Source organism: Elephas maximus, chromosome 15 (assembly GCF_024166365.1).
Source record: "Elephas maximus indicus isolate mEleMax1 chromosome 15, mEleMax1 primary haplotype, whole genome shotgun sequence".
Lineage (NCBI taxonomy): Eukaryota > Metazoa > Chordata > Mammalia > Proboscidea > Elephantidae > Elephas > Elephas maximus.
The window spans coordinates 44,127,945-44,254,549 of NC_064833.1; the positions used below are offsets into that span (position 1 = coordinate 44,127,945).

General features: G+C 40.9%; 1 protein-coding gene across 1 annotated transcript; it reads right to left on the bottom strand.

Moving 5' to 3' along the window:
- Positions 1-1,738: 1,738 nt before the first annotated feature.
- Positions 1,739-67,271, bottom strand: LAPTM4B (lysosomal protein transmembrane 4 beta). The gene is made up of 7 exons (XM_049853972.1): positions 66,933-67,271; positions 43,067-43,178; positions 34,301-34,374; positions 33,820-33,942; positions 30,116-30,214; positions 26,257-26,352; positions 1,739-5,454 (listed from the first exon to the last, which is right to left on the bottom strand). Exons 1-7 carry the CDS (start codon positions 67,029-67,031, stop codon positions 5,377-5,379), a joined length of 681 nt encoding a protein of 226 aa, XP_049709929.1. The 5' UTR covers positions 67,032-67,271; the 3' UTR covers positions 1,739-5,376.
- Positions 67,272-126,605: the final 59,334 nt, after the last annotated feature.

The window sequence follows — 126,605 nt, forward strand, 5'->3', positions numbered from 1 at the left end:
GGCCAGCTACTCTTCCCTAAAAACCTTGAGTTTTCTCATTTGTAAAATGGATAACAGTATTATTAAGTGCTTAGCATAATCTCTGGCACATAGTAAGGGCTCCGTAGATGGTAAATGTTCTACCCTATAAAGAGGTAGAAGCCACAGGGCTGGTTTACTGATTAGGTAAGGGGAGAGAACAAGGGGCAAGGCAAAGAGGACCTTACCATCAAGTTGTGATGTCTGAAATGACGGGGAGGCCACCAATAGCGAGACACATGCGTCAGCGGGAGATGTGGGGGGGAAAAGGAGGACAATTTCCAATTTGGGGCACAATGAAAATAAAATATCAGCAGATCATCCAGATAGAGAAGATGGGGAAACAGAAAAGTAGCATTAGAGCTGCCATTATTATTTATCAAAGGGCAATATATGAAGACAGAAAAAGATCTAAAGTTAAAAGAACATTCTGTGAAAGTAAAATAGTGAAAGAGAACAATTGAAAACACATTCCTTTAGCTAAAATGAATATTGGGTTGAAAAGTAACACAATACAAAGGTCACTGCACTGCACCCCAGAGATGTACCCTCCATGCAAAACAACAGGGTCTCTTGTACTGTTACTAGTGGCACGGAGACCAAACCCATTGTTCCTTCGTCTTCTTGGAGCTAGAGTTCTCCTTAGGTGGAAGCCTCATGTGCTCTTTATAAGGCCTACATTGGATGCCCCAAATCCAGGATTCCAGGAATCAGGAACATGTCACTGGATACAACTTTTCAAATTGTGGGCAGGCATGGTGGGAGCAGAGATGCACAGCACCAGATGTGTGAGTAAGGAGTAGCAGACAAGCTGACAACACACTCAACGTTACCCATTCCTGAGATAGTCAAGTTAATACCCCCCAAAGTTACTCAACTATGCCCAATCCGCCCTGAGTCACAGAGTCCTTTTCTTTGCTCTTTCATAGCAATACATGCTGGACACCATGACACATATCAGGAATACATGTTATAAAAACTGTTTGTACTGCTGATGATTTTTTTTAAGTTTTAGACTGCATAAAACAAACAAAACTTGAGCCCCTCATGCTGTCTTAAGCTTAACTCGTCATTTTGAACCAGCAGCTGTTCTTGCTAATTAGGCTCACATTGGTGGGTACATAGTGCTAAGACTTTTGCTTTCATGTAACTTTTTCTGGATTGGCCAACCGACAGCATCTCTCTCCTGCTGTCTAGGTACTCTAGTTAGCAGAAGGCGTGCGTGGGCTTCTGGACAGAAGGTTGCAGATCTGGCTGCCTTCCAGACACTGTGAGCCATTTAGCAGACAACTTGGCCAGCTTGCAGAAACACTTTTAATGAATTTCATAGGCATGGAGACATCCTTGCAATGTCTTTTTCCTTCCCTTTTGGAATATGTATGTGAGCTGCCAGAAGACCATTTTACACACCCATAAGCACTTGTGCTTGTTAGGTCTGAAGGTAGGGAGCACCGAAATGGCTTAGCCTGCACTTTTTGCTGGCAGCTATTCTGCAGAAGTTGCTCTTTCGATACCTTGGCAATGACACCTGCCCTCCCGTCTCCAGAACATAAGCAACTGCCTACGTGACTAGCAGCAATACTATTTAATGATATTTAAGTCCATTTCCAGGGTGGCTGAAAAAACAAATGCATCTTTTTTTAAAAATGGAAGTAAGTGTTTCTGTAGTCTCATTTATTCCTCTATCACAAGAGTTCAGTTTGCACAGCAGGATTTTTTCTCAAATGATGAATATTTCAAGTGTAATACATCTCTCTATGGAGAAAGCAACTTTAAGGGTCACATACTATCATGATAGTCTTTTGAGATCATTACTAAGAAGTACTGTTAAGAACTGAGGATGGAGAGAAAAGACAAGAAATGAAACGAGGTGTGGTTCGGTTAAGCATCACACTAAACAAATGTTCAAGGCCAAAACAGACAGTAAGAAAAGGGGCAGGAGTGGCCGGCCATCCAATGCACAACAATTGGTCTCTATTTCCCTGGAACAAAAGAGGAAGGGGAGTCAGGAATAGAGGATATGGTATGTGTGCCTAATTGCCTCCATGAACAACTGCCTTCTTTGCCATCGGACCAGAAGAACTGGGTGGTGCCCGACTACCATTACCGAACATTTTGATCAAAGGCTCTATAGAAGAATCCTGATCAAAAGGGGGGAAATACAGAATTTCAAATTGTCATGAATTCCTGGAGCCATGAAGGTTGGATGAACCCCTGAAACTACTGCCCTGAAATAATCTTTAAACCTTAAAACAAAATTATCCCCTGAAATCTTCTTAAAACCTAACAATAGCTTAGCTTAACCAGTAAAAAAAAATGTCTGCCTTGAGCAGTCTGCTCTTTTAAGAACTATCTATATGGGATCAAATTGATAACCGCAACTTGAAAGATTAGATAGGAACCTTAGGGGGCAGTGAGTTTATAGTATTAGGGGAGGAAAAAGGAGGGTGAGAATGGTTACACAACTCGAAGATTGTAACCAATGTCACTAAAGGGTACATGTAGAAACTGTTAATTGATGTATGTTTCCCTGTGTATATTCTCAACAATGACAAAATAAACAGGAAAAGGTGCGGGGGCGGGGGCAGAAAGGATGGGAGGGGAAAGTTCTGGCACTCTCAGGGATAACACGAAGAGAGGGTAGGAACAAGGACATCAGCACGGGGAGACACTGCAAATAATGTTTATGTAGGAAGAAAGCTGGGAGGAGAGGGGGACAAGTCTGCGGGCCTTTCAACTCTGCTGTATGACTTGGCAGTCTGGAAATCAGACTAGCAGGTTCTAGAGTGGACAGACCACAATCTAAGCCAATGGGTGTGAGCGTTCCCCTTCTTCCTACTCCAAGAATCCTATTTAAAACTCTCCCAAAGAGGCTGCTTCTTGGTGCCTCTATTTGCATGCCTTGTGGTGCTGGGCTGAATGCCCATGACTTTAAAACAAGGGCGTATGGATCAAGATAAAGATGGAAAACAAAACAGAAGAGCTCTCATTAGTGAAGTGTCCAAGAAGTACACAGACATAACAACAATGGAGGCAATGACTGCTATTCTCTGTGGATAACCAAACAGAAGAAAAGGACTAGATATTAAAATGGAATTTACAATGCATTCAAGAGAGAAGTCTTAATCTGGATTAGCAATAAGAAAAATAGATACAGTGAACTGCTGAGGCATATGATGTGCTTGGCAGGGCTATTTTAATCCAAACATCACAATCTCCCCACATAGTGGAGTCCGGAAGAAGACAATCTCTTACTTGGGGGAGGGAGATACTGAGGCAGCTCTAGATCTTAGCCTGGGTTATACTATAAGTCAAGAAAAACCAACAGCACCAGCGCCATATGGTACCTCTGAGAATGAGGTGGTATCTCAGTATTCATGGTGTTACTTGTGTACCACATGAATAAGATCAATGGTCCTGCTTTCTCCCAAAATCAGTACTTCTCTCCACTTGACCATGCAGCATTTTTCATACTGTAAAAAAACAGCTGGAGAAATATGGAAGCAACATGTAAATAACTGCAATTTCTCACGCTCCTTCCATAGAGATTGGTGACAGGACTTTTCCATTCCTGTGGTTGCTGGTTGCCATCTAGCTGTTTCTAGCTCATGGAGACCCCATGTTTATAGAGTAGAACTGCTCCATAGGGTTTTCAAAGCTGAGACCTTTCAGAAGCAAATGGCCAGGCCTGTCTTCCAAGGCACTTCTAGGTGGGTTGAAACTGCCAACCTTTCAGCTAGAAGTCAAATGCTTAACTGTTTGTGTGATCCAGGGCTCCTTTTCCATCCCTAATAACCCCTAGTGTGTTTAACTTTGTGTGAATCTTAAAGGCATTAAACTTCAAGGGACAAAATTTCTTAGCTTGAGTTTATAAAGAATACTAATGAGATATACCAAACACTGAGGCTGATTCTCAAGGATAAAAATCTCTCCTCCTCCTCCCTCTTTTATTTTAATCTCTCCTTAGAAGTAGTAAAATCTTAACTGCTTATTCAAAGCACACTCTGGACATAAAGAAATCATATGCAAAACAGCTGACACATGGGGCTCGGTAGAGGCGCATGTTAGGAATATTGGAGCTGGGGTCTGTTTTGTTTCCCATGCCTCTTGGCCTAAGATGCTCCAATTTTATCAGCACTGAATTATCAAAAAATATGTGTATGTGAAACAAGCCATAAAGCCTCGTCAGGCTGAACCGAGTGCATCTGCAGGGCCACATCTGGGCAGAAAGGGTCCCCAGATATAACCACCACAGGGTCAAAGGTTATTTTCTTAGATGGGGGCAAATTTCACTTTAATTGCAAAACTCTTCATTTACAACATATTCAATAATGAACAGAGTTGCTGACTTTTGAGCATATGACTACATTAAAGTCCCTTGAATTTCAAGTAGTCAAGATAAGAGCATTCAACAAGGAAAGCAACACTCAATTTGCTGAAGACTGTTTTACATTTTAAAAGATAACTAGGCATACTAGGAAGTTCAAAGTAGTAGGATATACCTTCTGGGAAAGGAGAAGAAACCCTTTTTTCATATTAGCAGGCAAATACGTATATCAGCAGTTCCACTTGATAAAGCGAGCTGGAGAGCTGGATGTTATCCCTGAAACAGGCTAGGGCAGGAAGCTTAGTAAAATGGGGCCCAGGGAGAGGGCAGGAAACCAGGAGAAAGGGGCACCAGATACCATGCAGTGCCAACCAAATTAACTCACACCCTAGACACAGGCTGTACGAGAACAGCCCTGAAAATCACTGCTCTCACTGCCGGGTGCTGTCTAATGGTCTTAATTTAGCCCACTGAGAAAATCCTTGACCAGTAAATTCAAATTGTCATTGAGTTTAAGCTATGAAAAAATCTGAAGAAAATTCTTGCAACATATAGATAAGGTCGCCTATTTACCTAATCAGTGTAATAATTACACAAGTAACATTCCTGTTCTAATAAGGATTTGTTCTGTACAATGCAATGGTTTAAGAAAAACTCAATTTTTTTTACTTTATTTTATACTTTCAAAAGGGGCATAGGGAACACAGGGAAAAAGTGGGACTAAAATCCCTAACTTCTCTGACTCAAGGTCCATCCAGAGTTTTAGGAAGTTTCAATGCCTACGGAAGGCTAGTGATGCCCGTGACACCCCCAACCCCTACGAAAAGAATTCTACAGTGAATCTATCACAGTGCTCTAGCTAAAGCTTATGTTTAAGATTACAGAGGGTTTCAACCTAACATCTAAATTTTAAAACTGTAGCATTTCAGCAAAAAATAATCTCGGAGAGCTCATCTCAGAAATGAAAGAACTATTGCTCAGGTGTCTGAAGTCAAGCTTCTGTTCTCAGCTCCACTCTCCCCCCTCCAAGCCTAGGTGGACACATATGGCGGCGGCGGCTCCTTGGCAGCGCCGTTCACTGCAGCATCATCATATGGGGGTAACAGCACCTGAGAAGGAAAAGTGAAAACGAGGATTAGCATTTCATAAGTGGAAATAAATCTCCTCCAGGTCTAACTTTCACTGAACTTTATATACAATTAAACAAGTGCCATAACCTGTACCAAGTTCAATTTTCCAGCAAGTAGATACACTTTGATGAAAGACTTTTTAAGCCCTAACTCAAAGAGGCAGATAGGAGAGACTTTCTCCCCTTTCTGAGTTTCCTGAACTCTGTCCATGTGCAGAACTACAGCACCCAGATGGTCAGAGGGCCAGAGGGTGAGTGAGGAGTGGGTGGTGCTTTCAGAAGAGCAAAGAGGGCTTCTGTATAAGTGTGTGTGTGCCTGCATGCACAGATGCAGCCTCAGGCAGGCACTTGACTGACTTTGGAACCACTCATGGTGAGATCTGGGTGGAACAGTAGGAAATACAGGGCTTTGGTATCAATCTAGACTCAAAGCCTGGCTCAGCCACGTTTTATCAGTGTGACCTTGGGTAAGTAATTTAACCTCTTTCCATGTCTGTAAAATTGGGATATCTAAGAAGTACCAGTTAAATCAGTTACCATCGAGTTGACTCCAACTCATGGAGACCACATGTGTGTCAGAGCAGAACTGTGTTTTCAATGACGGATTTTTCAGAAGTAGGTTGCCAGGCCTTTCTTCCAAGGTGCCTCTGGTGGACTCAAACCACCAACATTTTGGTTAGCAGCAGATTGTGTTAACTGCACCACCCACAGACACCTGAGAAAAAGGTCTACAAAAAGGAAAGTACCCAGCACACTGTGTGGTACACAACCTGAAATGGTAGACATAAGGTGATAAACTGTAAATGGCTTAGAGAGAAAGAAACACTAACAAGCACTAAATTTATTAATCACCTTTTTGTTTCTATTTCAAGTAAGAAAAACAATAGCTTGTATTTATTTATAATCTGTTAACATAAGGAAACATGCGCTGAATGTGGCTTTCTTGAGAGTAGAAAACAAAACACGGTTACCAACTCAATATAATTAGCCTTAATTCAGTCAGCTAGCTTTTATTATGCATGCATTATGGGGCCAGGCATTGTGGGTACAAGAAAATAGGATGAGAACGTTAAAATAAAACCTTAACCACTTCAAGTGCCTTGAGAAAAGAGAAAGAATACTCACAAACAAAACAGAATAAATCCACTTTTTCTTTTACGAAACATTAGCTACATTTAAGGTGGTAAATGTTCGTCTCTTTCATGTATTTTCATTTATCTGTCCCTTAGGCTCCTAAAGTCACTAACATTTTCTTTTCAAGTTTCTGTTTTAAGCTTTAGTCACCACACCCCAAGCACACACACACATACACACCCCTCTAACAGCAGGCTTCATTGCTTATTCTTCTCTTCCTCTAGCTTTGGCGCACCTGCAGGGCTGAAGCCCTGTCTTACTTATCCCTAGTGTTGGGCCTGGTGCCCATTCTACAGTTGGAAATCAGGGGTGTTCGTGGAATAAATGAATGAAGTATCTTTTAGGCTAAGGCCCTGAAGAATCTACGGGTTCATCAGGTGGAGAGGAGGAGCTTGGTTGGCATTCTACACAGAGGGCATCTGTATTTGGTTAGGGGCCAATGCGGAGACAGAAATCTCATAGTAATTTGAACAGAGAAAGTCCAGGCTAAGGAATTATTAACAGGAATTGTCTAAGGGGGGAAAAAAGAGAACTGTAGTGGATACTAGTCCAGGCTGAGGGTACTCAAGGAAGGAAGAAACATGCAAAGGGGTTCTTTCCCCAAGGCTGGAGAGGGTGTGGTTGAGACCCACTGAAATCTAGTCAGGAGATAACAGCTGGTGTGCAAAAAAACACCTGTTGGAGGGCTGCTGCAGGGAGTGCTATTGGCTTGCTGCCAGAAGCTGCTCATGGGGAGGTGCCATTTACCCTGGAAACTGCATGAGAAAAGGCTGTGTGTTGGGGTGCTGATAAGCATATCATGAGGAGGTACAGCTGCTAGGCTCCCCTCCCCCAGGGCACTGCCAGTAAGATCCAAACACTGTGGCACACATAGGAACCAGAAAAGAAAATCTCTTCTTCCTCCAGTGCCCACTACTAACAAGCTTAACATTGTGCCAGCTGGCAAAAGATAAACATTTAGAGCAATTATCAGCCCAATCAGGCTAAAAGGGAAAAGTTGGTGTTGAGAAGCAATAAACTCATTACTGGCACAGCCACACTCAAGTAATGACAACAGGCATGACAGTCATTACTGTCAGCTTCACGCCTTTGTTTCTGAAAGCAGTAGTGATGCTGTGCCGGTGTCCCAAACACTTTATACTTCTGACATTACCCAAGGTTCGGGTCTGAGGCGTATTGCCAATGCTGAAAGGCAAAGGAGCACCCAAGACACACTCACATACAGGATGCCAGTCTCAGACAAAGAAGCAGTGTCCTCCCCACAAAAGGAAACCATACTGAATACCTAGTCTGTAGAGAGTACTCAGTAATGGCAACACAAACCTGAAAACACATCACTGTCTTCTGAGGAACTCAGTCGTCCAGTTCACCACTCTACTCTTCTGTCAATGTGTCGTACTATGGTGGCTCATGTCTTACTATGATGCTGGAAGTTAACGCTAGTATTTCAAATACCAGCAGGGTCAGCCATGGTGGGTGGGTTTCAGTGGAGCTTCCAGGCTAGGAAAAAGGGCCTCGAGATCTACTTCCAAAAATTACCAATGAAAACCCTATGGATCACAACAGAATATTGTCTGATATAGTGCTGAAAGATGAGCCCTATAGCTGGAAGGCATTACACAATAGCTGCAACCATGGGCCCAAACATATCAATTATCATGGGTATGCCACAGGACTGGGCAACATTTCTGTCTGTTGTACATTAAGGTCGTGTGATTCAGAGCCAACTGGACAACAACAAGTAGTCTAGTGGAGGGCAGAGACTGGTAAACTTTAGCATGATCAATGCCTAGGCATTGAAAAGATGCTAAAGAAACGAGGTACAAGTAATTTAGGCTAGAGGTTCAACGAAGGCCTCTCAGTAGGATAAATAGGAGGTGACAAACCATTGAGTGAAGAGGATGACATTCCAAGGTAAGAGCTCATGCAAAGGTAGGGAAGCATGAAAGCACAGCACTTTCTGGGAACTGTAGGGGATTTGCTATGGCGAATTTTCTGGGAGAACGTGGGGAGGTGAAGCTGGACAGATAAGCCAGGGTCAGAGCATGAAGAGTGAACCTTGTGTACCACCCGTAAGGAGTTTTATCCAGTATCTAACAGCAGCATTTCCACTAGAAATTCTAAAAGTTTCAGCTTGAGCTGAAGGAAAAAATGTATTCTGCACGTTTGATTTTAGGACTGAGCCTCCAGCATGCATGGGTAAGCACACTCATACGCTTGCAAACACACACATACAATACATGGAATTAGATGATTCCACTTACAACAAGTGAAAACAACTGTGATCGGCACTAGAAATAATAAATTTAGCATGACCGAGCCTCAGCATTATGCTCCACAACTTCATTAAATAATTTACTGATTCAGATCTATCATTATCCTTTGATAAATTATCCTAAAACACAGTGAAAAAAAAAAAGCTACCTTAAAAAGGAGTGAAATCAGCCACTGCACCCAATGTTGTGTGTGTGTGTTTTTAATGAGCAAAACACAACGCTCAAATCATACTCTCCAAAATGTTCACACAAGATTAAACATAAAATTTTCTTAAAAAGAGAAAAAAAAAAATCGCTGTAAAATTTGCCTTTTGTCCAAATAGGCTTACTTTTACTTTTAATTTGGCAGTTTATCACTGTTTCTCGCTACTTATCTGCAAACTTATTTTAAAATTTCATTTTACGTTAGTATTTTAACACCTTGATGTCCACCTCTCTCAAATATTCTATTGTCTCTGACCCTTTATCTGAAGGTCAGCATACCTGGTGAAGAGTTTCTCCTGTCACGAAAATTTCTGAAACCCTCATTGTCTTCACTTCCCCATTACCACCCACTAAATGCCAACTTAAAAAAGGCTCTTCATACAGCACCTCAAGCTACTGGATGACCTTCAAAAGTTCTTCAAACGGAATTGGTTTTAAATTCTTGGAGGGACAGTATCACCTTTTTATCTAAATGATAGTGATGACTTCAAGAAAGGGTCTGGTTTCAACCCACCTGGATCAAAGGAGAATGAAGAACACTAAGGACACAAGGTAATTATGAGCCCAAGAGACAGAAAGGGCCACATAAATCAGAGACTACATCAGCCTGAGACCAGAAGAGCTAGATGGTCCCCGGCTACAACCAATGACTGCCCTGACAGGGAATGCAATAGAGAATCCCTGAGCGAGCAGGAGAGCAGTGGGATGCAGGCCCCAAATTCTCATAAAAAGACCAGACTTAATGGTCTGACTGAGACTGGAAGGACCCCAGTGGTCATGGCCCCCAGACCTTCTGTTGGCCCAGGACAGGAACCATTCCCAAAACCAACTCTTCAGACAGGGATTGGACTGGACAATGGGTTGGAGAGGGATGCTGGTGAGGAGTGAGCTTCTTGGATCAGGTGGACACTTGAGACTATGTTGGCATCTCCTCCCTGGAGGGGAGATGAGAGGGTAGGGGGGTTAGAAGCTGGTGAAATGGACACAAAAAGACAGAATGGAGGGAGGGAGTGGGCTCTCTCATTAGGGGGAGAGCAATTGGGAGTTATGTAGCAAGGTGTATATAAGTTTTTGTGCGAGAGACTGACTTGATTTGTAAACTTTCACTTAAAGCACAATAAAAACTAAAAAAAAAAAAAAAAAAAGGGTCTGGTGAAATAAGGATGGCCGTATCCTTTCTATTACCGTCTGTAAATACTGACTAAAAACAAAGGCTATTTTCCTTTCCGAAAAGATCGATGAAGTGCTTGGAAATATGAGAAAGTAACCACAGGGTCAATTAAGATATAATATGCCAATTAAGATGCCAGACAACAAAAGTAGTGATAATTCAACTATTTTCACATTTTTAGAAGTTGGCATTCAGTTAAACTCAGCCTTTCATTATTTTAAAAAGTTTAATTATTCACAATGAATGACCAGAAAAATAATACCTGAGGGCTAAGAATATGGGTCATGTCCTACTTCAAACTAACGTCACTGCCTGGCAAAACAGTTGGTACTCAACACAAATCTATATATTAGAAACGCCAAACATAGACCATTTTGCTTCAAGCAATACTTTAAGACCATTGTACTTCAACACAACCAAATTCTCATCTCAGTACAGTCTGCTGGAGTTTGTTTTAACAGGATCTGACTTATAGAATAACTCGATGATAGTGTGATTCTCTCCCATCCTGATGGCCCCAGAAGCATCTGTGTATCAGGAAGGACAGCATGTATCTACTCATAGTGTCTATTGGGAGTCACTATACTAGGTGACAGCATTCTGGTGGGAAGGAAGGTCATCATTCATTTCAACTCAACAAATACTAAGTGCTACCAGAGGAAACTTCATTCTTCTCAGCTATATTAACATATGGATCACTGGAGGGACAAATAAATTAACATTAAAGGTTGTAATAGAATAGAAGTGCTTCCAACTGGGCATAAATCTATAAGTCACTAAAATTTGGAAAACTAATCGACTTCATCAAATAATAAGAAAGGATTAATGCTCAAGAGGAAAAGAACTACTGGAAAAAATAAGAAGTGTTTTGGTAGGGTAATTAGAATTGGACTTTTATTGTAATATCAAAGTCAAGCCACTAAAGGCTTATTGGGAATTTTATAGTTGCTAGGGTTATGCTCCCAAAAGTATTATGTATGTTATACAAATGTCTTTAGATAGTCATAAAAATATATCACAAAATGTTAAGAAGATACACCAATTATGCTCATGGGTACTTGGGGAACCACAAACGGACTGCAAGGAATCTATAAGTCCCCGGAAATTGCATGCAAAATTTTGTCTCTTAATTCTCCTGGGGAGAGGGTCTATAGCTTTGATCAGATTCTCAAAGAACCATCCCTGGTGATTTTGGGGTCTAGGATCATGGGGACAGTACAAGACACAAGGTAAATGGTACCATTTAAGTCTGTTTGCTGTCCCTCACATGCTAATAAGGGTGAGGTAAAGTTAAAATGAAAGCATGGCCCAGAATAATGACAGCTGTGTGGCACCTGATCCACACTGGAGTATGGGGGAGGAGAAGCTCTGGGCAAGAAACAGAACCGACAGATTATCTTACATAGTTGGACATTGTGGAAGTAATATCAATAGGTAATTGACACATATGATAGCCATTTAGAAAGGTTTGGGGCTAGGTAAAAAGCTGGGCAGCTGAGGAACCAAGGCAAATATTAGCTCAGGAAAAAAAAAGTTGTGCAAGAAATGGAATGTACACTACAGAGCTCTGCACTGAACAATATTTACAATATAGTAGCAGCATGAAAGGAGCAGAGAATACAGGAGAATAAGAGTTAAATTCTGTTCAACAGAAGTCAAAAGGTATCTCAAATTGTTAATAAAAAATGAGCAATATAAACATAACCCGTTGAGCTGATTCTGATCCATAGCAGCCCTACAGGACAGAGCAGAACTGCCCCACAGGGTTTCCAAGGAGCAGCTGGTGGATTCAAACTGCCAACATTTTGGTTAGCAGCAGAGCTCTTAACCACTGTGCTACCAGGGCTCCAATATAAACATAGTATTTTGAAACATGGAGGTAAATACTAGAAACAAGTAAAAAGAAACAAGGGTATATACTGTTGGAGTGAAGGGGGGGGTAGGCAAGAGCAGAAGAGGACAAAATAGTTCAATACCATGATTTTTAGCTATGTCCCTGCAATACTATGTTAAAAATAAACCCATTACCTATTGCTGTCGAGTCGATTCTGACTCACAGCTACCATATGGGGACAGAGCAGAACTGCCCCATAGGGTTTCCAAGGATTGCCTGATGGATTTCAACTGCCAACCTTTTGGTTAGCAGCTGTAGCTCTTAACCACTACGCCACCAGGGTTACCGTTAAAAACAAAGATAACATTTAAAAAATAAAAGGATAATCATGACAGCCTTGAAGGAAAGAGGAAGTCATCAAAGGACAACTTTCAACCTGCAGATGCCAGGCAGGGAAAGAGCCACCCCATTCCTTTTGCCTTCTCTGAAGGCAGGGCATTGTGAGTTTACCTATGAGCCTCTGCAGGGGCCTGGAAAACAACCCCATCTCACAAAAACATGATTCTCAACAGAAAGAATGGCAGTAGGGCTGGACACACGCAGAACAGACAGTGAGTAACGCAACCGGGGAAGATGTGTTGTCTGATGTTATAACCTAGGGGCTGAAATTGTGTTTCACAGGGAAGTTGTAAGGACTGGTCCCCTTGCTTGCTCGAGACTCTGCCATTCCTATGATCCTCAAAATCCATGTTAACACATAATCTAGAGTAGTCTAAACACTGGCAGAAACTAGAGAACTAAGATGTCACCCACCCAGAAAGATGTCACCAGGCACCCCCAAAGAAATAAGCATGTGCAACGGGCAAATGAACAATTCTTTTACGTTCTACTCACACACAGGCCAACAGCAGCCCAATGTTTCATGGCAAACCCTGGTTTTCAATATCTGGCTCTATCCTACCTAACTTATTTCCATGACTCCCTAGCACAGCAAGCTCATTACCCATTTAGATCCTTTTCTTGTGCTACTTCTTTCTTCTGGAATACTTTTCTTTCTTCTGTTATTCCATAGAAAGCCCAAACAATCCAAGGCTCAAGTTAAATTCACTTCTAACATGGAGATCTCCTGAAATATTCCAGCCTTGATTACTCCTCTCAACTATAGTATGCAATTGCAGTACAACGAATAAGTTCTAGAAATCAAAAACACTATGATTATATATTTTTATAGATAATACAAAGTCATAAGCGTAGAACTGGAAAAGGTAGTGATTACAGAACTCAGACACTACTATTACTCTCCTGAAATGCTTATATAATGTAACAATTCAATTTTATACTCTTGTACTCTTCACTGCCTTGTAAGAAAAGTTCCTAAAAAGCAAGTACCTCTAAAAAGTTCATAAAAAGCAAGAGTTTTATACTTCTGAATCCCTTCTCAGCACTGGTTCTTAGCCAGAGGTGTGTTCAAGTTTGAGTTCTATCACTTACCAGCTATATGACTGAGGTCGAATTGCAGAGGCTGAAATATGGCAATAGACTGGGCTCAAATTACAGCCCCATGATTTATGAACCCTAGAGTCCTGCAAGGAGCCCTGGTGGTGCTGTGGATAAGCGCTTGGCTGCTAACCAAAAGGTCAGTGGTTCGAATATACCAGTTTCTTTGCAGGAGAAAGATGTGGCAGTCTGCTTCTGTAAAGATGATAGCCTTGGGAACCCTATGGGGAAGTTCTACTCTATGAGTTGGAACGTACTCAAAGGCAATGGGTTTGGTTTTTGGTTTGGAGTCCTGCAAGTTACTCAATCTACCTGAACTTCAGCTTCCATACCTATAAAATGAGGACCATGATAGATACCTCTCTAAAGGCTGCTGAAAGGACTTACTGTGAGATTAACACCTAACGCACTGGGTACAGGCTTAGCATTTGGGAGCTCAATAAATAGCAGCAATTATCCAACTGGGGCAAGATAATTAACATGGTATTATTTTGTCTACACCAGTTCAATTACACACCTTCCTTAAGGAGCACTTTGCTCATAAATTTATTCACTTGGGTTAGGAAAGAAGTTCCTTTTCCTTCTCTAGCTCTGGTGGCTGCAGTAAGTATTAGAGGCTGAAATTTAAGCTGCTCTAAGCCACACACACTGAAGAAAGTAGGTGGCTGGATAAATGCCTACAAGGTCACTGAACTAACAACCTATTGACCTAGATCCTCCCTCAGGGATCCTGAAAATATTTCTGTTCTTGACTACAGAAGAATATGCCAGAAGGTTCTGCTGAAAAACTGTGAGTAATTCTTTTGGAAGCAGCCAGCTTGTGATTCCTTTTCCCTCAAGCTGGGAATGGAGCATTTCATTCATCCCTGTCCCCTAACTCCTTTGCCTAATCTCAACAAAAGTAACTGAATGATAAGGGAGACAAAAGGGACACCATTTTTACTGGAGACTGCATATTTGCAGGAGGTGTGGGCATATAGTTATAATTCTAAAATCCAAGGTAACGTTCGGTTGAAACACCATCTCCCTTCAATCATTCCTTAACCAAATATACCTGGAACACCTATCACAGGACAGATGTGGTGCCAGGTGCTAGGGAGGCGAAGATGAAGACACAGGTTATTTCATCAACCGACTGAAATCTGGAGAACAATGACCTATGTTAAATCTAGCCGTATTCATCACAGGAGTTGAAAAATCCACGTAAATGCTTATGTCATGAATGACCTGTAAAGCTGTAGGTGGTTTGCTGTAGCTGGACGCTGGGTACATGAACTGGGATTGTAAGAGATGAGCCTAGAGCAACAGGCAAGGATCTGATTGTGACTGGCCTTGCAAGCAATGAAAGAAAAGTGGGGTCTTTTTCTATAAAAACCAGTGATCTTCACCATTCTTGGGGGTAGAGAACTTAGGTAATGTTCATGTGTAAGAGATTCCCATGAGCACACACAGGCTTGTGCTTTTATTTTTATAAAATTAACTGTTCCCCTCTCCCCCCAACATGTGGAAAAATAAAATACCTCTATACGTGGAGTTTTTTTTAAAGATCCTTTGGGAGGTAGTGGGTGGGAAGCACGGTATTCATGGAAAACAACAATGGCTCATAAAAGCGCAAATACTGACAATACATCAGTAACAGTCCAACAAGGCTGCTTCACAAACATGAATAACTTGGCAGGATGAAGTCATAACTTCACTCTCTTTTCTCTCTTCAAGAAAGTATTAGAATGCAAGCATCTGAGACTGATGTTATTATAGGAATAATCTTGAATCTTCTCTCAACTTATTAAAAAAAAAAAAATCAAAATACTGGCAAACTCAGATTTAAAATCTTACCCCACACCTCAAAATGACTGGTATGGAACAAAATGGTGTGATGTCCCAATTGAGAAGTGCCACAGTAATAAAGGGCAGAACCCCTGGAGGCTTTTAAATACAGGGATGACGAAATTAGATTTATCATTTAGAAAGATCAACCTGTCAACAAAACAGACTAAAAAAATGGAAGAGAAGGTAGGGCTCAAGAGACCAATTACAACAAATTTACAGATGATGATCCCTAGGTTATTGGCTTAGGTGACTGAGTGGATATTACCACCACTCACTAGAACATAAGAAATGACAAAGATGTGGAAGAAATGGAGTGAGGCCTGCAGGTAGTCTCTCTGTGGAGATGACCACTGAGCAGCTGGGCATATGGGCATGGAGCTTAAGAGGGTCCTGACCTAATTCATACAATCTATTTCCTTCACCTTGGATAAACAAAGAGCAAGGCCAGTAATTTATTAAATATCATTCATTCGCGTCATCAATAAATATTGGTCCTACTGTGTGCCAGGCATCGAGAATACCACAATGAACGAAACTGCCTTGTAATTCAAGACATCTTAAACAATTAAAACCAAACCCACTACCGTCGAGTCAATTCCGACTCATAGCGACCTTACACAACGGAGCAGAACTGCCCCATAGAGTTTCCAAGGAGTGCCTGGTGGATTTGAACTGCTGACTTTTTGGCTAGCAGCCATAGCACTTAACCACTACAATTAGAGGTGCAATTACCAACTGGTGACATCTTACAGTCAGTGAATCTAATATACCAGGAGATGGGGGAAAAAAAATAAATGATTGAGAGATTCCAGTGAGGAACTCTCTTCATCTATAGAAAGGACTTGTTTCCAAAAGCCAATATGGTAGAAGTAGATTTTATCCTCGATTCATTGCAAAACTACTAAGTTGTCCTCACTTGATATTATAGGAGAAAATCTATATTCCCCTTAGTTCTCAGCAGAGAAGCTGCTCAAATTTTTATATAGATTATATTTATAATATAAAATTTGTACTTCACATCTTCAAATTGGGTCAAGAAATTCTCACTGGTGGGATATTTGGACAGGAAACACAAAAATAATATAGCAGTCCAAATTGAATGTTAACATGGTTCTGAGCATTTAAACATCTAATATTTAAGTAAATATTAGATATTTAAATACTGAGGAAAAAGAAGTACAAAGTGTGGACTACCACCCCAGTAACCCTAACAAAGGCATCCCAGCTGCTTATTCTCCGTGTCCCCCAAGCCTTAATGTGCTACGCCACCTACTGTACATATTTCCTTCAGGACTTGACGCACCATTTTAGGGGCTACCAACACCTGCCATGCTCAGCTCAACGGCTGCCTCAGGACTTCAGCTGGAAACGTGGGAGGGTGCCAGCAGAACCTGTTAGTCTCTGAGATCTCGGGCTCTCATAAACTTCCCTGCAGCCCTCCCTCACATTAACGATAAGGGAGGAATATCTCCTACTTCTTGTCCCCAACAAATCAATTGCTCAATTTTGTTACAATCCAATCTGTGTCCATAAGCGTAGTTTTTTCATAGCTGTAACCACATACAAACGTCCATATTCTGCTTTTTAAAACATAAGCTTATCTTCTATACCCATGCTGTTTACAACAATTTTTACGGCAACAAAGACATTTTACAAGTAGATATACCCTTATTTAATCTAACCATTCCCCAATTATTAGATAATTAGATTGGATAATTATGCCGTTAAAAACAATGCTGCATGAACATTTTATTCATTTTTTAAAATTATATTTCCAGAAACATTTCCTATAATGTTAAAAATAAAAGTGAATACCTCATTTGTCCCTAGGGTAAAATCAATATGGACTCCATTTTGGGCATATGTGATTAAATAAGAAGTCAAGTTCTGGGTATGTTTTAAAGTAAAATGGTTGACAACGAAAATTGAGTTTATTTGAAATGTTCTTCCAGAACTTTTAGGTTTCCAATATCTATATTCTGATTTGACTGCTCCGGGTGCCCTCTCTCGTGAAATGCTGAGAACCCCCACCCCAATGTCTCTTAACATTTCAAAGTGCACATACAGGTTTCTCCAAAGTTGCTCTGAGATGAAACAACTGGAAGGTTATGTCTGTCAGATAATTTCTAGCAGGCCAGGATATTTTTAAAAATGTATATTTCATTGATGTAAGAATATCACACAGCAGGAAAGAAATACGAGCCGAGTTAATGCCACACGCTGGCAGCCTGAGCCGTGTAACGTGTATTACAGCAGAGGCAAAGCTTTCAAGAGGAGATCTCAGGGGAAGGTCAGTCCAATCTCACACACGATGCTTTTATATTAGGATCAACAGGTAAGCATATATGAAGCCATGTGTACCTATGAAGACTATATCAGGAAAACGCATGGGACTGAATTACAGGAAGCAGGACTATTTGGCACAACTTTCAACAAAGTAGCTGCCTTTTTTGTTCCCTTTTCTTCCACTCTTCTAAATCACTCCTCCCTTCCCTTCCACTGTGCCACCAAGGCAAAAGCAAGCAAAAAAAAAAAAAAAAGTCCCACTGCTTCTAAAGTCTGTGACTTTACTTGAGAAGAATTGTCTAAAGGAATTGTTTTCCTGCTTCATTCCTCATCCAGGTCACATACATGCCAAGCACTGACGGCGTGAAGAGCCTAAATAGACCATAGTCTGCAAGGAAGTTGAGGAAGAACAAAGATGGGAGCCACGCTGCTGAGGCTATAATCCTGGCTCCTGCTACTTACTGGCCACACGATCTTGGGAAGTTACCCACTTGGTGACTCAATCTACCAGCTTGTAACTCAGGGATTCATAGAACCAACTTGAAGGACTCTTACGAGATTACAAGAGTTAATATATGTAATGCACTTGGCACAGAACCTGGCAGTGGTGACCACAGTGTGTTTGGGATAGGGTGGAGCCTGTAACACAAAAGCTATAGAAGAGGAAAGTGTATCAATGGAGAGAGAAGCTGAGCTGAATGACATGTGGGAACGCTGCCAAAGAGATGAAAGCACAAAAAGGTGGCTGACCAGGTAACTTTTAAGATCTTGCCCTACCCTGATTTTACGTTATGGTTGCACACAACAGAATACTTGACGATCTTCTCATCCCACGTCCCCTCAATTATCAACTATCATTTCTAAGTCCTACAGCCCTCTCAAGTCTTTCCTCTCTTTTCATTCCCTCTATTACTGTCCTGAATCAGACTGTCAACATCATCTCTAACCCTGACTATGGAAATACTGAATTTTATATCAATCTGTGATATTGGCCTTGGTCTTTCAAAGTTTAAAAAAAAAAAAAAAGCCTAGACAGGTCACACAAACTATTAAAGAGGGAAAAAGAGATACCTAAAATTGAGACATTATAAATAATATCTCCCTTTTATTTTTTTTTTATATTACAGTACTTAATGGGTCAGACAAGGAGCCCTGCAGGCACAATGGTTAAGCACTTCGCTGGTAGTTGAACCCACCAAGTTGCTCCTTGGGAGAAAGACCTGACAATCTGTCTCCCTAAAGATTACAGCCAAAAAAACCTTATGGGGCGGTTCCACTGTGTCACACATGGAGTCACTACGAGCTGAAAATCGACTTGACGGCACCCAGCAGTAATAGGTCAGAAGCTTCAAGGCCAATGAATCAAAGGCTAGAGTTTCAAACCCTCTAGAACTCTGTTGGAGGCCTGGTGGTGGAGTGGTTGAGAACCTGGCTGCTAATCAAAAGGCTGGTGGTTCGAATCCACCAGGCACTCCTTGGAAACCCTATGGGGCAGTTGTACTGTGTCCTATATGGTTGCTATGAGTCGGAATTAGCTCGACGGTAACGGGTTGGGTTAGAAGTTTGTCAACTCTTTTAGTCCCATTCTTGGAAAATATTCTTTCTCCTCCCTTCCTTTCACTGTCTCCTGGATCCTTTGGTTCATTTAGGCAGAGAACCATAGTGAAAGGTTTGTTTTCTTTGTGAGATACTTTTCATATACATGAATCTGAAATGTCCAGGACTGAAAAGATCTCAAGAGCCAGCCTAGTAACCACCTATCAGGCAAAGCCTTCCTCAAAAACATTTCAGAAAGTTAGTTATGACTTCTCTACAGAATCTTAAAAAATGACTGCTATACATTCATTTTGGTAACATTCTAGTTTCTCAGGGAAAAAGAAACTTCTGAAGTCTAACTAAAAATCTCTCTTGCTGTCAATTTAGGTCATTCCCTCCCTTTTTGCCTTTCCATAGTAAAAAAAAAAAAAAAAAAAGTAGAGGAAAAAAAAATGAACAAAACTCATACTATACAGTACAGAACTTGTTCCTAAAATCCAATTTATACCTAGGAAGTAATGAACTCCTTGATTTAAAAAAAACAGTGGAATTTTAATGCACTATTTCTTAAAGTCAGAGCTCTGCTGCTAACCAAAAGGTCAGCAGTTTGAATCTACCTGTCACTCCTTGGAAACCCTACAGGATCACTATGAGTTGGAATCGACTCAACGGCAATGGGTTTTTTTTTTCCCCCTTAAGGTCAAGGAGTCCTGTTTGTGCTCACGGAAAGGTCAGCTGTTCAAACCTACCAGCTACTCCACGGTAGAAAGATGTGGCAGTCTGCTTCCATAAAGATTACAGCCTTGGAAACCCCATGGGGGCAGGTCTACCCTCTCCTAGAGTGTCGCAAGGAATTGCAACAGACTCAATGGCAGTGGGTTTGGTTTTTGAGATTTCTTAGTCATTGAGACCATTACTAAATCACACCCCACGCCACCCTACCCCCGCCCAAGGTCAGCCTTGATTAATCTCAAGCACCTCAATGAGAAATCTATTGGGAAATAGCTGTAGGGGAGATATCCTGGCCTTTACTCTTGACTGTGTTTTTCGAGCAGCCACAGACTCAAAAGATAGGTCCCACACAACAAAATACTTTTTGAAGTCAAAACAAAAGAGCTTGTAGATAACTCTTAAACTGGATTAGCACCTACAATATGACATGGGGTAATATTCCATGAAGTTTAAAATTGTTCTATTTATCCCTAAATAGCTAAGAATTTTCCTACATTACCCAAGGCTATGACCCTTTTATCTGGAATCAGTATTTCAGACCCCATTTTGGCTGAACATTAATCTGACTCTTTTATGGTGCCCTAATTCCAAAGGAATTATGTTCCCTACTTTCAGATTTAACAAAATACTGGATACTACCATGATTCTAGTCTTTATTAGTTTTAGTATTAACAAAACAAGGTTGCATAGATTAAAACATTTTTAAACATCTCAATTTGTATAAAATTTAATGTGAAGAAAATCTGTTTCTATAATCTACATGTTTAGTGGGGTTTTTTTGAACATTTTATTGTGGTTTAGGTGAAAGTTTACAGAGCAAATGAGTTTCCCATTCAACAATTTATACACAGCTTGTTTTGTGACATTGGTTGCAATCCCCTCAATGTGCCAGTACTCTCCCCCTATCCTCCCTGGGTTTCCCATGTCCATTTGTCTGGCTTTCCTGCCCCTTCCTGCCTTCTGAACTTTGCTTTTGGGCAAATGCTGCCCTTTTGGTCTTGTATGGTTGAATGGTCTAAGGTGCATCTTCCTCACGGGGGTTACTGTTCTCTTTACAGGTCTATTGTTTTGCTGAGAGGTGCTCTCTTGGAGTGGGTTCAGTTCCAACTTTGAAAGGTATCCAGGGGCCATAGTCTCAGGGGTTCCACCTGACCACTGAATCTGACTGTTTTTATGAATTTTAATTTTGTTCCACTTTGTTCTCCCACTCTGCCCCGGACCTTCTATTGTGGCCCCGTCAGAGCGGTCAGTAGTGGTAGCTGGGCACATCTAATTCTTCTGGTCTCAGGCTAGTGGAGGCTGTGGATTACGTAGTTTGTTAGTCCTTTCGACTGTTTCCTTGAGTCTTTTGTTTTCTTCATCCTTCTTTGGTCCCAATGGGAAGAGACCAATAGTTGTATCTTAGATGGCTGCTCACAAGCTTTGAAGATCCCAGTCACTACTTACCAAGGTAGGATATAGAACATTGTCTTTATGGCCTATGTTATGCCTACTGACCTAGATGTCCTCCAAAACTATGGGCCTAATCCCTCAAGTCTAGTGCTTCAGTCCCACGAAGTGGTGGTTATGGTAAGAGGTTTTCATGACTATGCACCCTGTGTACTCTATTATATACATGTATATATTCCCAGTATATAAAAATATGTAGAAATGTCTACTGCCAAACCTATACATGCTCATGGGTATACTCCCATGCACCATTCCACACCTGCTCAGCTTACATATTGCCTATATATCTACTTATAAATTACTATTATCACTGTTGTTGAAGGATTGTATATGTAATAGAGCTTACCATTGTTGCTTATTACTCTTGCATACCTCGGTGTCTTCCTTTGCCTTGGTCACACTGTGTTGACTTCCCCCATATTGTGTTTTGTCTTTCCCTTCACCAGAGTTAATATGTGTCTACTATATACTTAGTGATTTCCCCTCCTTCCCCCTCCCATTCCCGGTAATCACCAAAGAATGTTTCTTTCTGTGTGTAAACCTTTTCTTGATATTTTTATAATAGTGGACTTATGCAATATTTGTCTTTTTGTGATTGACTTATTTCACTCAGCATAATGTCCTCCAGAGGCATCCATGCTGTGAGATGTTTCATGGATTCGTTATCTGCTACCATTGCACAGTATTCCATTGTGTGGATGTCCCACAGTTTGTTTATCCATTCATCCACCACTGGGCACTTAGGTTGTTTCCATCTTTTTGTTATTGTGAATAATGCTGCAATGAACGTGGGTGTGCATATGTCCACTCACGCCACAGCTCTTATTTCTCTAGGATATATACCTAGTAGTGGGACTGCTGGATCATAAGGTATTTCTATTTCTTGCTTTTTAAGGAAGCATCATACTGTTTTCCACAGTGGTTGTACCATTTTACATTTCCACCAGCAGTGTATGAGAGTTCCAATCTGCCTACAACCTCGCCAACACTTGCTATTTTCTTTTTTAAGTATTATCTCACTAGGGTGAGATAGTACTTCATTGTAGTTTTTTTAACGGCTAATGATGGAAACCCTGGTAGCACAGTGGTTAAGAGCTATGGCTACTAGCCAAAAGGTCGGTAGTTCGAATCCACCAGGCACTCCTTGGAAGCCGTATGGGGCAGTTCTACTCTGTCCTATAGGATCGCTATGAGTTGGAATCAACTCAACGGCAACGGGTTTGTTTTTGTTTTTTTTTTTTTTAATAGCCAATGATAGTCAGCATCTCTTCACGTATTTGTTGGCCACCTGAATGTCTTCTCCAGTGAAGTGTCTGTTCATGTCCTTTGCCCATTTTTTAGTTGCTTTGTTTGTCTTTTTGTTGTTGGGGTGTTGAAGTTTTCTATAAATTTTAGAGATTAGTCCTTTGTCAGGTATGTCATCGCCAAAAATTTTTTCCCGGTCTGTGGCCTCTCTTTTTAGGCTACCGGCAAATTCTTTTGATGCACGTTAAGTATTTTATTTTTAGGAGGTCCCAGTCGTCTAGTTCATCTTCTTCTGTCTGTGCATTTTTAGTTATGTTTGATAGCCTGTTTATGCCACAAATTAGGGTCCCCCATTTTTTCTTCCATGATCTTTATAGTTTTAGGTATTACACTCAGGTCTTCAATCTATCTTGAGTTCATTTTTGTGTATGATGTGAGGTAAGGATCCTGTTTCATTTTTCTGCAAATGGATATTCAGTTTTGCCAGCACCGTTTGTTAAAGTGACTATCTCTTCCTCATTTAATGGATTTTGACCCTTTGTCGAAGATCAACTATCCATAAATGGATGGGTTTACTTCTGCGTTCTCGGTTCTGTTCCATTGGTCTATCTATCTCCGTACCAGTACCAGGCTGTTTTGACTACTGTGGCTGTATAATAGGTTCCGAGATTGGGAAGCATGAGGCCTCCTACTTCTTCTTCTGTAATGCTTTACTTATCTGAGGCCTCTTTCATGTTTAGTGTTTTAATGTTTTTTCCCTTAAAGTCAAATTTGGATGGGAGTAGAGTGGTAAGAATGTGGTATTATGTAATATGTAGCACAAAGATTGTACTGAATGTGAATTCTACAGTTCAGAAAGGCATGGCACATCCCTGCAAGGGCTCCCAGACTGTGTGCTGAGGCCTTGGGTGCTGCAACTAACTCAAAGTGGCACCCTGAGATATTGTAAATTTAAGATACTGCACTTACTATTTCTATTAACTTGTTGGGACCTGAATACTTAAACTAAACAGGTAGGTATTCCTTTTGACCTAAGGGTGCTGTGGAAAAAAAAAAAAAATCACTAAGACCCTAAGGCTTTATGAACTGAGAGAGTTATGACCTTCTGCTCTAGGCAGTCCCTTTGAAGGTTTTTAGTTTGGTTGAGTTGGAAAACTGGAGAAGAAAAAAATCCACAAAATGATCTCCAACATCTAATTAATAACTCTTATCTGTCCTCCCTCAGCAGAATTTGGGAAAGTACGTATCTGGCTACTAATATGTGTACCGTTTAAGAGAAAGGGAAAACACTTACACACACACATTTACTTTCTACCAATAAGAGCCCCACTACCTTTTCAGAGGTGAAGCTGGTACTACTTGGCCTGGGAGAAAAGCCACCTGGCCTAATATTTGATAGGAAGTAAAAGGTACAACATGTTATTATGTCAATGTGGACTCCCAATAAAGACATGGACAAAAGAGAAACACACTATTACATGCTATGAGGTTCTTTATGTAGTTATGCAGATCAGGACAAATGACAAAACTAGATTATAGTTTTGTAAGCCCTATTCTCCCTGATATTTAGGATGAGGTTCTGATGTACTTTGCTTCTTTTAGCAATTTTATTTTCCTCAAACTCGGTTTAGCTTTTCCATTAGTGCAGCTGGACAATAATTGTACTCTGAGTTTTTCGGGGTTTTTTTTTTGGTAGTTTTGTTTTTTAATACAAAGTAGAAATTTATAGACAACTAAATATCCAACAACTCAAAGAGAAGGGAAAATTCTTTAAGCCAGGAATTTCACCAAAATTATGAGAGTTTTGAACAGTCTCTAAAGAGATTCACTGACCCAAGAACAATTCTTTAAAGAGTTAAGTAAAACACATGTGTCATGGATTGAACTATGTCCTCAAAAATATCTGTCAACTTGGCTAGGTCATTATTCCCGGTATTGTATGATTGCCTACCATTTTGTCATCTGATGTGATTTCCCTATGTGTTGTAAATTCTATCACTGTGATGTAATGAGATGGATTAGTGGCAGTTATATTGATAAGATCTATAAGATAAATGGTGTCTTAAGCCAATCTCTTTTGAGATATAAAAGAGAGAAGCAAGCAAAGAGACATGGGGGCCTCATACCACCAAGAAAGCAGCACTGGGAGCAGAGCATATCCTTTGAGCCTGAGGTTCCTGCACTGAGATGCTCCCAGACCAAGGGAAGACTGGTGACAAGGGTCTTCCTCCAGGGCAGACAGAGAGAGAAAGCCTTCCCCTGGAGCTGGCACCCTGAATTCGGACTTCTAGCCTACTGGACTGTAAAAGAATAAACTTCTTTGTGAGAGCCATCCTCTTGTGGTATTTCTGTTAATAGCAGCACTAGATGACTAAGACAATGTGTTTACTGTAATCATTACATAGGAGTCTGCAGACCCCCAAAAAGTGCTGCCTCAGCACTGGGTGTGCTGGTTTTTGTGCCTCTGATCATGCCACAGTCCAATCTTGAAACATAGCTTATGCATTTGTAATCCAATTCAACAAATGTTTGGTGAACACTTAGGAAAACTATTCACAACATATTTTCTCTCAGAAATCCTAGATAGTTCTTAGTAATACCAGGCTGCATTCATATAATTAATAAAGTATGAAACTGTTTTATTCCCATTTTATACACACAAGAAAGTCAAGTCAGGGGCAAGTTAAATTATTTCAGTAAGGTCACACAGTGAACGAGTCACCAGAAACTTTTAAAACTCTGTAACTCTGTGCTAGTTTAGACATGACATGACATTCATATTTATCTCACCCATTCTATCCCGTCCAGTCCTATCCATTTCAACTCATCCCATATGTTCATGTCATTCATCTCCATCCACTTCATTAACTGCTCACAGAGCACTTCTAACGAGCACTGCTTCAGGCATGGTGCTGAATACCAAGATGATGAAGACACATGTAGTTTAATACCAAGAGGACTTAGACTTTTATCTTTACCATAATCCAGGCAGTTTCAAGATAATTTACAACAAGTACAAACGATTTCAAGGACCCTTCCAGTGAAGGTACATTTTCCAAGACCGTATTTGGTAGGTTAAAAATTTTTACGTATAGACAACTAGTAGACACCAGGGATCACCTAAATTACCTAAGGTTTTCATAAGCAAGGCAAGGTTTAAAGACATAGCAGCCTCTACCCCTCTTAAGTATCTACCTATAAAATCACATTACTAGGTTTAATTTCACACGTAGAGAGCAATATTGTCATAATAATGCAGAATTGATATCTAGATTTGTACACCATGGTTTAATCATTAAGGTTGAAAATACATAAATATGGGTAAGATGCATATATTACCTTCTGCAATATTTTTTAAAAATAAACAAGAATATGGATCATCTAGATTTTAATACCCTATAAGGAAAACGAAACCCATTTCATTCAACTATGACTCCTTTGAGGACTAAGTAGCTCACAGGTAGGTCTCAACAACGATAAAAGTCCTGAGTCTACGTCAAACCAGTGTAGCAAACACCAGAAACATTCAGAGGCCACCATACAGCAGAGGAGTGGAGAGATCTCCAGGTTAAGTGGTATCACACCTACCGTAGTGTCATTGCTGGTGACATAAACCAAGACGTCAGAGGAGTTTCTTCCATTGATGTATCGGTAGCAGTTCCAAACGCAGCTAATCAGGTAACCCTGAAAGTTGAGTAGTGATTATTAAGATTTTTAATCTTCAAACTTCAGGTGATTTAAAATGCCACCATAGATCGAGACATATTATAAAACTTTTATTTATATAAATTGTGGATGCATACACTAACTCTACTAAACCAAAAGCCCTTAAAATTACAAATGTTGGGTATGGTAACCTTCCAGCCAAGGGTGCTACTGCAGCCTTGTTCTATGATATAAAAATATACCTCAGAGGTCTTAAATGCTAGCAAGCAGCCATCTAAGATGTATCAATTGGTCTCAACCCACCTGGATCAAAGGAGAATGAAGAACACCAAGGTCACACGATAGCTATGAGCCCAAGAGACAGAAAGTACCATACAAACCAGAGACTACATCAGCCTGAGACCAGAAGAACTAGATGGTGCCCGGCCACAATCGATGACTGCCCTGACAGGGAACACAACAGAGAACCCCTGAGGGAGCAGGAGGGCAGTGGGATGCAGACCTCAAATTCTCGTAAAAAAATCAGACTTAATGGTCTGACTGAGACTAGAAGGACGCCGGAGTTCATGGTCCCCAGACCTTCTGTTAGCCCAAGACAGGAACCATTCCCAAAGCCAGCTCTTCAGACAGGGATTGGACTGGACTATGAGACAGAAAAGGATACTGGTGAAGAGTAAGCTTCTTGGATCAAGTAGGCACATGAGACTATGGGGGAAGCTCCTGTCTGGAGGGGAGATGAGAGGGCAGAGGGCGTCTGAGGCTGGCCGAATGGACACGAAAACTGACAGTGGAGGGAAGTAGTGTGCTGTCTCATTAGGAGGAGAGCAACTAGGAGTATATGGCAAGGTGTATATAAATTTTTGTATGAGAGACTGACTTGATTTGTAAACTTTCACTTAAAGCGCTACATGTATATATATATATATACACACACACATACATGTATATATATATACACACCCCTGAAGGTGGCGGTGGTGGGTTTGGAGATAGGAGGGTCTAAGAATAGAATAAGAAATTCTTAAGAAAAGGTAGTTAGAATGAGCAATCACCACAAATATTAACTGCCCCCCCATTCACAGTACAATCAAACTCAAACCCATTTCTTGCCATATTTTAACCTGACTTGAGAATTTTTATCCTACATGATTATCTGTGATTTTATTAGACAAGTCGATTTTTTAAAAACGGTTCACAGCACATAAGTTTGCTTCACAGTAAACAAAATTCCCTAAAACATTTCCATTTTCACAATAAAAGCAATAACTCCAAAGAAGATATTTAAAATTAATGCCCAACATAAAGACACGCTGGAAATAAAGCAGGAATTCATGGGAGATGCTTCAACTATAAGCTTTCTGCACTTTCAGTCCAATCATTTCTAACTGGATAAGAATGAAATGATCTAAAAAATCTCTTTCCGACTTTATAATTCTTTGATTAAAAGAAGTTTAAGGATGTGGAGAAATTGGAACCCTTATACATTGCTGGTAGGAATGTAAAATGGTACAGCCACTTTGGAAAATAGTCCAGCAGTTCCTCAAAAGCTTAAACACACGGTTATCATATGACCCAGCAATCCCACTCCTAGGTGTATGTATACCCCAGAAAATTCAAAACATATAAACACATAAAAACATGTACACGGATCATAGCAGAATTATTTATAAAAGCCAAAAGGTGGAAACAACCCGAATGTTCACCAACTAATGAATGAATAAATAAAATGTGGTATACCCATACAATGGAATAGTACTCAGCCATAAAGAGAAAGTTCTGATACGTGCTATGACGTGGATGAACCCTAAATATTACGCTACATGAAATAAGTCAGCCACGGTAGAACATGTATGATTTTTTATATGAAGTGTCCACAACACGCAAATCTATAGAGAGAGAAATGAGATTCGTGGTTTCGTAGGGCTGAAGATGGGGTGGGGTGAAGGGGGAGTGACTACTAACGGGTTTCTCTGTGGAGTGATAAAAATGTTCTAAAATTAGATTGTGCAACCAGAGAGTTGTGATTGTATAACTCTATGGATACACTAGAAACCACTGAGTTGTATGCTTCAAATGAATGGATTTTATGGCATGTGAATTATATCTCAACAAAGCTCTTTTTAAAAAAAAGATAACACTCAAAACAGAAGAGGCGCATGTCAACATTTTTTGGGAGAGTAAAGTAAAACATTCTTATACGCAGAAGGCTGGCTTAAGCTACATTCATACCTCATGATGATTATTTCTCACATTCAAATTTCTGATGTTAAGATAAAAATGTATAATGCCTTTTTATAAAATGTTCCTTGAATGGCAATCATCTGAAACCGTGAATCATCAACGAGAAAGAGAAAGATGGAAGGGTGTGTTTCTTAAACAACGCGCACAATATATTTCAATTTAATCAAACTTTCGGTTATCTCAATTACAATATTGCATCTTTATTTTAAAAAGCCCAAGATTTTTTGAGAATTTCAATACGAATGGAAAAGGTATGCTTAGGCATATTAGTTACGTGTTATGTAAGATTATTCAGCCATTATTTCAGCAGTGGACACTGAATGCTTTAACATACGGCCTCTAAAACAACAAATCTATAATTGAAAGACTCAACAGCAAACAAAAGGCAAGGACCTGGTGGCCAGGGCTTCATAGACCCCCCAGTCAGTGTTCTCCAGGACCTCTTGCAACACCACACACATTCACTTACTAAGCACTCCAACAGGAGGAAAGCCTCTGCCCGTTGTCTCTAAAAACCCAATCATTTATTTCGGTGACCTTATTTCTTATTTGACATTTCTGTAATCTTGAATAGATATTTTAAGAAATGTACCTTATGGAAATAAACATGTAAGTGTGAAAACATGTATTTAAGTACATTCACTGAAGCACTAATACAGGGAAAAGCAAAAATTGTCTCCGTGTCCAACTTAGTAGGCAATTTACCAAGTAATGATAAATCTATGATGGACCACTCACTATGCAGCCATATAAATAATTGACATAGAAGGATATTCAGAATAGAATGATATTCAGATAAGAGAATATTACATTGTAAAAGCAAATTACAGAAATACTATTCAGCCCTGAAGAGAAATGAAATTCTGATACATGGTACAGCATGGATGAACCTTGAAAACATTAGGCTAAGTGAAACAGGCTAAACGTAAAAGGACAAATACTGCATGATTCCATTTTTGTGAAATACCTAGACTAGGCAATGCATGGAGACAGAAGGTAGATTAGAGGTTACCAGGAGATGGGGGAGTAGGGAGTCACTACTGAAGATGTCCTGAGTTTCTGTTTGGGCTGATAACAAATTTTAGAAATAGACAGCGGTGATGGTTCCACAACGCTGTGAGTGTAATTAACGCCACTGAACTGTACATTAAAAGTGGTTAAAATGGCAAATCTTATGTTACATATATTTTACTACTATAAAAAAATGGAAAAAAATACAAAAGAATGTATACGGAGATATTTTAATGTCTGACACAGCATATGATACATATTACGTAATGTGTATGAAAAGAGATGTACTATGAACAATTCATTTATTCCTATCCAAGTAGTTTTTGGAATAACCCTTGACTGATTTGTGGAATTCTGGTTAGTATTCATTTCTAATATAGACAACAGAAGGAACTACAATGTTAGGAAATCAAAAAGCAGTTCAGATATCTAAACCAAGACAATGAACTGACTGAAATCTGCTTACTACTTCGGCATTCAGGAATACATTTAACAATATTTAGACTACAGGTAAAATCTTCATGCTTACCTTAAGAGCCAAGATAATGCTGATAAACAGAAGAATAATAAGGACCAAACAGGTAGGATTCACTGACATGATATCCTCTCTGTAGGGGAAATTAGGAGGCTGCAAAAGAAAAGTGCCTTATTAGCAAATCTCATTAATCGTTCAAGATTATATTCCTTCTGCAGTAATGCAGACATACTTATCAGAAAGCAGGCAGTTATTATTTAGAACCAATACAAAATTTCTAAACTATCTCTATGAATGAAAAAAGCTACAAACGGTGCAATGGGGACACTAATCTGTTCATCACTCAGGTAACAACTCCTGAAAAGAAAAATAAATGGTAGTCATGAGCAAGACCTGAAAACATAACTCTGCCCCCTACTATACACAGTTAGAAGTCAGTATCTGGGGATATTCTGCATACCTCTGGTATTTAGATTTTCTGCAAGGTCTGAACCATGCTATACAGGGTATGCATTTAACCAGCCTAGATACATGTGGACAAAAGGCAGCCCGGCATGCTGCAGTCACCTTCTACCTCTTTCTCTCTTCCTCAACACTCAACACTATGCACTGGGATTCTATATTAACAGTATCCTGAGACATAATGAAGAAGCTTCAAATGTTAAGGTAGGACACGGAGAAACTCGTGACTCAAACGCTTGGCTCCCACTCCCAGGATGAGCACCATGTAATGGTTTTCAGTCTCCTTTCACTTTGGGCAAAATACTTAAGAAATAAAAGCCACTTTCATGAAACTGGTCCTTTCCCTTGAACCCTGGAAGGGTTTTTTGTACTGTTGATTTTAAAGGCTGCGAATAAAATAACACAGTTGCTGGTCACAAGAGCAAGAAATCGTATTGTTTTGTGTCTCTTGTAAAAGAAGTAGGGATTAATGTGGAAATATGGGACCCTTTCCACAACTATGCCTACACTCTTTTCCCCCAGAAAAGTGAATACGGTTTCCATGTCCAATGGAAACTTATAAAAACATATGCATGACTAACATTAATTGCATTTTACAGGACTCCACATAAACAGATCATTGTCCGCTTATCAGAACAGGTATTAAAATTCAGTGGGTGCTTTCTCCCAGGCTTCACAGATAATTGTCTTCCCAGACCCATCATATCTCAGTTTGTCAACAAGGGCCTCACTATCAGTGGAACTTTAACATTCCTACTTGCTGCTGTCTCTGAGGCATCGTAATAACCTGCAAGTCTTGCTCTTTTAGCCCAGGCTGATCTTTAAGCACAACATACAAAAACTATTCACTTACATGGTTTGTAATTACAAATTATAAGCGGATGGTGATTTTTTTTAACCGGTATTATAATTACTGTCACTAGCGTTGATGAAAAGAGCTCTGGTGGAGCAATGGTTAAGAAGAGCTCCCCTGCTAACCAAAAGGTAGAGTTTAAAACCCACCAGCCACTCCACGGGTGAAAAGATCTGGCAATCTGCTCCCGTAAAGGTCACAGCCTAGGAAACCCTATGGAGAAGTTCTACTCTGTCACATGCAGTCACTAAGGGTTGGAATTGACTCAATGGCACAGAACACCACCACAACCAATGTTACTATACTACTGGAGGTCTAAAGGAGCCCAGGTGGTGCAGTGGTTAAGAGCTACGGTGTACTATGGCTGCTAACCAAAAGGTCAGCAGTTCAAATCCATCAGCTGCTCCTTGGAAATCCTATGGAGCAGTTCTATTCTGTCCTATAGGGTCGCTATGAGTCGGAATTGACTCGACGGCAACAGGTTTAGTTTTTTTTTTGTTTGGAGGTCTAAAGCAAATGATTGTAGAATTACTGAAAACCATGGCACACAACAGAAAGTCTATATAGTATTCCGAGTGTTTTAAATGCTTTTCCTGCATATTAGCCCTTATACTCTAGTAAATTTGCTATATACAGAATGTACCACACAGTATATTATTCAAATAGTCACAGGCTGCCATATGGCTTGTATTAATATCTTGTTAATCAACACCATCTTTTCCAAGTCCCTCATATGGCACTCTGTGCTGAGATCATGTTTCCTCCATACTTCCAGGATGATTTTAGAAGCCCAGTGCTGATCATTGTTACAGAGTAAAAACACAAGCCCTTAAAGAGAGAGGTAACTCCCTCAACCTGCTCACCATATGTAAACCCCATCAGGCAGAAACACTGTACCAACTCATAGAGACCCCATGCAACAGAGCAGAGCTGCCCCACAGGGTTTCCTAAGCTGTAATCTTTATGGGAGCAGATCGTCAGGTCTTCTCTCCCGTGGAGTGTCTGGAGGGTTTGTGCCTTGACCTTTCAGTTAGCAGCCAAGTTCTTAACCATTGTACCACCAGTGCTCCTTTCATCATTGCTTTCACTGTATCACAAGAGATAACATATAAAATTAGCTCATGGGAAATACACAAAAATTTTCACAACACTATACAAAAACATGGACCTGTTTTCTAAAACAAAGAGAAGCCATTAATACCAAGAACGACAATAACAGCAATGACCACTGAGATACTTTCAAGCAGCAAAACATTAGATGCTCTTTGTGGTAGGTGTGCTGGGTACCAGTGACGTGAACTGGGCCTAACTGCCATCAAGATGGCAAACTTCTCCCCCCACATTTTCTCCACTGCTCTCATTTCCACTGAACCTTTCAGCTTCCATTGCCACATTAAATCCCCTGGCCTCAACTCTCCCATCCCACAAAAATCTCTCTCATTTTCCCTTGTTTATAAACTACTATTTAAACCTCCAAAGAGTCAACAATCTCACCATTTAAAACATTTTAAGATTTTATAGAATTTAAATTTTAAGGTACACTCGTAATTTTAAAAACAAACGTCAAAAAAATGTAAAGGCACAGAAGTATTCTAACTCCTAACTGCCACAAGCTTCTTAATACCCAGCTGCTGGTATGCGCACATGTGGTTACAAAGTACGTCTAAGAGGATGGCAGATGCCCGGGGAAGAAAGAGGTTTTACGGTCAAATAATTTCGGGAACCAGCGTATAAAGAGTTCCACTTCTCCCACGTAATGGTGGAGGCAAAAAGCTATCCTTGGCTGACATCTAAACAAATTTCATTTTACCAAAGAAGACATTTAGTAACTAGCTCATATTTTAGGTAGCCACCATCATTGCCATCAACTTATCTATCTAAAGTTCAAGGAGTTATACTTTCCAAAAAAAAGAATTGTTAAGAAAAAAACATATTTTCAAGATAACATTAAAAAATCTCTAATTGGTAACTCAGATGCAAGTTAAAAACCCAGAGAACATTGGTGGTTTGGTGGTAGAATTCTCACTTTCCATGTAGGAGACCCAGGTTGAATTCCTGGCCAATGCACCTTATGTATTAGAGGCTTATCTGTTGCTATGACGCTGGGTAGGCTTCAGTGGAACTTCCAGACTAAAACATGCCAGGAAGGAAGGCCTGGCAACCTCCTTCTGAAAATCAGCCAATGAAAACTCCATGGAACACAACGGTCTGATTCACAACCAATCATGGGAATGTGCAAGACCAGGCATTGTTTTATTCCACTGTGCATGAGTGGTGGTCATGAGTGGGGGTGGACTTGATGGCAGCTAACAACATTCAAGTTAAAAATCCACAAATTAATATGTGTGTGTGTGTCTATCTGTCTGTCTGTCTCTATCTCTAGATCCCTAACTTAACCATGGTTCCCTCATGAAGACAAGCAATAATCTGGAAGGCCACATACCAGCTGCCGTATGTATTCCTGAATGGAGTTTGGATAAACAAGCACAGTGACAGCAACCAACGTATTTAGGGCAAAATCAAATATCTGGTAACAGAAGAACGGGATGATCCAGGCAGCATGTTGCTAAACAGAAGAGAAAACAGAACATGAATATGTTCAATATCACAAAACACTATTTTGTTGAATTCAAAGAAATCTTTTCTTAATCTGATACAAAACGATCAATAGAAATTCATTAACCAATAATTGATAACAACTGGCATGCCAAATACAAGTAGCCAACAAGTAGGTTTCAATGAACATTTCTGAGACTATAATAATGGTTCCCCTAGCACCACATAATATTAATCAGAGATTTAAACTTCCCAAAATAATATCGGCAAACTGAGAATCATTATTTTGTAGTTACGCCAAATAGGCCAAAGGATCACATGTGTAAGGGACTCAGAAGAGGCGCAGCACTTATTTCAAAGCCGCTTACCTTGTATGCACCGTAAGTAGCCATTGCACAAATCAGGATCATGAGAAGAGAAATTAAAATAGCAATGCACATGTCTGCCAAAAGGGAAAAAACACAAAAGAGACAATCAGCAGCAGATCCACTGCTGAAGCATTTTTTGAGTCTCTCCTTAAAGGCATTTTGGTCATCAATCAAGCATAAATGAGAACTTTATACAAAGTAAGCTGCCAAAGTCTTTTTGGGAATTTGAGAAGATGACAGTTAATGGGAATAAAGTACACAGAAGATGTTCTCCCTAAATCATACACATGTCTATAGATAAGAAGAGACTGATAATGCACGTAAGTTTATTTAAAAAACAGGAAAGAGACACCAGTTATAGACATTTAAAAAAATTTTGGTCTTCTGGTCCACTGAGTTATGTGAATAATAAATGAAGTATTCTTTTATCCAAAAAAAAAAAAAAAAAAAAAACCCATTGCCATCAAGTTGATTCCGAGTAGAACTTCCCCCCATAGGGTTTCCAAGGAGCACCTGGTAGATTCGAACTGCTGACCTTTTGGTTAGCAACTGACCTCTTAACCACTACACCACCAGGGTTTCCCTTTTAACATACAGGTTCCTAATTTGTATTTTAGAACCTCAAGTGTGTCTTGTGCCCCTAATTAAAACCCTCCCCACTGGCTTCCTATCTCACTTAAAATAAGATCTCAACTTCTTACCATTGCAATTGAAGCAGCTGTTAAGTCCTGCTTGTTCTACAGCCTGCCTACCTCTCCAATCTCATTTTATCCTGTCCCACACTTTCTTGCTGCTATAATCCAGCTGAACCATTTGGTTCATTGAACACAGAAAAATCATCCCTTTTAGAGCTCTGTGTTTGCAGTTGCCACTGACTAGAAGAACTTCTCTCATATTTTTGCCTGGCTAGCTCCCCCTTTTGAATTATTCACGTCTCAGCTCAATGTCAACACTTTAGAGAGATCTTTCCCAAGTATTCTAGCTAAGGTAGCCCTCCTAAAAAATTACTGTTGTATCTTCTATACAGCACATATCACTGCTGGGATTTGTTACTTGTTCACTGTCTCTCCCTCTGCTGAAATGATTTTTCTTGAGGGAAACCAGAAAACCAGTTGCCACCTAGTCGATCCAGACTCCACGTGTGTAAGAATAGAACTGTGTTTCACAGGGTCTTCAATGGCAGATTTTTCAGAAGTAGACCACTGGGCCTTCCTTCTGAGGTGCCTCTGGTGGACTCAAACCACCAACCTTCTGGTTAGCAGCCAAGCACTTAACTGTTTGCACCACCCAGGAACAGGACTTTCTATATCTTGTTCACTATTATAACCCCAATGTCTAGAAGGTGATAGGCGTCCACCATGGTAACCAGTAGCGACACATGGTTATAAACCAAAAAAAACCAAACCTGCTGCTAAAGCATAGAGCACTTAAAATGCAGCCAATCTGAATTAAGAAGTGCTGTAAAATACACTCCAGATATCAAAGACTTAGTACAAAAAGAGTGAACCATCCCATTAATATTTTTATATTGATAATATTTTGAATACACTGAGTTAAATAAAATATATTACTAAAATTAATCTCACCTGTTTCTTTTCATTTTTTAATATGGCTACTTGAAAATTTTAAATTACATATTTGCTTGCCTTATATTTCTATTGGACAGCATGATCTAGAACAATGCCGGTAGCTACTAACTGAACATTTACTCAGGAAGTCATGTTGCCATATCTTCAGGAGATTCTAATTAGAAGTATGGCTGGCTTTATAAAGGCAAAGTCTGGAGTTATTACTAGGCTTATCCATTACCGTCGAGTTGATTCTGACTCATTTGCGGCCCTACAGGACAGAGCAGAACTGCCTCCATAGCGTTTCCAAGGAGCTGGTGGTGGATTCGAACTGCTGACCTTTTGGTTAGCAGTGGAGCTCTCAACCACTGTGCCGCCAGAGCTCCATTGCTAGGCTAAGACAGCACAAAAACCCTCACAGTAATGTATCTGTATAGTACCTGGGGGTTTCCAAGGCATTTTCGTGGATAACTCATTTAGTCTTTCTAGCTCTGTGGTAAATATTATTGTTCACACGTTGAACAGATTAAGAAACTAGCGCTCAGAGGTTATGTAAGTTGCTTAGATGGCACTCCCATCAAAAGGCTGAACTATGATCAATCCTGCTCAAAACTAATCCTGCTCAGTAACTTCAAATTTCTGACCTTCTCTACTGAACTGTGCTGCTTCTGGTTAAGCTTTGAATACTAACCAATGAACCAACCCAGGCTGCTACTTTCAGCACATAAGAGTGTTTCTCCAAAGGGAGAAAGGAAAACAGTCTAGTTTGAGAACCACCCTCTCTACATCCCCTGCTTCAGGGAAGAGGGAAGGGGAGAGCATTTAAAACACAACTGAAACTCAGGGTGAAGGCACATCCCAGGACAGAAATTCAGATATATCAACAAAGGCCGTTTGTCGTCTTAAAAAACGGAGGTTCCTCAAACTGGTCTACAGATTAACACAAGTCCTATCAAAACCTCAGTTAATAAACCACAAATTCACATCAGTGCTGATGACTCTTGAAAATACAGGGTATGAGAGCATCAGATGATGACTAAGTGCTAATCAGTACTTAAAAGATCTTGATTTCTTTGAGGATACATACATATTCTATTGTCTATAAGTTTAATAATGTTAAATTACCTTAGCTTTTCACTATTGTTGAGTGAAGAAAAAATTTCATCTACACTTCCGGCTCATGTATTCTTGTGAGATCAATAGGGGGAAATAAATTTGAATGCATTTTACATGCAAAAACTAAGGCCAGGAGACTTAAGTCCTTAAATGCCAAGGGAAAGTCTCTGTTTACACGCACCCATATGTAAGTGAACACAGATGCAGTCTAGCGCTGCCATTTGCATATGGAGCCACGAGGGTATCAGGCTGAGTTTGCAGCATCTCTGAAACTTGAACTCAGACAGAAGTTTTCATTTTATTCTTTGTCCCTTTCTCCAGCTTCCAAATTCTATACGTCTGTTTTAAAATAAGAATAAAATCTAACATTTTGTAGAAGCCAGAACATTACAGGATATTCTGACTAGTTCATAGGTCTTAAAAAGCAAATATAAACTAACTCAAGGCTTTACTGAAAAATAAATGTAAAAAATAAATACATAAGTATAACCTATGAAAAGAATAACCTTAATGAGAATTACATTCCTATTTAAAAAAAAAAACAACAAATACTCAAGAATGGAATCTCATCTAATCACTTAAAAAAACATTTTTTTTTTTTTTTAAATTTGGACCTTTTTTCTAAAACAGTTGGCTACTAACCAAAAGGTCAGCAGTTTGAACCCACCAGACTGCCAAATCTGCTTTACGGGAGAAAGATGTGGCAGTCTGTTTCCATAAAGATTTACGGCCTTGGAAACTCTCTAGGGTTGCCACGAGTCAAAATTGACTCAATGGCAATGGGTTTGGTTTTTTTCGGTTTGGGGCACTTTTTTCAAAGAATGTAAAATTCAGAGAAATGTAAAAGGTGCAGTTGAAAGGAAGGTCATAAAGTATCCTATTATTTTACCATAAAAATGTAAATCTGACTTAAGGAAATTTTCAAAATTCTCTATAAATGTTATCTGAATATACCACAAGCCATGTGAAACAGTCTAGAGAAAACCAAAGTGTAAATCAAAACAATAAGCAGGTAAGATAATACAGGCTAATATATACTTCATCTCCCAGTAGGCTATAAAAAAAAAAAGTAGGCTATAGCAAATGTCAAACTCCTTTGGAACAACAAGCAAGTATAGGAGTTATTTTAAGGCATTAAGATTCATTCATTTTAATTATATCAAAGGGCAAATAAAAAAATGGTTCGAATAACAATACAGGAATTTTTACTACTAGTAATAGTGCTGGTCTGTGATAAGAACATCCTTTACTTATTCTGTGCAGAGTAGCCCCTCCAGCCCCGTGTCAGGGTACCTTGCCATCATACGGTTTCCTAAATTAAATTCCTACCTTAACAATACAGTTCTAATTTGAAAAGGATCCCAAGAAAAACTACACCACCGGCCACAAAAGGCACAATTCGCAAATGTTTCCTGATACTCAGTCGATTAGTCATTGAAATAATATCAGTATATAAAGGAATGAAATACCTTTCCTTTAAATAATTTATTCCTCATTCTACTTTCTCTTTATTACTTAGATTTGTTTCCTTCCCCTAAAACTTGTAACTAGCTAACTAGCTAATTTATGTTCCTACGTCTTACTTTGTGTTATTACATCTATTTCACCATGCTTGGTACAGGAAAGGGTCAGTGTAAAAGAGGAAGACCCTCAATGAGATAGATTGACACAGTGGCTGTGACAATGGGCTCAGGCCTAACAATGATCCTGAGAGTGGCACAGGATCGGGCAGTGTTCTGTTGTGTTGTACATAGGGTCGGTCTGAGTTGGAACCTATTCGACGGTACCTAATAAACAGCAGCAGCATCTTATTAGCTTATTCCTAAGTTATCCTTCTATCTAGATTTTCCCCCAAGTTTCCAGCACTACAGTATATGAAAACAATGCATGTTTGGGGTATATATTCTTAGCATTAAGTCTGGAGGAAAACCATCTTCAGCCAAATTCACAACAACAAGATAACTAGCAGCTACTGCTAGCAAATTACAAAGCCTTCAAAGTCACAAAGGGCAAACAGAAAACCTAGGCTCAATCTCTACTACAGTCAGGACCCCATGCTTACTGGCCATATGGTTATCATCTTTTGTGAAATATCTTTTTCTTATTGATTTGACCCAGAACCACCTGTTGAAAAGACCATCCTTTTCCTATGAATGTAGTAGTGTCTTTATCCTAAATCAGTGATCACATGTAAGTAACCATCAATTCTTGATTACTTTTCTGGCTATCTGCTTCCTCAGGCCAGGTGTGCCTGCCCAGTGAATAAAAGTAAGTTTGAGTAGAAAGATAAATATGTTGATTAATTTTAAACAGTAATTAATTAGGATGACCTGTTACTTGGCACTGTGCATGCCACTGGCCCTTCCTGTTACAGTTCATCGCCAAACCATTAAAATTTCACCAGTAAAATTCCATGAGGTCTTAGCTGCTTCATTCACTACTTCTACTCAAAGTTATAAATATATAATACAATATGCCACACGTTTTTCAATCCATTATTCTTCAATCGTCTAATTCAGTAGACAACTATTTTTCTTTAATTTTTATTTCGAAATATTAGGCTTACAAGAAAGTTGCAAGAATAATAGCATTCATGTATACTTGCTTCCCCCAATGTTAACAATTTACCTAACGATCGTACGAAGGAGCCCTGGTGGCGCAAACAGTTAAGCACTTGGCTGCTAGCCGAAATGGTGGCAGTTCAAACCCACCCAGGGGCCCTGCGGTAGAAAGATCTGGTTATCTGCTGCCATAAAGACTACAGCCAAGAAAACCCTATGGGGCAGTTCTATTCTCCTACATGGTGTAGCTACGAGTTAGAGCAGACTCAACAGCACCCAATGGCAGCATAGTGGAATTATCAAAACTGGACGTTAACATTGCTATAATACTATCAATTAAACTATATATCTTATTTGGATTTCACCAGGTTTCTCCCCTAATGTCCTTTTTCTGTTCCAGAATCCACAATGATTTAATCGCTGTGTCTCCTCAGTCTCCTCCAATCTATGAACTTCCCCATTCTTTACTACTGTCTTTTCTGATGACATAAAAAATACATTCATTTACAAATTATACACACGTACTATTATATATTTTGTGTTTGATAAAGTATATGCAAAAACAGAAAAAGGGCTAAAAATAGAGAGAAATTTTAATATTTTCTTTCTTTATGCCAGTGGATTCTCCTATATGCCTCAATTTGTTTTAAATAGTAAGAATTTGGCTTTCTTCTACTAGAACATTTTAGGAAAAGATCACATGGAAGAGTTAAGGATCCTGCTCCATCCTGGATAAAATCTTCAGATGGTGGCTACCATTCCAAAAAGATATCAACTTAAAATTGCTATATTAACTTCCACAATTCTCATGATTTAAAGCAGTCGATTGTATCTATCTTCAGGACTATTCGATTCTATCCACATGTGAGTTAAATATGGAAAGTTTTGTCATACAATGACCTCTGACCTATTAACTTATTAAAGAAAAGAGCTGAAAATGTATCAGAAGAAAATATAAGAGAAAAGAAGTTAAAAATAAAAAAAGATTCCCTCAAGTGAATATCTACTCTTCCATACCTTTTGAACTATGTAATTTAAATGATAGATGGACAGTCCTAAAAGTAATTATAAACTATTCATTCAATCCATTTCAATATATAAAATATGAGAGAAACCTCAAATGCACCAGAATTAATACCCAGTGTATTACAATATCCAGGCTTACAAGACAATTAGTATTTTAAAGTCTTAAGTACGAGCAAGCCTCTGACAGCAGCTAATTAAGCCTATATTGTCAGACAGTCATTACCCAATGTAATCTCCGGCAGTTAGGATGAGGCATGTAGTGTTACTATTCGATTCAGACACAGCCATAGCTGTCTCATTTAAAACTTTTTTTTTTAACCTCAATTACCTCAGAAAAGAAATCCTACTACTAAAGACAATGAGAATTTATTTTTAAATGTCAACCAAACATTGTATTTATAGCTTACATAGTCTTTAAACTCAGGGGAAGGAAAGCAGAGGGATATTAATTTAATATTAATGGAACTCATTACCCTTTCTGCAAGAGTTCATAACAGCAACAGCGTTATTCAGAACAGAGAGAATGTTAGAGCAGGAGTCATGTCTCAGTCTGGCAAGGTCCCAAACCAAACCTGTTGCCATCAAGTTGATTCCAATTCATAGTGACCCTATAGGACAGAGTATAACTGCCCTATAAGGTTTCCAAGGAGCCGTGGGTGGATTCGAACTGCCAGCCTTTTGGTTAGCAGCTGAGCTCGTAATCACTGCGACACTAGGGCTCAGGATAATAGAATGCCCCAACTTAATATCTATCATGAAACAATGGTAGAAGGAAGATGATGCATATAAAGTGTCTCGTGGTTTTCCACTGATTTCACTTTCAGTCGTTCTCAGGCTCCTCCACCTGACTTCTTAACGTCGGGGCTCCTTCAGGATTAAGTCCCGGGCCACTGCCCTTTTGTCTTCACTCTTTTCCTAACAAGAATGCCATTTTTAGGCTGATGTCCTTAAATTTATATCTCAGCCCAGACTTCTCCTCTAGGCCACAGACTCTCACATCTGGCTACATTTTAACTTCTCCACTTAAGACAGCTCACATGTTTCAACCATAACATATCTAAATAATAATGGATCATAAAACAGCTAAGTTTACTGATCACTTAATTAGGGCCAGACTTCATTCTAAGTACTTTCCACATACTAACTCATCCATCCTCACAACTGCACTATGAGGTGGACACTATAATTATCCCACTCTTCCAGAGGGAAACTAAAGCACACAAAGGTAACTAGCTCAATGTTAGCTCATTTAGGACATGCAGTAGGGTCAGGATTCAAACAGAGATTCTGGCTTCAGAGTTTATACTCCTAACAACTACGCTAAGATAATTCCCTTATATCAAAGTTTAATTCCGCCCCCCCCCACCGCCCCAGGCAGGTTACCCCTTCCTGATCAACCCATCCCCACCTCCTCACCTCATAAAGACACAGGTCATTTATTCGAGCTAGAAAATAGGAGCATCTTTGATTCCTCCCTTTCTCTCATCACCCATACCACCAAGTTCTGTCAATCCTACCTCCAAAATTCTTCTCCAACCCCAGTACAGCCACCACAATTCTCTTTTACCTGGATTGCAGAGAAATGTCCCAAACCAGTCTCCTGGAACTCCATACTCACACACACAGTCCCCCAAATACATCCTTCACTCAGCAACAAAAGGGATCTTCTTAAAATACACATCGGATCACGCATTTACTTAAAACCACTGAATGGCTTTTTATTACTCAGAGAATAAAACGCACAATCTTCACTATGTCTTGCAAATGCTCCTAGCCTATCCTAAAACTGCATCTTGAGCTTACTCACTTTGCTTCAGACACTTTTTTTTTCTCTCAATCATTTAAAGTTCTCCAAAGGTGGTGAGGGATAAACAATGCATGATCTTGAGTTTGGAATTATGCACCGCACCGCCCCTTCCAGTTAGCATGGACATGGCAGAGCTATAATTATAAAATAGTCACGTTTTGGTGATCTGAGGGGTGGGTGCCAGCATCCTCCCTGACACCCCACATCCACATCCCTGCATTTGTTTCTATTTCTTGGAAGAGGCCCCAAATCCATCAAATAACCAGTAGTATGTAGCTTCTAGAAGGGAGAATGAGGACCTGTTAGAAGAAAGGTAAATACTGAAACATAACAGAATATATGATGAGACAGACATGATCCTTTTAACCTTCCTTCCATTCACCTCCCCACCTCCCAACAAAAAAGGAAAAAAGGCCTAGGGCAAAGAGTCTGTGACAGGCAGTAATTCAGAAGGTGGGTAGATTAGAAAGAAAACAGAAGAGATTTTAGACCCCTGCCCTTAGAACAGAGACAGAACATAGGTGTCACATAAACATTTGTTGATTAGATTTATAACGATGAAAACAAAGTAAGTATCAGCTCATGGGCCCATGAATCAGTATTTGTAATTTAATATGAAGAACTGGCAGCTTCATTGCCTGCTCTTGAAAACACCAAAATATCTACAGTTGTTATCTGATGTACTTACTGGCATCATCCATGAACTCAAAGTCACTTCCTAGTTCAGAAGTGGAAAAGTGATACTGGTCTGGATCCGCTAGGGCGCTCAATAAAATCAACAGTACCACGGCATTGATAATCTGCAATAAGGAAAACAAACAAAATTAATCCCAGGATATGGTCCTTATAAAAGTATACCAATCATGTGGAGTTTAAATTCAACAGAGCTTCACTTTCAACACAAGCCCTACCCGTGGAGAGAGCAGGAAAGGTTCCCACTGTTGAAACCCTGCGCAGAGGACAGCTGGACGTCACCCTCCCCACCCCCCGCCCCTCAGCTGGACACCCTAGAGCAGTGAACAGCCTCTACAGGCATAGGCAGCAGCGCCGGCGCCAGTGGCTGCAGACGCACAAAAACTCTCCTGTTAGCCAAGCACACCCTAACGACCTAAGGATAAGCAACTGAAGCTTTTTCAGGTGATCAAACATTTTTCGCAGGTTCAGACAACCAGAGCTGGAGACCACCTAGGAACGGTTCAGGGAAGGAACGCACAGCCACGTGGCAACTGAGTCAGGATCGTTAGTCCTGCAGTAGCACACATGAGCTCCTTGATACTCCAGGCCCACATTCCTGTATTCTGGATAGTGCTGCATAGGTTTCCCTTGGATTCTTCAAACCCAGCTTGCCTAGGCAGAAATCATCATACTTATTATTTCCCACCTCTCTCTCTCCTTTTTTGTATTCTACCTTGGCTCTGTGGTTAAACGCTCAGCTGGTAATCGAAAGGTCAGCAGTTGGAACCCACCAGCCACCCCGCAGAGAAAGATGTGGCAGTCTGCTTCCACAAGGATTTACAGCCTAGGAAATCCTATGAGGCAGTTCTACTCTGCCCCGTTGGGTCGCTATGAGTCGGAATCAACTTGACAGCAATGGGTTACCTGAAAAATAACTAATAATTAAAAAATGGAAAACATTTATGTAGAATTAACTGTGGGTCTGACACAACGCAAAATTCTTCATGTGGATTCTCTTAAGCCCTACAATAACCCTACGGAGTAGGTTCTAAATTACTCCCATTTTATAGATGAGAAAAACTGAGGCACAGGAGTTAATTAAGAACATTGTACAAAATCAGGCAGCTTGCAAACTGTAAAGATGGGATCTGAATCCAGTAATTTTAATATCAAAACCTAGCCTCTTAAAGTTTCCTGCTCATACCTGAATACCAATTATCTTGGGCTTACCCTCTCTTCCTTATCCCTTGCATCCAACCAACTGCAAAATTCCAGCCATTCCACCCCTATATTTCTATTTCCTTTATCCTTCCTGGCTGTCCTTGCTGAGTAACACATGTACTAGCTTTGACTGGGGCGGAGAAGCAAAAGTCCTAGAGTTTCACTGAGGCCCAGGCTGAGGCTGGGTTGTTACTGGTCCTTTTTTCTAAGTTCAGAAACGTGTGACGGGGCTCTACGTTTTAGTCATGTCAAAATGGAAAGAACAGATGAATAATCTTCATTCACAGAGAAAAGCCTTTTACAAATAACATTAACTGAAGGCATATCCTACAAAAGTCATGTTTGAAAATACCAATTTACAGAAGAGGTTCAAATGGAGAGTTGGGTTATTTGCTTTACAAAAAACATCCACTCCAGAATTCATTTTAAAATGGCAATCCCCAGTGGCTGCTTCAGGGTTCTGGACTTCAGAATAATTTTTTTCTTTCTCTATTTTCCAAATCGTCTACTACGGTCTAATCACTTTTTAGAAAATTTATAAAATGATTTGTAAATTTTGTAATTTATAAAAAATTATTATAATGAGAATAGCAGTTTTCCAGAGTACACGTGTATATTACTAATTTAAGTAGATATTATAAGCGTGTGGTTAAAAAACTCAAAAAGGTACAAAAGGGTATATAGTGCAAAGTCCCCTATTCCTAACCACCAGTCACCCTCCCCACAGTGGTTATTACAACTACCAGTTTCTTGTTTCTCTCCAAAGGCCCAAGAAACTTCACAGCACATTTTAAAGAGAGTGTGATTAACAAACTCTGTTTGAGGAGAACTTTTCAGAACACAGCTAAGGTTTAAAGGAAGGTACAAGCTAGTCCCACAATCGGCACCATGATGTTTGGAGCAAGGATGTTATTTGATAAACTGTCGTGTTTTCTTGGCATTTCATTCCCTCTGTATTTTTTTTTTTTTATAAGCTTATCTTCGAAAAAGGCATGTGAAGGAATTATGGACTGAAATAAAATCAGATGAAATAACATAGGATGGTGTTTTGAAAAAGTATAAAGAACTATACAAAAGTAATGTATCAGTAGTCATTGCTTTTATCATTTAAACAATGTAGGTCTTAAGGTTGAAAAGGAAAAACTCATCAACTTGGGATTCATTAGGTAGAAACTGTTAATGCACTGGGCTGCTAGCTGAAAGGTTGGAGATGCCAGTCCACCCATGAGGCACCTTGAAGAAAGTCTGGCAATCTACCTCTAAAAGAAAAAAAAATCAGCCCTTGAATATCCTGTGGCGCACGGTTCTACTCTGACACACATGGGGTCACTATGAGTTGGCACCAGCAACTGGTAACAAGCTAGTGTAGGCAAAGCTTTCACAGAAGAGGTGGAGTAGGGAGGGTCAGAGATGAAGATGGAAAGGGGAGGAGGTAGTGCAGTCTGAGTCTGGCTAAGAAAATAGAGTCCAGATTTAGGGATCCCATAGGGCTAGTTAAGGAGTCTGGAGTTTATGCAAAGCATAAAAGAAGCCAATGGAGAATATTAAAGAGGAGAAGAATGTGATCTAATCAGGGTTCAAGTGAGCAGATATACATATAAAACATGTTGAACAGTGGCTGCTATATCGTTGCCCCTCAAATGAGTTTCCTTGCCTTCCCACCTTAACAAGAACCACATAAAAGCTCTTGGCTGAATTATAAAAGTACCAGTTGTTCAGATCTTCTAAGCCAGACTGGTGCAATGATGCAGCTGCTTTCCTGCCCTTTCAGTTTCAACGAACTTGTCACCTCTTAATCGGCTTGTTATTATGCCCTTGCTTGGTGCACTCATCAAAATACATTAACTAATTGCCTATAACATATCAGGTACTTTCTAAGCACTTAGAAAGAACTTCTCAGGACTCAGAGTATGAGGTAAAACAAATCATGTACCCAACATAAAGCATTAACACAAAGCATAAAGCAGTAAGCATAAAAAGAGAGAAGGAATCATGGAAGTTCAGAGGAGAAAGACATTAGTGAAGCCTGGGGCCAAGGTGGGGGTGACAGGGAGATGCAATCAAGGTGGTAGCATCTGGACTGGAACTGGAAAGATGAGAAGGATTTGGAGCCTGAGAGATGTGGAAAATAACAAGTTCAAGTATTAAGCAAAGCCACTGGGATGAGGCCTGTACTGAATAGCAAGTAGTTTAATTTGGCTGGAACACAAGGTATATGAAGGAAAGTGTTAGGGGATGTAGCTAGGGATGGAACTAGGAATAGGCTGGGGCCAGATCGTGGAGAGTCCCCGAGAGCCAGGATAGGGATAGGGGTTTTATTCTAATAGAGGGTGAAGATGCCTTAAAGGTTTTTAAGGAAGGAATGTGATCAGAGCTATGTTATTAGGAAAACCAAACTGGCAGAGGTAAGGAACCTAAACTGGAGGCAAAAAACTGAGCCGTAGACTCCTGCAATAATCTGGCTGTTAGGTAATTAGGGTTTTATACCCTACACCACTAATTCTTGTGACAACCCTGTATGATAAGTTTTGTTATCTGCATCTTACAGGTGACTGAGAGATTAAGTGACTTTATCCTAGACCCTATGTGTGGGACAGCCAGGGTTTGAGCCCCAAGGCCTTTCCATACAGAGGGAGAATTGTTAGAGACATATAACTGACAAGAAGCAAGGATAGAGCCGGGGTAGCAAACACCACTGAGATCTCAAGTCTGGGTGACCGGATGTAACAATACCAAGGCTATTATCAGCAATAAGGAAGCTGGGTTGAGGGAATATGAAGAGGATGACTTTAGACACATTGTATTAAGAGTATTCCCCAGATGTCCAAATAATCTTTTTTAGCTTATCCATCTGGCCTCTAAGCTGCCTCTTGGGTATTTGTGTCTGTCCCCCCCACCCCCCCGTTTTTTGTTTGCCTACCCAGGCTCTCCCAGCCTCATACCTAGTCTTCTTATATGCATTCCTGCTTGGTCTATGAACAGTTCACGTCATTTCCTGACAACAGAGTTGTAGCTACTTGTTCAGCGTGTCCATCGAGCTCCAGAGCGCAACCTGGTTCCCCTGATTGACTGTGCCCTAACTGCTCTAAAAAACCGGTTGCCATCTAGTTGATTCCAACTCAATACAACCCCGTGTCAGAATAGAACTGTGCTCCACAGGGTTTTCAGTGGATGATTCTTTTCAGAAGTAGATCTCCGGGTCCTTCTTCCAAGGCACCTCTGGGTGGGCTAGCAGCTGAGTGAGTTAACTGTTTGTTCAACCCAGGCACTCCAACTACTCTAGTAACTATCATCTACCCTGTGCTACTAGCCCTCTTGCCTTTTCCCCTGTGCTCACAAGCCACAGACTGTAGTCCTGGGACTAAATGCCCTTCCAGGTACCTTGTTCTTTATGAGACAGTCCAGATAAAGGAGACACAGATTATAAAAAGATGTGGTAGTAAGGTTATTACACATCATAAATGACTCACCATTGTGCTCTTCTAATCACAGAGTGAATTTTTCCTAATAGAAGGTCTGTGTGCAGACACATAGTTGCTGTATTATTACGTGAATCCTCAATTGTCAGATGGGAACTTAGCACACCATGGATGAGAGATAAATACACAGGGTGATCCATGAGGACCTTGGTCTGTGTAAAGGCGTGGTAGCAGGATTAGCTGCGGTTAGCTACTAAACCAGGTCAGATAGAAAAGGTCAAATAGAAGTCAAAGCCCCAAGAACACTGAGTGAGAAGAACTTCCCAAAAGAGAAGACATGCAAATTACCCAATCATCAATTCTAACCAAGAATGAAATGTCACCACAAATGGGCACCAAGAAGATGGTAAGACTTGCCAGGGGCAGATTATACAATGACCTCAGCTAAGCTAAATGTAAAAGAAAGAGTGAGCATATTTATGTTCTTCTTCAGTTAATGTTCACTTACATTTGGGTTTCTTTTGTCTGCTTTGAGATGTCGTGTACTAACTGTTCCTGTTCTATTTACAAAATGTTCCTGTGGTGTCACATATTTTTTCTTGTTCTTGACAATGATTACTTCCATATGTAAATAAATTCAGCTTCTATTCAATTACTTAAGTGGTGTTAGGCCCTTGGATGTTCTCCAAAGAACGAAGCGCTCTTCACCGTTAAATCACGTACCAGATCCCAGATGAAGAGTGAGACTTGCAGCTTGACTCTAAACAACTGAAAATTATAAAACTGTCTGCTCTACTTTTTAAAAGTCTCCATAAAAGAACCTCAAGAACATTCAGACTCATTGAGATAGCAATTAAAGAATAATAGAAATCTGCACAGAAAGTTGTATAGAACTTATTGCAGACATCTGTAATGACGAAAATTTGAACCAAAAGGAAGAGAATGGCTAAATTATGCTGCAACCAAATAATAGAATCCTATGGTAAGAAGATAACACTAGCAACTAAGTAGAATGTATAATACATGCTATAAGGTTCATTAACTTTTTCATTCATTCAATCATTCAAAAACTATTTAATAATCAACAAATACATGCCAGGTACTGTGCTACGCATTGCATATACCTTAGGGTAAACCCCTCAAGGTAGTCTATTGTCTACTGGGGAAGACAGTCAACTATGGTAAACTGGATGTTCCATTTAGAGTGAAAAAGGAATTGTTAAACGGAACCAGTGGCTTGGAAAGAAGGAGGTGGTAGATAAGGTTTCATAAGGAACTGAGATTATTAACACAGGAAGGTACCAGACAAAGATAACAGCACAATTTTAGGTATTAGACTAAGTGACTAAGGATTGACTGTTAAGAGAGACTCCAAGAAAACAAACACAAAATGAGCCATTCTCACATCCAATGTCTTAAGTTGCTGAAGCTATAAATCAAAAGACAGCCTCCAGGTTACACAATGTAAGGGGAAAAGTTTAAGCAGTAAAATAGATGCTGCAGCTTTTATGAAAGTCCTTTTTCCATAGGCAAATTAAAAAAAGGGGGGGGTGTAAATATCCCCCCCCCCCCAGCCAGGAAGACTCCTCAATCAATATTAGCAATTATGATAGTAAAACTTTTTGGTATGGAATATAACTCAGTTCAATCTCCCCTGTTTACCAGATGAACAAACTGAGGCTCAGAGATGGGATGTTATGTTCGGATTGCTACCCAGTTACAGATAATAATAGTTAAGATTAGTTCTTAGGTTTTTTGAAACTCAGCCCAGTGCTTTTCTACATGAGACTTCAAGTCAAATTTGCAATGCCCTCCTAAATCCTGAAAAAATAACAAGTGAAAAAAATCATGGGTATTTTTAGAAATCTTTGTGGCATAATCCTGTTGTGTTCATTTGTTGCTCACAACTTTGGGTGGCATGCTCTGCACTATCATATTACAGGCAGGAACATGCCTAATAAATAATGTTGGCTAGCCAAAAAAAAGTGAGCCCTGGTGGCTCAGTGGATAAAAGCTCAGCTGCTAACCAAAAAAAGGCTGGCAGTTCAAATCCACCAGCCTATCCTTGGAAACCCTGTGGGGCAATCCTGCCCTGTCCCATAGGGTCACTATGAGTTGGATTCAACTTGACGGCAATGGATTTTTTTTTTTTTTTAATAACTGAAAAAAAAAAAAATGTTCCCCCCAAATTTGATCAGGTCGTTCTGATTCACCTGCAAAGTCCACAGTGCCATCCTTGTGGTATGTCTTCCTGATGGGTGGTGAAATAACCCAAGAAACCACCACCACCACCATTACCACAGACTGCTTTGATTAAAGCAATTCTGCCTTCCCTGTACGGCGTTGTTATGGGCTGAACTGTGTCTCCTCCTCCACCCACCCCCCCCAAAAAATATGTGCTGTAAATCTAAACCTGATACCTGTGGATGTAATCCCATTTGGGAGTAGTTTTCTTTGCTATGTCAATGAAATAGATCAGCATAGGGTGTGTCTTAAATTTAACCACTTCTGAGACATAAAAGGAGCAGATTAGTCATAGAAGCAAGGAAGCACACACAAATGGAGGAAAGACAGATGCCATGTGGAGTTCCCCAAGGAATACCAAGAACACTAGCAAAGCTGAGTCACAGATTTCCCCCAGAGTGGACACAGAGAGCCTTCCCCTCAAGCTGAGGGCCTCAATTTGGACTTCTAGCCTTCTAAACTGTGAGAAAATAAAGGCCTGTTCATTAAAGCCACTCACTTGTGGTATTTCTGTTACAGCAGCACTAGGAAACTAAGATAGGTAGTATGAGGGATCCCAGACTTCAGAGGTAATCTGCACAAGGTCATATAGTTTTCAGCTGAGACTTAATCTCCCGTCCTTTGATTACAGACCCCACATGCATGCTTCTTCCACCAACCCAGTTTCCTCCCAGAATGCCACCACACCCCTTCACAAGCTCAGGCCAACTCTGCTAACCAATCCCAGCAGCAGTCTTAGAATTCTTTTCAACGGAATGTTCCAGAGCTACTCTAAATCTGATAGGAGGTTGGCATGCAAAATGAAACCAATGTGCCATCCCAAAAGAAGCATCCCAAATTCTATTAATAGACTTGGTTGTGCTCTGATCATCATTCTTAGGCTGAGGTACCGTTGCGTACCGAGAATACAGGGCCCACGGGACTAATGGGAAAAATGCCTGGAAGGCAGAAGGCAAAGGATGGTCTCCTAGTGGAGGCCAGAAAGAGGAAGCTGCCCAAAGAGCCACTGGGAGACTAGGGAGTAGGCCCCCTCTCATGTCTTAAAGAACATTCTCCACCTCTGAATATGAAATGATAGGCCTCGCCCAAGAACTAGTTTACCATGGAATATGGACACCTAAACTCTGTGCATAAAAAAGTTGCATGTATTAGGGGGTTGGAAGGCTGGCATCTGGAAAAGAGAAGAGAAAATATAAAGTGCAAAATGTCTAAATTAAATATATTCCCCATTTGTAACAACTTTACTCCAACAACTTGGATTATCATTAAAGCATGCTTTGGAAGGCTGTCTGAAGTGACTACATTACTTACACCCCTGTTTAGCTGTTAATATATAAAAGAACATTTTCTTACCATAGCTCTTTACCAAACACAGAGAGATGAAACTCATAAAGCAGAATGTCTTTACTGATGAAAATAGATAGTCACAGACTTAACCAGTGAGAATGTAAATTTTCCATTCCACTCAATAACCAAAAACAAAATTTAGAAATTAAAGACAAAAAAATACATGCTACTTTCCAGAACTGAAATACAGTTTGCAATTCTGGGACAAAGTGCTGCTATAGTATATAACTTGATAGCTGCTGTTGTTGTGTGCCATTGAGTAGATTCTGACTTACAGCAACTCTATAGGCCAGAGTAGAACTGCCCCAACAGGATTTTCCAGGCTGAAATACCAGAGCAGATTGCCAGGTCTTTCCTCCCGCAGAGCAGCTGGTAGATTTAAAGTCACGACCTTTTGGTTGGCAGCCAAGAACCAAACCACTGTACCACCAAGGCTCCTGACTTGATAGCTAATTTTCTAGAAAATCTTAATTGACAAATTAATCAAATGCAATAATAGGTCATAATCTAATCATCTTTTAGAAAAAGAAATGTTTTGCAATCATAATGCAGGATTGTTGAATAACACTTTCTCCTTTCCATACAGTCTTTTATAACTGCCATAAATATTCATCACTACCAATCTAGGTAATGGAACATTCATCAAGGACATGTCAATATTGGATACTGTTACTTTTATTTAAAAGAAAACAGTATCAGGTTACTTCAAAAGTAGATGGCTTCTCCTACTCTTCAGACATGGATTGGACTGGACAATGGGTTGGAGAGGGATGCTGGTGAGGAGTGAGCTTCTTGGATCAGGTGGACACTTGAGACTATGTTGGCATCTCCTGCCTGGAGGGGAGACGGGAGGGTGGAGGGGGTTAGAAGCTGGCGAAATGGACATGAAAAGAGAGTGGAGGGAGAGCGGGCCGTCTCATTAGGGGGAGAGTAATTGGGAGTGTGTAGCAAGGTGTATATGGGTTTTTGTGCGAGAGACTGACTTGATTTATAAACTTTCACTTAATGCACAACAAAAATTGTTAAAAAAAAAGAAAGAGAAAGAAAAAAGATAAAGCCAAAAAAAAAAGTAGATGGCTTCTGAAGATCATTGTTCTTGGCTATCCTCAAAGTAAACTAATGAAAAGATTATCGAATTATTAATTATCTGTTGCTAATGTATTTTTTTAATGTATGCATATATCTTTAAGATTCTATTCGTGTTTACATATTTATATTAGAATAAATATTAAGACAATTATCTGAGAAACTCCCATTTAATTTCTAAACTGTTGGGATAAAAAAAAAAATTAGACCAACCATAAAACAAAACAAGACTAACTGGACACACCAGCCGAGGGGCAAGCACAAGAAGGCAGGAGGGAACAGGAAAGCTGATAATGAGGATCCAAGGTCGAGAAGGGGAGAGTGTTGACTCCTCATGGGGCTGGCAATCAATGTCAAAAAACAATATGGGTATTAATTGCTTGATGAGAAACTAATTTGCTCTGTAAACCTTCATCTAAAGCACAACAAAAACAAATTAGGCAAAGAAATATTTTCCAATAAAAATAACAAAAGAATCAATATTTTTTCAAAATTTCCACAAAAGCTCTGTGGTATTTCTCTGTTATTAAATTTTATGCCTTATAACCACACTTTGGCAATGGCTGATTTTTTGAAAGTAGATTGCCAGACTTTTCTTCCAAGGCACCTATTGGTCTTGAACCTCCAAACCTTCAGTTAGCAGCGAGTTCATTAGCCGCTTGTACCACTTACGGACTCCCTTTGAAATAATAAAAACTAATAATTTATCAAAGTCATAGCTACAAAGCACTGGGTCAAAAAATATGATCTGCAGATCCGTGGCTTCAGCATCATCGGGAACTTGTTACTAATAAGGTAGAACCTTAAGCCCCACCCCAGACCTAATGAATCAAAAATAAACATCAGTTAGACTAACAAATGACTTCCCAGCAGCAAAACAGAAGTCTTAAAAGGCAGTGGAAAGATAGCTTCAATGTGCCAAAAGAGGAAAACTTAGATTGAACCTAGAATTGTATACTCAGCAAAAATATCTTTCAAGAATGACAGCCAAATGAAGATATTTTCAAACAACAGCTTTCAGAGTTTGCCACTAATAGATCTTCACTAAAAGAAATTTTAGTGAAGACAGAAGGATCACGATTGTAGACAGCAGGCCTGAGATGCAAAAATGAATGATGGATTGTGTACTTCCTACATTTTGGATGTTAAAATATCCTTTCTTTCATAAAAATTATACTGAGTGTAAATAAGGGAAGGAATGATGGACAGACAGAGATGTAAAATATGTGGGTAATTCTAAACAAATATTGATCGCATGAATCAATGTCTTGGGGAGCTTTAGGGGAAAAAACACTAAAATACGAAAGAGAAACGACAGAGTTAAAGGACTTGTATTGTTCCAAGAGGAAGACAAATATATTAACTCTAGACTTTGATAAGTATACATGTTAAAATTTGAGTTAACAGCAATAACAACAGAAATAGAGTATAACTTCCAAAACTGCAGATAGGAAAAATTCAGTCAATCTGAAAGAAAGCAACAAAGGCGAGAAAACCACAGCAACAATGACTAAAATCCAAATTTGTCAGTAACCACAGTTAATGTAAATGGACTAAGTGTTCAGTCAGAGACTGTCAGGCTGTCCAACAAATCACTTTCATCCCTGTCATGGACTGAACTGTGTCTCACAAAAATACATCAACTTGGCCAGGCCATGATTCCCAGTATTGTGTGACTGTCCACCATTTTGTCATTAGATGTGATTTTCCTATGTGTTGTAAATACTATCTCTATGATGTTAATGAGATGGGATTAGTGACAGTTATGTTAATGAGGCAGGACTCAATCTACAACATTGAATTGTGTCTTAAACCAATCTCTTGAGATATAAGAGAGGTGAGCACACAGACGGGGGACCTCATACCATCAAGAAAGCACAGCACGTCCTTTTGGACCCAGAAGCTGAGAAGCTCCTAGACCAAGGGAAAATTGATGACAAGGACCTTTCTCCAGAGTTGACAGAGAAAGAAAGCCGTCCCCTGGAGCTGGTGCCCTGAATTTGGACTTCAGCCTACTAGACTGTGACAGAATAAATTTCTCTTTGCCACTTGTGGTATTTGTTATCGCAGAACTAGATGACTAAGACAATCCCCCAACCCTGTTATATGTCCTAACATAAGGCCACGCCACACACTCTCCTTTGTAGCATTTAACAAAATTGTGCTTCTATTACTTATTAGCATTACTGATAACTAACATTTATTAATTACTGATGGATAGCTCCCCTACTAGACCATAAGGAACTCTATTGGCACAGTGGTTTAGTGCTTGGCTGCTAACCAAAAGGTAAGCAGTTCAAACCCATAAAGATTAGTGCCTTGAAAACAGTATGGAGCAGTTCCACTCTGCCCTACTGGGTTGCTATAAGTCGGAATCAACTCAATGGCAATGCGTTTAGGCGCACTAGACCATAGAGTTCATGATGACAAAGACCAACTCTATTCTGAACCACCATGATATCACTATCGCACAGCACAGTTCCTAACACCCACGAAGTGCTCAATAAACATTTGTTAAAGGAGGAGAAACGAACAAAGGAGAAACGAAGTGAGAGGGAAAAAAGAAACTGGATAAAGCAGCTCAGTATTCCTTCTAGGCTTAAAATGTCTGCAATTCTTTTCTTTTCAGGTAGAAAGTCCTTATCCATAGGCATGGTGATAGTTTTCGGAGCCATAAACAGTTTCACTTTACGTCTTAGATAGACGCCTATATGCGCTTTCATACTGAAATTGCTGTTCACATTACCTTCATTTTCTTTTTATAAATTCCAACATTCAATTAAAACTCCATTGTTGGAGCACACCTTGGGAAAAATGCATTAGCGTTTGCATGCTAAATAGTTTTATCAATAATCACAACTATGTTTATGACTTGTTTAAGCTGCCTTGTGATACATACTAGAATTATTAACTCTAATTTAGAGAGGAAAACCGAAGTACTGAGAACCAATAAGCACTGCTGTGTAAACTGGATTTAAAGCCTTGGGTTACTGGTAGGTAGTTTTTATCTCAGTGGACAACAGAGAGATGAGACGTTCCTCAAGTATTCAGAAATAAGGCTGCCCTTAGGTGGCATGTCAGACTGCTAAATGTCCCCAAGTCTGTTCTCCCCTTCTTTTATGTTAATAGACTTATCTGGATACGTAACACCCAGCTAAAGATCTCATCTCCCAACCTTCCTTGCAGCTAGGTATGATCATGTGTGTTGGTTTTGGCTTCAACTCATGGCAACCCCATGTACAACAGAATGAAACGTTGCCCAGTCCTGTGCCATCTTCACAATCGTTGGTATGCTCGAGTACACTGTTGTGGCTACTGTGTATTTTGAGTGTCTTCCAACCAAGGGGCACATCTTCCAGCACTATATCAGACAATATCTTGTTGTGATCCATAGGTCTTTCACTGACTAATTTTCAGAAGTAGATTGCCAGGCCTTTCTTCCCAGTCTGCCTTAGTCTGGAAGCTCCACCGATACCTGTCTGCCATGGGTGACCCTGCTGGTATGTGAAATACTGGTGGCATGGCTGCCAGAATCATAGCAACACACAAGACACCAAAGTATGACAAACTGACAGAAGGGTAGTGGTGGTTTTGGCTACTGGGATATAGATGAAAGTGACATGTGCAACTTCCATTTCACAACCTTAAATAAATAAAGTCACTTGTCCTCCAGGTGCCCTTTCCCCTCTCCAGTACAGGAACACACAAACACAGTGCTGGTGTGCTGTTTCCAAACAGGCAGTCAGGGATAAATGAAGCAGCTCCTTAGACCCAGGGAAGGAATCTGCATATTTGGGACAACAGAGCTGCCTCATGGGCTTGGGTCTCCAATGGGCTCATGAAACAAAAAGTCTGCCAACCCTCCCTGGGCTGTTAACGTAAGAGAAGAACTTCTGTCTTCTGTAACTACTACATTTATGCATCTCTTTGTTTTTGTTACAGCAGCTTTACCTATGCCAAAACAGAGAGCATTAAAAGTAAATACTGACACAAAAAAGAATAGCTAGGAGAGAAGTCAACACCACCACAAAAAGGCAGAAAAAAAGAACCCCAGGTCAGCAAGGCTACATCAAGGGTACCAAAATCAAACCGAGTGCCGTTGAGTCGATTCAGACTCACACTGACCCTATAGGACAGAGTAGAACTGCCCCATAGAGTTTCCAAGGAGCGCCTGGGGGATTCGAACTGCCGACCCTTTGGTTAGCAACTGTAGCACTTAACCACTACGCCACCAGGGTTTCCACATCAAGGGTAGGGGAATCGAAATGGAAACCTCCACAAAAGACTATCCAAGAGGCAAACCCCTCTTTTTAAAAAGACATGCAGTTCTGGCCTGCAGGCTTCATCTTTTTCATCCTAAATGTTTGTTATTTCTTTTTTGAAGCTGTCTTCATAAAAGGCTATTAAATATTAAAGCCATGGGAGAAAGATGTGGCAGCCTACTTCTGTAAAGATATACAGTCTTGGGAACTCTATGGGGCAGCTCTACTCTGTCCTGTAGGGTCGCTATTGAGTTGGAATCAACTTGATGACAAAGAGTTTGGTTTTCGGTGGGTAAAGGAAAAGAATACCTAGGCCTAAGGATAGGAGTGGAGCCCTGGTGGCGTAGTGGTTAAGAGCTCAGCTGCTAACCAGAAGGTCAGCAGTTCAAAGCCACCAGGCGCTCCTTGGAAACCCTGTGGGACAGTTCTACTCTGTCCTTTAGGGTCACTATCAGTTGGAATCAACTCAACAGCAATGGGTTTGGTTTTTGGTTAAAGGAAAAGAAGGAGCCCAGTGGTGCAGTGGTTAAAGAACTCAGCACTAACCAAAAGGTAAGCGGTTCAAACCCACCATCCGTTCCAAGGGAGAAAGATGTGGCAGCCTACTTCTGTAAAGATTTACAGTCTTGGAAACCCTATGGGGCAGTTCTACTCTGTCCCATAGGGTCGCTATGAGTTGGAATCAACTTGATGGCAACGGTCTGGTTTTCGGTGGGTAAAGGAAAAGAATACATAGGCCTAAGGATAGGAGTGGAGCCCTGGTGGTATAGTGGTTAAGAACTCAGATGCCAACCGAAAGGTCAGCAGTTCAAATCCACCAGCCACTCCTTGGAAACCCTATGGGGCAGTTCTACTCTATCCTATAGGTTTGCTATAAGTCAGAACCAACTCGAGGGCACCTAACAACAAGGATAGGAGCGGAGCCCTGGTGGCACAGTGGTTAAGAGCTCAGCTGCTAACCAAAGGGTCAGCAGTTCAAATACACCAGCCACTCCTTGGAAACCCTATGGGGCAGTTCTACTCTGTCCTATGGGTCACTCTGAGTTGGAATCGACTTGATGACAATGGGTTTGGTCTTGGTTTGGTAAGGATAGGAGTATTCATCTCAACAACAAATTATATTTCCCGACTGAATATTAATAAATTGACGTTCTGGTTTGACATGCCAGTCTACTGTAAGTTCAGTTAGTGTGAATCAGCCACTCAATTCTGGGGCTTTGACAAGAACTAATCTCTCGTCCAGGAAGGTGGAGAGTTCACTAAGGAAGTGCCAAATTCGGTGACACCCTACGGGCTTTCTTTCCAACCTATAACACCTCTAAGCCCTCCAACTAGCATGTTATCTTAGCAATTCAAGCTTATTTATACCAACTAATCATCTGGAATTGTATTTCCTCAAGCATTTCTTGGCCCCCATTATTTCCCTGACTGAGAAATACAACCCATTTTTATCCAGATTAATTGCCCTTTGAAAGTTGCAGTTGCAAAGAGGCAACACCAAACCCTTAAAGGTTTCTTACAGGTGACTGAAGAAGTGTCCTGTTTGCTTTCTTTTTATCTAGCCCAAAGAAAAGTAGGTTATCCACTTTACAGCTCTTCACAACTCTCATCCAGGCTCCCAAAGCTCCACGGAGGGCTGGGAGGAGGTGGAGAGAACAGTGAGCCCCACTGCTAGGGGTCGCATGCTATTTCCTTTATCGGCAATAATATATCTGCCTCAAAGGGGGTGGGGTAAAGAGGGGAACTGTGGTCTTACTCGTCAAGACCAAGATTCAAATAAGTGGACACCAGGATTCAAACTTGATATATAACAAATATCTTGCATGTGTAAACATAATATACACTGTAGTGCCAAATCTATATTAACCACTTCAATACCTGCTGTTTTGTTAGCCGAGTTAGATATACCTAAAGTTGGTCCCAGAGAGTCTGATGCTAATAAATAGCTTTGGTGTCAATCTTAAATTTATTTCTTGGTCAGCTTGCCTTTAGAATGTTCTGATGAACATCTCTCAGAACAGAGGAATAAAAACTAAAAGACATATTAAATACCACTGAAGTCTTTCACCAGCCCGTATTTTCTAGCTAGAACTGCCTTTGAGTTCTTATATTAGGTGAGCAGGGGGAAAGCCTGTACTTAAAAAAAAAAAAGAAAAAAGGGTAGGGGGACTTCAGCAATGGATACCTTGTAAAAATCCAGTATCCCTCACTCTCTGAATCCTATTCGGTTTCTGAATTCAGATGGCCAAAGTCTGGATGGCAAAAGAAGACTTGTATCACCCACTAACTGATAAAAATTCCCATTCATATTATTCATATCATTAGCAATGAGAGACCTGTGCTGCGAAAACTGGTATGTAGCATATCTCACATCTGGAGGACTGTAACACACCCTATCTGGCTTCTCAGCCATCTACAACAGCCTGCCATCTTAATCTTCCTTAAAAGCTGCTTTCATCATGTCACTCCTGTTCATAATTCTTTAATGGCTCCCCACTGCCTACAGAATAAAATCCAAACTCCTTAGCCTAGTATTTCAGTCTTAGACAATCTAATTTAGTGGGGGAAACTCCAGGCCATAAGGATTAAGTAAGTGCCACAGAACAGTCCATATTTCACCCTGGAATTACTGGCCAAGTCCTAGAATCTGACAGCTCGAAGGAAACCATTAATCGTAAATGAGCGTATCACTACCCAGCATGCCTGATCCTAGTGTGGCTTTGAGGTCTAAGGAAGAAGGGGTATGAAAACCCACTGAAAACCACCAATCACTCTACAAACGGAAGCTGTTGGTTTGACTATCCCATATTACTACCCAGGCAAAAGTCAGTACTATCACTCCAGAACTTGTCAGGGCACAAAGCTTGAGTACACAAGCAAACTGTGACTTTCAAGGTGAATTAGGTAATTCTTTGAAAGGCCAGGTCATAAAGTCAACAAGACCACTCTGATCTCTTTCATTCTATATTATCTAATATACGGCCAACTACCCCATAAAGAGGCACTCAGAATGACTGAATTCCTAAATCCAAATGAATGAATATGAAAAAGAGGATATGCACATAGGGACCCGCCCCTATGGCCAATGGCAAATTCTTCCAACTACCAGTACCACTTTTTAAAACACACTAAGAAAACCACAAGCTAAAACAATGAAAGAAATTACAAAGGTAAAGTATGCTTGCATGTGTTGTGAAAGGTTCAGGTCCTGATGGTAAGGCATATTCCATCAGAAGAAATGTGGACTTTGGACTGTAACAGGTATTTTTATTGTCCTCCTTTCCTCCTTCTCTCCTCCCTCCCCCCAGTAACAGTCTCTGATTCTTTGGGAAATTACCCAGCCCTTCGCTCTCAACGTGATGTTCTGAGTAAAGTGAATCACATCTCTAGTGCGCTGTCCTCCTAGTCCATAGTTCAAAGGCAGGGGGAAAAAAACTCCAGACCTAAGTTAATCAGCACATTCTAGGCACAAACTCCTGGCCTCAGGGTTTGGTTCAGGGATGAACAGGTAACTTAAACTCATCAAATCAGAGTGAACCGCAGGACTTAGGGCTTCCATATTGGCTCACTACTACCACAGCTATCTGTACCCAAAAGGAGGAACACCTGAAAGAGGAGAGGATGCAGGGGAGAGGAAAGAGATGTAGCCCCTGTTTGTTGTCTAAGCCCACTTAAATCGTGTTTGGTTTAGGTCATGGAACACACACAACTCCCAGAAGACAAAAACAGGGAGCCAACATTTTTAGAAAATAGGATAACCAGTTCATATTTGTGTTTGAGAAAAATACCTCTGGCAGCTGTGTCTATAACAGAATAGAAAAAAAAAAAAGGATTGTTGATGTGTGAGGCACTGAATTACTTAATATGGCCCTTCCAGCCATAGTCTTTGTGACTCCTACACAATGATACACAAATAAGGTGTATGGGACCTGCAATGGTTATGACGTAATTTGGCAGTTATGTAATGTAGCCATCCTCCATTTTGTGATCTGATATAATTATCTTCCATTTTGTGATGTGCTGTAAATCCTAGCCTCTATGCCTATAGTTTTAGAGCCCTCATGGTGCAGTGGTTAAGCGTTCGGCTACTAACCAAAAGATCGGCAGTTTGAATCCACCAGCGGCTCCTTGGAAACCCTATGGGGCAGTTCTACTCTGTCCTATAGGGTTGCTATGAGTCGGAATAGACTCGATGGCAATGCGTTTGTTTTTGTTTTTTATGCTTGTGGTTGCAGTCCCGTTTGGGAGTGAGTTGTCTACTATGTTAATAAGTTAAGATTAAGGTGGGATGCATCTTGAGTCACACTGCCTTACTAGGGGTGTGTCTCAAGTTACCACCCTATTCAAATTATGCCCTCAATTCACACCTTTTATCTTACAAAAGATAAAAGGAGAAGTGATGGGGGAGGGAGCTGACTACCACTAAGAAGAAGAGCTAGAAGTGGAGTGGGTCCTTTGGACCAGGAATCCCTGTGCCGAGAACCTCCTATATCCAGGAGACAGAGAGCATAACGCCGGAGACGGCACAATATGACAAGACAGAGTGGCAAGCGTGGCAGAGAACAGGAAGTAGCAGAACCAGGAGACTAGTGAGAGATGGTATAGTGGGCTTCCTGACCCATAGAGTTAGGTTGCTAAATGGGTATGGTGACCCATGGAACAAGAGAATGGAACACCTTCAGACAAGAGGCTTTCTGAAAGAGTGGGATGCCTCCATGCACCTGTCAGTGGAACTAGGCTTGCCAACTCATGGAGCAAGAGAGCTGAGTGCCTTCGGGCTAAGGCTTACTGGCAGAGTAGGGTGCAAAAAGAGCTAAAGAGCTTTGTTAATACCTGCCCAAGCAGGGCAGAGGCCAGGGCCAAGAGCCAGAGAAAGGCCTACCTGTGAGCAGGGCTGAGAAGAGACTGTCCTGACTGAAGGATTGTATCCTGAATTGTAACCTATTACTTCCCTAACAAACTTCATAACTATAAGTACGGTTTGTGAATTCTGTATGGCCACTGCAACGAATTATCCTACCTAGCAGAGAAGCAGAGAGTGCAGTGAGAGGGACTGCTGCTGTCAGAACTGATAAAGTGGAGGTATGTCTGAACTATGCCTCACAGGAATCAGCCTTGGGCTGTCAATCTTGATTTTGATTCTCCTCTCCCCTTGTGAAGTTAGAGGAGGTCAGCCGCTCCTACCGCGTCATTTTTACATGATGGTAAGGCTAGAAGCAGGGTGACCAATTATAAGGCTATTATAATAGCCGTGTGAGAGCTTGTGGAATCGACTCGATGGCACTGGGTTTGGTTTTTTGGTGGTGAGAGCTAGTGAGAGCCTAACTGAAGAAATAACAGCAAGGATAAGAACAGCAGGACAGAATGAGGAGACAGTCAGGAGGTATGGCAAAAAATCAACAGAACATGGAGAGGGAATAAAGGAAGAGATTAAGGTGGCTACAGGATAGAGGCATCTAGCTAGGGAGTCTATATGAAAGACAGACTAGAGGATGGGCAAATTTGAGGAAGAAGTTAATGGAGTCAGGTTTAGAACACAAAGTTTTGCTAGAAAAAGAGGAAATCCCAGAAGACTATATGGCAGTTATAGTCTACTTCAAGAATTTCATGTCGCTCTGAAACCAGGACTGGTCAGTTTTTATTCCCTGTGAAGATGAATAAGTTATCTTACATGTTGGGGACTGAATTGTGTTCCCCCAAAAGATTTATTAAAGTCCTAATCCCTGAACCTGTACATGTGACGTTGTTTGCAAATAGAGTTTTTCTTTTGTGATCAGTTAACGAGGTCAAACAGGAACAGGGCAGGTCCTAATTCCTTCTGAGTGGCATCTTATACAAGGGGAGAGGAGACAGGGAAACAGAGTTGCATGTAGGGGGAAGACACCATTGAGGATCCTCCTAAAAGCAAAGGAACTCCAAGAAACACCCAGGGCTACTGGCAACTGAAAGAGACAAGGAAGAATGACAGAGAGTGAGCATAGCCCTGCTGAGACTCTGAATTCGGATTTCTACCCTCCAGACTGTGAGAAGATAAAATGCCACCCACTTGGTGGTATTTCGTTATGCAGCCCTAGGAAACTGAGACTGTTCCAATAACTAAAGGGTATGTAATAACGCAACTTTTTTAGGTTAAGTGATGAAACTGCCTTTTTAAATAAATACAAATCTCTAACACTACCTCATATCATACAAAAAAATTAACTTAAGATTATTCGTAGAACTAAATATAAAAGCTAACATGATAAAGCTTCTAGAAGAAAATATAAGAGAATACCGTTACAACTTTGGGGTAGGCAAAGATTTCTTAGAACACAGAAAGTACTAACCATAAAAGAAAAGGCTGATGAATGGGACTTCGTCAAAATGACAAACTTCTGTTCATCAACAATAGCATTAAAATGAATAGCCAAGCTACACACAGGCAGAAAACACTCACAGAATACATATTTAACAAAGGACTGGTATCCAAAATATGTAAAATAATTCTCACAAATTAACAGAAGACAAAAACTCAACAAAAATGTGCAAAAGACTTAGCAAAAAGGAAGATAGGTAACTGACCGATAAGCATAAAGTGTTCCACAGCATTTACTGGAGATATGCAAATTAAAACCACCATGAGCTCCCAACCACGACACCTACACACCTACCAGAATGGCTAACATTAAAAAGACAGCAAATACCAAATGGTGGTTAAGGATGAGAATAGCTGGCACTTCACACATTGCTGGTAGGAATGCAAAGTGATGAAGCCACTTTGGAAAACTGGTTGGTACTCTCTTATAAAGTTAAACATACATCTATCCAGTGACCAACAATTCCACTCCTAGGTACCTACCCAAAAGAAATAAAAACATATGTCTGCAAAGAATCTTGTACAAGAATGTTCAGAACAGCTGTATCCAGAATAGCCCCAAACTGGGAAAAAACCAAACGTCCATGATTCAGCAAATGGATAAATTGTCGTATAAGATGAAATAATACTGTCTAATAAGCAGAAATGAGCCACTGATCCACGCCAACAACATAGATGAATCTAAAAGACATTATGCTAAGTGAAAGATGCCAGACGCAAAAGAGTACATACAGTATGCTTCCATTTATAGAAATAAGCAAAACTCATCTATGGTGGTGGACGGAGTGGCCACGTGTGTGCTGGGGACTGAGTGGGAAGAGGCAAGTGGGAACTCTGTGGGGCTCTGGAAAAATTCTCTAATGGTACATATTACAAAGGCTTATGCATTTGTCATCTCAATGAATTGTACGCTTCCTATCTCTATACTTCATTGTATGTAAATTATACCTCAATAGAGGAAAATTAAAAAAAAGAACAAAAACTGATCTCTAATGTGCTCTGAGTCAGAATTGACTTCATGGCAACGGGTTTGTTTTCATATAAATACCTAAAGTCAATATTCTTTATTACTGGCCTGAGCCTTTACCAATCCAAGGCAAAAACAAAACATACACAACTTTTCGGGGTATAACACAGTAGGAACATCATTCGGACCACAAGTCAGCCATGGGACCTGAAGTAATTCGCCTAAGTTCTCTTAGCTTTGGTTTTATCACTGTGAACCTGGTAAAACTAAGCTTATGGGAAGCACCTAGTACAGTACCTGGCACACAGGAGTTTAGTAAATGTTAATGGTAAGAAACAGTGAGAAAACTCATGAAAAAAATACACTTTACCTATCTGTCATAAATCAAACCAAACCCATTGCCATCAAGTCAATTAGGACCCATAGCGACCCTATAGGAAAGAGTAGAACTGCCCCATAGGGCTTCCATGGAACTGCCGACCTTTTGGTTAGCAGCCATAGTCCTTAACTACCTCACCACCAGGGCTCCGGAGCCCTTACAGTGGACTCTTACCTAAAATATCTGCCCATAACCCTACACTTTTTTTCTGAAAACTCTCCTTCTTTCTAATAACTGACCTCACTCTATCCAGGTAACTTGGAATGAGGGACTAGACGTAGGAAGGATGAGGGGAAGGGCCTTGTTCTTCAGTGACCCTGCTCCATGGCCACACAACACTGTCATTAACATGTTCATGTAAATCAAAGTTTTGGATGCCCAAATTACATTTAAAGGTATGAGGGAAACTCACTATTAAAGAAAAAAAAAAAAGCCTAAATTGTTTTGTGAAATGCAAAGGACCTTTTATAAATACTATCAGTACTTAATCCAGGTTTTCCACATATTTAGGTTTACCAAGTGGCATTCAGAGCCATGGTGGCACAGTGGTTAAGAGCTCGACTGCTAACCAAAAGCTCAGCAGTTTGAATCCACCAACTGCTCCACGGAAACTCTATGAGGCAGTTCTACTCTGTCCTATAGGGTTGCTACGAGTTGGAATCAACTTGGTTAAGGTGACATTCTTATTCACATCTTACTCACATTCACATTCTTATTTACATCTTATTCTTATTCACATCTTATTCACGTATTTCCAAATAACTGCTTTCCGCAAAGAGCGTGCTCCAACAGTAGACAAAGCACAAAGAGTACTCTCCTTTTATGACACCAATACCGTCTGGTGGGATTACAGCCAACAACAGGGCTCGAGTAGATTTATCTTTACTGTAGATCATGTAATACATTTGCCTAATGCAGTGCCCTAGATTTTACAAATTACATTCGCTGATGTACTTGCAAGCCTGCAGAATCGAACATTTTCAAGCAGGGCACAAGACATCTGTGTAAAACACTCTGTCTTGATCATAAATAAAAGCACTAACTGTATCTGAGGCCATCTATTCTTTTGCTATAATTTTTAATTTGTCTAAAGAAATTTCTTGGCTTTTAGCAAAGTTAGGGCTGAGCCAATACACTGTGTTTCATTTGCATTCACAATAAGAACCCACACATATCAAAGCTTTGAAAGCTTTTAAGGCCAAAATCTCTATTGTGTGGCCATGATAGGCACTAACTAAATGAACCTTGAAGCTATAAATAGTACAGAGTATGCCATATGCCTGGGGAGAAAAATGTTTTGCTTAATATGTAACAATGAATGAGTTCACAACTCACCATAATGTCTTTATCAAAAAATTACCACAGTATTAATTATGAATCAACAAAAACTCTTGACTCAGGATTAAAGAGAGAAGAGTTTTTTCTCACTAGAAAGTTCTATGCGCCATTTTACTACCATTCTTAAGGCATTTCCTCTCTATGCAGTGGTGTTCACTGCCAGGTGGCTCTGGTCTAACTCCCCACCATGATGTCACAAAACCAAAAATGAAGTGGAATCCGGCTCAGTGTTGGCGCCGTCTAGGGTGCCAGCCATCAACCCGGAGCAGGCACAGGGCAAGACTCCAAGTTTTCTCACTGAACCTGATAAATCACTGCTCCCCATAAACTAAGATCTTAAAAGCTCCAACTTAAAAAAAAAAAATCAGATTTGCCTGCGGTGTCTGTAAGGAACAGGGATCACCTGCAAATGGGCAGGAAAGAGGTAAGTGGGTGTAAAATGGCTTCCCCAGGCGGGCTGTAGAGCAGCGATTCACAGCAAATTCCTTCCTAGAGTAAAGCCTTTCAAACAAACAGGTGAGGGGGAACCACCCACACGTGTAACAGGAATCTCCAGCCATTTCAACTCTGCATGAGAATGTGCAATGAGGGCATGCAAAGCAAAGCAGAGGAAAGAAGCTGGCAGTGAGAATGGGCACATTCCAATTCTTCAACCCCGCCACACAGGTAGGAGGATATACCCCGTCACCTCAAAGACGGCTGTGTGGACCCGTCAACGCACAGGGCAAACGGATTTTAGAAAGAAAGGGAAGAAAGGAAAGCACGTGCTCCGCAGATACGGTCAGTTATTACTTGGCCACTAACAGCACTTTCACGGGAAGAAGCGGGGCTACACCTCAGCCGAAGACCCGCTCTCAGCACAATCTGAAGCTTCCAGCGGCTCTCCTTCTCTCCAAGCCCCCAACCCACCCCACCATCCAAGAAATACTTCAAACTTCGGGTCCTGAGCGGATCCCCAACCGTCTCGGCCTCAGCCGAAAAAGGGGATTGCGCTCCTCCCGCCACAGGTTGGCCGAGGCGTGGGGGATTGCGGACAGGCTCTCCCAGAGAATTAAATTTCTAATAATACAACTTTAGGCGGATTAGCGCCGGCTTCACCCGAGGCCGAAGCCGTCACCCACTTGGGGCCGTGAAAAGCTAAGCGGGGGTGCGGGACACCAGGGTAGGGGTCCGCGTGGCTAGCAGAGGTTCGGGCCCTCGCACTCCCCTCCCAGGCGCCCCGGCCTCGGCAGGTGCGCCCTCCTCGCCTCGCGGCGCTCACCAGGTACCAGACGCCGAGGAGGATGGTGCCGGTGCGGACATGGCAGCACAGGCAGCAGCTGTTGGAGTAGAACCGCGTCCAAGGCGCGACCATCTTCATCGCTCCGGCTGCGGGCGCAGTTGCGCGAGTGCGCGCCCAAGTTTGCAGGAGCGTCGGCCGCGTAGCTTTGGCCTCCCTGCTGGCAGGGCCCACGGCGCGGCTGCTGCCGGCTCTTCCTGCGCTCCCGCTCCCGGACTCGCCCGGCCACCCGCCGGCCCTGGCTCCGCGCTTCCCCCGAGAGCGCCGGCTGAGCAGCTGCCGCGGCGGGACCCTGCGCTCGGAAGGCGGCGGCGGGCGGAGGCGGGGCGGCCGGCGGGCCATGTGACCCGCGCCCGGGCTGGTGATGTCACCGCGGGCCAGAGCCAGCTGCAGGCCGGAGCCAGCTGCGGGCGGTGGGAGCCCGCTGTAAATAAATAAATCTCTGCGCCCTCGCCAGGTCCCAGAGGCAATCAGCAGTGGAGTTCCGGGCCTTCCGCCTTTGATTTGGTGGTTCGAGCAACTCTATTATGGGTTTGAGATTCTTTTACAATTTAGTTAATTGGGGTCTTATTCCCCTTCTGTCTTGCAGATAACCCGTAGGTGCAATGCTGTCACTCTTACTATTTTGCAAACTGGGGGACGGGGGGCGGGGGGGACTATCCAACTTCAGTACTTTGAACCACTGCTGAAGCCGCTAATAGCAATTTGCCTCGGCTTCCCAGCTCAATTATTGTGGTAGTAATCTTTTCCCAGGAGAGAGGATATGTGTCAAGGACATCCTCGCTGTGCCTCGGGGACATTTTCAGTCATGACTGTAGCTCTGAAGAAACTATCACAGTTACTGCCACAATGTCTCTGCAAGACAAAACACATCGAGTTAGGAGATAACAGAGAAACACTCCAGTGTGGGGTCTATTTTCTCTCATCTGGTGTTTTGTCTTCAAGCTCCTCTTTCCCAGGCTAGCCTCTGACCAGTGTTAAAGCCAAGCATACAAGATGGGTTAGATTATCAGCACGTGTCAGCTTTGTTTCAGACTTGTAGCAAGAGAAAAACCGGTTCAATTTAAGTTTATTAAGGACAGGTTATATAGGAAGAAAGAGGCATCTTAGATGAGGCTGTTTAAGTGCAGGACTGGTTAGTTTTACGACCTGTACATAGACCAAGAGGCAGTCGTTCAAACAGAACAAGGGCATACTTCGTGGTTCCAAATCAGGAAGGATGTGTCTCAGGGTGTGTCCTTTCACCATACTTATTCACTCTGTATGCTGAGCAAATAATTGGAGAAGCTGGATCATCAGGATTTCAGGAAGGCTCATTAACAACCTGCGATATGCAGATAACACGACCTTGCTTGCTGAAAGTGAAGAAGACTTGAAGCACTTCCTGATGATCAAAGACTATGGCCTTCAGTATGGATTACACCTCAAAAAAAGGAAAACAAAATTCCTCACAACTGGACCAATAAGCAACATCATGATAAATGGAAAAAATATTGAAGTTGTCAAAAATTTCATTTTACTTGGATCCACAATTTACACCCATGAAAGCAGCAGTCAAGAAATTAAACAATGTATGGCACTGGGCAAAATCTGCTGCAAAAGACATCTTTAAAGTGTTAAAAAGCAAAGATGTCACTTTGAGGACTAAGTTGCACCTGACCCAAGCCATGATATTTTCAGTCACCTCGTATGCATGTGAAAGCTGGACAATGAATAAGGAAGACTGAAGAAGAATTGATGCCTTTGAATCATGGCGTTGGCAAAGAATATTGAATATACCATGGACTGGCAGAAAAACAAACTAATCTGTCTTGGGAGAAGTACAGCCAGATTGTTCCTTAGAAGGGAGGATGGTGACACTTCATCTCACGTGCTCTGGACGTGTTATTGGGGGGACCAGTTCCTGGAGAGGCACATCATGCTTGATAGAGTAGAGGGTCAGTGAAAAAGAGGAAGACCTTCTGTGAGATGGATTGACACAGTGGCTACAACAATGGGCTCAAACATAGCAACGATTGTGAGGACGGGCAGGACCGGGCAGTGTTTCATTATGTTGTACATAGGAACTAACTTGACAGCACCTAACAAGTTCCCAGAAAGTTATATGTAAGAATCACCTGGAGATCTTGTTAAAATTTAGATTCTGATTCAGTATATCTGGGGTTAAAATTCAAATTGTCAGCAGGGAACTTGTTAGAAATGCAAATTCTCAGGATGGGTTTGAACCACAATGAACTGGTTCAAAGCCCTGCCTTGAAAGAGACTTTCAAATTCAAACTCCCAGAGAGTTCCCATAGTTACCTTCCTCTTTCCTCTCCCCACCAGAATTTTGTTAGGCAAATGACTTGTTGATTCAGGGGATTTTATATTTCGGAAAGCTTACTGTTTGTCATGGATTGAATTGTGTCCCCCAAAAATATGTGTATCAATTTGGCTGGGCCATGAGTCCCGGTATTGTGTGATTGTCCACCATTTTGTCATCCGACGTGATTTTCCTATGTGTTGTAAATCCTGCTTCTATGATGTTAATACGATGGATTAGTGGCAGTTATGTTGATGAGCTTAAACTGTGTCGTAAGCCAATCTCTTCTGAGATATAAAAGACAGAAGCAAGCAGAGAGACAGGGGGACCTCATACCACCAAGAAAGCAGCACCAGGAGCAGAGCGCATCCTTTGGACCCAGAGTTCCTGTGTGAAGCAGCTCCTAGTCCAGTGAAAGATTGATGAGGACCTTCCTTCAGAGCCAAGAGAGAGAGAAAGACTTCCCCTGGAGCTGATGCCCTGAATTTGGACTTCTAGCCTACTAGACTGTGAGAGAAGAATAAATTTCCTTTTGTTAAAGCCATCGTCTTGTGGTGTTTCTGTTATAGCAGCATTAGATAACTAAGACGCTATTCAAGATCCAAATTTATAGACTATTGCCAAATCGCTCTAGATAAGAGACAGAGTGAGATGGCAAAGAGAGAGGAATTTTAGGAAACAGGAAACTTGGCTGGAGAGAGAAGCCAAGAAGAGAGAAACAATTTATCTGTTGGGGAAATTTGATACAATAAAATTGACATGACATGTCAGTGTTTTTGGATTTGAATTTCTTTGGATGCAAAGAGTATATGAATTGGCCTCAAAACAAGAGCAAAGTCTTCCTGAGGAACTTAGTCATGGCTGGGTTCCTTGTTTTTACACAATGGCATAATTAACTGGAATACTGATTGCACTAGTACAGTTATTTAGACAAGCTACTTGGTTTATGTTGCCAGGAGACTTTGCTTTAGGGGCCACACTGGGTCCTTTTCTGCTACAGCAAAGGATCCCTCCCACCAACCACTAGTTGCCATCGAGTCAACACTGACTCATGATTACCCTGTGTGGGTCAGAGTAGAACTATACTCCCTAGAGTTTTCAATGCCTGATTTTTTGGAAGTAGATTGCCAGGCCTTTCTTCCAAGGCACCTCTGGGTGGACTTGAACTGCCAACCTTCTGTTTAGCAGCCAAGCACATTAATAATTTGTACCACTCAATGACTGGAACAAAGGATAACAGACTCCATAACTTGATCAAGTTGCCCTAAAATTCACTAATACTTCTCTCCCATTCTTCTCTGCCTCCATGGGGCCTCCATTACCAAATTTTAAGCTCTTCTCACCTTTAGGACTTTAAGATTTGCAACCTCTTTGTCACGCAGTTCCTTTCCCTTGTCTTCTTATACTTCAACTTTCTCTACCTGCTTCACCCCCCCGCCCCCCCCCCCCACAATATTAGGGATTTCAAGATGGTGACAGAGGAGCATTAAACTAAGCATGGGATCTTTCTGAGCACCGGGCCCTGTGCAACTGCCCAGGTCATCTGCCCACAAAGCCTGCCCTAGAGATAGGCTTCGTATCTCTCTTAGAAATGAAAAAACGAAACTGAAAAGCCATCTGAGAACTGTCTTTTTTTTCTGTCAGATAACAAGAAACGCCTTCATGGAGGCTGTGATTAATGTCAATTTTACAGGAGTGAGTGGAAGAAAAGGAGTACGCCAGATGATTCATTGAGGTGTCCGGATCTTGTCCAAGCTGGGGTCAGGACTGCGAAGGTCAGAACGTGGAGCCGGCTCCAGCCTTGAATGGCAGCCAAGGCGGAAGTCAAAAATCATGATTAATACACTCTCAGAGACCCATGTAATTAATCCTGTACTCATTAAAGCACACATTTGGGGTATGGTCGGGTTCTGGACTAGAGGTTGGGAGAGAGCACATAAGGCTTAGTCCCTGCCTGCAAGAAATTTATAAAATAATGAGGGAGACAGACAGGCAGATGGAGACATTAATGGTAGAAAATGTGGCTGACAATAAGACAACAGGATTATGATTAATAGGAAACCCTGGTAGTGTGGTGGTTAAAAGCTACGTGTGCTAACCAAAAGGTTAGCAGTTCAAATCTACCAGGTGCTCCTTGGAAACTGTATGGGGCAGTTATACTCTGTCCTATAGAGTTGCTATGAGTCGGAACCAACTCGATGACAGCGGCTTTTATTAAGATTAATAGTGGTATGTAATACTCTACATGGCTTATTAATGTTTTAAGATTTGGGATGCAATCAAGTACATCTGTATTGGTCAGGGTCCAGTCAAGAAAATAGGAACCATTCTAGATATTCTGAACAGAAGGGATATTCAACAAAGAATTAGTTGATCACAGATGAGAAGACAAACATGGCACAGTGAGGAAACTCAGAGATTAGGAAAAGTAGGAAGGATGCTACCACCATTTACCTGGTTGGAGCTGAGACCATGGAGGAAAGGGCTGTGCAACAGAGGAACTCTCAGACACACTGCTGCCTTTGGATCACCTCCTAAAGCAAAAGGGAAGAGGAGAAATACTCTGGCTTCTCTCCTCCTCCCACCCTCCAGTCTTCTGCTAGTGCTTCCCATTGGCTGAACTCCCAGAAACCAGCTGACAAGGGAGCCTGTGAGACAGGCTTTCCTGCCATAAAAAAAAAACGCAAGGAAGAGGGGGGAGGGATTTGAGAGCAAACAGGCACGCAACTTAGGCAACATCTAGCCTAAAATTATGTTAAACATAATTTGTCACCTTTGATGATCTAAAAAGGCAGAATCTTGCAATGCCTTAGGTCACGAAGCAGGAAGACCAGCTTGTCTCCCCTTTCTCCATTTTTTGTTTTATACTAGAAAGACATGAGTTCCAGACTGAATTTGCCAATGACTGGGGTTTGGGAGGATCACATAATCTCTCTGAATTTTAAAAAATGGAAATGATGATCCTACCTTTCTACTTGTTGGGGGAATTAGAGTGTAAATTATATTAAGTGAGTGAATGATAGATTTGGCAAAATTAACATTATTTAGCACCTGCCAGCTTATGAGTCGGAGCCCTGGTGGCATAGTGGTTAAGAGCTCATCTGTTAACCCAAAGGTCTGCAGTTCAAAGCCACCAGCTGCTAGGAGGCAGTTCTACTCTGTCCTATAGGATCACTAAGAGAGAGTGTACTTGACAGCAAAGGGTTTTTTTTAGTCTGTAAGTCGGAAGCAACTTGACGTCAACGGGTTGGTCTTTTACATTGGGTTCCTGGGTGATGCAGACAGTTAAGCATTTGATTACTAACCAAAATGGTTGGCACTTTGAACCTACCAGGAAGAAAGGCCTGGCAATCTGTTTCCAAAAGGTGACAGCCATGAAAACCCTATGAAGTGCAGTTCTACTCTGCAACACATGGGGTGGCCATGAGTTAAAATCATCTTGACAGCAATGAGTTTTGTTTTTGTTTTTTGGTAGTCTTTTACATTAGGAAGAAAGACCTGGCAATCTACTTCCAAAAATCAGCTAAAGAAAACTCTACAGATCATAACAGTCTGATCCCACTGTGCATGGGGTTGCCAAGAGTTGGGGCTGACTTGATGGTAGCTAACAAAAACAGTCTTTTACACGTATTATGTAATGCTCACAACAAACCTGTAAACTAGGTATTATAATCCCCATTTTTCAGATGAGAAAATTGAGGCTCAGAGGCTTTAAGTAATTTGCCCAGTGTCCCACTGCTAGGCAGCATCAGAGTTGGGATTTGCATCCAGGAGTATCTCACTGCAGAGCTTAGACTGTGTCTGTTCTCCATGCTGCCGCTTAGTTTCCACTCTCAAGGGATTCACGATCTTAAGAAAAAGGCATATGTATAAAAGTCAGCCAATAGAGGCAGCCCATACATAATGTGCTCCTGAAAATCTATATGAAACTAGGATATCTAGAAGCAGATATGAAAGAATTTCTGTTTCCAGATAGCTAAAAATATCTTTCTAATTACACCTCAACTTTTAAACACAAGCTTTGATGATATTATCCTGGCTTTATACACGTTTCTTAATCTGTTTCCTTCACAGCTGAGCAGAGTCAATTAACTTAGAATGTTCAGAGAGCCTCTGACTGAGATATTCACAGCTTCTTTTATCCCCAAGGATTCATCACAAGTGTTTTAAGTTTGAGACCTGTGATTTTATGAGTCATGTCAGCACTTGCATTTTCCATCTATAGTTATAAATTAATAAGGGATAAAGTGCAATAAAATATTTAAAAGCTTGCACACATACTTCCTCAAGAGGGCAACATGGCCGGAATTGGCAGCATCAGCATGCCAGATCACAGAAGGATTCTCAGCTGAGAGATCGAAGTTCAAATTCAGCATAAGAAACATTTTCTAAGAGGTTGTGGTAGATTGTATTACTGACCTGTTCATCAAATGATCTGGTTCCTTCTCCATGGTGCTCCTTCCAGTAGGAAGATTAGACATCCTGGTGGCGAAGTGGTTAAGAGCTCGGTGCCTAACCAAAAGCTTGACAGTTTGAATCCACCAGCCGCTCCTTGGAAACTCTACTGGGCAGTTCCGCTCTGTCTTATAGGATCGTTAGGAATTGGAATAGACTTGATGGCAATGGGTTTGCTTCTTTTGCCTGGGCCCTCTTGAATGCAGGAGTGCCCATGTGACTTGTTTGGCCAATAATATATGGGCAGAAGCAATATGGGTAGAAGTTTTAGAAGTCAGTTGATGGTGGTTCACTAGGCTTTTTCCTTTGCCTTGAAACTGGTGATGAAACAAATAAAGACTGCTCCGTCAGGAGTCTCAGAGGGAAGACAACATGGACTGGAGCCACAGCCAACCCACAGTGGACGTGGAGCGCGGACCAGAAATGAACCTTTGTTGGAAGGCATTAAATGTGGGGGTTATTTGTTAGCATAGGGAGTCCACGGGTGGTGCAAAAGGTTAACGTGCTCACCGCTAACCAAAAGGTTGGAGATCGAGTCCACCTAGAAGTGCCTCAGAAGAAAGGCCTGGTGATTTACTGTTGAAAAATCAGCCACCGAAAACCCTGTGGAGCACAGTTCTACTCTGACAGCAACTGGTTTTGTGAGCACAAATGCCCTAGCACCCCCTGACTGGTACGGGCATCAGTGTGCCACGTATGAAAATGTGGATCGTCCCACAGGAGAGCATTAAAAAATAGAGGCTAAGTGGCCAAAAAAAGTGGCACAGATAGCAAAGGCTCCAGGATATTTCCTGAAAAACTAGACATAAAGGGCTGAGGCAAACAGGAAAGTTTCATAGAGGAGTTGGGACCTAAGACAAGTTTGAAGGAAAAGGAGGACTTAGACAAGTCGTGTGTTTTGCCTCTTCATGCTAGTTTAATTGTCTGACTATGCATTTTTAAATAACAAATAATTAAAATGTCAAAAAAGGAAAAACAAGGATATGAGAACTTTTTGTTCTTAAGGAAATAGTCCAGGTAAGCTAAAATATAGTCAGAATAATATAATGAACAATTTTATATCTGTCACTCGGATTTCATCATGGAAGATTTTTGCAATCTTTGCTTCACCTTTTTTCTAAAAATAAAATAAAATAAAACTTTACAGAAACAGTAAGTTCAAGGTGCTCATATGTCCTTTCCAATACTATTTTTTGCTTCAAAAAGGCCACATTCTACAACTCAATAACTTAGTCATTAAAAACAGCTAGAAACCACCAAAATAAAAATCCCATTTAAAAAAAAAAAAAAAGTGTATCTGTTTGACAGCAAAATTGGGAAGCACGCTTTTCTTTAAATGAAACACAATTTATTATATCTAGGTATAAATGCCAGACAATCATTAAAAAAGACCAGTCAGTCAGAAGAAAGAATGGGGGTGAGGCGGTAGGGGGGTGGGGAGATAAGACACTATTTAATGACTAAAAAAAAAAAAAAATAGATAACTGTTTTATTCAGTATTATGCCTGGTGGTACAGTGGTTAAGAGCTTGGCTGCCAACCAAAAGGTTGGCAGTTCAAATCCACCAGCTGCTCCTTGGAAACCCTATGGGGCAGTTCTACTCTGTGCTATAGGGCCACTATCAGTCCGAAATGATTCAAGGGAAACTTTTTTTATGCTTGCACAGTGTTAGGAAACCATTGTATCCCAGCCCTTAAGGGTCTAACGGAGTCCCTGGGTGGTGCAAACGGTTAAGCGCTGGACTATCAGCTGAAGGTTAGTGGTTCAAACACACCCAGAGTCACCTTGGATGACAGGCCTGGTGATCCATTTCCAAAAGGTCACAGCCTTGAAAGCCCTACCATGAGCTGAAATTCTACTCAATAGCAACTAACAACAAAGTCATGAAATTTCAGAGCTGGGAAGATTTTTGGAGCTGATTTGATCCAGTGTTTTCATTTTATACTGAAGAAACTGAGTCCCAGAGAGGTGAAGAAACTGAGTCCCAGAGAGGTGAAGCAACTTGCTCAAAATCACGCAGGTAATTTGTGGCAGAGCTAAAACTTTGTCCCCATGTAGTATTACCTTCCAAAACTAGTAAGGGAGACTGGGGTGCGAAGCACACGCCAGGTTTTGGGGGTCTGAGAGGAACTATCCTGAGGTGTTGGAGGTAGAGAAGTGGAAAGGGAGGGGGCAGTCTTGTGGAGAGGACACTGACTTCCTTACGAGTCAGGAAATGCCTCCCACCTGTACCCAGGATCATAACCTGTAGTGGTTATCTGAAGGCCAGCTGCCCTGCTAGGATTACCTTGACCACCAGAAACTTCACTGGTAGACTAGGTTGGTCTTAAAAAAACCAAACGAAACCCAGTGCAGTTAAAGGGATTCTGACTCAGAGTGACCCTGTAGGACAGAGTAAAACTGCCCGGTAGGGTTTCTAAGGAGAGGCTGGTGGATTTGAGCTGCCGACATTTTGGTTAACAGCTGTCTTAGTTATGTAGTGCAACTATAACGGAAATAACGTAAGTGGATGGCTTTAACAAATTTATTCTTTCAAAGTCTGGAAAGCTAGAAGTCCAAATTCAAGGCGCCAGCTCCAGGGGAAGACTTTCTTTCTCTGTCAGCTCTGGGGGAAGGTCCTTGTCATCAATCTCCCCTAGCCTAGGAGCTTCTCAGAGCAGGGACCCCAGGTTCAAAGGACACACACCCCCCCACCCCCCCCCCGCCGCCGACACCACTTTCTTGGTGGCATGAGGTCCCATCCCAAGTTTCAGGATCCTATTGCTTCCCAATCTATGACCTCACTTTAACTTCAGGCACAACTTAAGGTTGGGAACTCAGTTGTTGTAATTCACCCACCCTTACAATAAGACTCTGGATTTGGATTTTGGCAATATCAGCTCTGTTACTACAAGAAATAAGCCTTTCTTTCAAGACACAAATGGAAACTTTTAGGTTGTTTACGTGGCACTTGAGCTTTGACTCTGAAGCCCTAAGTTCATCTCTTTCTTTCACCACTTCGTCTAGCAAAAGTAGGACCAACCAACCAGCTTCCTTATACTTCACATTATGATAAAATTGTAGAAAGATATCAAACATGCAATCACCCAGAGCTTCGCCTCTCACCAATACTTGATCTATTGGTGGTGATACATTGCGTATTTCTATTGCCACCTCATGCCATGGATTAGCAGTACCCTCTTTACTACTGGAAGCAGAGTCTTCAACATATTTAAGACTAACCAAGCTTGAGAACCAATTTAGAAAACTCATTCTCACAATTTTGTTTCTCTAGAACCACTCCCGGTACAAAATATCTTAGGCTGGCTTCTCTAGAGAGGCAAAACCAATGAAGAGTCTCTCTCTCTCTCTTTTCTCTCTCTATATATACTAAAAAAAAAAAACCCGAGAGATAAAAATATATATAAAGGAAACGGCTCATGAGGTTGTAGATAATGGAAACTCTTCTACGCAACTCATGTAGCTGCAGGGGCTGGCGAACTCAAGATCCGGACCAAGGAGGCCGATGAATCCCAAGAACCAGAGGTCAGATGAACAGGAGCCAGTTGCAGGATCCAGAGTGAGCAAAAGTCATTGAGTTTCGCCAGAAGGTCCACCTATATTGGATGCTGGCCACACCCCCAAAGAACCTCCCTTTCAACTGGTTGGCTACTCACAGCAGATCCCGTTATGGAGGTGATCATATTATATCAGGTCTCATCATGGAGGTTATCTGAGTTATCTAGTGCTGCTATAACAGAAAATACCACAAATGGATGGCTTTAACAAAGAGAAATTTATTTCCTCACAGTAAAGTAGGCTATAAGTCCAAATTGAAGGCATCAGCTCCAGGTGAAGGATTTCTCTCTCTGTCTACTCTGGAGGAAGGTCCTTGTCTTCAACCTTCCTGTGGTCCAGGAGCTCCTCAGGTGCAGGGACCCCAGGTCGAAAGGACACATTGTGCTCCCGGTGCTGCTTTCTTGGTGGTATGAAGTGGCCAACTCTGCTTGCTTCACTTCCCTTTTATCTCTTGAGAGATAAAAGGTGGTGCAGATCACACCCCAGGGAAACTCCCTTTACCTTAGATCAGGGAGGTGACCTGAGTAAGAAAAAAAAAAAAAATTGAGTAAGAGTGGTATTAAAATCCCACCCTAATCCTCTCAACATAAAATTACAATCACAAAATGGAGGGTAACCACAGAATACTGGGCATCATGGCCTAACCAAGTTGATACACACGTTTTTTCAGGGACATAATTCGATCCATGACAGAGGCTATTACATTGTTATACAACTGCCAAACTGCATCCCAACTACCAAACAACTGAGAATTATCACCCAGGCAAACTGACACACAACCTTAACCATCACAGCAGCCAGGCTCTTAACCACCACACCACCAAGGCTATGGGCTGGCCTTAGGACTTCGTAAAGCCTGCAGTTAAGCTGAGATTTCTGGGCCTGGGAATTCTTAGGGCCCCAGCAAGACTGTGAGATGTAGAGGACATTTTTGCTTCTTTCTTACTCTCTGACCAAATCATCAAAGGCTGTTGCTGTTGTTTACATGTTTTGTTTTTATAGTCTGAGGGACATTTTCTATCTTCTTTTTAGATTGATTTGTTCATCTTTTGCTGTGGTTTAAATAATAATAATCAGAAACAAAGAAATGCATTTAAATTGTTTCCTTTTTGAAAAGAGAGTTTTAGATTAAGCAAATACCAGGGAAATTTTCACAGGAGTATTTTAATTTAGTTATTCAATCATTTCGGATTGCATGAGGCAATCTCTGTTTACTGATGCCCAGTCACTTGCTACACAGAGGATTTAACACATTTCGGAAATGTGCTTGAAAAAAGGCTGAGGGCACTTTGTTTACGGAAATGTTTGGCAGCCTTTCCTGTTTTACCCAAGGGGAAAATTTGCACTTTCAAAAATGAACTGTGCTAATATCCGTGAGTCCGTGTTGATATAAATAAATGATTGAATAAACAATAAATGGGGGAAGAAAAGACATATCTCCCATGCAGAAAAATTTCAAATTATTTATGTAGCTCCTCCACCCTCCAAGAGGGAGGCAAAACTCCCCACTCCATGAACGTGGGCTGCATGTAGTGATTTCCATCCAAATAGTACCATATGGAAAGGCATGGGGGAGTAACATTATAGGGGAGAAAACTGACAAATCCTACCTCAGCCAGGTGACCAAGGTCAACATCAACAGTCATGGATCATGTTGATAGTATGTACCCTTGATGTGATGTGATGAAAATGGCACTTTACCTTTGTGATCTTCCTCTCCAAAACCCGTAACCCCAATCTAACCATCAGTACAAAACAAAACAAAAAACATCAAACAAATACCAGTTGAGGGACCTTCTACAAAATACCTGACCAGTGCTCCTCAAAGTTGTCAATGTCATCAAGAAGAAGGAAAGCCTGAGAAACTGTCATAGCCAAGAGAAGCCAGAGTAGACATGACAGCTAAATGGAACATGGTATCCTGGATGGGATCTCGGAAAAGACAGAGTGTTAGGTAAAAACTAAGGAAATTTGAATAAAGTATAGACATGGATTAATAATAATGTAACAATATTCATTCATTAATTGTGACAACCTGAGAAGCTGGACTATATGAAGAAGAATGGGACATCAGGATTAGAGGAAAACTCATAACAACCTGTGACATGCAGATGACACAACCTTGCTTGCTGAGAGTGAAGAGGACTTGTTTGGCAGCCTTTCCTGTTTTACCCAAGGGGAAAATTTGCACTTTCAAAAATGAACTGTGCTAATATCCGTGAGTCCGTGTTGATATAAATAAATGATTGAATAAACAATAAATGGGGGAAGAAAAGACATATCTCCCATGCAGAAATTTTTCAAATTATTTATGTAGCTACTCCGCCCTCCAAGGGGGAGGCATAACTCCACACTCCATGAACGTGGGCTGCATGTACATTCACTGATGAAAATCAAAGACCACAGCCTTCAGTATGGATTATACCTCAACATAAGAAAACAAAAATTCCCACAAATGGACCAATAGGTAACATCATGATAAACTGAGGAAAGATTGAACTTGTCAAGAATTTCATTTTACTTGGATCTACAATCGACACCGGTGGAAGCAGCAGTAAAAAAATCAAGAGACGCATTGCATTGGGCAAATCTGATGCAAAAGACCTCTTTAAAGTGTTGAAAAGCAAAGATGTCACCTTGAAAACTAAGGTGCACCTGACCCAAGCCATGGTATTTTGAATCGCATCTTACGCATGTAAAAGCTGGTCTTTGGAAGACCGAAGAAGAATTGATGCCTTTGAATTGTGGTGTTGGTGAAGAATATTAAACATACCATGGACTGCCAAAAGAATGAACAAATCTGTCTTGGAAGAAGTACAACCAGAATACTTCTTAGAAGCAAGGATAGAAAGACAGCCTCTTACGTACTTTGGACATGTTATCAGGAGGGATCAGTTCCCGGAGAAGGACATCATGCTTGATAGAGTACACGGTCAGTGTAAAAGAGGAAGACCCTCAATGAGATGGATTGACACAGTGGCTGCAAGAGTGGGCTTAAGCGAAACAATGATTGTGAGGATGGTGAAGGACCAGGCAGCGTTTCATTCTGTAGTACACAGGGTCACTATGAGTAAGAACCAACTTGACGGCACCTAACAACAACAACAATTGTGACAAATGTACCGTACTAATGTAAATGTTAATAATAGGGTAAGCTGGTGATGGGTGTACGGGACTTCCTGTACTATCTTCCCAATTTTTCTGTAAATCTAAAAAATGAAGTTTATTTAAAAAAATAAGGATCTATGCTGTAACAAGACCTGATGACCAAAGTCATTGCTGTGGCGTCAATTCCGATTCATAGAGACCCTATAGGACAAAGTAGAACTGCCCTAGAGGGTTCCCAAGTCTGTGACCTTACAGAAGCAGGCTGCTACATCTTTCTCTTAAGGAGTCACTAATGGGTTGAAACCACCAACCTTTCAGTTATCAGCTGAGTGATTAAGCACTGCACCACCAGGGCTCCTTTGCTGTAACAGAGAGGGGAAAATGATTTTAAAACAATCTCAGATAAATTTTTAAAGTGCTCAGATAATCATTAAACAAAATTTTTTTTAGATCTCTAACTGTGTTTGACACCACTTAGGTCAAGTAATTTAGCCTCATCATCATCTTTGTAGAGGGAGAAAAAGATGTTGAGTTAATGAAAATATGATGAAGATACATTTCAGTGAATTAAGTGAGCCTGTGATACTCCTCAAATTACCTGTACTTATCGGTCTGCAAATGCCCTCTTTGAATTCCCGGTAAATTTTTTAAATGGGGAAGAACCTCAAATATAAAGTTAAAAATGCTAATATGCTACATCAGTTGGACTGAGCCTGGGCTCTTGATGGGGAGGACTTCCTCACGTGGATGTGATTGGGGGCCACACAGAGCAGCTATTGGAGGTCTTCTGGTTCATTTCCACGGGGATTTATTGGCAACTATTTTGTGCCAGGCACCTGGATCTCAAAGTAGATTACGACACAGTCACTATCCTCCTGTAATGTATGAATTAGACAGGGAAAGAGTTGTATCATCAGGTGATTTTAGTATGAGACCCAAATATTGCCGGGCATTAAGTCACATCAATAGTCCCAAGTTTCTATTTCTGCTTCTGCTGTGCCTGTGGGATCTTGTTCCCTCTTTACATACTCACTCCCAAGTGTCTGACCCTAAAGAGGAGCCTCTCATTGCTAACAACTAGTCTGTCAGCTCCAGGCTTCTCATACAAAAAAAAAAAAAAGTTTTACCATATTTCCCACATTCTTCCTCTTCTTTTTGTGAGGCCCCCTGGTTACAAAGGGCTTAAACGAGCCTCACCGTGAACCCTTCCCCAAGGACTATTTCCTGACACTTCCAAAGCCTACATGTTTAGAGGAAACGGACAGGGCTGTGTTCTGTCCAGAGGCTGGCAGGCTGTTTCCTTCCCACTGGGCTGCCCTGTGTCCCTGTGTCCTGGAAGTAGAGCTACCACTGACTAAATCAAAGAAACCAAACCAGCTGCTATCTTGTTAATGCCAACTCATGGTGATCCCTTGTGTATCAGAGCAGAACTCCGCTCCAAGAATTTTCAATGGCTGATTTTTTGAAAGATTGCCAGGCCTTTCTTCCAAAGTGCTGTTGGGCGGACTTGAACCTCCAATCTTTCAGGTAGTAGTTTAGCATGTTAACTGTTTGCACTACCCAGGGACTCCTACCTGTGACTAAAAGGTCACAAATATCTCAGAAAAAAAAGCTCTCTCATCTATAGACAACCTATTCAGTAAAAACACAGAAATCTCCATAAGAACAAGCAATAGATTATAGGTATGTTTCCTTCTCTCAGGTAGGACTGAGGGGCTCATCAAGATTGGCCACTGGATCTTGGTGGGTGCCCTAATCTGTTCAAAAGCCCAGGTGGAAGATGGAGCTGACAGAGAGTTGCAATTTTGCAGGGAGGCTGGGAAAGAACGGTGGCTCAAGGGAGATTAGATCCCTTCAGTCAGCAACCTGAAGGAAGAAGGGCCCAGGAGATGGCTGAGAGACTGAGAAAAAAAAAGGAAAGTTCAAGGATCTGAGTTCAACAGAGGTTGAAAGACAAGTGGACAGGGTTTCCAGAGTTTGTGGTGAGAGGATGCCGTGTGGAAGCCACCCTGGATGTAGGCATGGGGGCTAGTGGAGAGCCCCAAAGGAGATAAGGCACCGAGAGGCAGGGTCTTGGGTGAGTTGTCCACATGGACATGGAAGAACACAGCATGATGGCAAAACGGGCTAGAGGGAGAGATTGTGAGCCGGATGCCGAGGCTTTCAATGCAAGGCAGAATAGTCCAGAGCTCAGGGATGCAGGCCGCAGGTACGTATGTGGGTGTGCTCTGCCCTGGCCAGAGGCCAGGTGGGTGCTGAAATCCAGCTCACACTCCTCTTGAAAAAACAGACACCCCAGCGCAGGACCGTGTTCACCCGGAGAGAAAGGGCATTCTAGCTGCAGCCCTGGGTATATGGCTGATGAGGCAGGGTCCAGGGCATAGTGGGATGCGCGAGCCTCAGAGGAGGAGAGTTTTTTATGGGGGAGACATAGTTGAAATGGCATAAGGGAGGAAGGAGACTGCTACTTACTTTCTGGTCCTGTGACACGAGGCTCTTCTTTTCAGTAATAATAATAATGGCTAATACATACAGAAGGTGCCCTGGTGGCACAGTGGTTAAATGCTCAGCAGCTAACCGAAAGGTCGGTGGTTCAAACCCACCAACCACTCCACGAGAAAAAGATGTGACAGCCTGCCTCCGTAAAGATTTACAGCCTTGGAAATCCTATGGGGCAGTTCTACTCTGTCCTGTAGGGTCACTATGAGTCGGAATCGACTTGATGGCAGTGGCTTTGGTTTGGTCTGGAATACATACAGAAGGAGCCTGGTGGTGCAAACAGAGGTTAGCAATTCGAAACCACCCAGCCGCTCCACAGAAGAAAGGCGTGGCCATCTGCTTCCTTAAAGGTTATAATCTAGAAAACTCCATGGGCAGTTCTACTGTATCACATGGGGTTGCTATGAGTTGAATATTACTCAACAGCGCCCAACAGCAACAGCAGCACGTGTAGAAATTACCCTGTGCCGGGCACCACACTAACCACTTTTCATATATAAACTCCTTTAATCCTCACAACAACCTTGTGAAGTAGGTACAATTATTAGCCCATTTTCACATAGAGGAAACTGAGGCACAGAGAGGTTAAGTTACTTCCTCAAACTCACATGGGTAGTAGCACCAGAAATTGACCCCCAGAGTCTGACTTATTGTTTGCGCTCCTAACCATAACACCAAAACACAAGAGCCGCTTCCATTCAAAAATAGCTCACAAAAACTAGCTTGATATCCCCAAGATTGACAATGTCAGCTCCAAGTTCAAATGGGCTCTTCTTTGAAAATACACATGGGACTCAAAAGCTAAACGTTATTTATTTCAAAGCTGAGAAAGCTTTCACTTGATCCTGTTTCTCTCACTCTCTAGTTTTACTCATGTTGCCCTTCTCATCTCTACCTCCATCCCTCCTCACCCCAGCTCCCTTGTGGGTGCCAAAGTGCTCCCTGATCTAACTGCTGCATCTTTTTTTTTTTTGAATTGTGCTTTTGGTGAACGTTTAGAGCTCAAGTCAATCTCTCATACAAGATTTAATACACATATTGTTATGTGACCCTAGCTGTGATCCCTATAATGTGACAGCATACTGCCCCTTTCCATCCCAGGCCTCCCGTGCCCATTTGACTAGCTCTGATCCCTTTCTGCCTTCTCATCCCGCCTCCAGATTTAGTTTAGTGTACCTACTTGAACTAAGAAGCATACTCTTCACGAGTACTATTTTATGTTTTACAGTCCAGTCTAATCTTTGTCTGAAGAGTTGGAACGTTTTTAGTTCTGGGTCGACAGAGAGCCTCAGGGCCATGTCTCCCGGGGTTCCTCCAGTCTCAGTCAGACTATTAAGTCTGTTCTTTTTAAGTGAATTTGAGTTCTGCACCATGGTTTTCTCCTGCACCTTCGGGGGCTCTGTTTTGTTTCCTGTCAGGGTAGTCATCGGTGGTAGCAGGCACCATCGAGTTCTTCTGATCTCAGGCTGATGGAGTCTTTGGTTTATGTGGACCTTTTGTCTCTTGGGCTAATGTTTTCCTTGTGTCTTTGGTGTTCTCCATTCTCCTTTGCTCCAGGTGGGTTGGGACCAACTGGATGTATCTCAGATGGCCGCTCCCAAGCTTTTAAGACCCCAGATGCCTCTCATCAAAGCAGAAGGCAGAACATTTTCTTAATAAACTTTGTTATGCCAATTGACCTAGATGACCCTGAAACCATGATCCCCAGACCCCCGCCCCTGCTACTCTGTCCCTTGAAGTGTTTGGTTGTGTTCAGGAAACTTCTTAGCTTTTGGCTTCGTCCAGTTGTGCTGACTTCCCCTGTATTGTGTATTGTCCTTTCCTTCAACTATAATGATTCTTGTCTACTACCTAGTTAGTGAATTCCCCTCTCCCTCCCTCTCAACCCTCATAACCATCAAAGAATGTTTTCTTCTGTGTTTAAACCTTTTCTTGAGTTCTGGTAATAGTGGTCTCATACAATATTTGTCTTTTTGCGACCGACTAATTTCACTCAGCATAAGGCCTTCCAGGTTCATCCATGCCGTGAGACGTTTCTCGGATTCATCATTGTTCTCTATCCTTGCATAGTATTCCATTATGTGAATATGCCATAATTTGTTTATCCATTTTTCTGTTGATGGGCATCTAGGTTGTTTCCACCTTTTTGCCATTGTGAACAGTGCAGCAACAAACATGTATGCACATATATCTATTCATATGATGGCTCTTATTTCTCTAGGATATATTCCAAGGAGTGGGAATGCTGAATCATATGATACTTCTATATCTAGCTTTTTAAGGAGGCACCAAATCGATTTCCAAAGTGGTTGTACCATTTTACATTCCCGCCAGCAGTGTGTAACTAACTGTTCCAGTCTCTCCACAACCTCTCCAACATTTATTATTTCGTGTTTTTTGGATTAGTGCCGGCCTTGGTATCTCATTGTAGTTTTGATTTGCATTTCTCTAATGGCTAATGATCATGAGCATTTCCTCATGTATCTGTTAGCTGCCTGAATGTCTTCTTTGGTGAAGTGTCTGTTCATATCCTTTGCCCATTTTTTAACTGGGTTATTTGTCTTTTTGTTCTTGAGGTTTTGGAGTATCTTGTAGATTTTAGAGATTAGAACCTGATGGGATATGTTGTAGCCAAAACTTTTTTCCCAGTCTGTAGGTTGTCTTTTTACTCTTTTGTTGAAGTCTTTTGATGAGCATAAGTGTTTGATATTTAGGAGCTCCCACCTATCTAGTTTCTCTCCTGGTGTTTGCACATTGCCAGTTATGGTTTGTATTCTGTTTATGCCACGTATTAGGGCTCCTGGCACTGTCTCTATTTTTTCTTCCATGATCTTTATCTTTTAGATTTCGTATTTAGGTCTTTGATTCATTTTGAGTTAGTTTTTGTACATAGTGTGAAGTTTCTTTTTTTTGCAGATGAATGTACAGTTATGCTAGCACCATTTGTTAAAGAGACTGTCTTTTCTCCGTTTAATGGACTTTGGGACTTTGTCAAATATCAGATGCTCTTAGGTGGATGAATTTACCTCTGGATTCTCAGTTTTGTTCCATTGGTCTATGTATCTGTTGTTGTACCAGTACAGGCTGTTTTGACTATTGTGGCAGTATAAGAGGTTCTAAAATCAGGTAGTGTGAGGCCCCCCCACTTTGTCCTTCTTCTTCAGTAATGCTTTACTTATCCGAGGCAGTATTTTATCTTCTTGGGGGCTATCGTAAATGATATTGATTTGGTGATTTCCTCTTAGAAGTTCTCTTTGTTGGTATAGAGGAATCCAACTGATTTTTGTATGTTTGTCTTGTATCATGATACTTTGCTGATCTCCTTGCTGATGTCTTGAAGAGTTCTGTATATTAATCTTTTGAATTCTACCTCTGGTAATTTGAAGAGTTTATCTTCCTCTGAGAGGTTTCTTGGTTCTTTGATCATTTGCTGAAGCCGTCATGGTCTGCCTCTTATGTGATTTGATATTGACTGTTGTCTCTGAGCCATCGATAAGTTATTATATTTATTTATTTTATGTTTGCTTACTGTGTCCCAGCTTCTTGTTTTGTTTTGTTTTGATATGCCCAAATAGGCTGATCATGTGAGCTTCTTTGATTATTAGCATCTTTGAAGCTCTCACGTCCTGTCACCAGGTGGTTAGAGCTGCTACAAGGTATGTGAGCTGAGGAGTTCATTTACATTTCTTGTGTGGATTCGGCTCAGGTGTCCAGGTTGTCAGTCATTGAGTATATGGTACAGGCTCTCACCTACAGTTCTAGACGGGCAGGGCTAAATAAGAGTGATTGGAGTAGGCACAGGTATGTGGCTGCCATAGGGGGTTGTGTGCTGAGCAAGGTAGAGGGCTGATAGCTGCCCTTGAGTGCCTGGGTGGAAGGCGTGTCCCTTTTTCCCTAGAGTGTGTAGGTGGGTGGGTTTTGCAGTTGGACTTGGGGCAGCCAATGCAGTTGGCTGTAAGGACTGGGAGGCATCACTTATTCTTGGACTCCTATCATGGGTGGCTAGGTGGAGTAGGTGGAGCCATCAGTTCTCAGGCCCCTGATGTGGGTAGGTGGGGACCTTGCTTAATGGGCAGGGTAATGTTAAATGTCATGAATCTGCCACTCTGCCTTAGCTGTTGCAATTGAAAACAGGCTTCAGGTATATACCCTGTTGGAAACCCTGGTGGCATAGCGGTTAAGTGCTATGGCTGCTAACCAAAGGGCTGGCACTTTGATCACCAGGCACTCCTTGGAAACTCTATGGGGCAGTTCTACTCTGTCCTATAGAGTAGCCATGAGTCAGAATTGACTCAATGGCACTTGGTTTGGTTTGGCTTATATACCCTGTTATACTGTGCTAGTGAGGCACTAAGCTGTTGAAATGGGTCCACACAGGTCTAGGCAGGGGTGGAAGGCATTCAAAGTCCTTGGACTCCTTATGCCTGTGCCTAGGCAAAGGGGCTGTGCCTGCCCTGAGTTCCCAGCTTCGGGGAGCTGGCTAATTATTTTTTCCTGTTTGTTAATTCATTCCCTCTCCAAAGCGAGGAGAATCACTTGGGGCACACAATGGATCCCACTTCCAGCCCAGGGAGTGTGGCAATCGCTGAAGACAGACAGGTACTAGAGCAGAGTGGGGAGAAGTTGGGTCAATGGGAGACAGGTTCCCCAGAGAAGGGTAGGTTTTTTTTTGATCTCACACAGTAGGTTAGACGCTTGTACTTAAGTTTCGCAGGTTCAGTGCAGCGTCTCCCTGGTTCTGGAGACTCGAGCAGACTCTCTGCCACTTGGTTTCTCCTGGTGTGGAAAATGTGTCCCGAGCACTACCAGTTGCCTCAGCCCTCATGCACCAGCTGATCCAGGCTGCAGGATGCCAGCCAGGTCAGGCCTGGGAAATTCTCACTGCTTCTGAACAGTCTCTCCCTCCCCCCGTTGCTCAGTCCCACTCTTCAACTTTGTCTTTGATGTCCAGGGCCCCTAGACTGTCATATATAATTGATTTCACTTGTTTTCTTGTAAAAGGGACCACTGGAAGCATCTGACTACTCCACCATCTCAGCTCTGCCTCTAACTGTTGCATCTTGCCTTCTTTATAGGGTAACATCTAAGCATAGATGGTTGTGTTCTCTACTTGAATTTGCATGATTTAGAAGTTTATTATTACGCTCCCACTTTCTCTGATTGTTTAAACACGTGGATGTTATATGTGCAGATTGGGGGGAGGAGCAAACAGGTGGCATCTGTTTTGAGAACATAATTCAATCCATAACAGGCACCGTGACTTTCAGGAGGCGGGGCCAAGATGGCGGACTAGGCAGACGCTACCTCGGATCCCTCTTGCAACAAAGACTTGGAAAAACAAGTGAATCAATCACATACATAACAATCTACGAACCCTGAACAACAAACACAGATTTAAAGAGTTGACCTGAATGACAGAGACAGAGAATGAACAAATACGGGGAAGCAGTGACTGTTTTTGGAGCCTGGAGCCAGGGTCCCAGTCAGGTAACCTTGGTGCTGGGCTTAGGACTGAGCCCAGGAGAGCTGAACACAAAATCTTGTGACGGGAGGCAGAGCCAAGATGGCGGACTAGGCAGACGCTACCTCGGATCCCTCTTACAACAAAGACACGGAAAAACAAGTGAATCGATCACATACATAACAATCTACGAACCCTGAACAACAAACACAGATTTAGAGACGGAGAATGAACTAATACGGGGAAGCAGTGATTGTTTCCAGAGCCTGGAACCAGCGTACCAGTCAGGTACGGCACAAGCACAGAGAGCGGCTATACCCCCCTGAACTAACCCCGGGAGGGGGACCAGCCGGTTCCATGGGCGGCGTGGGACGCAGCCGGTAGGAGAAGTCCCCAGGAGGCAGTGACTGGTCTTGGAGCAGAAAGAGCAGCGTCCGAGCCGGGGAACCGTCCCGCAGGGATTTGGACTGGACGCAGGTACGGCATAAACACGGAGAGTTGCTCCACCCCCCTGAACTACCCCGGGAAGAGGACCAGCCGGGTCGCGCGGGCGGCGTGGGACGCAGCCGGTAGGAGAAGTCCCTGGGAGGCAGCAACTGGTATTGGAGCGGGGAGAACAGCATCCCAGCTGGGACACTCGGTCACGGCACAAGCACGGGGACCTGCTCCACCCATCTGAACTAACCCCGGGAGGAGGCCCAACTAGTTCTCGGGGGCGGCACGGCCACGCGGCTGGAGGGACGAGAAGTCCCTGGGAGGCAGCGACTGATTTTGGAGTCGAGAGTGCACCGTCCCAGTAGGGGAGCCTTGACGCTGGGCGTGGGGCTGGAAGCAGAGGATCTGACCGTGACTCCAGCGGGCCAGACCCCCCGGGGGCAATCTCCACACAGCCAGCACACATAGGCGACGCGCCCGCAGGAATCTCAGATATAATAGTCATTCCAAGCAAGACAAGCAACTCTGGCTATATTCTGAGGTGCTACTCTCCTATCTCTCTGTTCCCTCCCCCACTCTCCCCAGGCGGCTTCATTAACATCTGAATAGCCTGAGCCAGAGGGAGAACTCTGATAGGGATCTGACTGCATTTTTTTTTTTAGCGGATTTTCTGGAAAAACTAGTTTCCCAGTGATGGCTCGGAGACAACAATCCATATCAAACCACTTAAAGAAGCAGACCGTGACAGCTTCTCCAACCCCCCAGACAAAAGAATCAAAATCTTTCCCAAATGAAGATACAATCTTGGAATTATCAGATACAGAATATAAAAAACTAATTTACAGAATGCTTAATGATATCACAAATGAAATTAGGATAACTGCAGAAAAAGCCAAGGAACACACTGATAAAACTGTTGAAGAACTCAAAAAGATTATTCAAGAACATACTGGAAAAATTAATAAGTTGCAAGAATCCATAGAGAGACAACATGTAGAAATCCAAAAGATTAACAATAAAATAACAGAATTAGACAACGCAATAGGAAGTCAGAGGAGCAGACTCGAGCAATTAGAATGCAGACTGGGACATCTGGAGGACCAGGGAATCGACACCAACATAGCTGAAAAAAAATCAGATAAAAGAATTAAAAAAAATGAAGAAACCCTGAGAATCATGTGGGACTCTATCAAGAAGGATAACCTGCGGGTGATTGGAGTCCCAGAACAGGGAGGGGGGACAGAAAACACAGAGAAAATAGTTGAAGAACTCCTGACAGAAAACTTCCCTGACATCATGAAAGACGAAAGGATATCTATCCAAGATGCTCATCGAACCCCATTTAAGATTGATCCAAAAAGAAAAACACCAAGACATATTATCATCAAACTCACCAAAACCAAAGATAAAGAGAAAATTTTAAAAGCAGCCAGGGAGAAAAGAAAGGTTTCCTTCAAGGGAGAATCAGTAAGAATATGTTCTGACTACTCAGCAGAAACCATGCAGGCAAGAAGGGAATGGGACGACATATACAGAACACTGAAGGAGAAAAACTGCCAGCCAAGGATCATATATCCAGCAAAACTCTCTCTGAAATATGAAGGCGAAATTAAGATATTTACAGACAAACACAAGTTTAGAGAATTTGCAAAAACCAAACCAAAGCTACAAGAAATACTAAAGGATATTGTTTGGTCAGAGAACCAATAATCTCAGATATCAGCACAACACAAGGTCACAAAACAGAACGTCCTGATATCAACTCAAATAGGGAAATCACAAAAACAAATTAAGATTAATTAAAAAAAAAAATACACATAACAGGGAATCATGGAAGTCAATAGGTAAAAGATCACAATAATCAAAAAGAGGGACTAAATACAGGAGGCATTGAACTGCCAGATGGAGAGTGATACAAGGCGATATAGAACAATACAAGTTAGGTTTTTACTGAGAAAAATAGGGGTAAATAATAAGGTAACCACAAAAAGGTATAACAACTCTATAACTCAAGATAAAAACCAAGAAAAACGAACGACTCAACTAACATAAAGTCAAGCACTATGAAAATGAGGATCTCACAATTTACTAAGAAAAACGCCTCAGCACAAAAAAGTATGTGGAAAAATGAAATTGTCAACAACACACATAAAAAGGCATCAAAATGACAGCACTAAAAACTTATTTATCTATAATTACCCTGAATGTAAATGGACTAAATGCACCAATAAAGAGAGAGAGAGTCACAGACTGGATAAAGAAACACGATCCATCTATATGCTGCCTACAAGAGACACACCTTAGACTTAGAGACACAAACAAACTAAAACTCAAAGGATGGAAAAAAGTATATCAAGCAAACAATAAGCAAAAAAGAAGAGGAGTAGCAATATTAATTTCTGACAAAATAGACTTTAGACTTAAATCCACCACAAAGGATAAAGAAGGACACTATATAATGATAAAAGGGACAATTGATCAGGAAGACATAACCATATTAAGTATTTATGCACCCAATGACAGGGCTGCAAGATACATAAATCAAATTTTAACAGAATTGAAAAGCGAGATAGATACCTCCACAATTATAGTAGGAGACTTCAACACACCACTTTCGGAGAAGGACAGGACATCCAGTAAGAAGCTCAACAGAGACACGGAAGATCTAATTACAACAATCAACCAACTTGACCTCATTGACTTATACAGAACTCTCCACCCAACTGCTGCAAAATATACTTTTTTTTCTAGCGCACATGGAACATTCTCTAGAATAGACCACATATTAGGTCATAAAACAAACCTTTGCAGAGTCCAAAACATCGAAATATTACAAAGCATCTTCTCAGACCACAAGGCAATAAAACTAGAGATCAATAACAGAAAAACTAGGGAAAAGAAATCAAATACTTGGAAAATGAACAATACCCTTCTGAAAAAAGACTGGGTTATAGAAGACATTAAGGAGGGAATAAGGAAATTCATAGAAAGCAACGAGAATGAAAATACTTCCTATCAAAACCTCTGGGACACAGCAAAAGCAGTGCTCAGAGGCCAATTTATATCGATAAATGCACACACACAAAAAGAAGAAAGAGCCAAAAGCAGAGAACTGTCCCTACAACTTGAACAAATAGAAAGTGAGCAACAAAAGAATCCATCAGGCACCAGAAGAAAACAAATAATAAAAATTAGAGCTGAACTAAATGAGTTAGAGAACAGAAAAACAATTGAAAGAATTAACAAAGCCAAAAGCTGGTTCTTTGAAAAAATTAACAAAATTGATAAACCATTGGCTAGACTGACTAAAGAAATACAGGAAAGGAAACAAATAACCCAAATAAGAAATGAGAAGGACCACATCACAACAGAACCAAATGAAATTAAAAGAATCATATCAGATTATTATGAAAAATTGTACTCTAACAAATTTGCAAACCTAGAAGAAATGGATGAATTCCTGGAAAAACACTACCTACCTAAACTAACACATTCAGAAGTAGAACAACTAAATAGACCCATAACAAAAAAAGAGATTGAAACGGTAATCAAAAAACTCCCAACAAAAAAAAAGCCCTGGCCCGGACGGCTTCACTGCAGAGTTCTACCAAACTTTCAGAGAAGAGTTAACACCACTACTACTAAAGGTATTCCAAAGCATAGAAAATGACGGAATACTACCCAACTCATTCTATGAAGCCACCATCTCCCTGATACCAAAACCAGGTAAAGACATTACAAAAAAAGAAAATTATAGACCTATATCCCTCATGAACATTGATGCAAAAATCCTCAACAAAATTCTAGCCAATAGAATCCAACAACACATCAAAAAAATAATTCACCCTGATCAAGTGGGATTTATACCAGGTATGCAAGGCTGGTTTAATATCAGAAAAACCATTAATGTAATCCATCACATAAATAAAACAAAAGACAAGAACTACATGATCTTATCAATTGATGCAGAAAAGCCATTTGACAAAGTCCAACACCCATTTATGATAAAAACTCTTACCAAAATAGGAATTGAAGGAAAATTCCTCAACATAATAAAGGGCATCTATGCAAAGCCAACAGCCAATATCACTCTAAATGGAGAGAACCTGAAAGCATTTCCCTTGAGAACGGGAACCAGACAAGGATGCCCTTTATCACTGCTCTTATTCAACATCGTGTTGGAAGTCTTAGCCAGGGCAATTAGGCTAGACAAAGAAATACAAGGTATCCGGATTGGCAAGGAAGAAGTAAAGTTATCACTATTTGCAGATGACATGATTATATACACAGAAAACCCTACGGAATCCTCCAGAAAACTACTGAAACTAATAGAAGAGTTTGGCAGAGTCTCAGGTTATAAAATAAACATACAAAAATCACTTGGATTCCTCTACATCAACAAAAAGAACACCGAAGAGGAAATAACCAAATCAATACCATTCACAGTAGCCCCCAAGAAGATAAGATACTTAGGAATAAATCTTACCAAGGATGTAAAAGACCTATACAAAGAAAACTACAAAGTTCTACTACAAGAAATTCAAAAGGACATACTTAAGTGGAAAAACATACCTTGCTCATGGATAGGAAGACTTAACATAGTAAAAATGTCTATTCTACCAAAAGCCATCTATACATTTAACGCACTTCCGATCCAAATTCCAATGTCATATTTTAAGGGGATAGAGAAACAAATCACCAATTTCATATGGAAGGGAAAGAAGCCCCGGATAAGCAAAGCACTACTGAAAAAGAAGAAGAAAGTGGGAGGCCTCACCTTACCTGACTTCAGAACCTATTATACAGCCACAGTAGTCAAAACAGCCTGGTACTGGTACAACAACAGACACATAGACCAATGGAACAGAATTGAGAACCGAGACATAGATCCATCCACGTATGAGCAGCTGATATTTGACAAAGGACCAGTGTCAATTAACTGGGGAAAAGATAGCCTTTTTAACAAATGGTGCTGGCATAACTGGATATCCCTTTGCAAAAAAATGAAACAGGACCCATACCTCACACCATGCACAAAAACTAACTCCAAGTGGATCAAAGACCTAAACATAAAGACTAAAACGATAAAGATCATGGAAGAAAAAATTGGGACAACCCTAGGAGCCCTAATACAAGGTATAAACAGAATACAAAACATTACCAAAAATGATGATGAGAAACCCGATAACTGGGAGCTCCTAAAAATCAAACACTTATGCTCATCTAAGGACTTCTCCAAAAGAGTAAAAAGACCACCTACAGACTGGGAAAGAATTTTCAGCTATGACATCTCTGACCAGCACCTGCTCTCTAAAATCTACATGATTCTGTCAAAACTCAACCACAAAAAGACAAAAAACCCAATCAAGAAGTGGGCAAAGGATATGAACACACATTTCACTAAAGAAGATATTCAGGCAGCCAACAGATACATGAGAAAATGCTCTCGATCATTAGCCATTAGAGAAATGCAAATTAAAACAACGATGAGATTCCATCTCACTCCAACAAGGCTGGCATTAATTCAAAAAACACAAAATAATAAATGTTGGAGAGGCTGCGGAGAGATTGGAACTCTCATACACTGCTGGTGGGAATGTCAAATGGTACAACCACTTTGGAAATCTATCGGGCGTTATCTTAAACAGTTAGAAATAGAACTACCATACAACCCAGAAATCCCACTCCTAGGAATATACCCTAGAGATACAAGAGCCTTCATACAAACAGATATATGCACACCCATGTTTATTGCAGCTCTGTTTACAATAGCAAAAAGTTGGAAGCAACCAAGGTGTCCATCAACGGATGAATGGGTAAATAAATTGTGGTATATTCACACAATGGAATACTACGCATCGATAAAGAACAGTGACGAATCTGTGAAACATTTCATAACATGGAGGAACCTGGAAGGCATTATGCTGAGCGAAATGAGTCAGAGGCAAAAGGACAAATATTGTATAAGACCACTATTATAAGATCTTGAGAAATAGTAAACCTGAGAAGAACACATACTTTTGTGGTTATGAGGGGGGGAGGGAGGGAGGGTGGGAGAGGGTTTTTTATTGATTAATCAGTAGATAAGAACTGCTTTAGGTGAAGGGAAAGACAACACTCAATACATGGAAGGTCAGCTCAATTGGACTGGATCAAAAGCAAAGAAGTTTCCGGGATAAAATGAATGCTTCAAAGGTCAACGGAGCAAGTGCGGGGGTCTGGGGAACATGGTTTGCGGGGACTTCTAAATCAATTGGCAAAATAATTCTATTATGAAATCATTCTGCATCCCACTTTGAAATGTGGCGTCTGGCGTCTTAAATGCTAACAAGCGGCCATCTAAGATGCATCAATTGGTCTCAACCCACCTGGAGCAAAGGAAAATGAAGAACACCAAGGCCACACGACAACTAAGAGCCCAAGAGACAGAAAGGGCCACATGAATCAGAGACCTACATCATCCTGAGACCAGAAGAACTAGTTGGTGCCCGGCCACAATCGATGACTGCCCTGACAGGGAGCACAGCAGAGGACCCCTGAGGGAGCAGGAGATCAGTGGGATACGGACCCCAAATTCTCATAAAAAGACCAAACTTAATGGTCTGACTGAGACTGGAGGAATCCCGGCGGCCATGCTCCCCAGACCTTCAGTTGACACAGGACAGGAACCATCCCCGAAGACAACTCATCAGAAATGAAAGGGACTGGTCAGCGGGTGGGAGAGAGACGCTGATGAAGAGTGAGCTAATTATATCAGGTGGACACTTGAGATTGTGTTGGCAACTCTTGTCTGGAGGGGGGATGGGAGGATAGAGAGAGAGGGAAGCCGGCAAAATTGTCAAGAAAGGAGAGACTGAAAGGGCTGACTCAAGAAGGGGAGAGCAAGTGGGAGTAGGGAGTGAGATGTATGTAAACTTATATGTGACAGACTGATTGGATTTGTAAACGTTCACTTGAAGCTTAATAAAAGTTATTAAAAAAAAAAAATCTTGTGACGGCACAAACAAAGGGCACAGCCCTACCCCCCTGAACTGACCCCGGGAGGGGGCCCAGCTGGTCCGAGTGGACGGTGTGGCGAGGCGGCTGGTGCGAGAACTCCCCGGGAGGCAGTGACTGGTTTTGGAGCCAGGAGTGCAGTGTCCCAGCCGGGGAACCTTGGCTCTGGGCTTTGGACTGGGTGCAGGGGAGTTGAACACGGCATCTACTCACGGCACAAACACGGGGTGCAGCCCTACTCCCCTAAACTAACCCCGGGAGGGGGCCCAGCTGGTCTGCGGGGGCGGCGCGGCCACGCCGCTTGCGAGACGAGAAGTCCCTGGGAGGCAGTGACTCGTTTTGGAGCTGGGAGTGCAGCGTCCCAGCAGGGGAACCTTGACTCTGGGCTTTGGATTGGCAGCGGAGGATCTGACCGTGGCTTTAGTGGGCCAGACCCTCGGGGACAATCTCCACACAGCCAGCACACATAGGCGAGAGATAAAATAGTCATCCCAAGCAAGATAAGCAACTTTGGCTATGTTCTGGGGTGCTACTCTCCTGTTTTTCTGAATCCCCCCCCCTTCCCAGGCGGCTTCATTAACATTGGCATTTCCTGAGCCAGAGGGAGAACGGCTCTGGCTCCGTAGCGGCCTTGCTTTTCCCTTTTTTTTTTGGTCTTTTCCTAACCCATTCTTCCGGCCTGAGAGAAGCAACCACAAAAAAACCCAGAGACCAAAAATCCTTCCCTAATTGGACTGAAAACACAGAACCAGCTCCAGCCAAGCATATATGATCCAAACCTCAGGCTTTCATCCTTACAGGGAACCAGGTGGCGGTTATAATCCAAAGGCAGTTCTGATAGGGATCTGACTGCATTTTTTTTTTTAGCGGATTTACTGGAAAAACAAGTTTCCCAGGTCTGATATCTCTGCTTATTCAACAGAGTCCTAACTGACCCACAACAAGGAACTGAGGGCTGAAGCTCCCCCCAGACCACCTAGCCTCTTGCCTTAGGGGTCTAAGGAGGGTGACACCTACCAATCAGTAGAGGTACTTACATTGGAGGCCTAAGGTACAGCTGCAGTGCCCTCCCACCAAGGTGCTATAGGAATAGAGACACACCTACCTCACTGACACTTGGCGGAAGTCTGTCAGCATCCTGCCCCCCCTAGAGTGTGAACCCCAGCTGCTAATAGAATCTGGTGCATGCAACCATCACTACTACTTCTCGAGGTGGATAAGTGTTAGGGTGCAGCACACACTTGATGACCCAAAATCAGATTCTACTCAAGAATAGTGAATAGACTCAGGCATATATATCTGGCAACAGCCCAAACCAGCTGGTAATAGGTCATAAGTAAGTCCAGGGCTACAACAAAGAAGACAGCACAATCTAGTAGCCCATCCACGTATATTGAAAGAAAACAAAACAAGATAAGACTCAGTGAGCTATTATAGAATAAACCACTACTATATCTTTTTTTTTTTATCTTAGTGATGGCTCGGAGACAGCAGTCAATATGAAACCACATAAAGAAGCAGACCATGACAGCTTCTACAACCCCCCAAACAAAGGAATCAAAATCTTTCCCAAATGAAGATACAATCCTGGAATTATCAGATACAGAATATAAAAAACCAATTTACAGAATGCTTCAAGACATCAGGGATGACCTCAGAAATGAAATAAGGCAAACCGCAGAAAAAGCCAAGGAACACACTGATAAAACAGTTGAAGAACTCAAAAAGATTATTCAAGAACATAGTGGAAAAATTAATAAGTTGCAAGAATCCATAGAGAGACAGCATGCAGAAATCCAAAAGATTAACAATACAATTACAGAATTAGACAACGCAATAGGAAGTCAGAGGAACAGACTCGAGCAATTAGAATGCAGACTGGGAAATCTGGAGGACCAGGGAATTAACACCAACGTAGCTGAAAAAAAATCAGATAAAAGAATTAAAAAAAAATGAAGAAACCCTAAGAATCATGTGGGACTCTATCAAGAAGGATAACTTGCGTGTGATTGGAGTCCCAGAACAGGGAGGGAGGACAGAAAACACAGAGAAAATAGTTGAAGATCTGCTGACAGAAAACTTCCCTGACATCATGAAAGACGAAAGGATATCTATCCAAGATGCTCATCGAACCCCATTTAAGATTGATCCAAAAAGAAAAACACCAAGACATATTATCATCAAACTTGCCAAAACCAAAGATAAAGAGAAAATTTTAAAAGCAGCCAGGGAGAAAAGAAAGGTCTCCTTCAAGGGAGAATCAATAAGAATAAGTTCAGACTACTCAGCAGAAACCATGCAGGCGAGAAGGCAATGGGATGACATATACAGAGCACTGAAGGAGAAAAACTGCCAGCCAAGGATCATATATCCAGCAAAACTCTCTCTGAAATATGAAGGCGAAATTAAGATATTTACAGATAAACACAAGCTTAGAGAATTTGCAAAAACCAAACCAAAGCTACAAGAAATACTAAGGAAATTGTTTGGTCAGAAAACCAATAATATCAGATACCAGCACAACACAAGGTCACAAAACAGAACATCCTGATATCAACTCAAATAGGGAAATCACAAAAACAATTAAAATTAATTAAAAAAAAAAAGCTCATAACGGAATCATTGAAGTCAATATGTAAAAGATCACAATAATCAAAAAGAGGGACTAAATACAGGTGGCATAGAACTGCCATATGGAGAGGGATACTAGGCAATACAGGACAATACAAGTTAGGTTTTTACTTAGAAAAATAGGGGTAAATATTAAGGTAACCACAAAGAGGTATAACAACTCCATAACTCAAAATAAAAGCCAAGAAAAAGGTAACGACTCAAGAAACATAAAGTCAAATACTATGAAAATGAGGATCTCACAATTTACAAAGAAAAATGTCTCAGCACAAGAAAGTAAGTGGAAAAATGAAATTGTCAACAACACACATAAGAAGGCATCAAAATGACAACACCAAACACTTATTTATCTATAATTACGCTGAATGTAAATGGACTAAATGCACCAATAAAGAGACAGAGAGTCTCGGACTGGATAAAGAAACACGATCCGTCTATATGCTGCCTACAAGAGACACACCTTAGACTTAGAGACACAAACAAACTAAAACTCAAAGGATGGAAAAAAATATATCAAGCAAACAGTAAGCAAAAAAGAAGAAGAGTAGCAATATTAATTTCTGACAAAATAGACTTTAAACTTAAATCCACCACAAAGGATAAAGAAGGACACTACATAATGATAAAAGGGACAATTGATCAGGAAGACATAACCATATTAAGTATTTATGCACCCAATGACAGGGCTGCAAGATACATAAATCAAATTTTAACAGAACTGAAAAGTGAGATAGACACCTCCACAATTATAGTAGGAGACTTCAACACACCACTTTCGGAGAAGGACAGGACATCCAGTAAGAAGCTCAACAGAGACACGGAAGACCTAATTACAACAATCAACCAACTTGACCTCATTGACTTATACAGAACTCTCCACCCAACTGCTGCAAAATATACTTTTTTTTCTAGCACACATGGAACATTCTCTAGAATAGACCACATATTAGGTCATAAAACAAACCTTTGCAGAATCCAAAACATCGAAATATTACAAAGCATCTTCTCAGACCACAAGGCATTAAAACTAGAACTCAATAACAGAAAAACTAGGGAAAAGAAATCAAATACTTGGAAACTGAACAATACCCTCCTGAAAAAAGACTGGGTTATAGAAGACATTAAGGAGGGAATAAGGAAATTCATAGAATGCAACGAGAATGAAAATACTTCCTATCAAAGCCTCTGGGACACAGCAAAAGCAGTGCTCAGAGGCCAATTTATATCGATAAATGTACACATACAAAAAGAAGAAAGAGCCAAAAGCAGAGAACTGTCCCTACAACTTGAACAAATAGAAAGTGAGCAACAAAAGAATCCATCAGGCACCAGAAGAAAACAAATAATAAAAATTAGAGCTGAACTAAATGAGTTAGAGAACAGAAAAACAATTGAAAGAATTAACAAAGCCAAAAGCTGGTTCTTTGAAAAAATTAACAAAATTGATAAACCATTGGCTAGACTGACTAAAGAAATACAGGAAACAAATAACCCGAATAAGAAATGAGAAGGGCCACATCACAACAGACCCAACTGAAATTAAAAGAATCATATCAGATTATTACGAAAAATTGTACTCTAACAAATTTGCAAACCTAGAAGAAATGGATGAATTCCTGGAAAAACACTACCTACCTAAACTAACACATTCAGAAGTAGAACAACTAAATAGACCCATAACAAAAAAAGAGATTGAAACGGTAATCAAAAAACTCCCAACAAAAAAAAGCCCTGGCCCGGACGGCTTCACTGCAGAGTTCTACCAAACTTTCAGAGAAGACTTAACACCACTACTACTAAAGGTACTTCAAAGCATAGAAAATGACGGAATACTACCCAACTCATTCTATGAAGCCACCATCTCCCTGATACCAAAACCAGGTAAAGACATTACAAAAAAAGAAAATTATAGACCTATATCCCTCATGAACATAGATGCAAAAATCCTCAACAAAATTCTAGCCAACAGAATTCAACAACATATCAAAAAAATAATTCACCACGACCAAGTGGGATTTATACCAGGTTTTTTTTTTTTTTATGCAAGGCTGGTTTAATATTAGAAAAACCATTAATGTAATCCACCATATTAATAAAACAAAAGACAAAAACCACATGATCTTATCAATTGATGCAGAAAAGGCATTTGACAAAGTCCAACACCCATTTATGATAAAAACTCTCACCAAAATAGGAATTGAAGGAAAATTCCTCAACATAATAAGGGGCACAGCCAACATCACTCTAAATGGAGAGAACCTGAAAGCATTTCCCTTGAGAACGAGAACCAGACAAGGATGCCCTTTATCACCGCTCTTATTCAACATTGTGCTAGAAGTCCTAGCCAGGGCAATTAGGCTAGACAAAGAAATAAAGGGCATCCGGATTGGCAAAGAAGAAGTAAAATCATCTCTATTTGCAGATGACATGATCTTATACACAGAAAACCCCAAGGAATCCTCCAGATAACTACTGAAACTAATAGAAGAGTCTGGAAGAGTCTCAGGTTATAAGATAAACATACAAAAATCACTTGGATTCCTCTACATCAACAAAAAGAACACCGAAGAGGAAATAACCAAATCAATACCATTCACAATAGCCCCCAAGAAGATAAAATACTTAGGAATAAATCTTACCAAAGATGTAAAAGACCTATACAAAGAAAACTACAAAGCTCTACTACAAGAAATTAAAAAGGACATACTTAAGTGGAAAAACATACCTTGCTCATGGATAGGAAGACTTAACATAGTAAAAATGTCTATTCTACCAAAAGCCATCTATACATACAATGCACTTCCGATCCAAATTCCAATGTCATATTTTAAGGGGATAGAGAAACAAATCACCAACTTCATATGGAAGGGAAAGAAGCCTCGGATAAGCAAAGCATAACAGGCACCGTGTCCACACTGCAGGCAAAGGGGGTCAGATCTCCTTAAACAGCCTTCCATAAGTCCTGCACTATACTGCTGATTATGATCACAGTGTTGTTTCATCCCCAACACTGGCTCCAGAAGAGGCTAGCAGTGTGCAATGTTGTGCCAAATAAATCGGGACTTTGTTATGGTGACTGTTGGTTTCCCAGGGCTGCAGAAGCAAATTAGTACCAACACAATAGCTTAAAACAATAGAAATGCATCCTGTCACAGTTCAGGAGGCCAGAAATCCAAAATCAAGATGTCAGCAGACTTCTTTCCTTCTGGAGTCTCTGAGGAGGAGTCTGTTCCATGCCTTTCTCCTAGCTTCTGGTGGTTGCCACATCTTTGGCATTCCTTGTCTTGTTAGCCCATCGCTCCAATGTCTGCCTCCATAGTCACAAGTCTTTTCCTGTGCATCTCAAATCTCCCTCTCCTTTCTCTGGTAAGGATACCAGTCACTGGATACCAGGGGTTAGGACTTTAACATGTCTTTTGGAGGAAACACAGTTCAACCCACTACAGTGACCATACTATATGCTCTCCTGGCTCCTTGCACTTCCCCTCCCAGCAGTGATCCTATTGCTCCGTAATGGCCTGCTTAGTTGTTTGTCACCTCTCTAAGGGCATGTTGGTAAGATGATGGATTGATTATCGTGTTTACTTGTCCATTGTTGCATCCCTGAGCCTAGCACACTGCCTTGAACCATGTAGGTACTCAACATCACTAAAGAGAGGGTTGCTTGTGGATCCTTAAATTAGGAACAATGCCAACAAGTGCCTGCATTGTTAGGCTAAGCCCGCCTACTTTGTAAAATGGGCAACACATTTGACATGGGTCCACTTATTTATGTAGTTATGCAACAGATATTTTTTAGTCCCTAAATCAGGCGACGTGTTAGTTCTAGGTGCTAGCGATGTAGTGGTGAGCTAAACAGACATGGCTTTTATTCAGTGCTATGTTTAGAATAAATTCCTGGCAGCACATCTAAGCCTTGCTGGGCTCACCTTCCTTTTTCCTTCAGAGGAGTTCAAATTCTCGGCTTTTTACTGTAAGTATTCAAAAAACCTCAACTGAGCCTCTCATTGAAACAAGGACAGAGTGGTAGATTTTAAATGTCCTCATTATCATCCCAATTTCCTTTTTAAAAATGATCCTTGGTCATTCTTCCTTTTTAAGTTTTATAGCCCCAAAGAAGCGAACAATTGGACAATAAGGGTTGAATATAAATTCTAATTTCCTTTCCTCGAATGTATTCTGTAACATTGAATACCATTTTCCTTTGAACTTTGGATATTGTATAAATTCACGCAGAAGAGGTTTTTGGAATGACCTGAGCCTCACAGTGTTGAAGTTCTTTCCTGGTCCCAGGTGCTTAGCATTAAAGATCTGATGTACCATGAAAGCCCCATCATAATCTCTGTAGGGATTCTCAGAGACGTTTCCTCCTAAGCCTGAACAATTTCTCATCCAAATATTTTTCTATTTTCTAATCACTCACACACACACATACACACACACACACATTTATGAAACTTTCTCTGCTCACCTATCTTTCTTAAGGTAATGTTGATAGAGATAAGTGAAAGCAGCGTATCCCAAATTGGAATCTTAATATATAACCAGTTTATTAATTAGTATCTGTGCAACAGGGTGCAACATAAAATGAAGTCTCCTAAGACATACACAACCCTTTTATTTATTGATGTCAGTACAGCGGAGTCTAAACACAAAATGGTTTATTTTCTCCTGTCATTGCCCTCATCCATTTTTTGTTGAATCCTCCCCTCCTGCCCCTTAGAGATGTCTCCAGAAGATTCTATCATTTGCCAGTCATTTTTGGTAATTAAAAGTCAAGTCCAGTTGACAACTCCAGTTTAAATCTCATCCCTTGCCCTCCCAGCACTGGCCAGGCTGGTGGCTTAGGGATTTGGAAGTGGGGTTAGCTTGCTTTGTGCTTATATTTCTTTTCCTCTCTCCCCTTGGAGTGAAGTGGAAGGTTGTGGTCTATCTCTGGGGCACTACCTCGCCTCTGTACCCTGGTTTCTCTGATGTGTTAGGGTAAGGAGGTGGGAGAGAGGTAACTCCCTGAATCTTTTTTGCTAACTGACTACTGTTCCTCTCTCGGGGTTTCCTCTGCTTCTCTGCCCATCACTGACTGGTCTGTGTCAATGGCCTGCATGTGGTGGGCACCCAGATGTGTGAATTCTCCAGAGGACCCTCTTGCAAGCACCCACATCTTCAGAAGAGATTCTCCGGGAGGATCTCTTCATTTAGCTGAGGGTGGTGGTGGTGAAAGACATTCCCTTCCTCCATGGAAGGGAGAGAAAAGCCACAGTGCACTGCTCTAAGCCAACAACAGCCTACCCTTGGGATTCTCTTCCCATCCCATCTACCTAGTCTTTTTTTGGGGGGTGTTGGGGATTGATGAGGTGGGAGGGCATGGACCAGGATGATGCCCCATGTGTTCTGCCCCAGTGGTGGTTGTTCTCTTTAGAATGTGGGGTACTTAATGTCCTTTGGTCCTCAGCTTTAGGACTCAGTAGTCCGTTCCAGGGAAACTCAATATCGGTCACAATAAGTTTCCAGGATGATCTAGTCATTCCTTGAAAAAAAAGTTCCAAGTCCAAAGATAATTTGGTACCATGAGATGAAATAGAGTTAAATACTTTTCTTTAATGAAGGACTTCTCTGAAACTCTAATATGCTGACGTGCATGTTGAGCCCTGAGAGAGGAAACAGTTTGTTGTAATTCCTAAACTCTCACTCTGGAGCATAGTTTTAAGACTCACCTTGTAAGAACTCCCAAAAAGTGTTTCCCAGTATTTTTTGGGAAATACTGCATTAGTGAGACAGCTGGTAACCAGGATGCTGAGTGCCAGAATCTTTGACCAGCTCCTATCATCCCTACCCCTATCGCAAGTTTGACTGGGAGATAAGTAGGCAGGATGCCCTGGGCAAAATCCTGGATGGTGGGGGGAAAAAGTACTTTGTGAATTCTAGATCATGTACATGGGTTGACTTTTTTTTTTTACTCTTTAAAAATAATTAATGTTGTCGTTGTTGTTGAGAATATACACAGTGAAACAAAATTCAACCATTTCTACATGTACAATTCAGTGATATTGATTACATTCTTTGAGTTGTGCAACCATCCTCACACTTTTTTCTGAGTTATTCCTCCTCTCTTAACATAAATTCACTACATACTAAGATACCTATCTAATCTTCCGAGTTGCCGTTGTCACTTTTATCCCATATAGACAGATCTTAAAAGAGCAGAATGCTCAAGGCAGACATTCTTTACTAGTTAAGCTAAACTACTGTATGGTTTTAAGAAGACTGTAGGGGATATTTTTGATTTAAGGTTTAAAGATTATCTCAGGACAATAGTTTCAAGGATCGTCTAGATTCCATGGCTCCAGAAAATCTGGATTCTATGAGAATTTGAAATTTTGTTCTGTGTTTTTCCCATTTTGATCAGGGTTCTTCTATAGAATCTTTGATCAAAATGTTCAATAATGATAGCCAGGCATCATCCAGTTCTTCTGGTCTCATGGCAAAGGAGGCAGTTGTTCATGGAGGCAATTAGCCACGCATTTCTCTGTTGCTCCAGGCAAATAGAGACAAATTGTTTTGCTTGGCCACTTGCAAGGTTATAAGACCCTAGGCACTACTCAATGAACTAGGAGGTAGAACAGAAGCACTAAACACTTTATTAGGCCAGTTAACTGGGATGTCCCATGAAACCATGACCCCAAACCTCCAAATCAAGCAACCAAATTCTTCGAGGTATGTGGTTGTACAAAAGCCTCAATAGCTACTCTTTTTTTTTTTGTCATTGTTGTAAGTATAGTGTCACACGACTTTTGCCAATTCAACTTTTATAGGTGCACAACTTATTGACAGAATTTACATAATCAACTGTGCAACCCTACCCTTGATCAATATGATTTTTCTATCACCATTAACCCCCCTTTTCTCTCTGACCCTGACCCTGGTAACCGCTAATAGACTTTGGTCTCTATACATTTGCCTTTTCTTGTCTTTTTATATAAGTGAGATCATACTATGTATGTCCTTTTGTGATTGACTTATTTTACCCAGCATAATGTCTTCAAGCTTGATCCATATGGTAGCATGTATCAAGGCTTCATTTCTCTTACTGGCTGAGTAGTATTTCATTGCACATATGTACCACATTTTGTTTATCCATTCATCTGTTGATGGGTTTTTAGGTTGTTTCCACCTTTTGGCTATTGTGAAGCGTTTTGCAATGAACATTGGTGTACAAGTCTCTTTTTGAGTCTCTGCTTTCAAGTTTGTGGGAATATACCCAGGAGTGGAATTGCTGAACTATATGGTAGTTCTATTTCTAGTGTTTTAAGGAGCCACCCCACTGTTTTCCACAGTGACTGTGCCATTTTGCCCTCCCACCAGCAATGAAGAGGGGTTTCAATTTCCCCACATCCTTGCCAACATTTGTTATTTTCTGTTATTTTAGCCATCCTAGTGGGAGTGAAATGATATCTCATTGTGGTTTTGATTTGCATCTGTCTGATGGCTTATGGGAGCCTTGGTGGCACAATGGTTAAGCGTTTGGCTGCTAACCAAAGATCAACAGTTCGAATCCACCAGCCACTCCTCAGAACTGTATGGGGCAGTTTTACTCTGTTCTATAGGGTTGCTATGAGTCAGAATCCACTAGATGGCAACGGGATGGTTATTATTATTATTATTATTTTTTGGTTTTGATGGCTAACAATGCTGAGCGTCTTTTCATGTGTTTGGTGATCATTCGTATGTTATCTTTGGTGAAATGTCTGTTCAAGGCCTTTGCCCATTTTATGATTGGGTTGTCTTTTTGTTGTTAGATTGTTAAAATTTTACATATATATTTGGTTATTAGATTCTTATCCAATATGTGGTTTCCAAAGATATCACATATTGACTGTTTTTCATTATTTTTTCTTTTTTTCATTATTTTTAAATTTAAAAAAATTTAAATTTATTTTGCAATATTTTAGACATACAAAAAGGTATAAAGAATAATAACAGCACAAATATCCATGTACCCATCAAGGGGAAACTTTGCCAAACCAGTTAAATGCCCCCTTTCTATCCTTCGCTGATCTTTCTCCCCTTGCCCCCCAGGGAACCACCATCTGGAATTTGATGTTCCTCATTACCCCATATTTCTATACCCTTTTACTGTGTGTCTTGTATCTTTTTATATAAATGGCATAATATAATGTCTGTATTCATCCTGTATGATTTAAAAAATTAAATGTAAAATAAACAGACCAGCCAGTGTTCCTCTTCTCTCCCCCTACCCTAGCCTGGGATACCGTGATACACTATTCAAAAGGCAGCAGTTTGCAAGGTCCATGTATGTAGAACACCCCTAAAGTTTCAGATGGTTTCAGGGGCCTAGTTTCAACCTGCTCCAATAAGGGAACACACACAGCAGCTGAACAGGACCCAGAGCCACAGCTTAATGTAAAGGAAGGAAACAGCTTCAACTAGCTGACGCCAAACAGGGAGAGGGGACCCGGCACAGCACATAGCATCAGAATCAGTTGTGGCTGTACTCCTTGATCTGCTTCCTCCCTGATGCCCAGTGTGTCTGAGCCTCCATGCGTATGAAACGGGACTGGTATTTAAGTTGCAGGGCCTTTGTGAGCACTGGAGATGACATACGTAAAGCATCTAATATAGAATAGATGCTCCATAAAGAATGGCTATTACTATTAATAAGATCTGAGATTCATGAATGTGGCGTCGACCCCTAACCCATCTTGCCATCATCAGTACATATATATCTTTTTTTGATTGTTCTTGTTGTCATAAAACATAGCCCAACATACACCAATTCCACATTTTTCCCGGGTACAATTCAGTGAGACAGTAAGTGTGCATGTTTTGATGTCAGAACAATCAAATGTGTGATGTGCTGCTAAGGACAAAGTCTATGTTCTGATTTGGGTTCCAAAAAAAGATTTCTGCTATAATCACCCTTTGTTTTTCCATTTTTTGAAATTGATACATGGAGGAAAATGAGTATACTTTAGATCTGAACAGTTTTTATATTGGGCTCGTTAACTTCAAAATCAGTGAAGTCACAGCAGGTTAAAAATAAGAAAGCTCAATTTCCTGATACAAGCATGCAATGAGTAAACACAGTTTCCTGCATCAAACAAACAAGTAAAACCCTGCATGATGTGTGCCGAGATAGCAGGGGCTGGGATATAATTTGTTTCCACCCTGTGCCATTCTCTGGGCGTGAGAGGGGACAGGGTGGAGGGAAGTTCATCCCTTCTTGTGGGGAAGGTGAAGAAGTGACCGTCATGTGATGGTCATTCAGGACCTTCTCAGATCGGGGTTTGGTCAGATATGATAAAGTTTTTCTATCTTTACTTTCATGCTTTATGAGACTAGCTGAAAATTGTATTTTCACTCATTTTGCAAGACACCACCTCATATTTTATGATTGGATATTTTGGACTCAGTATACACATATGACCACATGTTTACTGTATTACACAGCCTTGAAGTTCAAGGCTATTTATAACATTTAACCATTTAGAGTTCAAGTAATACCTCACAAACAGAACTTCTTGCAAACAAAGTATTTAAATGTATGATGACATGACAGGATATATACACATTTTTCGAGAAGGACATTTATCCCAGCCTGGCTAGTGTTTATATTGCTCATGTCTTCAAGGTAACTGACTTGTAATATTCTCCAACATTTTACCCTTATCCGTATGACGACAGGCAATGGCTGAATTGGCTGCATCAGAGCATTCTCTTCTTAAAGTCTAGTATCAAAGCTCAAAGATTTTCTATCTCTCAAGGGTCTTGCTGTTGGAAACTTGTGTTCTCTGGCATAAACTTGGATTTTAACCAAGGCTGTCTTAAAGAATTTGGGGCTTATGTATATATATTTTTTAATTCAATAGTGCTTAACATTTAACCATGGCAAATATCTCTGTTGGTTTTTCTTCTGTATTCCTAAAGATCATGATCAGCCCAGAACTCACTGCTTCATCACGTTTTTATCAGTTAGCCACAGGGTGCGTGAGGAAATGACTATTATCGACTTGATATTCACTTCGGTTATTTCAGACATGTCCAAGCTTTAGGAGATAAACCAAATCAGTCACCCCCAGGTGGGGTTTCAACTCTGTTATCCAGCAGCAGTACAATCTAAATTGGAGGCTAGAGTTTACCTTGGTCTAAAGCAAATTTATTTTAATAGCACACCTGATTTTCAATAGGAGTTGAGCTTATTTTCAAAAGTGAGCCCTTATTTCAAAAGCTTTGCTTTCGGGGAATGTAAAATGGTACAGCCATTCTGGAAGATAGTCTGTCAGTTTCTCATAAAGCTAAACATGCAAATACCATAAAAAAAAAAAAAAAATAGTGCCATATGACCTGGAAATCTCACTCCTAGGCAGGCCCCATTTCGTCTGTCAGCCTCCTAGTTTCCCTCTGCAGAGGCAAGCAATGTCACTAATTTCTTGTATGTTCTTTCAGAGTCATTTTATTCAAATCCAAAAAAATAGGCATGTGGATATGTGAATATATAAATCTTTATTTATTCCCCCTCATCTTAAACAAATGGTAGTGTAGCGAAGCCTGGGAGAGCCAGAGCTTGATGACACTGTCTTGTTTTTTGGGTCTCTTAAGTTTTCCACCTTGGACAGGGTACACTCTTACTACTTTCTTACCACTTGTTTCAGTGAAAAATATTTGCACTTTCCTTCTCCGACAGGTTTCCACCTTACACAGGTTCTGGCTTTTGCAGGTTTTACTGTATATTACACATAGTATTCTGCACCTTATTTCTTTCAGTTAATAATGCATCTTGGAGATCTCTCCATATCACTCCATAAAGATTTTCATCATTCTTTTTTATCACAGCATTGAAAGAGCCCTGGTGGCGCACTGGTTAAGTGCTTAGCTGTTAACTGAAAGGTCAGCTGTTTGAATCTACCAGTGGCCCCGCAGGAGAAAAGACCTGGAGATCTGTTCCCATAAAGATTACAGCCTAGGAAACCCAATGGGGCAGTTCAACTCTGTCCTAAAGGGCTGCTATAAGTCAGAATTGATTTGATGACACACAACAGTGCCTCACTGAGTGAACATACTCTGATTTATTTAACCAGCTCCTTACTGGTGGACATTTAGGTTTTGCCTATCATTTCCAATTCCATTGATCCTGCACTGAATAAAATAATTATTCCCTTGGAAGTTTTCTTTATGTATGAGTATAGATGAAGATAAAATCCTATGTCATAGAATTGCTGGGTCAAATGATACAAGCATTGTAAATTTGGTAGATTGCCAGATTACCCTAAGACAGTTTTCAACAATTGTACTCCTATCAGCCACATATGATAATGCCTAATTTCTCACACCTTAGCCAATACAGTGTGTTATCCAACCTCCTCATCTTTGCCAGTCATGAAATATAACCAGTATTTCCCTTAGTATGTGTAAGGCTGAGTATCTTTTCCTATGTTTAAGTCATTTACATTTCTGTCTCTTTAGATTCTTTGTTATTTTTCTATTTGTCTGTTGATCTTTTTCTTATTAATTTTTATTAAGGAAATTATTCCTTTTTGATATGAGTTCCAGGTTTCCTTTCGTCTTCAGCTTTATTTATGGCAGTTTTTGCTGTGCATAAAATTTTTATTTCGAAAAGGCACTTGACAATGTCTAACGCCCAATCCTGGTTAAAACTCTCAGCAAAATAGGAATAGAAGCGAAAATCCTCTGCATGATAAGGGACATTTGAACAAAGCCAACAGCCAGCATCACCCTAAATGGAGTCCAAAAGCATTCCCCCTGAGAACCGGAACCAGGCAAAGATGCCCTTTATCACTACTCTTATTTTACATTTGCTGGAGGTCCTAGCCAGAGCAATAAGGCAAGAAAAAAAAATTCAGGGGATCCAAATTGGTAAGGAAGAAGTAAAAGTATCCCTGTTCACAGTTGATATGATCTTATACACAGAAAACCCCAAAGAATCCACAAGAAAACTACTGGAATTAATAGAAGATTTCAGCAGAGCTTAAGGATACAAAATAAACATACAAAAATCAGTTGGATTCCCTACAACAACAACAAGAACTTTGAAAAGGAAACCACTAAATCAATACCATTTATATTAGCCCCCAAGAAGATTAAAATACTTAGGAATAAACCTAACCAGAGAAGTAAAAGACGTATGCAAAGCAAACTACAAGTCGCTACTGCAAGAAACCAGAGGAGACCAACATAAGTGGAAAAACATACCATGCTCACGAATGGGAAGGCTCAGTATTGTGAACATGTCAGTTCTACCCAAAGCAATCTACAGATACAACACAATCCCGATCCAAATTCCAATAGCATTTTTTAACGAGATGGAGAAACAAGTCACCAACTTTATATGGAAAGGGAAGAGGACCCAGACAAGTAAAGCATTACTGAAGAATAAGAACAAAGTAGGAGGCTTCACACAACCTGATTTTAGAAACTATTTTACCACCATGGTAGTCAAAACAGCCTGGTACTGGTACAACAACAGATACACAGACCAATAGAGCAGAATTGAGAACCCAGGCATAAATTCATTCACTTATGAGCAGCTAATATTTGACAAAGGCCCAAAGTCTGTTAAATGGGGGAACAGATAATCTCTTTAATAAATGGTGCCAGCATAACTGGATATCCATCTGCAAAAAAATGAAATAAGACCCATACCTCACACCATGTACAAAAACTAACTCAAAAGGGAGCAAAGACCTAAATATAATATCTAAAATGATAAAGATCATGGAAGAAAAATTAAGGACAATGTTAGAAGCCCTAATACATGGCATAAATAGTATACAAGCCATAACTAACAATGCACAAATGCCAGAAGAGAAACTAGATAACTCCCCAACCCAGTGCCGTCTAGATAACTGGGAGCTCCTAAAAATCAAACACTTACGTTCATCAAAAGACTTCAACAAAAGAGTAAAAAGACAACCTACAGACTGGGAAAAAGTTTTTGGCTATGACATATCCAATCAGGGTCTAATCTTTAAAATCTACAAGATACTGCAAAACCTCAAGAACAAAAAGACAAATAACCCAATTAAAAAATGGGCAAAGGATAGGAACAGATGCTTTGCCAAAGAAGACATTCAGGTGGCTAATGGATACATGAGGAAATGCTCACGGTCACTAGTCACTAGAGAAATGCAAATCAAAACTACAGTGAGATACCATCTCACCCCAACAAGGCTAGCATTAATCCGAAAAACACAAGATAATAAATGTTGGAGAGGTTGTGGAGAGACTGGAACACTTGTACACTGCTAGTTGGAATGTAAAATGGTATAATCACTTTGGAAATCCATTTGGTTCTTCCTTAAAAAGCTAGATACAGAAGTATCATGTTGTTGTTAGTTGTTGTTCTTAGCTGCGGTCGAGTCGATTCCAACTCATAGTGACTCTATGCACAACAGAACGAAACACTGCCCAGTCCTGAGCCATCCTTACAATCGTTGTTATGCTTGAGCTCATCGTTGCAGCCACTGTGTCAGTCCACCTCATTGAGGGTCTTCCTCTCTTCCACTGACCCTGTACTCTGCCAAGCATAATGTCCTTCTCCAGGGCCTGATCCCTCCTGATAACATGTCCGAAGTATGTAAGACGCAGTCTCTCCACCCTTGCCTCTAAGGAGCATTCAGGCTGTACTTCTTCTGAGACAGATTTGTTCGTTCTTTTGGCAGTCCATGGTATATTCGATATTCTTCACCAACACCACAATTCAAAGGTGTCAATTCTTCTTCGGTCTTCCTTATTCATTCTCCAGCTTTCACATGCATATGATGCGATTGAAAATACCATGGCTTGGCGCAGGTGCATCTTAGTCTTCAGGGTGACATCTTTGCTCTTCAACACTTTAAAGAGGTCCTTCACAGCAGATTTACCCAATGCAATGCATCGTTTAATTTCTTCGTTGCTGCTTCCATGGCTGTTGATTGTGGATCCAAGGAAAATGAAATCCTTGACAACTTCAATCTTTCCTTCGTTTATCATGATGTTTCTCATTGGTCCAGTTGTGAGGATTTTTGTTTTCTTTATGTTGAGGTGCAATCCATACTGAAGGCTGTGGTCTTTGATCTTCATTAGTAAGTGCTTCAAGTCCTTTTCACTTTCAGCAAGCAAGGTTGTGTCATCTGCATAACGCAGGTTGTTAATGAGTCTTCCTCCAATCCTGATGCCCTGTTCTTCTTCATATAGTCCAGCTTCTCAGATTATTTGCTCATCATACAGATTGAAAAGGTATGGTGAAAGAATATAACCCTGATGCGCACCCTTCCTGACTTTAAACCAATCAGTATCCCCTTGTTCTGTCTGAACAACTGCCTCTTGATCTATGTAAGGTTCCTCATGAGCACAATTAAGTGTTCTGGAATTCCCATTCTTCACAATGTTATCCATAATTTGTTATGATCTACACAGTTGAATGCCTTTGCGTAGTCAATAAAACACAGGTAAACATGCTTCTGGTATTCTCTGCTTTCAGCCAGGATCCATCTGACAGCAGCAATGATATCCCGAGTTCCACGTCCTCTTCTGAAACCAGCCTGAATTTCTGGCACTTCCCTGCTGTAGCTGTTTTTGAATGATCGTCAGAAAATTTTGCTTGCATATGATATTAATGATATTGTTCTATAATTTCCACATTCAGTTGGATCACCCTTCTTGGTAATAGGCATAAATATGGATCTCTTCCAGTCAGTTGGCCAGGAAGCTGTCTTCCATATTTCTTGGCATAGATGAGTGAGCACCTCCAGCGACGCATCCGTTTGTTGGAACATCTCAATCGATATTCCATCAATTCCTGGAGCCTTGTTTTTCGCCAGTGTCTTCAGAGCAGCTTGGGCTTCTTCCTTCAGTACCATCAGCTCCTGATCATATGCCATCTCTTGAAATGGTTGAACATCAACTTATTCTTTTTGGTATAATGACTCCGTGTATTCCTTCCATCTTCTTTTGATGCTTCCTGCGCCGTTTAATATTTTCCTCATGGAATCCTTCACTATCGCAACTCGAGGCTTGAATTTTTTCTTCAGTTCTTTCAGCTTGAGAAATGCTGAGCATGTTCTTCCCTTTTGGTTTTCCATCTCCAGCTCTTTGCACATGTCATTATAATACTTTACTTTGTCTTCTTGAGATGCGCTTTGAAATCTTCTGTACAGTTCTTTTACTTCATCAATTCTTCCTTTTGCTTTAGCTGCTCGACTTTCGAGAGCAAGTTTCAGAGTCTCCTCTGACATCCATCTTGGTCTTTTCTTTCTTTCCTGTCTTTTCAATGACCTCTTGCTTTCTTCATGTATGATGGCCTTCATGTCATTCCACAAATCATCTGGTCTTTGGTCACTAGTGTTCAATGCATCAAATCTATTCTTCAGATGGTCTCTAAATTCTGATGGGATATACTCAAGGGCATGTTTTGGCTCTTGTGGACTTGCTCTGATTTTCTTCAGTTTCAGCTTGAACTTGCATATGAGCGATTGATGGTCTGTTCCACTGTCGGCCCCTGGCCTTATTCTGACTGATGATATTGAGCTTTTCCATCGTCTCTTTCCACAGATGTAGTCAATTTGATTTCTGTGTGTTTCGTCTAGCAAGGTGTGTATAGTCGCCGTTTATGTTGGTGAAAGAAGGTATTTGCAATGAAGAAGCCATTGGTCTTTCAAAATTCTATCCCTGGATCTCTGGCATTGTTTCTATCACCAAGGCCATATTTTCCAACTACTGATCCTTCTTCGTTTCCAACTTTCGCATTCCAATTGCCAGTAATTATCAACACATCTTAATTGCATGTTCGATCAATTTCAGACTGCAGCAGCTGATAAAAATCTTCTATTTCTTCATCTTTGGCCTTAGTGGTTGGTGCACAAATTTGAATAATAGTCATATTAACTGGTCTTCCTTGTAGGTTTATGGATATTATCCTAACACTGACAGCTTTGTACTTCAGGATAGATCTTGAAACATTCTTTTTGACGATGAATGCAACACCATTCCTCTTCAAGTTGTCATTTCCAGCATAGTAGACTACATGATTGTCTGATTCAAAATGGCCAATACCAGTCCATTTCAGCTCATTAATGCCTAGGATATTGATGTTTTTGTGTTCCATTTCATTTTTGATGATTTCCGATTTTCCTAGATTCATACTTCATACATTCCAGGTTCCAATTATTAATGGATGTTTACAGCTGTTTCTTCTCATTTTGAGTCACGCCACATCAGCAAATGAAGGTCCCCAAGGCTTTACTCCATCCATGTCATTAAGGTGGACTGTACTTTGAGGAGGCAGCTCTTCCCCAGTCATCTTTTGAGTACCTTCCAAACTGGGGAGCTCATCTTCCAGCACTATATCAGACAATGTTCTGCTGCTATTCATAAGGTTTTCACTGGCTAATGCTTTTTAGAAGTAGACCGCTGGGTCCCTCTTCCTAGTCTGTCTTAGTCTGTCTAGTACCGTATCATCCGGCAATCCCACTCCTTGGAATATATCCTAGAGAAATAAAAGCCGTCACACACATGAATAGATATATACACACCCATGTTCTCTGCACCACTGTTTACAATAGCAAAAAGGTGGAAACAACCTAGGTGCCCATCCACAGATGAATGGATAAATTATGGTATATTCACACAATGGAACACTAAGCAACAATAAAGAACAATGATGAATCTGTGAAATATCTCACAACATGGATGAATCTGGAGCACACTATGCTGAGCGAAATTAGTCAATCCCAGAAGGATAAATATTGTATGAGACACTATTAAAAGAACTCAAGAAAAGTCTTAAACAAAGAAGAAAACATTCTTTGATGGTTATGAGGGTGGGGTGGGAGGGGAGTTCTCTAGATGGTAGACAAGAAGCATCTTAGACGAAGGGAAGGACAACACACCAACACACAATACAGGGGGAGTCAGCACAAATGGATCGGAGAAAAAGCTAAGAAGTTTCCTGAATACAACCAAACACTTCGAGGGACAGAGTAGCTGGGGTGGGGCCTGGGGACCATAGTTTTGGGGGACATCTAGTTTAATTGGCATAACAAAGTTTATTAAGAAAATACTCTGGATCTCACCTTGGTGAGTGGCATCTGGGGCCTTAAAAACTTGTGAGCTGCCATCTAAGATGTATCAATTGGTCCCAACCCACTTGGAGCAAAGGAGAATGAAGAACATCAAACACACAAGGAAAATATTAGCCCAAGAGACAAAAGGTCCACATTAACCAGAGACTCCATTAGCCTGAGACCAGAAGTACTAGATGGTGCCCGGCTACCACCAAGGATCGCCCTGACGGAACACAACAGAGTCCCAGACAGAGTGGGAGAAAAGTGAGGAGCAGAACTCAAATTCACGTAAAAAGATCAGACTTAATGGTCTGACCAAAGCTGATAGAACCCAAAACTATGGCCCCCGGATATTCTGTTAGCCCAGAACTAAAACCATGTCCCCTAAAGCCCACTCTTCAGACAAAGATTAGACTGGACTGTAAAACAGAAATACTCATAAAGTGTGTGGTCCATAGGTAAATCAGATACACGATACTAAATAGGTGGCTCCTGTCCAGAGGCAGGATGAGAAGGCAGGAAGGGACAGAAACTGGTTGAATGGACACAAGAAACGTGGGGTGGAAAGGCGGAGTGTGTTGTCACATTGTAGAGACTGCAATGGTTTTAGTTTTGGGTTAACAGAACATCCAGGGGCCATAGTTTTGGGGTTCCATCAGCCTCAGTCAGACTATTAAATCTGATCTTTTCATGTGAATTTGAGTTCTGCTTCTTACTTTTCTTCCACTCTGTCTGGGACTCTGTTGTGTTCTGTTAGGGTGATCATTTGTGGTAGCCGGGCACCATCTAGTTCTTCTAATGTCACATAACAATTTTTGTATAAATTTCTGTATGAGAAATTAACTTGAGCTGTAAACTCCCACTTAAGCACAATAAAAAATTTTTTTTGTTTGTTTTAATGCAGTTAAGCTTTTACATTTTTTATTTTATGGTGTCTAGATTTGGTGTCAAGAAGTTCTCGTGATGCAGTGGTTAAGCACTTGGCTACTAACCAAAAGACTAGCAGTTTGAACCCACCAGTCACTCCCCAGGAGCAAAGGCCTGTAATCTGCTCCAGTAAAGACTTCAGCCTAGGGGCTGGTCTGATGGGTGTGACTATGAGTAAGCAGTGGGATGTTGATGGAGCTCTGGTGGCAGAGTGGTTAGGAACTCAGCTGTTAACCAAAAGGTCAGCAGTTCAAATCCACCAGCTGTCCTTGGAAACTCTGTGGGACAGTTCTACTCTGTCCTATAGGATTGGTATGAGTCAGAATTGACTCAATGGCAAAGGGTTTGGTTTTTTTTTTTAGGATGTTGATGAAACAGTTCTGTATCTTGATTGTGGTAATGATTACACCAATCTAAACACGATAAAATTGCATAGATTGCACACACACACGAGTGCAATTAAAAACTGTTGAAATCTGAATAAGATTTGTAGATTGTACCAATGCTTATTTCCTGGTTATAACATTGTATATATGATGTTATAATCAGAGGGAATAGGGTCGAGAAGGGTACACAAGACCTCTCGGGACTATTTTTGCAACTTCCTATGAATTTATAATTATTCCAAAATAAGGCATTAGAAAGAGTTATAAAAAATTGTATATAAATTTGGCTATCTTTTTTTAGATTCTAGGTTTCCACAAGAACCAAAATATGACCCTTGTGTATATCCCACCTGAATTTAAAGACCATCTCAAGAATAGATTTGATGCATTGAACACTAATGACCAAAGACCAGACGAGTTGTGGGATGACATCAAAGACATCATACATGAAGAAAACAAAAGGTCATTAAAAAGGCAGGAAAGAAAGAAAAGACCAAAATGAGTGTCAGAAGAGACTTGCTCTTGAACGTAGAGTAGCTAAAGTGAATGGAAGAAATGATGAAGTAAAAGAGCTGAACAGAAGATTTCAAAGGGTGGCTTGAGAAGGCAAAGTAAAGTATTATAATGAAATGTTCAAAGATCTGGCATTAGAAAACCAAAAGGTAAGAACACACTAGGCATTTCTCAAGCTGAAAGAACTGAACTAAAAATTAAAGTCTTAAGTTGCAATATTGAAGAATTCTATGGGTAAAATATTGAATGAGCAGGAAGCATAAAAAAAAACCAATCAAAAGAAGGTGGAAAGAATACACGGAGTCTCTGTACCAAAAAGAACTGGTTGACATTCAACCACTTCAGGAGATAGCATATGATCAAGAACCGATGGTACTGAAGGAAGAAGTCCAAACTGCACTGAAGGCATTGTTGAAAAACAAGTCTCCAGGAATTGACTGAATACCAAGCGAGATGTTTCAACAAACAGATGCAGTGCTGGAGGTGCTCACTTGTCCATGTCAAGAAATTTGGAAGATAGGTACCTGGCCAACCGACTAGAAGAGATCCATATTTGTACCCATTCCAAAGAAAGGTGATCTAAAAGAATGCAGAAATTATCGAATAATATTATCATTGAAGACCCTCAATGAGATGGATGGACACAGTGGCTACAACAATGGGCTTAAGCATAACAACATTTGTGAGCATGGCACAGAGCCAGACAGTGTTTCGTTCTGTAGTACACAGGGTCACTATGAGTCAGAACCGACAACATCCTTAATATCACATGCAAGTAAAATTTTGCTGAAGATAATTAAAAAACAGTTGCCACAGTACATCAACAGGGAACTGCCAGAAATTCAAGCCAGATTCAGAAGATGTGGAACGAGGGATATCATTGCTGATGTCAAATGGATCTTGGCTGAAAGCAGAGAATACCAGAGAGATATTTACCTGTGTTTTATTGACTATGCAAAGGTATTGGACTGTGTGGCTCATAACTAAGTATGGAAAACATTGGGAAGAATGGGAATTCCAGAACACTTAATTGTACTCACAAGGAACCTGTACATAAATCAAGAGGCAGTCATTTGAACAGAACAAGGGGATACTGTGTGGTTTAAAAACAGGAAAAGTCTGTGTCAAGGTTGTATCCTCTCACCATACTTATTCAATTTGTATGCTGAGCAAGTAATCTGAGAAGCTGGACTATATGAAGAAGAACGTGACATCAGGATTGGAGGAAGACTCATTAACAATGTGATACATGCAGATGACAACCTTGCTTGTTGAAAGTGAAGAGGACTTGAACCACTTACTGATGAAAATCAAAGACCACAGCCTTCAGTGTGAACTATACCTCAACATAAAGAAAACAAAAATTCTCACAACTGGACCAATAAGCAACATCAAGATAAATGGAGAAAATATTGAAGTTTCAAGAATTTCATTTTACTTAGACCCACAATCAATGCGCCTGGAAACAGCAGTCAAGAAATCAAACAATGTATTGAATTGGGCAAATCTGCCGCAAAAGATGTCTGTTAAGTATTGAAAAGCAAAGATGTCACTTTGAGGACTAAGAGTCATGGTGTTTTCAATTGCCTCATATGCATGTGAAAGGTGAAGAATGAATAAGGAAGACCGTAGAATTGATGCCTTTCCACTATGGTGTTGGTGAAAAATATTGAATATATCACAGATTGCCAGAAAAATGAACAAGTCTGTCTTGGAAGAAGTACAGCCAGAGTGCTCCTTGGAAGTGAGGATGGGGAGATATCATCTCACATACTTTGGACATGTTATCAGGAGGGAACTGTCTCTGGAGAAGGACATCATGCTTGGTAAGGAAGCCAAGCCAAGCCACTGCCGTCGAGTCGATTCGTAAGGAAAAGGGTCACCAAAAAAGAGGAAGATCCTCGACAAGATGAATTGATACAGTGGCTGCAACAATGAGCTCAAACATAGCAACGATTGTGAGGATGATGATGCAGGACAGGGCACTCCTTTTTTCTGTTGTACATGGAGTCACTATGAGTCAGAACTGACTCGATGGCACCTAACAACAACAACAACAACGTTTCCAGTCTTGGTTAAGAATATGTTCCCTAACCCTAGGTTTTACGTATAGTTTCCTGTGTTCTTTCTTTTTTTCATTTCAGTCTTTAATCCACCTGAAATTTATTTTCGTTCATGGAATAATGGGTGTCCAGCTTTATTTTCTTCTGGGTGTGTCAGTAGCATCCCTTAAGTAAATCATACTTTTACCCCTGAATTAAAACATGAAATAAGTTGTATGCAACATGCTCACGTATAAAAATTTCTGGATTCACTGCTCTGTTCCACCAACCTATTTGACAATCTCTTGTGAATACCATATTAGATTACATTAGTGTAGTGAACATTAATCAGGTGTTGGCTGCTCAATGTATTTTGAATACAATTTTTACATTTGGAGTTTCCCAAATAGAAGTCAAAATTCATCCAGTGACCCTTGTTGCTTGACACAGACATAAGTTACCACCTAGCTTCTGTCAAACACGAAGGAGCAAGGTAGGCCCGAGTAGGATCCAGTTTTGGAAACATGGTGGAGAGACTTCAACTGTTCAGAGGCCATTAGTAGTGGAGCTTCTGGCATTCAATTCTGAGCACCCTCAGGAGCTGGTGAGTGGATTGTTCTTGCTAGACAATCTCTGAACGTGGCTAGGTGTTACTGGGAGATATTTGTCCAGATATTCTGGGAGCTGTGTAATACTCCGTTTCAGCTTAAATTTGTCAGTGTGGATTCTGGGATTTACAACTGAGAACCCTAACTGATCCAAGCAGTTTTGTTTTATTCTGCTATCAGGTATTCCTAAGGCTAGCCCCCCTACCCCTCCCCTCCAAGTTGATCTTTCTCAAACATTAATTCTTTCATCTTTGAGGTGATTTTTTTTTTTTAATTTTTATTGTGCTTTAAGTGAAAGTTTACAAGTCAGTCTCTCACACAAAAACTTATGTACACCTTGCTACATACTCCCATTTGCTCTCCCCCTAATGAGACAGCCTGCTCCCTCCCTCCACTCTCTCTTTTCGTGTCCATTTCACCAGCTTCTAACCCCCTCTACCCTCTCCTCTCCCCTCCAGGCAGGAAATGCCAACATAGTCTCAAGTGTCCACCTGATCCAAGCTCACTCCTCACCAGCATCCCTCTCCAACCCATTGTCCAGTCCAATCCCTGTCTGAAGAGTTGGCTTTGGGAATGGTCTGGGGGCCACGACCACTGGGGCCCTTCTAGTCTCAGACCATTGAATCTGGTCTTTTTATGAGAATTTGGGGTCTGCATCCCACTGCTTTCCTGCTCCCCCTGGGGTTCTCTGTTGTGTTCCCTGTCAGGGCAGTCTTCGGTTGTAGCCGGGCACCATCTAGCTCTTCTGGTCTCAGGCAGATGTAGACTCTGGTTTATGTGGCCCTTTCTGTCCCTTGGGCTTGTAATTACCTTGTGTCCTTGGTGTTCTTCATTCTCCTTTGCTCCAGGTGGGTTGAGACCAATTGATGCACCTTAGATAGATGCTTGCTAGTGTTTAAGACCCCAGATGCCCCTCCCCAAGGTGGGATGAAGAATGTTTTCTTAATAGATTTTATTATGCCAATTGACTTAGATGTCCCCTGAAACCATGGTCCCCAAACCCCTGCCCCTGTGCTGGCCTTCAAAACATTCAGTTTATTCCAGAAACTTCTTTGCTTTTGCTTTAGTCCAGTTGTGCTGACCTCGCCTGCATTGTGTGTTGTCTTTCCCGTCACCTAGTTATTATCTAATTAGTGAATACCCCTCTCCCACCCTCCCTCCTCCCTCTCGTAACTATCAAAGAATATTTTCTTCTCTGTTTAAACTATTTCTTGAATTCTTATAATAGTGGTCTTATACGGTATTTGTCCTTTTGCAACTAATTTCACTCAGCATAATGCCTTTCAGATTCCTCCGTGTCATGAAATGTTTCACAGATTCATCACTGTTCTAAATCGATGCGTAATACTCCATTGTGTGAATACACCATAATGTATCCATTCATCCATTGGTGGCACCTTAGCTGCTTCCATTTTTTTGCTATTGTAAACAGTGTGGAAATCCTGGTGGCATAGTGGTTAAGTGCTACGGCTGCTAACCAAAGGGTCGTCAGTTCGAATCTGCCAGGCACTCCTTGAAAACTCTGTGGGACAGTTCTACTCTGTCCTATAGGGTTGCTATGAGTCGGAATCGACTCAACGGCACTGGGTTTGGTGGTTTTTTTTTTTTTGTAAACAGTGCTGCAATGAACATGGTGTGCATGTATCTATTCGTGTAAAGGCTCTTATTTCTCTAGGATATATTCCAAGGAGTAGGATTGCTGGGTCGTATGGTAGTTCTGTTTCTAGCCTTTTAAGGAAGCGCCAAATCGATTTCCAAAGTGATTGTACCATTTTACATTCCCACCAGCAGTGTATAAGTGTTCCAATCTCTTCACAGCCTCTCCAACATTTATTGTGTTTTTTGGATGAATGCCAGCCTTGTTGGAGATGAAATCTCATTGTAGTTTTGATTTGCATTTCTCTAATAGCTAATGATTGTGAGCATTTCCTCATGTATCTGTTAGTTACCTGAATGTCTTCTTTAGTGAAGTGTCCGTATCTTTTGCCCATTTTTTAATTTGGTTGTCCTTTTGCAGTATCATGTAGATTTTAGAGATCAGGTGATCAGAAATGTCATAGCTAAAAACTTTTCCCCAGTCTGTAGGTAATCTTTTTACTCTTTTGGTGAAGTCTTTGGATAATATTGGCTAGAATTTTTTTTTAGGATTTTTGCATCTAAGTTCATGAGGGATATAGGTCTGTAATTTTTTTCTCTCTGTGTGTGTGGTGTCTTTACCTGGTTTTGGTATCAGGGATATGCTGGCTTCATAGAATGAGTTTGGGAGTATTCCACCCTTTTCTATGCTCTGAAATACCTTTAGTAGTAAACTCTTCTCTCAAAGTTTGGTAGAACCCTAGAGTGAAGCCGGCAGGGCCAGGGCTTTGTTGGGAGTTTTTAAATTATGTTTTCAATCTCTTCTTTTGTTATGGGTTTATTTAGTTGTTCTACTCTGTTTTAGTCTAGGTAGTGTGTTTCTAGAAATTCATCCATTTCTTCTAGGTTTTCAAATTTGTTAGAGTACAATTTTTTGTAGTAGTCTGATAGGACTCTTTTAATTTCAGTTGGGTCTGTTGTGATACTGCCCATCTGATTTCTTATTTGGGTTATTTGCTTCCTCTGTCCTTTTTCTTTTGTCAGTTTGGCCAATGGTTTATCAATTTTCAATGTATTCTTTTTAGTGCTAGTAGCTTTTTATTAGAATCTCTTGGATTTCCTGGGTTTACACACTACAAAAAAGAATTTCTTTTCCAATGTTACATCACTGTTGTTTCCTACTGCATCTGTTAATACCTCCAAAACATTGCTGATTAGCAGGTAACCCCCACCTGGCTCTGATTTTTATTAAAATTATTTATCTCACCTACTCTGAAAAAAATCTATAAATTAGGAATGGCATTGAACTTTATTAAGTACTTCTTCAGAAGTGTCATAATCACACACATTTTCAGCTCTAATTTTGTGGTGACATAATGTTAATAAACCAAAAAAACCAAACCCACTGCCATCGAGTTGATTTTGACTCATAGCGACCTTACAGGACAGAGTAGAACTGCCCCATAGTTTCCAAGGAGCGCCTGGTGGATTTGAACTGTGGACCTCTTGGTTAGTAGCTGTAGCACTTAACCACTACACCATCAGGGTTTCCATAATGTTAATAGATTTCTCATATAGATCCACATTTGCAACCTTGATAGTTTTTTGATACATGCTGGACTCTATTTGCTAATAACAGAAATGTCCCCAAGTTTTTGGCATTTGGATGCCCCCTTTTCTAGTTCCAGTTCTAAGGTAGTTTTCTCAGATCTTTCATTTTTTTGAGGCTTCACTTTTGATTAGAAATGGGAATAGCTACATTTTCCAGGTAACCTAGTATTTTTAAATTATTAAAGCATAAAGAGTTTAGAAGAGAAAGAAATCATTCACAATCCTACCGTCACAAGTTACTAACAGCTCTTGCTCTTTTACAACATATCTCTTTCTGGTGTTTGTCAGAAAGTCTCCAGGTCCTCAGAAAACTTAATGGGTACTCTCACCCTAAACTGAGCATTTGCTGCTGTCCTGAATCCCAGCAAAAAGTCCCTGTGTAGAAAAGGCTTCCCATGCTATGGCTGCTAACCAAAGGATCGGCAGTTCAAATCTGCCAGGTGCTCCTTGGAAACTCTGTGGGGCAGTTCCCCTGTCCTATATGGTTGCTATGAGTCGGAATCGACTCTACGGCAATGGTTTTTTTTTTTTTTTTTGGTATCCTCCTTCCAACCCTCAGGGAAATCCTAACAAAGCAGCAATGCAGTTATGCGGGACACAGTCAACTCTGAGGGCACCAAACACATTCATAGTCTCTGTATCTACACGTATTTATTACGATTTTCCAACAGATGGCAGTACGGTGCTTTGAGGAAGGGATGGCAAGCAGTGAGATTGTCTTTAACACCTTTCAGGCCACGTCACGTTACCTGGGACCTATGACCAGTTTTGGCACCAAAAAGAACTTGTGCCAAGTTAGGGTGTTTGAGGCCAGCCATTTTCATCCATGCCTTTTTCCTGTTAATCCTGTTACCAAACAACACAACTACCAAATTCAGGTTTGTCCCCAGTATCCCTCTACTGGTAATGTTCCTTCTTAAGCAGAATGGTAGTATCAGAGGTGTTCATTTTATTATGCTTTATAATTTATGTACATGTTACATATATTCATTCTAAATGCTTTGATCACAACAAATCAAAAAACGAAAGTGCATATAAATACAAATAATATCATTACCATGGGGATGACCTCAAATCTGCTTTCTCTTCAAAGTAACTTATTCACAAACCTCAGTACCATGACTGTGACTAGTTAACTTACAACACACTTCACATACATGTCTTGATTACAAAGGTTAGAAATCCTTGGCCTGGAAAACTATTTAGAAAAAGTAGGACAGTAGTAACTGCGAAATTTTTAAAGATTGTACACCAGGGTAATCATTTTATTAAAACTTGTTATAATCTCTGCTTGCCCTGGAGGTTTGATGGAAGGCTACTGAGAGTCTCTGAGCTTCTGTCTCTAGAACTTAAAGCAGAGTTATTAAGTGGCAGAAATTCCTTCCAGTGTCCTTTATGTAGGCCTTGGAACATTATCAGCTACTACCCTGAGTGGCATCCAAGACACTTCTAATTTTCTGCTCAGCTGGAAAAGGAAAGATGTGACCTTAAAAATGATGCAGTGCAGCAGGACATGCAGTGTGAGTCAAGCCCGCGACAGAGACTGCTGGCTGGCCCCAACGTCCAAGTCTCTTCTTCCTCAGTAATGGAGCTCCCAAATGTTAACTTGGCCCATGACAGTCTATTAATAATAAATAATGGACTATTATTTCCCATCCTCTTTTGTAGTAGTGGGATCAAGTGACTGAGCTGGAATATAAACCTATGTGGTATGTAGAACTTCTAGATAGTGTTCTTAAAGAAGGCGGCATGCCATTTTTCCACTTGGCTGAAATGCTGATATGAAGTTTGGAGCTGCAGCAAGCCACCTTCAACCACAACATGAAAACCACATGGCGAGAACAGGGAGCAGCCAAGATCGAAGGAACCCAGATCCCTGACCGTAAGTGTCATACTAGCCCTGGACTGCCTTCCTGGATTTTTATACACAAGAGAAACTTCTATCTTGTTTAAGTCACTATTGTTTGGAGACAAAGCCAAATCTAATCCTAATAAAAAAATCCTAATACATAACCCCAAATTTGAGTCTAACTTGCTTAACCTAAAAGATGCATTTGTACACAAGTGATATATCGCACCTGGTGGCTGCTACATCTAACTGCTAAAATGACATAAGATGGAAGATGTTTCCTATAGAGGACACAGGCATTGTGTGTCACAAACATGGACATTTTAAGAGGTGCTCAACTGCAAAATGACTGGCCAAGTTCCTTCCCAAAAGAGAATTGTAATGAGCAATTAAAACAAAACAAAAATGGTTTGTTTTATTTACAATATTCAAAGCATCTTACAAATAATATATTTGCATTCCCTAAGTCTTTTGGAAAGCAATTCCAGTTTGTGCAATTAGTTTACAGGAAAATCTGAAGACATCTATTAGACATCTTAAAACTAAATTTTAAGTTTTGAAAGATATTTCATACTATATTAATAGAGGATTTTTTTTTAATTAAGGAAAAGAAAACTAAGCTCTGTAGTTAAACATTGCCCTGCAGTATCTTTAATCCAAATACAAAACCTGATTAGCCTATTAGATAATACCATTAGGTTTGCATGAATTATTTTCACCACCCCTCATAAAATGCATGCACAAAGTAAATATGGCAAATTACATTAAAGACATTTTATTTCAATATATATATATTTTTTCCTTTGGACTCTCTCAACTGTTGTTTTGCTCAATCCAAGGTATAAGTTTGTAGGATTCCAGTCTGGGGAAACCCTAAGCCACTACTGCCTGCTCCAGAACAGAGTAGGATTTTCAGTATGTGGGGACTGGCCAGGAGGAGGGAGACTTTTGAGTGGTTTCTCCAGGAAGTCTTGTTTGCTACTAGGAATAAGGTTCCCCTGCAGGCCTGGCTAAGCCTGAAGGGGTCAATTATACCCCTAACAGTTCTGGAAACGTCTATCCAGCCACCAAGTAGCTCCCTCCTCCGTGTACTAGTGCCCCCAGAGAGCACTAAAATCAAGGTAATTGTGTCAACCTAGATTTTAGTGCCCTGCGAGTTGATGATGAAAACCAGTTCCTTTGTTCAGATTCCAGAAAAAGCTTTAATACCATACAAAGATCTTATGGAATAGGTAAACAGTACTGGACAATGACACTTCATTGTGCAAACGATCTACACCTCATAAATATGAAAAAGGATGAATACATTAATTTTATCACTCACATAGCTGCCATCTCTTAAAACGTAAAATCTACTCTCTAGCTTATAAGCGAGACAGGAAGGACAGAGGGATCTCCATACTGGATCCATCCCAACTTAGCAATCAGTGTGCTCTCCACCTCCACAATAATTCTCTCCTCAAAAGACGGTGGGTGTTTCTACCACCTGGTGTAGCTGGTTGAATGGGGAGATACGTGGATGGAGAAATAAAGTGTAACATCTGACAGTCAACAGAATTCTAACTAAAGAAATAGTGAGGTAGAGTTGAGAGAGTTCAATTAAATGTATTGAGCATAGACC

Excerpts from the sequence above, each read along its gene's own strand:
- LAPTM4B (XM_049853972.1), bottom strand. The coding sequence starts at position 67,031 with ATGAAGATGGTCGCGCCTTGGACGCGGTTCTACTCCAACAGCTGCTGC. Across the intron at positions 43,179-66,932 it reads TCCTCGGCGTCTGGTACCTG|ATTATCAATGCCGTGGTACT; the intron begins GTGAGCGCCGCG and ends TCCTTATTGCAG. Across the intron at positions 26,353-30,115 it reads GCATTATCTTGGCTCTTAAG|GGTTACCTGATTAGCTGCGT; the intron begins GTAAGCATGAAG and ends CTCAACTTTCAG.